This window comes from Strigops habroptila, chromosome 10 (genome assembly GCF_004027225.2).
Source record: "Strigops habroptila isolate Jane chromosome 10, bStrHab1.2.pri, whole genome shotgun sequence".
In the NCBI taxonomy this organism is placed as follows: Eukaryota; Metazoa; Chordata; class Aves; order Psittaciformes; family Psittacidae; genus Strigops; species Strigops habroptila.
In genome coordinates this window covers 5,060,811-5,170,680 of record NC_046359.1, presented here as the reverse complement: position 1 = coordinate 5,170,680, position 109,870 = coordinate 5,060,811, and the positions used below count along the sequence as shown (strand labels likewise).

The 109,870-nt window shown below is 42.7% G+C and overlaps 1 protein-coding gene across 1 annotated transcript; it reads left to right on the top strand.

Moving 5' to 3' along the window:
- The first annotated feature begins 29,226 nt into the window (after nucleotides 1-29,226).
- On the top strand, nucleotides 29,227-84,318 carry PPP1R14C (protein phosphatase 1 regulatory inhibitor subunit 14C). The gene is made up of 4 exons (XM_030499719.1): nucleotides 29,227-29,868; nucleotides 71,231-71,314; nucleotides 72,655-72,687; nucleotides 83,004-84,318. The coding sequence occupies exons 1-4, from the start codon at nucleotides 29,596-29,598 to the stop codon at nucleotides 83,076-83,078; spliced, it is 465 nt and encodes a 154-aa protein (XP_030355579.1). The 5' UTR covers nucleotides 29,227-29,595; the 3' UTR covers nucleotides 83,079-84,318.
- Nucleotides 84,319-109,870: the final 25,552 nt, after the last annotated feature.

Sequence of the window (109,870 nt, the reverse complement as noted above, 5' to 3'; positions counted from 1 at the left end):
AGTGAACTCCTTGAACTGGAGCATGAGTCAGGGAGGGTTAACAGTGAGTAAGGCAGGTGAAGGCTAACCCATTACTTGTAAATGAGCAGGCACCTGGCAAGAAGCCTGTAACCTGTAGAAGAAAGCTTCAAGTAGAACTCGATGGCCGAAAGGTGGGTTGTAAAGCAGAGACACCGCTCGTGCTGAGGCAGGGAGCTGTGGCACAGCTGTGAAATAGCCTCCCTGGGCAATGTAGCTCAGGGGCAGCTGTAGCTGGGACTGTGGGGGTAGATGAGGACGGTCCCTCAGGTGCAGCTCTGAGAGGCAGAGCTGTGACTACTTCTTCTGAGCCCAGGAAATGGGGATTTTTCTGATTCAGAGAGTCTGAGGGTGACAAGGGAGGTAGTCAGAAGCAAGCTGGAAACCCAGGGAGGGAAAGGCGGGGAATTCTTATTACTGGAGCTGCAGGCAGGCGTGACGCAGCGCACCTCCTCACTGCAGCACCCACCTCTCCGACAGCAGGGCTGCGTAGCTGTGCATTAAGGGAGCAATATATTGTGTCTCGGAGAGGCGTCTGCTTTAGTGCCGCTAGTGATGGAGTGTGGTCCACAGTGAGCAAGTAAAAGCAAGCTTCGTCAGGGAGCGCTGAGAGAAGTGCAACAGAAGACCATCAACATGTGTGGATGAGAGAAAGGTCTCTGAGAGCAGCTATTTGATGTAAAAAAGCTGGTGCCAGTGCCCTGGGGCACCACCAGCCCTGACTGGCATCCTGGGGCTCCCTCACAGCTCAGCACCCCTCGTCGGCCCCTGAGGCCATCAGCCCCTGCCCCAGCGATGCTGCAGCAGGACCGGTCTCCAGCTCCCCACAGCCCTGCCATGGGCCTCACTAAGCCGGACCCACCAGCAGGCCCACATCTAGGGCTGGCCTTGGCCTGTCCCCAGGGACGTGCCCGAAGCTGGGGCTGCCCCAGTGTTCCTGGCTCCTGGCTGGGGGATGGATGGGATCTGGCTGCCAGGCCCTGTGCTGATGGACCCCCGTGGGGAGCTCCTGGCCAGGAGTTTGCTGAAGCAGGATCCACCTCTGGTCAAGTGGCTGTCTCAGAACACTCCGGCCAGGTGACCAATTTTGTAGCACTTGGGCACTGTGACCACGGCAATGCTGATTCATTGCCTGTATCACATTTCTCAAGCAGGAAATAGAAGAGGGTTTGTGCTAGGCAAAACCCCCTTGGGTTTATTCCTGCCAGCATTAAAGCGTATGGCTGCACCTGTGGGTTTCATCTCCCTGTTGCCCCTGAGGAGGACCCTTCCCGCTCCCTCCTCCACCACAGCTCATGTCTGGTGGGTGCTGGTGACTCCAGATTGAGAAGTTTGGTAGGTGTCCGTGGGGAGTCATGGGGATGCAAAGGTGCCGTCTCACTCTGCAAGAGCTGCAGAGGTAAGCAGCCATCCCTGATACCCGTATGTTGTGCAGGCAAAGCCACAATGGTTCTCTAGAGCTGTGGGGCTGGGGTAACAGTGGAGGCACAGTGTTCCAGCCTGAGGAGCTCGCTGCAGGACACTGGAGTACAGTTACAGGACTATACTTCAAGAGCTAACAGCTGGCTATCCTCAGCCCAAATATTACAAACCTTTTTGTGGATCAAAAGACAGGTGTTCAGATGTTTAAGTCTTTCATCTAAGGATGAATAAAACCTCTTGAACAAAAATATTTGCAATTATTTCACACTTAAAAGTATTTGTGTCCCTTTGGTTAGCTAGCTAGCTAGCTGTGTAAGGCAGCAGGCAGGGAAGTTTCCTGGGGTAGACTTTTTGTCAAACCTATCTGAGAGAAACACAGTAGGAAGCAATTTCCCACTGCAAAATGGCCCTGAGCACTTTTTTGTCAGTTTTGTCTATTTTTGCTCAGGTATCGCCAGTATTCATCGCTGGCTGAAAGGATTTGAGAAGCAGATTGATGCAGTGGAAATTCAGTGAAGCCAGATGCACATGCCCACAAGAGAGGTGAATGAATCCTGTGTTGCAGGGATAGACAAGGTAAGGATTCACAAAATAGAACCGGGTACTGCTGAGCTATGGGCTTGCTGGTTCTGTCACACTTTCCCTCAGCCTGGAGATGGTCCTACAGTTTGCTCTAGCCTGGACCAACTGCCACTGATGTTTTTGGGAACATGGGGATGGGGGAAACCTTTATGTTAAATTTTGCAGCGGGCATTTGTTCTTGGAAACCTGATTGCATCTTCTCATTAATTTCATTGAATTTGGATGCCACTTAAAAGCTAGGCACTTTTTGTTGAATAACACCCTCACTTCCTGTGGAAGAAAGCAGCATGGATGGTGAGTCTCTCCAGCATGAATTCTGTGAGTTGAGAGAGGAATTTACAGACACATTGGAGAACAACATGCAAATAGGGAGCAAGGCTGTCTTATGATCAGTGCTGCAACCTAAGCATTAGGCAGCCACTTCAGAAAGCTGATCCACAGTGCTGCAGGCAGCACATTTGTGTCTCCTTGAGGAAGACATTTTTATATATCAAGGATTCCTTGGGTGAGGGGGAGAAAATACCTGCGGTCAGAGAACTCTAAGCCGGGGGTCCTCAAAGTTTTGTTAAAGAAGGGTCCTCAATGCCAGAGCATCTGGCAGCTGGACTCAAAAAAGACTGTGTAGCCTTTATGTTCAACAGATGTAACACCGAAAATGGACCTTGGGAGAGTTGGCATGTAAAATCTGCAATGGGTATATAGCCCTAAGGGTTAATAAAGTCTCTTTACTGTCTAATGTTTACATGCTTCAAAATGGCTAACTGTGAGTTTCATCCTAGGTGATGCTAGACCACTGGAAGCAAGCAGTGCTTTTCCAAGTCTTATGTTATCACCACTCTTATGCTTTTGGACAGACCAAAAGCGGAAAGACAAACACAAATTATTTTTTGTAACCAATGTTTCAGGGCTCTGCAAACTGATTCTCAGTGGGTGGAAACAGGTAGCGGTGCAGAAACTGACCTCTTGCTGGTAAACTGAACAAATGTAAATAGAAATGTGGAATAGAAAGCGTTTCTGGCATATGTATACTTGGAACCTGCGATAGTAGAAATGGTGGCACAGCAGAGCAGAGCTGAACTCCATCCCCGCAGGTGTGCTGTCTCTGACAGAAGCTCAGTATCAGCAAATTCATCTGTAGAAAGCAAACAGAATAGCATTCTGTCCCTACTTCAGTTTGTGTGTGGGCTAATAAGACTGAAGGGGAATTATGCGATTCAGGCACAATATGGAGCTGCCTGACAGATTGCAGACAGATGTAAGCTTGCTTTGCCTGTGCTCTGCACTGATGGAAGCTCAGCTAATATATTCTGTTTCTCCGTTAGGCTTATTGCATCAAGCTCAGCATTGTTCTGATAATGCAGTCACGTGGCTTCTGCATCCGAACTGGCTCACTTCCTACCAGCTTGAAGCAAACTTGCATCTGTCTTTGAAATATGATGTAGACATAACCTTGTCAGAGGCCAGCATTTCTTAGCCTGCATAATGTGGAGCTGAGACATGCTCAAAGCAGGAGGGAAAGGATCAGAAGTCGTCTCAAACTCTTTGAAGTAAAAGGGATTTGAAGATACATGGTAGTACACAGGCAACCTGGAAGGGGTTACAGTGAGTGGGAGCAGATGGCAGCTTGACTGACAAGTAGAGATGCTGAGCATCTAAGTGTACTAAACTAACTGGGTCCCTGGAAGCAGAAAATTGAACAGTGTGTATTTCACATAGGCTTGTTACTATGGCTATTCCTTGACTAGCAGATTACACCCGTCTGTGACCATTCTTCTTTATCCCTGTGCTGTGTTCCCTTCTTGTGATACAGAGCAACCAAGCAATCTGATTGCCTCCATGCTGATACAGATGCTTTGTCATAGAAATGGAGATATTGATTGTTCCATAAATTATGGTGATTATAAGTCAGAGCATTGCAGGGACAGTGAGATGGCTAGAGAATGTCAGAAAGAATATACCTACTTACTTCTGAGCAGGAGAAAATCTAATTCTTTTATTTACAGTGTTCATCAATATTCCTATATGCACCCACTGTTAGCTCTTAAGTGCTTTTTGCTTTAAATTTGAAACTGCAAGTAGGAGCTTTTTGGTTTAAACTTTTTTTTTTTTAACTGAAATAGCAAGATTCTAATGTTATTTTTACTCTAAGTTCCCAATTCCACTATAAGCCTGATGTGTTTTATGTTTGGAAGAACTACCCGTACAGCACACTTGCCATAAAGACAAAAATATTGAGCAGATTTTTATTGGGCAGACTCAAATTTCACCTTTTTCCTAAACAGCACACACCATTCCTATAAAATGCAAATGGATTTTTCCACTTTAGTCTTGTCCTAATATGTAAACGTGGATTCTTTCCTGTACAATAGAGCTGCTTTGCTAAGCTTAAGCAGATTTTGTTCAGTGTCAAAATGTGTATATCTGCCAATTCCAGCTAATTCTCCAGAGAAGCAGATGTAATAAGTGCAAACATTTATAATCCTAACAATTGATGGAAATGGAAACAGCCATTCTTGCTACAATAAAAGTGTGTGTGTGTAGAACCTAACCCCCAGTAAAAATATTAAATTGTTTGCTTGAATTTGTATAGTAACAGGTTGACACAATTTTTTGTCAATAATTTTTGGCAATAATTTTTTTTATAATGTATATATAAAGTCGCAAATGTAGTTATTTATGAGGTCTTCTATTTCATCCTGTCCTTAGTTTGCTATTTACTGTTTAAAATTAACACCTTCCATGCCCCATAAAGCTTGTACACAATTGAGCTTTCTCTGAGATCTTCACTTATTGACCAAAATGCCCTGCCCTGGTTTCCACTGTGGCAGGCTTGGCTCTTATGCCTTTTGCTGTTCTGAGATTTCTAGTGTAGAGATGCTGGATGTTTTTACCTCCTGGTGACACTTGTAACCTAATGTGTTGCTTATACTGAAGGACCTTTTCATGAATAAAAGGCTAGTGTAGCAGACTTCTATGAAGTTAGCACAGGAGGTTTGGGACCAAGGAAAGCATTCAGTAGTATAACTCTTGAGTGCTCTGCCAGATTGCTTGTTACATTAAACTTTTTTCTTCTTTCAATTTTTATCAAACTCTTGAAGACAAAGATCTGACTTGAGATAACTCCTCTGAAAACCCAAACGACTGTAACGATTTTGCATGTGATTTATAAATCAAAACCTTGCTTTTCATTCTGTTTTAATTTCCACAAGCCTTTCTTGTGGTGTCTCAAGCATAGTAGTGCGAATTTATGGTTTCAAGACTCCAAAACCACAGCATAATTAGCAGTGTTTGCTAATCAGCTGAACAAGTCACTTGCCACCTGAATACTGGAATGATTGTTTTTCCACTCAAGAGTGAAGGGTTTGTAGTTTTGTTACACAGGATTTTTATCAACCAGTAAGTGGAAAGACAGCCTCGTGTATTGTAGCAAAGCAGACTGCAGTAGCAACATTCTGTGGTATGAAGATATGCTCCCGCTTCTCCCCAGCAAGTTGCCTTTCTGAGTGGCAAGAGATGGATGTTCTAGAGAAACACATTTAAACTGTTAATAACCTTATGTCAAGACCACTGTGAAAGCAGTGGATTTATCCCCTGTTACTTCAGTTAAGTACTCCACTCTCTCCCCAGTGGATACTCCAGTGTTTAACTACCATTAACCATCAGAAAGATTTTCTGAAAGGTCTGCTTAAATCTCTCATGCTGTAGCACAAATCTATTACATTTTTTCCCTGTCTTCAGTCACATAGAGATTAATTCACCGAGGTTATTTTGCAATAATATTGTAAGTATTGAAAGACTTCTCATATCCCCCATTTTCTAGACTAACCAGCCCCATTTTCCTGTTTTTCTCATAACTCCCTCTCTTGCCTTCCCTAGACTTACTCCAGATGATCTCCATCTTTCCTGAAGTATGTGATATGCCCAGCTGTACACAGTACTCCAGCTGAGTGCTTATATACACCACCCCTGTCTCTTTGAGACTGTCTTTATTCCTGAGATATTCATCTCTGAAGCTACATTGGTAAAATACATACCTATATGACATAATATATGATATATAACAAAACATATGCAGAACAGCAAAGTAAGGCATCTTCTTTGTAGGGTTTTTTAGGATTTTTTTTTTTTAAGGGAGTGTAGATATACAACTGGCATCTATTTAAACAAAAATGTCAGTAACTGATGAGATGTATGGGAATGGATGATGTGTATAGAAAAGGTGAAAGGTACAAACTGGCTTTGGCAGAAAGCTGGTACCAAGCAAAACGTGGCAGCATGTGGGAAAAGTTACAATGCTTTTTGTAAGACCCTGGGGCAGGAATAAGGAGGTAGAGTCTGATGTGGAAACAGAAATGAAGCTAATTAAAGGACTTGCAGAATTAATGTGCCTACCTGTTTAGTACTCAGCCCTTTCAAAGCACTTCTGGTGATTACACCCTACAGCATGAAGAATTAAATCCTTCTGTCTTATTCTAAACAAAACTAAAACACATATCAGTGCATCGGCTGTATTTTCAGTTTCTTCAAAGTGGGAATATCTAAGTACTCAGGACCCCAACGTTGGTCATTGGAAAATAGCAGAGCTGAGGTGTAGAGAATAAGGCTTACGTTGCCTTGCAGCGAGTATTTACTCCTTGAGCCGTGTTTTAGAATAAGTGGAGATCCCTATGGGTTCAAATGCTTCCTTGCACTTCATTTGTATGCGTGCTAGGAGGTCCTAACTCAAGCTTTTCTTAGTCAAAGTCAGGAGGTCAGATCCCTGCCTGTATCACTGAACACTTGATATGAACCAGTAAATCTCAAGTACTTCTCCTTTTCTTAGCCAAGGGGGTGAAATTTGAGCAATTAAACAAGTGACCAGAGAGAGAGAAAGTGATAATGGTGTTCAGAAATGGGAAAACAGTGGTAAAAGCAAGAGGTAGGAATTTAACTTTTCCTGACTTCTTTAATGCAAAGCTATTTGTGGAACAGGGAAACATAGTCTAGAGGGACAGACTCTGACGCAGCAATAGCTGCTTGCTTTCCCCAGTTCCCTTCTCTCATGCTTTCCTGACAGCTCGCAGATTAGTTCATTGCCATAAGAAATGGGTCATCTCAGCAGCACTGTAGCAAATGCAGCAGGGCAGGGTGAGGGCTTGGGTTTCTGAGTCTTCCCAGCTTGTTCTGGGCACCAACAGGCAGCCACTTTTCTCCTGGCACAGCTCGGTACCCATAGCTTTGGGGGCAGCAGCGGTTAGGGTAGCTATTGCTAAGGAGATTAATCCCTCCCTGTGTTTAAATGTCTCACAGATCAGGAACCCTTTCTGATTTTACCCCAGCTGCCTGTATTCCCCTTTGATTCACATTGGAGTTTGACTTTTTTACCTCCTTAAAATGGAAGCTTTAATTGTCCTTGTGTTACATCTCATTGTGGTTACAACACATGTAATTAGATGACCTCAGGCAAAAACTGAGTCTTACAATAAATTGGCATTGTTATTGGCCACTGGTCTACTGACCCACTGCCTCTCATCTCTTGCATTTACTCCAAAAGCTGAGCAGCAATCTAGATGGTTTTGTATTTCAAGGGCATGCCAAAGAAGTTTATGTAGACTTCTACCTACTGACCTATAATATTAGTCTTTATTGCACATATCCAGTAGGCATATAATAGAGCAGCCATTAAATGCAATGTTCAATACATATGGCCAAAGGAAGTGTGTTTAGAAAGCATGGCTAATAGTGTAGAGACAAATTCCATTTTGTTTCCCGGAGATACTAAGGCTGACAGACTGTTAGTTGCATGATCATTAGCTAAAGTGAGCTCCACAGCAATGCTTGAGGCAAAATAATAATAATATGATGGCAGATGCAGCAGGAACAGCACAAGTCAGCAGCACCAGTTAGCAGTTCTTTTGCTTATTAGCAGAACATTCAGATTCCAGCCAGAATTGTTAGGTTGGGTATTTTTCTTATTTTTTCTTTCTGAATCCTTCCTATCTTCAGGTCTTTCTTCTTTATTGGCATTAGTTTTTCAAAGCAGTACCTAGAGACCTTAAATTTCATTTTCTTTGAACAAGCATATGGGTAAGGGAAGTTTTTTATGCCTGGGAGAGGCTGTTTGTTTTATAACAGCATGCGGTGTTCAGGTTCCTAATTACTGTTGCATTTTAAACGTAATTTATGCATGTTTATTATTAGTACTCCAAAATGGTGATGTATAAACCTGTGTCCTGATGCCTATCGCGAGGATTGGAACAGAAAATGACACAAAAAATCTGCCCTTAAATGTAAAATTACCCTGTTCTTTTATCATCTTCCTCCTTGATAGCTGGGAAAAAAAAGAGAAGCATAATAATCATAGAATCATAGAATAGTTAGGGTTGGAAAGGACCTTAAGATCACCTAGTTCCAACCCCCCTGCCATGGGCAGGGACACCTCACACTAAACCATGTGGCCCAAGGCTCTGTCCAACCTGGCCTTGAACACCACCAGGGATGGAGCATTCACAACTTCCTTGGGTAACCTGTTCCAGTGCCTCACCACCCTCACTGTAAAGAACTTCTTCCTTATATCCAATCTAAACTTCCCCTGTTTAAGTTTGAAGCCATCACCCCTTGTCCTATCGCTACAGTCCCTAAGGAAGAGTCCCTCCCCAGCATCCTTGTAGGCCCCCTTCAGACACTGGAAGGCTGCTATGAGGTCTCCACGCAGCCTTCTCTTCTCCAGGCTGAACAGCCCCAACTCTCTCAGCCTGTCTTCATACGGGAGGTGCTCCAGCCCCCTGATCATCCTCATGGCCCTCCTCTGGACTCTCTCCAACAGCTCCGTGTCCTACTTATGTTGAGGACACCAGAACTACACACAGTACTCCAAGTGTGGTCTCACGAGAGCAGAGTAGAGGGGCAGGATCACCTCCTTCGACCTGCTGCTCACGCTTCTTTTGATGCAGCCCAGGATACGGTTGGCTTTCTGGGCTGCGAGCGCACACTGAAGCCGGCTCATGTTCAGTTTCTCATCAACCAACACCCCCAAGTCCTTCTCCGCAGGGCTGCGCTGAATCTCTTCTCCACCCAACCTGTAGCTGTGAAAATAAGGATTTAAATACATTCTTCATGATCGGTACTTCTTACACTGACTGTGGCAACAGTAATAGATTTTATAGGTTTGCTCAAAATCAACCAAATGTGAAACAATCTATGCAGAGCTGTGTTTTGTCCCTGAGGGACACATCAATGAAAAACCATGAAGTCATATTTCATACTGACATATCTGCAATGCATAGTTCAGCCTTCAAATTTCACAGGTGCAACAAGTTATTAGACTTTAATTGTATTTTTTGCTTCAGCTCCCAACTGAAACCAGCCACTTCTCCACATTATTTAAGATTCCTTCAGATACTGGCTTGCTTCCCACGGCCCTCTCCAGAGTGAGTCAGTCCAGCAGCACTGCTGTGACCATCTCAGTGTTGAGCTACACTGGGACAGACTTTAAGACACCTTTCCGAATGTGGTTGAAATAGGTCTACAGAGCCCAGAAAACTATTCCAGGAGGTGGGCATGTGTATCTAAATCAGACTTTCCCTTCAACACAACTAGATGAGGCATTTGGAGTTACCTAATTTTTTACTACTACATGGAGATCGTAGATGTAGAGGTATTTTCTCCACATTTCTCTTTCAGGAATGAGTCAGAACTCCTTTTAGCAATGAGTCAGAACCCCTTTGTTTTCTGCTATTAACCAGGGTGCTTGCAGTCTGGTCTATAATGGCTTGATACACAAAAAAAACCCCTCCCAAGTGCTAGACTGGTCTGATTTTAAAGTGATGTTTGACAAAAGTGACTGAATAATGGATGCTCCTTAATTATAGGACATGTACAAGCACTTGTGATTTCTCTCAAGATGTATTATTAGAGATTTTTCAACCACTCGTTTATGTTTTGCTACAGTTTCTGGGCAATAGCAAGGTGTCAGCTATTGAAGCTTACTAGTCAGTAAGTCATATGGCCCCCTGTCTCCACCTCCCCCAGTCTCCTTACAGCTTCAGTTCTGGGGTCCCACATGCCAACAGATGAATTTAGAACTATTCCTAGAGGAAGTCTTTGGGATGTAAGCACACTCTTCGATACTGCCCGCAATAGGGACAGATCTAGGCAGATACCTGCCTGCTCTCCTAAACTCAGAAAAGAGTGAGCATTTGTAGCAAGAGTAATTGCTAATGCTAATGCAAAGCTCATTAACCATGAATACTTGCATATGCAGCTTCATAAGAAATGAAGTGTAAACACTGCTGCCAATCAACATTTGAATCACCCAAATGTTTGTGGAAAGCTAATTCAAGAGGATACGAACATGTTAAAAGCGAAATCACCCTGAAATTTTGGCACTTTGTTGTGAAAGCATTTGCAGTGCTGACCCATCTCCACCTGGATTCTTTTAAAATGCTCTAGAGCTTTATTACTCCTATGATTTTCTAAAATTGGTCTTGTAATAATAGAAACATGAAATTTGCTGACAGATTTCCCAGTGAGCTAGGGTGGGCTGAAGCTGCTATTTTAAGCACCCTCGTGAGAAAAGTGATTGGTAGTATATGCGCTGAGCCCTGAATCAGCAAGAATGGGTGCAGGATCCCTGCTTCATGTTCTACTACAAGAAACATTGAAGAGGAACTCAAGTGAATGTATAGAAACATTGTGAGAAAACTGTTTGGAAAAGCAAATTACTAATTTTGTTAGTAATAGAGAGCTGAAGATTACTCAGAAGCGTCCAGCTCTAGTCAGAGATTCAGCTGATGAAAGTGGGCAGAAATTCAATGAATTTAACAGTGTTATAATGATTTTACGCTTCCTCAGGATTTGATCTCACATCTGAATGTGAATTTATTTTAATGACAATGTAATCACAACTGCTGTCACGCGAGTACCCTTATATCTTGTTGTTCTGCAACAAAGACAAAACTGTCTTCCACCTCCGTGTGATCGGCTTGAACAAACTGGGAAAGCAGTGGAGTAAGCAGTTGAACAGTCTAAACGTGGCGGGATAGACATGTTTAGACAATTGAAACCTATGGTAGATGAGAGACCTCTGAAAAAGGTATTTTTTGACTTCAGTAATTCAGCTGCCTCTGCAAGTTGAAATCAGTTTTGGGGGTGATCATCCAGATTAGCTTCCTAAAATGGCCTGGGAAATTATAAGGTCTTAAAAGAATGGTAGTAGTTGTAGTTACTGTGCCGTTGAGATCTGCAGTACACTGAGCTGAATTAGGTCCGTATTTCTTTTCAGTTGAGGCTGTATTTAGCTGGAGATTATCTCTTGGCATGGCATGAAGCTAAATATGATTCAGAAAGATATTATCTATAATAACTTCAGTGGTTTTTGCGCTTACTTAATTTTATTTTGTCAAGATCAAATTAAGCCAATTCTAGTCCATTAGGGAGGTGTGTGCATGATGAGCCTGGGGATGTGGAAGGGGGAACCAGCCTTTGGACTGCATGGATGCCAGCCCTGACAGCTTTCATACTCTCTCCCCGGGGGGCATGGAAAGAATGATGTAGCACAGCAGATTTTATCTGCATGTGATACTTACTATTATTGTAAGGGAATTTCAGGGTGTGGAGTTAACCCTCAAAAGTCCGTGTAACTATCTGCATATGCAATGTAAAATATATTCACCATTCCCTGGTGAGTCTTTCTCTTTTTCTCTCCTACAATTGCCTTGATCCAGCCATTCTCTCCAGCTACGGCTAATGGAGAAGTTTGGCCCTCTCCACACTCTCAAGCTTTTCTCTGGCCCTTGAGAAGCATCTCCTTCAGCATCTTCCTGCTGCTCTTGCCCTGCGGTGTTTCTGGCTAACTGCAAGTTCTTCCCAAATCCTGACTTACACAGAAGCTGTTTACCACTTACTCCTTGGTGTTTCATGATCTAAAGGAGGGAAGGAATGCTTTTCAGCATGCAGCCTTCATAGAAAACAAGAGTAATCTGGATGCAGTGTTTGGACAGTGTTTTGGTTTTAAGACTTTTTTTTTTTCCCTTAGAAGTAAGTGGTGTATTATACACCTTGAGGTACCTCATATGAATGAAGTTTCCTGTGGTTAAAAACCCCACAAAAGCAGTCTGTGGATAATACCCAGCAGCTTTAGTACAGAATAAATTAGTTTAGCCAGAAAGGGCGTTTGGGGAGTAGAGGATGTTTAGTGCTTTACCTCACTGAGCTTTTCTTGCAGTAAAACTGCCATGCCCAGTCTCTCCTGCAAATTTGTCACATGCCCATTATTTGATCCAAAGTAAAGAAAGCATCTCTTTTTGGAGGAAAGTGTTAAAGACAAAGGCCTAGTCTCCCTTTCCAAGCCCGCCTGCCTTTCTGGGCAGCCTGCCTGCAGTTCAGCATCCCTGTTTATGCCATGGAGGGCAAAGAAGAGCAAAAGGCCCTTCTTAAATCCACAGCTCTCCACGTGTCAGAGGCCAGACCGCGCCTGAGCCAAGAGGGATGGTGGGAGCTGCAGTGTGGGGCTGCTGCCAAGCTCCCCTCCCACAGCTGACAGAGGGGTACCCAGGGCAGCTGCAGGCAGAGGAAGTCACACCAGGCATGTAGAAAGCGAGGAGCAGAGTGCACTCCTGTCCACCCATGTAAAACGGCCATGGTGGGGAAACAATATGTTGTGTCCTGCCTTTAACAGTGCAGCGGAGCCCGGGGTTTCCTTGCAGTCATGTTGGGAAGCATCCCTCCCTGGGGTTTTGCTGGGCAGCACAAGTCCATGCACCCTCTTCTTGAAGGCTGTGGCTTACCATCTTGGCTAGATCCTAACTATATGTTTGACTCCGTGTTGCCTTGCCTGCCAGAAAGTAAAAATCAAACTCCCATTTCTTTGTGGGTTATTCTTTTTTTTTCTTTGATCTCTGGAAACTGTAGCCCTGCACTGTGTTTTCAGTAACTGAAAGATTTATTTTTGTGTTGCTGTACGTTAATCGCATTGGAATGGGAGAAAAGCAAAAATAGAGAGGGAAGTGCATAATTATTGAACAGGAAGAATAAAATCAAAACATTTCTATCTAATTTTCTAAGACCCTTGAAAACAACGGTGTGGTTTCGGGCAAAAAAAAGTAGAAAGAGCAAGCTGCTGGAAAAGTACATAAAAGCAAGTCAGAACTGCACAAAAGGCATGATGTTCCTTTAAAAAGCTACGTGTAATCAGCAGGGTACCTGACTAACTGGTACATAACGTGTTTGTCGAAGCATAGTAACTCTCCCACTGAGAGAAACACTGTGAGCCGAACAAGAATATACATGCTTTGGAAATACTTTTCCAGAATCATGATGCTTGTTCCATTAGTCAATTTGGTGCGCTTTCAATGGGTAGAAGGCTGTTGAGCCTTAAGTGAAACAGTCACACAGCAAGTACAGAGAGAAACAGGGGAGCTTAGTTTTAGAAAATTAAACTTCTGCATAGAAGAAAACATGAGGATGAGATATGATCCTCTTGGGGTCTGCCTTAAAGGGCCTCAAAATGCCACTGTAGTCAAAGCCACAGAAATGCCCACCATTTACTAAGCAAAGATAAAGCTGCAATGATCTTGCAAAGAAAAGAACAAAACAGAAGGAACTGAAAGCTGCAGCACTATTACAAAGAAATAAGTTTTCATGTCTTTCTAAATGTCTTTGAGTCTGTTATGCCTGACTTACTGCTGCTTTTGTTGTTTCTGAAAATTAAGTCCATTTTTCTGGATAATGTTTTGTTGTCTTTGAGGTGAAAAATAAACCAGCAACATAAAAGCCAGCCCTGAGGAAAGCAGGGATTCCCAGTAAAGACTCTGGATTTTTGCTCCCCTGATGGTCACTGCCATCTGTAAGCAGGGAGAGGGCAGAAGGGCAAGAGCTTTGGTCCAAAGTCTCTGAGAGAGGCTGAAATCCCTCTGTCCTGCCACAGTGGCAGGGCCCTTTGCCACATTAAGTGTTGGAGAAGCAAAGAAATCACACAAAACCCCTGTTGCTCTATAGCCCTCTGTGGCTGCAGGGCTGGTGCTGTACACGGGGCTGCTGGGTCGGGTGGGAGCGCGGGGCAGTGGGAGCATCTGCCCCATCCCCTACTTGAGGCTTGGGTTTTGCTGAATGGCACTGGCTCTGCTCCAAAGCTGCCAACTGAGCAAAACTTCCAACCCCTTTCTGAATAAAATTGAATGCGTTGTTGATGGGGCCTGAAATATTGATGAATCATTGAGATTTTTTTGTTTCCCGCACTCTGATTGATTTCTGGTGCCCCGTAAATGTAAGAAAAGCCCTACACATGTGAAATGGTTCCCAACTACATAAATGGGAAAAAAATCTCAAAAGGACAATCAATAAAGGCCTGATACTTCTTCAACCTAGCTCGCTATAAAGGCTAAATTTGCTGCAAATCAAACCTGGTCCATTATTAGTAAGAGCAAATGAAGTGGACATGAGAAGTGAACAAGTGTTACGGAAATCCAAACATTTCTTTCTAGTGGTTGTCAGAGGTTGTGGTGCACAGGGGAAGACAAAAGGGACTATACTGCCACAAATAGGGTAGCTGTGATGAACTTACCCTGAAGTAAGTTCAGGGGTCTCAGTCATAGATTTCAGTAAATGTTTAGTGTTCAGGAGAGAAAGAACAATGATTTCAAGGATTTTGCTGGTGCTTGGACCAGGTACCTGCTTTGACTGTACTTGGTGCTCACTGCTGGCCAGGCCTTGAACACGTGAGATGTCCCCAGGTGAAGCATGGGGGCAAAGCTGTAGCTATTGAAGAACATATGGATGGCTTTGATGCTTTCTTCAGCTGGGACACATGCTGATATATCTGAACGCATTTGCATTTTGAAATTGTTTCAGAATACCTTGGCAATGTTTGGTTTTTTGTGGAATCACGGAAAAGGGGGTCTGGGAAGCAGGGAGGCATCTTGTCCATGATCGTGCTGTTCTTACATAGCCACAAATGGAGATGCTCTACTTCCTTGGGGCAATCAATTTGAGTGCTTCATTACCCTTATGAATTTCATAGTGAATCTTGTATATGTACTGGAATTGATATTGTGCTGAGTAATGATATATTAGAGTAGGATCTATAACCTCATTTGGTGAGGTCCAGCATTATGCCCTGAAAACACAAGGGGTACACAGACTTGGCTACCCGAGTACATGACTTAACCATCTTTTTACGTTGACTTAAGCACAAGCTACTTCTAGAATAGGCTATCTCACCTTCTCCTGCTCCCTGCCCAAATATCTCTACTTGCTGCCTCCTGGGTATTCATACAGCCAGGTCAGCTGTATGTGAACTGAGTCCTTCCCATTCCATCCCTCACCCAAGGAAGGGATGTTTTCTGGTGGATCAGGTCCCTGGTTTGGATGACTGTAAAGCTGCAGGAGTGCTCACATTGGCACCAGCAGCAGTGGTGAAGCTGAGGGCCTGGAGGCATGGACTTAGATTAGTGCCTGCCCATTGTGAAAGTGGTCCTTAGGGACTGCTAGGTATTCATATATTGCAAGCCAGCTTCCCCTCTCCCTAAGATGCATCACATCAAAAAGAAAAGTGGTTTTCTTCTGTTTCTAAGCCTTCACACTGCTCAAAAGTTGGATGTTTGGTCAGTCTTTTTTCCACAGATGCTAAGGCTGGGACATTGCTTTAGGAACAAGGAGACCCACTGTGAGGCTCCAGGCACTGGCTGAACTGGGGGTGGCCCTCATCCTGGCCCTTTAGGCCAGGCACAGAAAGGGGAGTGGGGTTAGCATGGACATCTGGTGAACACACAGCAGGAAGACTTCTGCCAGCCATGCCATGGCCTGCCTGCATCCCTGCAGCCCCCAGGCTTGCCCACATGCAGTGGGCATGGGTGTAGCATTGCGGAGAAATAGCTGTGCTTTGCACATCTGAAGCTGCCATGTGGCTCTGCAGAGAGCACCAACATAAAATCATAGAATCATAGAATCATGGAATCATAGTATAGTTTGGGTTGGAAAGGACCTTCAAAGGTCATGTAGTCCAACTCCCCTGCAATGAGCAGGACATCTTCAACTAGATCAGGTTGCCCAGAATCACATCCAGCCTGGCCTTGAATGTCTCCAGGGATGGGGCATCCACCACCTCTCTGGGCAACCTGTGCCAGTGTCTTTTACCACCCTCATAGTAAAAAATTTCTTCCTCACATCCAGCCTGAATCTCCCCATTTTTAGTTTAAAACCATTACCCGTCATCCTAAACAGTGTCCCAGCATGGCTCTGCTGTCAGACTTCCCGTACCTGTGCTGGGAGAACAGGACCTTTTGGACATCTGCAGAAGCAAGTCAGGAATGAGTTAAGAACAGAGCTGCCCTGGGATTATTTCCCAAATTTCAGGGTCTATTTCTAGCTTTGGGTTGTTGGTTTGGTTGGGGTTTTTTTTCCCCTTTCATCTATGTTTAGCCCAGGCCCAGCTAGGGGCAATTTCCAGGTCAAGCAGGTGATAATACAGCCTTTCCCTGCTGTGCAGTAAGGTCTTCTCCTTTCCAGGCCGTAGAATTGTACTGTTAGACGCAAAGGCAGGTGACAAGCACAGACATGGATGAACTGCAGAACTTCAGCCACAAAATCAACATGAAGGCTGCCAAACAAAAAAAAAATAGCAAGAGAAAATGGCCAGTCTGCAAGGCAAACCACAGCAACCCAGTCTAATTGCCTAATTCAAAGTCCCCAGCTAAATAAAGATAGCTCTGTAGTTGCCTGAAGCAGCTCGTCACTACAAAAGGCTCAGAAACACACAAACAAAACTCTGTGTGGGGAAAGGAGTGTGGGAGGAAGAAGTCCTAGGAATAATCACAGAAATGATGAAATCAGTGTTTTTCCCACTCAGGAGGTAAAATTAGAAAATAATAACAACAATAATAGTGATAATGGTAATAATGCTTCCCTGTATTTACTGAAATAACACCAACCTGGACCAGAGATGCATCTCCATAGATGTTGTGCTGAGAGGTGAAATGGCCCATGCCCTGTATGCAGCATGGGTTGTGGAGTGGCTTCAGGGAGTCCCCTGACACCAGGCAGATTCCTCTTGGTGCATCGGAGCCATACATCTGCTTTTTCCCTCCTCCCTGCTATGATGGCCTCTGGGAAGCAAAATACAGTGTATGGTCCCACACTATGAAGTGTATTAATGAAAACTGTGCTTTTACAGTGATCCTCGGGACTTCTCTGGCATTTTTCTAAACTGGATAGTTACATTATCTCGGTATGGCAATTAATGACAGTTAAATATAAGTTGAGAATTAGCGTCTGCCAACTTGATATGATGTAGCCCTAGCAGGATTTTTAAGCCGTTTCCTATGGAAATCATTATTCTTCAATTACACTCTTTCAGCTTTGTCAGCTAGTGTATAACCTGTGTATGGCGTTTTTCAAACTAAAGGAAAGCTTGGCATTGTAACAGTGAAGAAGCACGGCGCCTGCAATAGAAATGCCAAAATCCTGGAAGCTGCTCCACAGGCAGATGGTAGGAATCTAAGCAAAGCAAATGCAAGAGGTGTGTTTTGTGTAACTGCATTGCTACATTTTATTCTAGGTATTTTTTTTTAATGTATGCAATATACTGGAATACACGTTAAAGCCCTGGCAATGCTCTGTAGAACAGGTGCCATTCTTAGCATTTGAGCAATAATACAGAGCTTCAAAAGAGAAAGAAGATCGTTGTGAATCATAAGGATGATCTGGAAAGAACATGAAAAGCGCTGCCTCTTCAGCAATCAAGCAGCGCTCCAACCACTTCACAGGATGCAGTTTCCAACCTTCATCCTGCGTAATGAAGTGAGCCAGGTTACACATGTGAACGAACACTTATTTAATAATGTTACCATAGATTTTCCAAGTGCATTAGTAATCCAATAAAATAATTCCCATGCTTCAATTAGATACGTGTGTATTTCCCCCCCCACCTAATCAGGACGAGCTGAATTACATCAGATGGGGCCATCATGCCTCCTTAGGCACAGACTGGCAGTTGTAAGATAGCAGAGCACTGCTTTGCTCTGCAGGCAGCAGACATTCCTGTTGCAGGCAGAAGATTATAACCTGTCAAGTCAAAGTCTTAATCTCTTCTCAGTCATGAGTCAGGGATGAAATGGCAGTCAGAGCATGCACAGGCAGCAGGAGAAAGGTTTATTGTGGCTAATGAGAACACTAAAGGAGAAAAAACTTCAACTGACTTTACTGAGAATATAGAGGACTACAGTCTAATGGAACAAACTTTAATGACAGTGCATATAAGAAAATTAGAAATAAACAATCTAGCCATGCAATCAGGAGAGTGGCTTATTTAAAACCTTCTATTAATTTTGATGAATATGCTGTAAATGTTTTGACAGAAAAAGGAACATGTGTCATGTTAATCTATGAACCTAGGGGATTCACAAATCCTGCAGCTAATATAAGAAAGATGGAGATCAGCTGGGTAAAAACACTGTTAAGCAAACAGCTGATCATTACTGAAGTACTTACTGGTAGAATCATTGCTACCATTAATATCATATCTCTTATAATAATAATATTGTACAGTCTAATATATTCATCCAGGCGTGGTGCAAACTCAGAATTAATTTCTCTCCCTCCCTTCAGCCAAAACAGAACATCTGTTTCTTCTTTTTATCTTTTTCTCTTTTTTTTTTTAAGAGATTCCTAAAAATGTAACTCAGGCAAGCACTGTGCTGCCTTCTTTTTCACAAAGCAGGGATATGCTTCTGCTAGCATGTACGTCAGACTAGAGATGAAGTCAGGCATGTGTCTTTTCATGGAAGAGTCTTTTTTTTTCACTAACAGACCATAGCCCAAAACTCCTGCAGCCAAATCCTATGGCCCAAAATACTAGGGAGGAGAACAGAGAAAGCCTGGCAGGAGACGCTGGCTCCAGCCACAAGAGACTGCAATACTTCTATTCACTTAAAAACCTGTGAAAGGCTGTTTAACAATATTTTTCAAGATAATTGCTGGCAGAAGTGTTTCAAGGTGTGATGGGGTGTACCAACTGCTAAGGGTATGTAGTTAGTGAATGTTTGTTTTCCACTGTCTAAATAGCAACTTCATAGTTAGAGGACTCAAGTAGGAAGCTGGAGACGTTGGTTCTAGGAATGCTTTAGAGTCTCCTTAAAAGAATGCCTCCTCTAAGGAGGCTGCTGTAGCCACCCCAGTGCCCCAGCCTCTGCTGAAGTCACGCTGTGAGAAGCAGGGTATATAAACCCAAATAAAGTGCTGCAATGATGCTGCTACACTGCTTCTAGCTCTTGTTCAGAGTCAGCCAAGACAGTTCTGGATGAGGCTCACCACTTTGGATTCAATTTGGGCATCTTCTGCAAAAGCGGGAGGGGTTTTGGATTGCTTTTCTGAGGTTCCTCCGGTAGCACTGTGTAGAAAATGTAGTTGCCTAACCGCGAGCTTGGGATTCAGCTCTGAAAAGAGAGGGCAGTCAAAGTGGATTTATTAACTCTACCTATAATTGCCTCATTTCCTACTGCTACAGAGCTGTACTATGTATCATTCCAGGAATAATTTAGATGGATGAATATAAATGCACTGTTGCTACAAAAAATATGAGTGTGAAGTGCACTTATATATCAAAAAATATCCACAGATAGATAATTCAACAACAGCATACCTCAGCTGAAGGGCCATTTCACATAGCACCAAACATCGGTCTAATCTTTTTCATCTGCTCTGCCTCTCTGAATTTTTTCAGTCACCTTGTGTTTTCTTGAACAGCTGCTTTAGATCCAGCCTTATTGTCAGGAAGCACGTAATTTAGCAGGTGTATCTTATGAAACTCAATTTCTGCCTGGTTTTTCTTGGATTCATTAAGCTCCTTCTTCTATTCTCAGGATGATCCATGGCAGATTGCAATCTTGTCCCATTTACAACATACCAGGGGCTTTTTATTGTCTGTTCTTTAAAGATGAATTACTAATGTGCTAACCCACAGAAGATAGCATATAGCTACACATAATTTCTTCAAATGCCAAAGGTTCTTTCTGAGGTCAATCTGGTGAGTTTTTGAGAATCAATACAGAGGGGCTTAGGAATAAGAATCATTAGAAATGTCCTAAATGTTTAATGATTAATTTAACGTTAGCTAGGATGCCATATTTAAAAAATAGTAGCATACTTCCACTTTTTAAATGCAAAATATTACTGCTATTGCAAACATTCCTCAATACCATACCTTGCACATTGCATAGAGCCAAAATAGAGAATATAATAGAATTAATAACTTTTAATTAATATGAAATTAATTATTAATTAATAACTCACATTTACATAGTAATGTGTGATGGAGGGGCATTTGCAGGCTGTGGGACAGATGAAGATTGAGCTATGTAATAAAATTCATGCATAAATTACTAATGGTACCCTATCTAAGGCTGACATATTGACTAACCCTCCCATGAACATCAAACAGGTCAGTGCACTAAGAGGTTACTAACTAGCTGATGCCTGTGGTGTTTTTCTTACGGTGGTTTGAAAAGAAAAGAAAATAACCCAGATGTGGATGGTATTTTCACTACTGCAAGAAATGTATTTTTGCAACATTTCTCCGAATTTCACTTTAGGAAACAGTTTTATGAAGTGCTGATACCCAAACTCTCAGTGCTGCTGAGAAACAGGCAAAGCCAGAATGACAGAATAGCTTTAAAGTTGACTGCAGTTAAAGAGTAACTTGTGTTTATTGAACCTGACAGTGCTTCGCTCTCCTCTCATTACAATTAGAAAGTTAAATATAGGACAATACCTGTAGATAAAAGCTCCTAAACCATCTGTGAACTATCCATTTCTTTGAAGCTTGTTAAATGGAGGCAATCTAGCCAGGCATTCAACAGATTAACCAATATGCATATTTGTCCAAGCAAATTAAATTTTGCAGCAGTCTTATCACTGTATAAACCTTACTGAGCTGAACCTCCTGGAAGATGACTTAAGCCTCAGCGGGGAGGAGACGCGAAATTGTGTTTTATACTGAAAATTACTACAGACAATCTCATTTTTACACTTTAAAAAATGTCATTTTTGTAAACACATGATGATGTTTTTAACCTCAGCTCTGTTGTGTCAAACCATACTGCACAAAGTTTGGGATGGGGAGTGTCTCCTACTACAGATTTGTAAAAGTACGTAAGATAATGGGACTTTCATCTTAGTAATATTGCAATGAATTATTATAAATATTTTGTATTTATGAATATCTTATATTTGCATGTAGAATATTTCTTTTCATATGTTATTTAGACAAAGCTGCTAAGTGCAGCAAAATTGCATGAATGCCCCAGAGCTGGATGGCTGTTCTACGCATAAAAGCTTGTTCATTTAAATTGCACATGTTTAGAGAGCGCTTTTGGATTCTCCCTGTTAAAGAAACAGCACAGTACAGAAATACCCACAGAAATTAGGACTGGAGAGCACTTCTGGAGTATGTCTTTTCAAGAAACAGGGCCATGACCTCTTCCTTCGTCCTGAGTGCAAATACCGTGTTGTAGTTGAATACTTTCCCTCCTGAACAGCCAGAGTGGCTGCTGGGGACAGTCTTTGGAGATTAGGTCCCCAGGACAGTGACGAGTGCAGGGCTGAGCTCCACTGGGAACGTTACTGGTAGCTTAGCTAGTAGTTAGGTACCAGTGCTTGAGCCTGCTCCCAGCGCTGGAGAGCATAAGGGGATAGGTGTAGCCTGGGAGGCTTCTGGATCATCTCCTTGCCTTCAGGCTGGATACACTCTCCCTGTAGAGAAATAAATAAACATCTCCAGAGGATTCCACAGCCTCCCTAACCAGTGTATTTTGCTTTTTCTCTATCGCTATGGTTGGAAATGTTTTCATCATCTGGAATCAAAATCTCCTTTGATTCAGTTTAAGCTCATTATTCCCAGTGCACACCACATGAGATGAAGAGCACATTATTTCTCTCAGCTTTATTGACACTTTTGCATTTTATAAATGAAATATTTCTGGTTCCTTTAGTCTCTTCCTGTAGGTTATTACAGAAAGGGCATGTCCTTTAGACCTCCAATCATTCCAGTTGCTTCTTTTCAATTTCTGCCAAGTTGGTCCAGTCTCTTCTGGAGTTTCCCACTCTTAACAGGGGCCTTACCCACAGAATGTTGCACAGTAAAAAGACTTCATGTCTCATATGCATGACATTCTTCTTTATACATTCCGCTGCGATGCAGGTTTTTTTCGCCACAGCATGCTTCTGACTTATGTTCAGTCTGTGATTCAGATCCCCTTGGTCCTTGTTGGTAGAACTGCTGTCAAATTCACGTTTTCCAATAATGTATTTACGCAGCTGACTACTCCAGAAGAATATGGAGCGTTCGCATTTCTTTTATTGAATTGCATCCTGTGATATACATATGAAACTGATGAAACATTTTTGCTGCTGCTCTACGTTTTGCTGATCTTTCTTCAGTGCCTGCATCTTCCAATCTTCCATGTTTTTCATTTACTAGATTTTGAGTGGCAACTTGGCATATTCTTAAGGTTTGAAAAGTGCGTTCAGCAGTCTTGTAAAGATCTTCCAGAAAAGCACCTGAGCAATAGAGCTTGTTCTACTTTTGCTCCTCATTTTTTCAGCTGTTCAAACCATAGCTGATAGCTTTCACCAGCTAGCCCTCTTGATTGTTTATGCTTCCTCCATCAAAACAGCTTTTAGCTTGGAAGAACATGCACTGAGATGGCATCAATTACTTAATGCTTTTAACAATTCTGTGCTCTTGACATCTCTTCTTATAACCAGAGAGACCGCGGGCTCTTTCCACGCTAAACAGCTCAGTATTGCTCCTGCTTTCTCAAAGAAGATAACTAAGGACTTTGGAAGTTTAGCATATCTTTCTTGTACAACAACCAAGAACAGCACCAGGTTTTAGCTGCACATCCATGCCATCTTTTAAACAGTCTTGAGCTCACTCTGCATACATCTTTCTGCAGAATGCTTTGAGGTGCAGGGCTGAAGGGACGTGATGCAAAGCAGGACTATTGGCACCCAAATTGCCAAGTGATTGTTTTCTGTCTAGCTTTCTTTTTTTTCATTTTTTTCCCCAGATGCAAGCAGCTGAGTGCCATCACTCACCACTAATTGCCAAGCAAAATGGGTAACACACATTCTGTCCCTCCCATACAGGCTAGCCAAGCTATGCAGAATAACTTATTATCATTCCTCATTATTTCTTGAGTGCAAGTGAAATGGAGTGTGTAGGAGAGGTGACCAGTCTGGGAGACAACTGATACAGAATATTATTAATCTAGATATTATGAGTGTCTCACTCTCTAACCAATGCTTTCTTTTACTATTTGTGTTTGTGTCTTTTTATGGACTAATAAAAATACTTTATCTGTGTCACTCATTTTCTCCCTTTGTATTAAACCAAGGGATTAATACTTCTGTGTAAGCAGAGTGGGATTCAAGGGCAAAACAACAATCAATATTACTAGAGGCTGTGGGATGTTAATTGTTCAGCCCTGCTTCATGCTTTGTTTTGCTGTTGGTTTGTTGTTTGGTTTGGGGTTTTTTTTCAGATCTTTTCCTATATTGATTCCCTACCTCCCTACTAATCCCTTCCAGAAAAAAGGGAAGGCTGTCCACATCTTTCTAAATAAAAGTGACAGCTTGGGTGGTAGAGTTCAGATGAGCAATCATAGGTTATTTGTACCAGGAATTGCTGATGTTATTGAGGGCAAGTGCAAGTAAACAGAGGTTACCTACTTCTTCTTTAGTTGCTACCTATCCTCAACACAAAGTACTATGACAGCACAGCCTGTGTATCCCAACATGACAGAACAGCATGCACAAGAGATGCTCAGGGACGTCGTACTTGATACTTGGGAGTGCTCTGAATTTCTGACTGCTTTCTGAGACCCAGTAGTGGGCACCCAGACTGCTACTTTTGCAAACTGGAGCCCTTCCATGCAGAATAAAGGGCCTGGCATCCTTTCACGCCACTGCTGCTGCAAGAGCCAGAAACGAATGGTACCTGGGTCCCATGCAGGCTGCCAAAATGTGCACTCAGGAGGAGCCCAAAGGGCAGGTTTATCCCTGAGGATACCAGGTGGACAGCCATCGGCAGGACTGAGGGAAGGAGAGGAAGTTCCTATGGGCAGCTAATATATAGGGGTCCTAATTAGCCTTCTTGTCTGGGAGCAGGTTCATAAATGGTACCATCATGTACATGGTATCATGTGGTCCTACTCTATGTGTGTAAGGTGAGAGTTTGGAGAAATTCCACCACACAGGAATGTGGCCACTGCTGGCAGACTTCAATGCATTGCAGTCTCCAGCCACTACTGGTGAAATGTGGCTAAAGTCACAACCCATGCTTGGATCTCTGCTCTGAGACAGGAAGAAGTTGCCACTGTGCATGCTTACTTTGTAGGAAATCACGGATGTATGCATGCAAATTTATTTTTCCTTCTATTTTTTCTTCCTCTCATGAAGCATTTACCTTGTTCCTGAATGTAGTTTGGCCTGTGTAACTCATGAGTACCCAACGCTCTCCTCTTGAAATGCAAGTCTTCCAAAATTTCCTTATCAGTGAGTCTCAAGCTATAAACAGATTACATCATAAGCAAGAGGGACCAAAGCAAACACTCCAATGCAACGAATATTTGCTTTGTATCATCATTTTATACAACTAGTATTAGAATTACTGCTTTGACCACAGGTATTAGAGTGGGGGGAGGGGGGGTGAGCAGTGAGCCTGTAGTTTCTCCTTTACAAGAAAGGACAAATAGGAAGAAGCAGCCCTAGGTAACAAAAATTTGTAAGAGGCATACTCTGAGGAGCTTTTTAGTAAAGGCAAAACAAACTGAAAAAGTAGGGTTTGGAACATCAAAAGGATGGCTGCAAGAACAGAAAGTCAGCAGTGCTGAGAATGATGGATCGACACAGACACAGTGTCTTTGGAGTATGGAACATCAATATCACAAACAGATGAAAAGCGATTGAAAATGAAAACAAAATTGTAATACGTCTGGGGAGACAAGGAAGTTACCAGCCAGAGGGAGGGGCGTTAATTAGGACATGCAAAGTAGAAAATCACTTAGAGACACAGAACCCATTAACAGCTCATCGCCCCAAGCTAAATTTAAATAGGAGACACAAAAATGGCACTTCTACACTGTCTGACACACACCCGCTACCGCTGTGATGAAAGCAGAGCTTAGTTCTGCGGTGGTTTATGAGCTATGGCAGTATCCCCCTGAACTGCTTTTGCTTATTGGTGGGGAGGATGGCCACACTGACCCAGGCAAGGCAATGCACAAGGGTGACCCCAGTACCCACACCACAGGGGTGAAACCTTCTCCGAGTGGGCTGTCAAGGCTCCTCATTGATGATACACCCTTGTCCTGCAAAAGTAATATTAAATAACTCAGCACAGTGTCCTCCGACTCCTTGGATGCAGTCACCAGGCACATGGCACACGATCTGGTTGATGGAAGTTTCCAATAATCGTGCAAAAGAGAAGCCCTGTGACAGTGAATTTCGCTGGTGTGCCTGGGGCTAAGTCTGGCGACTCACCAAGATGCCGTGCAGGGCTCTTAAATGGTGGGGCAGACAGTAGACAAAGACTGTCTAGAACTGCAAAAATAATGGAGTCTATCATTACACACACCAGAGATTCCCTGGCAACTCCTAACTCAGGTATTTTGTTAGCAAGCCAAGGAATACAAGCATGAAACGACTCCCGTGATTCTGAGAGCATGTAAAGTCTAATGTGCATTTCAATAAGGAAATAAAATCACCAACTGATGTGTACTTTGCAGTTTTAAACAATTCTGTGTTGCTGAAAATATCCATCTATGAGTCTTCCACTCAACTAATTTCTTCCTGAACACATCATGTGAAGCAGAAACCACCTAAACTACATACACGTGAATCCCTTAAAGAACAAATGTCTTGGGTAAATAACAGATACGAAACTGAATGAAATTTCGTGACACATACTGGTTTATTTCAGAGACCTGTAACTTCTTATTTCCAAAGTTGTTCGGAAGAGAACATGCGCATATCTAAAAGAAGCTGCTGTGAAGCAGTGGAAAGCCATGGAGAAGAGGCAAGCTGCAGGGGTCCTTCCTTCGAGCAGCCTCCTGGGAATGAAAACTTGTGGAGAGCAGCATAAAAGGGGTCTTGGTTTTGGCCACTTTAGTATTTGACAGCATAGGAAAATGGGGATTTAGACTATTGCTGACAATAACAAGCCTGAACTTCGTTTCCTAAATAGCAAGCTTGCCTAGAGAAGAACCTTTAGCCACAGAAATGAGTCCATGCTGGCATTTGTGGCCAGCAGTTAGGGAAGTGTAAATTATTTAGGAAGAGAATATACCTGCTGTCAAATGGGATAAATGAAGGTGAATGGACAATTAATGCTCAGGGCCTTGAACCCGCTAGGGTCACTGCATAAGCCCACTGAAAAATTAGTCCGGCTGCTCTACAGTATTTTCTTTGACTAGAAAACAGGTTAGGACCATGCAATACGTGCATGGGAAGTGGATACAGCCTCATGTTGTTACATTCACAAGAGATTGCCACATCCACTTTTTGGGAAAGAAACATAGGAAAGTGCAGGTGATGCAAGTGTTCTCTGCCTTTGGCGTTTCATAATTTCCTTATCCTGTCACCTGATACAATGTTCTTGTTAGAAAGACCACGCTGAGAGAGCACAATATTTCAGTGTTGTTGTATTTTATCTCCCCTTTGGTTTTATTGATCAGCCATTAGCTTTAGATGAAGTGCAGTGCTGTGATTTTGATTTAGCTGCTGGAAGACCCCTCGCCTATGAAGCCTGATCTCTTACGGCCTGAATTAATTTCTCACGGTAGGTCTGAAACTGGGGCTGAAGGGTCGGGAAGGATTGTTCCTCCCTCTGCCGTGTTAACTCTTGTCATTGTTATGGGTGTAACCATTAATGGTTCCCTCGTGGCATGGAAAAGTATTTGCGAGGAAACTTCTTGCTCCAGGAAATGCTCTCATACGCCCCCAGCCACTCAGGAGCAAAGTAGAGATTGTGCCCACACAGGGCTGCATTGCTCATTCCCAGGATATTAGCAGATCTAAACATTTTTGCTCAACTTTGACTTTTAAACAATTAGATCTTTCTTCCAGATGAAGAAAAATCATTGCAGGAAAGATTCTTGGCAGCACTTTTTACCCTGGCTTCCTGAGGAATGCACTTGCTTTAAAAACTGAATGAAAAACCAATGGCACATAAAACTGCCTTATGACAGTGCTGGCAGTTCTACCAGTTTCTCATCCACCCATGATTACCAACCACTATGCATTATGTTAGAATTGTAACTTTGAAATGATAACCTCTGAGGACATGCTTTTTAATCACCAGTACCTCATTTTCTACTTTAAGACTATTGCGGAAGTGCTATTTGAATAGCGGGTGCCAGCTTTTAAATGCCTGCAGTGATTATAATACCCTATTAATAATATTACTGGAAAAGTTCTTCAGCTGAGACTGTCTGCATTCTCACACTCAGGGTCAATGAGAATATTTTAGCCATCTGTACACCTGATATTTGCTACAGCAGAGAACAAAACTCTGTTTTCCAGCCAGCTTAGGTCCAGTGTGGAACCCCTCAGGGTTCTTTTGGCTCCAGAAAATATCCTATTATGGTGACAGTTTGGGTATTCCTTCTTTATATCCCATGAAGCAGCAAGTGTGATGCTTAGTATGGCTTTAAAAAGATTCTCGTGCAATATTTACCTTCTTTTGCATTAATCCATTTTTTTTCTCAGCAACCAAAACCAGTGTATAAAGATGAAAATGTTCCTGATCTAAACAGGAAAGTTTCAAGTTTTGTGGTTGAGAACGTCAGCACCAGGCTTCCAGCATGACACACAGAGCTGAAGACCCAAATTATAGGCCACTTCAAACTCAAACGTTTAAAAGAGCCGCTCCCCTCTTTCAAAAGCTCCTCTGCATCTTTTTGGTTTCCCTAAGAACAAGTTGTTGATGATGGTATTTTCCTACTGTACTTACACCAGCCCGGATTTATAAAAGCCAGGCAGGCAGCACTACCCAGCTGCAGCTGGAAGCGAGATTTGCTTGGGTGCTGGTGGAGAAGGCTGCCCAGTGGGTAGGAAAGGCTCCTTGTGGAAACTCAGACTTGTGCCCTGTGATATTCTCTCAAGCTCTGCCTGCAGCCCAAGCTTCCAGTGTGACCTACATTGGTGCCTAGTTGCAGTTAGTCAGGATCTATGAAAATCATGTGGTCCCTACACACAGATAAGGAGCTTAACCTTGTATGCTTTGCTTTGAAGAACTGGTGTTTTTTTAGATGAAAATCTAAAAGCTATCATAGCATTTAAGACCAATAATCAGATTTGATTTCTTGATCATATTAGATGATGATCTCTTTAGTGGCACAAGCTGAGCTTTACCTGAACAGCTTGATGAGGCTCCAGCGCCTCATGCTAGCCTCTTGTTCAGCCGTGTGTCAAACACAGAGAGCTGAGTCTGAACTGCCACCACGGCCACACTGGCATGCCAAACAGCAGCACGGATTCGACCAAAACAGGCATGCCCAGGTAATTATGGCTGGTGATCCATGCCCCCTTCCCCTTCTCTGACGTTTGCTGTCTTCAGACATCCTCGCCCAGGTCAGTGTGTGCAGGTGACGGTCTCCACAGCTGTACCCAAGCTTTGGGACACCAGGCACTTCCATTTGAGATACCAGGCACTTCCAGTTGTGGGTCTGCATGTGCAAGAGGTTGGTTGGCTTCTGCCGCTTGTCACAGGCAAACTATTTACTAACAGGGGCGGTTCCAGGCCCCAAACCAGCATCTGTGTGATGTCGGCTGGTTATTTGCAGTCATAGGCATGTTTTGGTGAGTGTGGTGGACTGTTGGTGATGTCAGTCAGTGCCTCCTAAGGGACACAAGGCTGCTGAAAACACTAATGCTAACCGGTGCCTTTTAGAAGCACAGCCATCTCCAAATGGCTAATTGTTGCACTAACTGCTGACAGTTCGAAATATTTGCTTTCTATTTGGGTTCACCTCCCTGAAATCATTCACCCCCCTCCTCCTCAGAGGAAAAACCGATCGCATTCTGCTCTTTAATGCTGCAGATATACAATATTTATAATCGCCGTGTGCATGACGGGGCAATACCGCCTTTCCTTAACGAGAAAAAACCCATAAACCACCCAGAACGCGGCGTCCCTGGGGAGCCCCCGGGGACCGCCCTGCCGCGGGCACATGCCGCTCCGACAGCAGCGGAGCAGCCGCACCGGGGTGCCCAGAGGCTCCGCCGCTGGCACCGCAGCTCCCCCGGCGCACCCCACGCTCCCCACCGCGCTGCCGGTGCGGAGGGGCGGGCCGGGGAGGCAGCGGGCGGGCCGTGCCGAACCGAGCCGAGCCGTGCCGCCCCTCGGCTGTCCCCGCCCCGCGCCGGTCTGAGCCCAGCCCTCCCGGCGGCGGGGCCGGCTGCGCCGCTGTGCCATGCGAGGCTTTAAACGGCAGGTGCGGGGGAGCGAGGCAGACGCGCAACCGGAGGCTGCGGCGGCCCGGCGGTAGCGGCGGCGGGCGGGCGCCTTTCGGCTCGGCGGGAGCCGCGGCGGAGCGGAGCATGTCGGTGGCGACCGGGGGCAGCGAGGCGGCGGCAGCGGGCGGCGGCGGCGGGAACCGCGTTTTCTTCCAGAGCCCCCGCGGCGGCGGCGGGAGCGGCGGCTCCTCCGGCGGCTCCTCCCGGGAGGACTCGGTGTCGGCGGTGGTGCAGGTCCAGCAGCGGCGCCACCAGCAGGGGAAAGTCACGGTGAAATACGATCGGAAGGAGCTGCGGAAGCGGCTGGTGCTGGAGGAGTGGATCGTGGAGCAGCTGGGGCAGCTCTACGGCTGCGAGGTGCGGGGCAGGGACAGGGTAGCGGCTGCTCGGCGCGGCTGCCGCCACCATAGCCAGCTGTGCCCGCCGCTGCACCCCTCGTCCGCGGCATCCTCCTGCCGCCCCGAGCCGCGCTCCGGCCGCGGGCAGAGGAGGGCTGCCGCTGCCACCTCCAGATGACATTCCCGAGCCGCCGCCCCGCGCCTCCGCCGTGCCCCGCCGGCGGAACGGGGGAACGTGTCCCTTGTCCGGCAGAAAGGGTGACCCCCGTCCCCCCCCGACGTGAACGGGAGGGGAGGGCCCTTGGCGACCGGCGGCGGCTGCCACACGGCGGGTCCCAGCGGCTGCGGCAGGGCCGGGGGTGCGGGCGGCGCCGGGGCGGTGTTTGGGCGGGAGCCGCGGGCCACGGGCAGGGCGGGCCGGGGCGCGGCGGCGCCTTCCCCGGGATGGGGGCGGTCGGTCCCCCGATAGCAGCGAGCTGGCCCTGCGCCGGGCCGGAGGGGAGAGCGGGCTGCGGGGAACAAGGGGGAAGGAGGAGGAGGGAGCTGCGCGGCGGCAGCGGCTGCTCCGGGGGAAGGACCCCGGTGCGGGTACGGTCGCCGCTAGACCGTGGTTCGGTGTTACCCCGGCCCCAGGAGCGGGGTAGATAGTAGCCAGGAAATTACAGTTTGAGGATCATGAGGATGAAAATCGAAAACACTGGGGGTACGTGTGTCTAATTTGTAGGTATCAAGCCTGTTTTTCTGTTACTCTGGGCAGAAAGTGTTTCCAGGTGAACAGGAGGATTTTTCAAGATTATTCGAAGAAATAGTAACTGTTATCTTCTATATAGAAATGACAGTGTTGTAAGTAAAAGGAGTACCAGTACTTTGTCAAAGCTTCATTAGAAATGCAGATCTTCTAGTTCTCAGGGGATCCTGCTTTGAGTATTTACAGTTGTAAAGGATCAAACCATCTAAACTGAGGTTCACAGGTATTTTTCCAATCAGTAGTCTAATTTGCTTTTATTAGTGACTTTTGAAGTGAGTTTTGTTAAAGCCAAATGTGCATTTTGCAGTGAGCATCTCTGGAGCCAACATCTCACCCCAGGGTGCCCAGCTGCTCTGGAGCTGGGAAGGTGAGAGCTTGACAGTCCCGGAGGTGTGGATGTTTTGAGTGGATGTGAGGGCCTGAATAATCGGGCCTGAATATCTTACATATACATAATACAAGTGTTTAAGGAAACTTCCTTTTATCTCAAAGGCAGTTCATCAGAAATTTGTCAGAGGGCCTCATAAAAAATGTGCATGTGACAAGTTAAACCTCCTTAACTATTCACATCCATACTCCAAAGGAAGGAAAGATACAAACAGAAACTCTCGTTAAAAATAAACAGTTGTTACTCTTGGTGTGATTTGCCTCCCCAGCCTCATGAATACTTAGGCCACGTAGCCTGTAGGCTGCAGGGATTTCTCTGAGGTCAGAAGTACTTGTGACTGTTTGCATGAACTGATGGTTTTGTGTCTGTAAGAGCTGATAATGTGGTTACTAGCGGGCCTACTGGATCTGTTGCCTCTTGCTTGACTCCCGTTGTTCAAAACCAGCAGGCCTTTTTGGGCTGTGCGCTGGGTGCTCTTGGCATACAGAAGAATGTAATACAGGGACCAGGCTGAGGTTCAGAGGAACTATTGCTGCTCTTCACGGTATTCAAATAACTGGCTTGTTGGAGGAAAAAATCTTTTCATTTCTTGCCTTATTGTGGTTGCTACCTCCAACTGAAATAGAAGGTCTGCTTTAGAAGGAGGCCACCCTATTACGATGAGGACCTTATATGGCTGCATAAAAAGACAGTTTGGTTTCCGAGGCGACTTTTAGGAGGGAAAATGGTTTGACACATCAGATTAAAATGTTTCTAGCTTTGAAGGTTGAGGGCAAAATGTTTAAGTCTTCATTGCTGTTATGCATGAACTCTATCCAGTGTCAGCATGGATGACAGTAGTGAAAAGGTCAAGCAATTAATATGCTATCAGAATAAAGTTGAAGATGCATGATGAGTGTAGTGATTAAAGACAATAGCAATTTAATGCAAGATACTTTGCTTCAATCTGCTTGAATTACATTTAGGTTTACAGATGTAGCTCTCAGCCTGAAACTTAATCACCTATGCAGACAGTTAATAACCCTGTCTGAAGGCAGGTTAGGGGGGGTTTGGGAATTGCTTGCTTTGACTTCCATGGGAGATCTACCATCGCTTCCTGATGCGATGCCACTTAAGTTCTGAAACTGAAATCTTCCAGAATGTCAGAAATGGCCATCGAATTGCTAATCCTGGAAGAGCTAACTAGTGTTAGTGTTTCATTGCTGTTCTCCTTTGGAGCTCTGTTTCTAAGGAGCAACGTGCTTCATTCCTAGGAAGAGCAGAAATAAGTAGAGGGCATTTGCAGTGTGGTGCATTGAAAGTCTGCAAGAAGACCTGTGTGTTTCCTTGTGGGACTGCATAAAGGTAGTGCTTGCTCACTGTTTTCCATTTAAATAATGTTTTCTATTAAATTATGCTAAGATTCATTAGTAAGTGGATACTTGCAGAAAGATGCCCTTTATTCACATCTAAACGTGTATTCGTAGTCTGTTAAGTGCTTGCAAGTTAAGTCAGCTATAAGCCTGTTTTGGCTTGATGACAAGTTTTGGGAGACAAGGTTGGGACATACAGAGACAGGTTGGTTTGTGTTCATTTTCTAGTGGATCTTGTCTTTAGGAGTACACTTTTAATTTTAATAATTGGATGCCAAGCAGGATAGTGGTGTTGGGGTGGTGTTGGGGAAGTGGTTTGAGCTCTTTGAGACTATTTTTAATGCTGACCACAGATCTGCGCTACAAAGATCAGCTTTAGAAAGGTTACTTTCACATGATACAGATTTCAGAGATTAAAACTGGCTTGAGTGGTAAAGGGTTTCCAAGATAAAAAACTTTAGTAGGACCAGAGAGACTCATGTAGAATTTGTTTGGCACCGGAACCAGTCAGGCTGATGTACTCAGGTCAAGTGCTTCAGGTGAGTGTCAGTCTGGCTCTTTATTCCTGGAGCTGCTTTATTTAATAAAGTTTTATAACCTCTTTTTCTTTTTTCTCGTTTCTGTGAATGCTGGAACTGAGATTGTGGTCACCGATTGGTACATTAAAAATGCAGAGCCTTAATTGCAGGACTTGAACTGACTTCAGTGTTGACCTTTACTAGGTATCCTGTTTCTAAAACACAGTTTTTCCACAGATGCTTCATGTTTTGGTCGAAGTCCATTATTGGTTAAGAATTGCTAAATAATGCTGCACAGAACAGCCTACATCACCACTATTAATTCCCTAATGGTTTGCAACTTGTAGTTCAGCATGAAAGTGATGACAGTCTAGTTTTCCAGATGTATGATCTGTGTTGTGTGCACCTGCCAAAATTGAACAACTTTATATGAGAGAAAAAAAGGCCACTGCAGTTGTCCCCAGAAACCATTCAACCTTGGAGGTGAATTACTGTGCTCAGGGGTCCTGTCTGCTTGCAATTACAGCATTTGCTATAAATGGCAGAATGCTGATGGAATGAGTGCTTTGAGAGCAGACAGATTTTGCACAGCATTAGTAAACAAGGAAGAAAGATATTGCTTCTGCTATGGGTTTGATGATGAATATTTTTTAACATAGAGACTTGCACGTACAAATCAAATGAGCCCTTAGGCTTTGCACTCCAAAAGTTGAATATAAGACTTACCTTTAATGTGAGATACTGCTGAGCTTAGTTTGGTCATCAACTATTAGAGTGTGTCTACTCAGGTGTGGAAATCTGTGCTTGGCAAAGGATACGATGTTGGTCTGGAAGTAACAGGGAATTATGTTCAGGCTTACCTCTCTTCCATTCCAGTGCAAAATGCCCTGGAGTTCTGTTCAAAAGTTCAGCATAGAAGAAAATATAGCTAGAAGAGCTGCCCATAAAAGCCCCTCAAGCATTTCCTTTAAGAGTAGAAAGCCATGTCAGACTGAGAGCTGTCTTATGTAAGATTTTCTTCCACCTCCTGATGGCATGAAGGTCTGAAATGGATAAAGGATTTCATGGTGGCAGGGGCAGTCTTTGTCCATTAGCTTAAAAAAGAAAAAAGGTATTGGTGGGGTATGGAAGGGAGAGGAGCAATTTGACTTGATCCTGCATGGATTGAGCTCCCGTTCCCTGGGTGCTCTGTGACCGCAGCACTGGAGAACCCTCTCTTTGGCTGTCTTCCTGAAGCTGCTGGGATATGCTAGCAGTGACAGCTTGTCCCTAATATAGCATCAGAGAGTCTGTTGGTCTATATGCACTTCAGTTTGAACTGGCTGGTGCTAGGCAGGAGAAGGCAAAAGGAAGGCTCTTAATCTAGGCTAGAGGAAGAGATCACAAAAGTAAAACTTCCTAGCTTTCCCCTTCCCCTCCTGCTGCACAGATGTTTTGGCTGCGGTGGTAAAGCTAGTGGGAAGGTGTAAAAGGTGGACTGAGGGTTGTGGGGAAGGTGAGCGGTCTGTCTTGTCAGGCTTTTTGAAAAGGATGGGGTTTTACTAGAGGAGTTCTAGTCACTTAATTTGTGCAGAGCCCAGGGGTAGCTGCCTTGACTGTATTTTCAAAGCATTTTTCCAATACTGAATCTAGCTGCAGAATGATGGGTATTGATGGTCTACCAAGAGCAGTGCTGCACATGCTGAATAATGGCTGTACAGCACCTCGGTTCCTCTGTGCATTTGCACCCAAATAGGTATGTCTTGTGACTTGGTGGACTGTTGCAGCTGTTTCTCTCCCTGCTGTTTGGGACTGTATTTATATGGGGCACTGACCTTCTGCGCTGTATGGGCCACCTTCTGCAGCCCACCAGCGCAGGGTCAGTGGTTCTGCATGCCCCACAGAGCCTATCTGTCTGAGGCGGTTGCCATGGTTACCAGTGATCTGGTTTGCTCTGGGTATTGGAATAATGCTGAATAAAATGGTGCAAGGACTTCAGGGCCAAATGCCTTCCTCTCCACACCCCACACATCCCGGCCTTTCCAAAACAGCCTGGTCAGCATGCTGCAAAGGCTGCCATGAAGTGATGTGGACCTGATGCTATGATCAGGTACTGCTTATTCCTCAGGCGAAGGTGAGGTAATGCTTGAAATTCATTATTCATTTCTGAGAAAGGCCTTTGGTAAGGAAATCCACTGAGCAAAACACTACTGAAACAAACTTTTGCCGACTGTCTGACTCTTTGAATAGACTTCCTCTAACTTGGACGAAGATCTCACAATGGCAATTGCACATGGGCTCCTTTCTAAATGGATTAAAAGTGGAAGGAGACTGAGAGGGGTCTGAGAATTAGAAAGTGACACTCCTTAAAAGGGTGCAAGTCAGTAGGAAGTGTAATAAGGGATTTCCTTCTTCAGGAAATTGTGTGTTACATTCTAGATGCGTTCTTTACTAAAGTACTTGGAGGTCCATCAAATGGATTAGAAATGTATTTGGATTATTTCTTTTGGACAGCTATTACAGATGTCAGATCTCCGTGTTGCATAGCATGAACTTTGGAGCACTTGCTTGAGGGCAGGGATGCTGCTCAGTATACCCATATCAGTTGAAGGGTTGCTCTGATTGGAGACCTACAAAGGCCATGGGCAACACCGGTGTAGCAAAGGCTTTTATATCATGTAGCAATCACAGTAAAGCATTTGAATCCCAAAAGTAGAAAATAGGAAGCCCAAAATGATGTCTAAAATGCATGCTGCTGCTTTCACAGAACAAGTGGGTTTAAGTACGTGTGGGGGTGCCAAGCACCCAGCAGTGGTGAGGCCAGAGCCTTTTGTCTCTAAGTGTGCTACTTAAACTCTGATCTTTGGTTCTAAAGACCCTAATCTAGTAGGAAATGTTCTGCTGTTCAGCTATTTTCCTCCTTTTTAAATGCAAAATTTGCACTACGTCTGAAAAGAATTCAAGAGAGAAGTTCAGCAAAGCCAAGTGCAAGATCCTGCACACGGATCAGAGCAGTCCCAAGCGAATACAGACTGGGCAGACAATGCCTTGGTAGCAGCCCTGAGGAGAAGGGTTTGGGGATTGATGAGAAGCTCAACATGAGCCAGCAGTGTGTGCTTGCAGCCTAGAAATCCAGCCGTATCCTGGGCTGCATCAAAAGGAGCGTGACCAGCAGGTCGAGGGAAGTGATTCTTCCCCTTTACTCCCCTCTCATGAGACTCCACCTGCAGTACTGCCTTCAGCTCTAGGACCCACAACGTAAGAGGCACCTGGACCTGTTGGAGTCAGTCCAAAGATGGCCCACAAGGATGATCAGAGGGCTGGAGCACCTTTCCTGTGAAGACAGGCTGGGAGAGTTGGGCCTGTTCAGCCTGGAGACGAGAAGGCTCTGGGGACACCTTAGAGCAGCCTTCCCGTGCCTGAAAGGGGCTTGCAAGAAATCTGGAGAGGGAATTTTTACAAGGGCATGTAGTGATAGGACAAGAGGGAATGGCTTCAAGCTGGAAAAGGGTAGATTTATATTAGATTTTAGGAAATAATTGTTCACTATGAGGGTTGTGGGGCACCGGAACAGGTTGTGGCTGCCCGATCCCTGGAAATGTTCAAGGCCAGGTTGGATGGGGCTTTAAACCCCAACCTGCTCTAGTGAAAGGTATCCCTGCCCATGGCTGGGGGTTTGGAACTGGATGGTCTTTAAAGTCCCTTCCAACCCAAACCATTCTAAGAAAATTATTTTTCCACTGCTTGAGCTTTGTATAGTTCTGGACATAATCTCTGTACTGGTCATGGTTTCATATTAAGTAGCAGCAATATTCTTGACTGATAATTTAGAAGCTTTGCAGCATAAATCTTCATTTTCCATCAGCTATTCCATAGCAAATCTTTTGTTCTTTCCCTCTCTGTTCAAGATTCAACTGGTCTCTGCTGAAGTGGTAGGTGTGGTTGTTTTATAACAAGGCAAAGAAATAATTGATTGCTTACATCACTTGGATCTTTATAATTGTACTTGTTATAAACAGTAGCTTCCAACCGTTGTGGCTACAAAAGCTCTTCTGCCTTTAGGCAAATTGCTTTACTTGGAGTCAGTGCTTGATTATCCAGGGTAACAAGGGTAGGGAGGGGGTAAAAGAGAGAACATGGGCACAATGGAAGAAAACATGGAATAAAAAAAAATCAATTGTAAACTATGCTGCCAAATCATGCAGTGAACACACAGCTGAAGGAGGAAGTGGGGGAATTGGTTATTGATCTACCCCTTTTTCCCACTCAAGTTCATCACAAACTCATCTACATTGCTTTTGGACTTGAGTCTAGCTTGGATGTGTCTGTACTTGTAGTACAATTAAACTACAACATGGATGATCTATCCACAGATGACTGGGAGCTGGTTGTATTGCTCTTTGTTGAAGATGTTGGGCTGATGTGCACTGCTGGTCCCTTGTCCCCTGTGTTCTGACAGAGTGGGATCTCGCCTGTTATCTTCATAGTTTTTCATTAGCTGATCTAAACTGTGCTATGGAAGCAAAAGCCTGTAACAAAAATAACCCTGTTTAAATGAGGAAAATATGTATTTCATGGCACATCTGCCTGTTCTTAAAAGGCATAGGGGATGTTTCTAAATAGGTATTGTATCTAAATAAAAGTATGTTCTACATGAAGTAAGACTTTATTTCACAAGTAGTGAGATAGTTTAGGGTTGTCGTGATACTAAACTGATTTTCTACGGATTCATGCCTTGCAAAGGCTTTCGGAACTCCTGATTGCATTCTTGTAGTTCTCCCTCTAGATTAGCTTATGCCCAGCCACTTAAAAGGTACTTTACTTGGCCCCAGATCCAACAGAAGAAAACCCTGAACAAAGCCCTGAGCAACTTTGTAGAGCATATTCATGTACAGGATGTGTGTAAGGCAGTTCTCTGAGAGTACAGGAGACGCTGATGAAAAAATAAGCTATCCCACCTCTAACTTGATTCAGCCTGAATTATGGTCACCTTGTCTCTTGTCACCACAGGTGATAAAGCAGCAGCAGCAATATCAATCCATTCTTCCAGCAGCCTTATGTCTTGCCTGCAGTATAAGAAAGCTAAGTTCTCATTTTTCCCTTCCCTTTTTATTTCCCTTCCCTACATCTAACTCCAGAAACTTCTATTCGACAGCAGAAATTGAGTAGGTTAGACATAGCCATCCATCTGTGTCACTGCAATTTTTGGCTGCCTGTCGTAAAACATTGGCAGCTCCTTTTGCTGTCCCCTCATGTGACACTTGGAGTTATGGAAGTCAAGATTTCTAGAAGTTACTGATGTTGGGGAAGAGGGGATAAAATCTTAATTGTATGCAGTCCATGCAGCAGCAATATGACTATTTCAAAGGTAAAATAAATTTAGTCTGTTAAAGATCTTTTTCTTGGTACAAGGAATCGTTTAGGCAGAGGTACACACTGAAACAAATCAAATCTTCTTTGAAGTGATAAGTATTTAATTTTGAGGATCACATTTGAGTAGCAGAACTGTTACCTTTTTATTTTTTTCCCCTTAGGGAGCATGATATCTATTCTAGGAACCAGTTCAACATGGTATCTTAAACTGTTTTCATGGAACACACAGATCACAGCCCCAGAAGGCATCTTGTATCTTTTCAATCCATGTGATGTTTATCAGTAGCACAAATCCAGTGGATCTAAACCAAGAGAAAAATCATAACATGTACTATAGGTCTTTAATTATTAGAATGCTGGTAGCTTAATTAATTCAATACTATTCAGCATGTGGAGCAAAGCTGGTACAAAAGATAGCATTAACTTAGTGGCCTAATGGGAAGTAATAAGTAAGTAAATGGCTAGCTTGTGCAGGGGTGCTAGTCTACAGGTCACACTTCCAGTGGTGACTGAGAAGAGCTCACCATTCTGAGTGTGCTGCCAACAAAGGGATCGCACACTTCAGTCCTCTGTGTTGGACTTCATAAATGCAAATGATGGCACAGTCAATACCTAATGAAGATCCTCTTACCACACTGTCTTAATAGGATTACTTCCCAGAATACAGATTTGGGAAGAATCTCCTAGGTCATAGGGTCTGCTTTCTCATTTGCAGATAAGCTCTTTGCATTTGATATAATTTTTTTTTTTAATGGAGTAACTCAGTTATATGATGTTTCTTTCCACATTATTTTATAGATTTAAATATACCTTTTAAATCTTTTAGACACTAGGCTCTTTTCCACCCCCTTCATAAAATATATGAAGACATAGACAAAAGTCCAGGGCTTGCTTGGGATGGGCTTGTCTGGACTTTCACCATGGGATGGAGAGTAAATAGTTTGTAAATGTACTTTACTGCCTGTCTTTACTCTGGACGTTATTGGGCTCAAGTGATGACCATAGTAGAGAGGCAGAAGTATCAAGACAGTGATTCTGCTGCAGGTCACTTATTACCTTATAATAGAATCTGTCTTTTGAGTAGATGTCTGCAGACTCTAGGAGAAATATGCTCACTAATATTTCATGGAATTAATTTATAGGTACTTGGAAAATATATGATGTTAGCTGCTGTTAGATGTCTGATCCTAACTTATTTTAGCACTCAAATGATAACTTCTTTGAGGTATGTATCTAAATTAACTCTAGTGTGGTACAAATTATCTGTTCTACTTTAGGTGACTGATCTGTAACACTGACACATTTACTTTAAACACAAAGAATGCTTTACATTTTAAAAGATAATGTATGAAATGCATACTGCATTTTTTGTCAGAAAAGAAATCCAGATGTTCTGGAATAAATTCTTGGGTCTCTCTGTTTTTGTTACACTGGTAGTAATCATGTCATTTTGGGCTTACTGTCAAACTTTGTATTCTCGTTTCAGGTGCACTGAGGTAAAACTGGTTAGTCTTCTTTCTAAGAAAGTTAATGAAACTCCCTAAATTTGGATTATGGTTGAAATTTTCCTCTTAATATTGAAAACTGAATCCTCTCTGAGTGGAGAAACAAGTGTGGGGAGGAGGGCTTGTGGGAACTAGCTCACTGGCAGTCAGAAACATCTCAGCTACACCTGTCACTGTTTACTAGTTTACTAGTCTGCTTAGCTAAATCTTTAATTGACTTGCTTATAGGTATTCAGCTGCTATTTGTTTATCAAGACCAAACTCTTAGAAGATTTGCTTTAGTGTCTTGAATTAATTTTGGTAACCAAAGAATGCACTTATACAAGGAAGCAAGATACCAGTCCTTCACTTCATAATCTGGAGGCTGTCTTGTCTCACGTTGCTTGCAACAGAGTCTTCAGGGACTACTTCTGTAAAAGTAAACACCTGAACAACCTCTCCCTTTTGTCTTCTCTTTCAGTAGGTCTCTGAACAGTCTTTTCCTGGTCACTTTTTTTTTTAAAGCTTATATGAAACTTCACCTTAAAATAAGTAATGACTACATTTGATATTACAATTGTTAGGTCTTACTCTTGATTAGTAGTTTGCAGTGCACTGAATGTAGTGAGTGGAAGGAGGCAAAATACCAAAATACATTTTTGGAAATTTGACAGAAGCAGCACTGGAATCAAACAGGGGTCCCATACAGTCTTTAGCTCCCTTCTTCCACGGTTTGTCATCCTTGGTGGGATAGTCACAGCAGATTACCCCACTTCCTAGATCTGGAGCTGTTTGTTGAATTCATTTTAAAGATCCCTCAGGCACTCTTCTATCTTTTCACAGTCCAGGGACTTGCCTGGGGAGTGAAGTTGCGTCTCTGGCCCCTGGGGAAGAGGAGTGTCTGCTTTAAAGCGTGTTAGAACTCCTGCTGATGTTTCTTGACACCAGTGGAACAGAGCCAGAACGCATTGACTGCCAGTCTCTGGCCTGCCTGCTGCTCAAAATTAGTGTTTTGGGGAGGGAAAGGTCTAGCAGTCAACACTGTAGATAGAGCACAGTGCTTATGTCCAGGCACCACTTGAAGAAATGACTTACTACAAACCATGAGAAGCTCTCCAGATCTCTTGAAGACTAAGTTTCTTCAACACGATTATTACATTGCTCCTAGATTCTGCAGAATGCAAGAGTACTTGTTTTGGTACTACTGAATAAAACATTCCCCACCACCCCCAGAAGGCAGACTTCTTGTCTCCCATGTCAAATCTGACAGGAGCTAATACTTCTGACTAAAGAAATATTGACATTTGAAAACTGTCTCATATTCCAACCAATAACCCACTAATTGGCTGGTAAGGCAAAAATGCGGTGAGAAGACCATGAGTGTGTCAGATGCTTGATGTACCCATACTGTAGGACTTTTATGGCAGAAGTCAATTTACACACAGCTTCTCAGCATAGAAAAATCAATACTGGAGAGTAACTGATTATTTTTCAGGGCTGCTGAAGCTGAGAGCCATTTAGAGGCTTCGCTATTGCACGTGCTCTTTCCTTGTGTTCTTTCAAGTGATCTGATAGAGTAATTAATCCTCGAAGTGCCCCAAGAGGCAAACCTACTTAATTGCGCTGCTGTTTAGCCTAAATTCCCAGAGTGCGGAGGGCCTGGTGTTGATCCTGTTTGGTCAAAATGTTTTCTTAAAGCGTGTTCCTTGAGTCTTTTTCACCTCCACTATTAAAAGAAAGCAATCAATCTGTCAAATTTGACCTAGCATGGAGTGGCCTTGGTGATTGGGGTCATGCTAGGAGAGTGTGGCACCACCATGGTGTGAGTGAAGGAGAAAACTGCTGATGAATCTCAGGGCTCCTCTGAGGTGCTAGGTCAGCACTTAAGAATCTTAAGCTAGTTCTGTATAAGTTTCCATTTCCCTTTCAGAAAGGAATAATCTTTCCAGAGGCCAGAAAGTCAGTTCCAAGCATGGTATGTGCTTTCCAAGTAAAGCTGAATTAGCGTGGAAATGCAAGGATCAGATGTGGTAATCTATAACTGTAGAAAATGCCCTGTTAGTTCCTCCCATGTTGTCTAACTGCGGAGTTCAGAGCACAGTCAAACTTTGCTTCCATGCAGCTCAGCTTGCGCTAGGGGTGTCCTGTGACTGCTGTGTGGAAAGTCGTTCCACTGATGTAATCCTCAAACTACCTGATGGCTTAACTTCTGTGCCTCTCAAGGATGACTGTGTAACAGTGATTTAGCGTACAACATGTATTTGCTAATACCGAGCTATTTCTGCCCTGTGTGAAAGCGGGTGATGAAAAAAACCATGATGTGTCCTTCCTATCTGCTTTGGAGTGTTTTGTTTAACAGAAGTGACAACTAAGCATAGACTTAGCATGTCCTATTTTTATGTTGGGAACACAAGGCATTTGCTTCGGAGATAGCACTTGGTTTTTAACAACTGTCTTGCTGAGGTTGGATTCATGTCATGGGTATGATTAGGAAGTGCTGAATGCTTCTCTCTTACTCTGCTCGGTGTAGCTTGTGATCAATGCCTCTTTTTCACTTAGCAATTTCACACTCTAGTGATTCCTTTAGACTTCTGTAGAGATGCACAAATTAGACAACAATTCCTTAACCAGCACATTATGGATATTTTTGGATGAGCTGAGGTTGTTTTGACAGTTCAGTTATGAAAACAGTAAAATCCCAGTGTTAGTCCTAAAGAAGGCTAAATGAAGTCTAAACCTTAGTGTGGCTGAACTCTATGCTTACTAATGACCCTGCAGTTGCAGAGTGCAAGATTCTTTCCTTTCTCTGCGTAATAAGCAGAGGTGTTTATTTTTTTAATGAACATTATGGCTGAATGGAGCGCCTGATGTGCTGTATTATTGGCAGTTCTTTTTGGGGAAATGGGTGTTTTGATGTCCTAAAATCTTTTAATCGCATCTTCTCACCAATTGATTTTATTCCATGTTGTGATAAAGACAATAGAAAGCTGCAGCCATCGTTACAGGAGATTGACTTTTATTATCAATGTTAAGGGCACCATGAAGTGTAGAGTTCTCAAAATTCAGAATCTCGTGGCATATAGTCTTGTATTTCTTGTGGTGTTTGTTTTGCATAATTTAGTAGCAGTGGCATGAACCCCAGAAACTTGCTGCCCCACCTTGTGTCTTGCCCACACCTCCACCTGCTGGCTGCATCCCTGCTTTTACTGCCTGTGGCTCTGTGATAATTTACTCTCTTAGGATGCATACCACAAGGCACATCTCCTGCCTTGAGAACTGCTCTGAAATTTAAGTGCTTGAGAGGATGGAGTGGTTGGGAACTTTTGGAAACCCTTGACCTAGAAAATGCAAAAGCTGCAGTTGTTAACAGGGCTCTGAGGAGATGGGGATTTTCCCGCCCTTCTTCCGCTTACTTCTCCACTGCTAGCAAGTGGAGATCAAGTTCTGTGCTTTCCTAAACACTGTGTCTTTAGCTAGTGGAGAGCAAATACTCCTCTCTCCTCTAGAGCTTGCTTCTGTGCACCTCTATAATAGGCGGTAGAAGGATATCCACTACCTCTGAACCAATGGGAAGTGTTGGGTTAACCAGGGCCAGGTGGGAAAGAGAAAATGGAAAGTTGGGTGGACCTGGAGAGGCGGAAGTAAGGTAGAGATGGTAGAGTGCGTCTAGAAGGCATATGGTAGGTTGCCTGCTTTGTCTCAGTTTTTCTGTGTTATTTCATTAGTGTGTGATTTTTATCTAGGTATGTGGGTATATGTCTCCTTGCCTAAACTCTGCTGGCTTGCTTCTAGCAGCAGGAATATGGGCAGTAGAAGATGCCAATTTGATAAATATAAGTAATTATTCAATAATCTGCTTTCTTCCTGTGCCTGCAAGTCCCTGGTCCAGCTTGTCCCTTTCTGTCCCCAATGTTTCAAAAGTTTCTAAGAACTTGTCCAGTGTTTGTTGTAACTTGTGCATCGGATCTGGGCAAGTGTCTTCAGGTGCACTTGTGTAGTTGCCACCTCACTCCAAGCCTATTGCCAGTGGATGAAATGGTCTTTGTAAATGGCTTTTCCTCAGACTTCCCTGGGCTGACAGGTGTTTAGTAAGACAAATTGTTTACAGCTACAAAGAGTTTCTCATGCAACAGAAACCACCAGGTCCAAATGTCCAAATATAGGTACAGGCTATAGCAAAAATGAAATAATAGACAGTTTTGAGCTGATGTTCTGCACTTTGTGCCTCATAGAGGCATGTTATAAGGCAAATTTTTAATAGAAGCATTTTTCTACTTGCTGAGCCTGGTTTAACACTCAGCTAATTTTAGTAGTCCAGCTATGGTGCAAACAGTGTTTGAGACTAATGTTGAAAGACCCTTATTTTTTGTGACCTGTTCACCCTGTCAATGGCATTTGCTGTTATTCCAGACTACCTCTATTTTCTCATCCTTCTGACTAAAAAAGAAGGAAAATCTTTACAAAAAGGCAAAACTTGGACTATACACGCAATTATTTTCACAGTGCTGAACAGGAGCACTAGGGCTGTGCTTCCGAAACATTGCAGGAGACTGGCTGGCAGTGCCTTGAAAAAGCAGGTTTCTTCCCTTCTCATTTTCACAGCTGCAGTGTTAAACATAAAAGCAGTGAAGGTAGAGTGTGTCTGACTCTCTCCTCCCACGCTAGCTTGTTTTTCATGTTGACTGCATCCTGTGTGATTGTTTGTTTCAGCAGTAATCCAGGTTTCTGATTTTTTTTTTTTTTTTTTTCCTTTTTTCAAGTGGTCGGTTGACAAATCAATGTGAATAAAGTCGTATTAAAACTTAGCCTGGGAATTTCTTGCCCCAAAAGACAAAATACACAGATAAGGCAAAAAGAAGAGAAGCCATCTGTGAGCTAGCAAAGGCTGGCTCACAGAGGAGCTGTACGCAAGGTAGTTAGCTTTCAGATCTGCTGCTGTAGGTGAAGAGTCTTTGCTTGCTGCAGGGTAAGGAGAAGGGGAAGAACAATAGCAAGCAAAGGATGTGTGTTATAGGAAGGGAATTAACATATGCAAAGACATGTCTATTTGGTATTACTCTGTCTTAGTCTTTGAGATGCTGCAGGTAATAAGGTATGGAGTGGAAGCTGGGGGAAAAGGGATCATGATCTCTTCTCTCTTCTTCTAATTTATGAACCCTCCCCTCTTAAATCTTGTAATGCTCGGTGTGGAGCAGCAGTGATGCTGAAGCCGACTTCTGGTCAAAATACGGCTGCAGAGGCAATGGTACTGCTGATGAGGCTGGCTGGCAGCAAAGGAAGGAAAACCTGAGCACCCTTCAGAAATGAGGAAGGTCGCAGAATCATAGAATTGTTTAGGTTGGAAAAGACTTTTAAGATCAGAGTCCAACCATTAACCTAGCACTGCCAAGTCCACCACTAAACCATGTCCCTAAGCACCACATCTTCATGTCTTTTTTTAAATACCTCTAGGGAGGGGCCCAGAACTGAACACAGTATTTGAGGTGCGGCCTCATGAGTGCTGAGTATGGGGGGGGGGACAATGAGTTGTGGCCCAAATGCAGGACCTGGCACTTTGCCTTGTTGAACCTCATACCATTGGCCACAGCCCATTGATCCAGCCTGTCCAGATCCTTCTGCAGAGCCTTCCTATCCTTCAGCAGATCAACACTCCCACCCAACTTGGTGTCATCTGCAAACATACTGAGGGTGCACCCTGGCCTTTCATCCAGGTTGTTGATAACCAGACATTAAATAGAACTGGCCCCAGTACTGAGCCCTGGGGAACACCACTGGTGACCAGCTGTGGTCAGCAGCCCTGCAGCTGGCTCCCCAGTGCAGGGCAGGATGTGTTTCTTATTTGAGGTCAGCTGGGGATGCCTCTGCTGCTGGCTGCAAAAATGGTATTTGCTGAGAGATCTTGCTTTTCACTGTCTGTGTTACGCAGTGTCTCTCAGTGCTGTGCAGGGCTCAGGCGCAGTGTGCTCATGTTGTGCCTGTATCATGCGAGTTGCCTGGGCAGGGCCTGGCAGCCACGTTCCGTCCCACCGTGGGATGCTGGGAGCAGTCCCAGGAGCACGGGGGCAACCTCAGCCCTGGGAATATTCCTGGGGACTGGCCAAGGCCAGGCCAAGATGTGGGCTCAGCACAGCAGGGCCATGGCCAGGCAGGGCTGTGGGGAGCTGGAGACTGGCCCTGCTGTAGCATTGTTGGGTCAGGGGTGATGGCCCCAGGGGACTTACATGGGGCCTTGCCCTGGCACTTGAGTGATTTTTGGCTTTGGGACTGGCTCACCTGTGAGCAAAGCTCACTTTAGGCTACATTCTTCTAAAAGCCTGTAGTCCTGGGTATTTCTTAAAGCTGTCAAGGGCAAATGTGGGAATTTTTGCCTTGTGGGGAGACCTACAGGTCCGGAAAACAGGTGGTAATGTAGGGGTGTGAGTTGTGCTAATGTGCGTGCCAGAGACTGAGTGCAGATGTGGCTGCAGATCCAGCTGTGTTGTCATAACCAGAGTGGCCGCATGGAGCATGATGAGAAGGTGTGTGTCACACCATTAATTTAGTTTCTATGTAAAGGCTCATTTTTGAAGCACCTTTGTTCAGCCATGAAAACCATTTAAATGTCAATTTCTGGAGCGACATTTCTTATCTTAATTTTCTTATATCACAACAGTTTGATATGCTGGAAGATTCTGCTTGCCACAGACTCTAGGTGCTGAGGATGAAATAGCAGTACAAGGGAGAGGAGGGGCAGGTTAAGCCCAGAGCCATGAATGCTGTGTGTAGGGACTGCCGTCCTGCTGGAAACTGGGGGCTGGCTGGAAGCGTTAGAAGGAGGAAGGATGGTGAGAACCTGAGTACCGTTTCTGATCCATTATTGCTACGTAAGTCGGCCATTCAACCCGCGCTCCTGTCACTTTTTCATGGAAGTGCACTGTCAGATAACACACGATAAAAGGAAGTACAGGAACTGATGACTTTTCCAATTGTATCTTCATAATGTTCAGAGTACTGCTTGACCTGCAAAGGTTTCTGCAAAAATTCATGTAGCTAAGGGAAAAACGAGTAAACTCATTGGGTAATAGTTTCTTTGCAGCAATGTAAACCAGTCTTGGCTGCTGTTGTGTTAATAGTTGCCTTAAAGAAAACTATCAGCAGGCTAATGGCAGCCGTGAAAAGAGAAACTTCCATTGCTCCATCCTATTCATCTCCAAAGGGATGAACATTTCCAATCCTAATGATCCATTTAACTGCTAGTATTAAGCATACCTCAAGAAAAGTTATATGCAGTTAAAAAGGGAGAAGCCTGTTAATGTAATATTGAGGCTGTGTGATTCAAGACAGTAAAACAACTGGAAGATAGATTTTTTAAAACTGAGGTTAGTTTTAATTTGACTCTCACAGGATTTTATTCTTCCCATTTCCCAGATATTTACATTGCTTTAATTCTGAAGCACAGTCAGCCTCAAGTGCTCAAAGGTTAATGAGCAAAGCTTCAGAACTAAGGGCTAGCTAAGTATTTCCTCCACGTCAGAAATGGAAACAATCACTTTATGAGTTCCCAACGTCACACACATACGTCATGGCAAGATCCTACTACAAGACTGTTGGACTCATTCATCTAGTTTAACTGCAGGATTATCTTCATTTACTCTCTGTAATTCCTGTTTCCTAAATATAGATCTCTTCACTCTTTCAAAGAACAGACTTCCTTGTGAATTGTAAACTTCCGCAAGCCCTGGGTAGCAGTCTTGTAGTGTACGAATGAGTTTGGTGTTCAGTTGTCATGTTTCTTCTGTGTGCAAGGTAGCCTGTCATGTAAAACACAGTCCACCTGCTCTACGTCTGGCTAACCTGGGCTCCCAGACCTGCGCTCTAAGCAGCATACATCACTGTGTACCTAGGCACTTTGGTTCCATATGTCCGTTGCTAGGACTGCTGGTGTCTTACTCCTGTAGTTTTTTTGCCGCAGTAGACTGAGCTGCTCTTGATTTCCCAATGAATTGTGGGGCCTTGTCTGTCCTTGGGGCATTTTTTGAAGGGGAAGGGAAGAAGATATTATGGGAAAGCATCAAATGACTGAAATTGCTTTAGGGCTGTAATCAAAGGGCTATAATCATCAAAAGGTGGAAGAGTACCAGCCCACGAATAAGCAGTGGTGGGGTTTTTGCATGTAGCTCCAAATAGACCAGGGTGGCTGGGGGTGGAGCGCTGAGTGCATGGTGGACTACTTGTGTGGGTAGAAGCTCATTAGGAGCAATGCATGAGTAAAGGCCAAAGCTGACTTGCTATTAAACAAAGTGCTAAAAGAAGGCCAGAGTACCTTCTTATGAATAATAATAAAAGAAAAAAAAAAAATCAAACAAGACAGATACCATTGCCTTGGCTGCTAGAGCAATGTGGAGATGCTTTGGTGTAAAACTTTGGCCCAGTGTTCAAAACAACTCTTATCACCTGAGCCAGATTGCCAGGTCGAACATGTATACAACATAAGCCACCAAGCTCTGTTTACCAAGGGATGAGTAATTTACCCTCTTGGCTTGTTCCTCTGAATCATCTTTGTAGATTGGAAGCTCAACCAGCTGTTATTTCTCCTGTGGAACTATCTGAAATATTTCAGGATTTCATGTGAATGTTCCCTATTTGAGTGCATACATTATGGATTCTCATGAATTATAAAAAGTAGTTCATTTTTTCTCTGTACTTTTTGCTTATTTGTTAAGAGCAACAACATGTAGGGACCTAAAACTTAACCTGCTTTCCTTACTGTCTTTGTGTAAGTAGGTGATCCAGAGCTACATCTGAAACCACAGCAGGAAATGAGTTCTGGTCTGTGTAGAAACTAGGTGAAATTTATGTCCTAATTTTTCTAATTAAGTACAGAATTGTTTAATTCCTTTGGATTGCAAAATGGTTTTGCAAGTTCGTGTATTCTGGTTTTGAATATTTTTGTGTTACAAAGTGTCTTACGACTTGGCTTGTCTTTGTTCAATGGTAGATGCCAAAGGCATTATATGAAGGATCTCCAGCATTTTAAAGTGGAATACACTTAAGAGTACTCTTGGCACAGCTCATTTCCAGCTTACAGCTGTAGGTAATGGGGATTTTAAAGGAATATTGGATATGTCAAATTTTAGTGAGTGACAGTGGATTCTGCCACCTTCTTTTAAGTCTCTTTCCCACAGACCAGTTAAAAAGCTTGGGTTAGACTCTTTCCTGGTCATAAAATACTCTCTGGATTCCTGTACTCTGCTGTGCTGAAATGACCAGACGATGGCTGCTGTGCCTGTTCCATATTCAGTAGACTTTATCTTGTGAACTTGTTAGGAAGGTAGCACTGCTTATTATGAATGCTGGATCTGGTAGGGTCCTGACTCCTGTGTTTGGCACCATGTGTGCAGAACTGGACCCTTAGTGGTTTATCTAAGCTGCCTGTGGGAGGAATATGGGTGCAGTGTCCTTCACACATACCTTCTACAAGCTGTGAACATGAGTTTGAGGGGATTACTCCATTTTCTTTTCCAAACCATCTGGGCTTGAAAGTATTTGAGGAAGATTAAAAGTAGCTATTTGGTAGCTTTGGGCAATAATGAGAAAGTGGGATCCTTTAACAGTGTCCGGATGTAGTTACTTTAGCAACAGCTCAATGTTCTTCTCTATTTTCAGAAAATATTTCTTTCTCCCCCAATCCTTTAGGTTGTCTTCGAGCCAGCAGATAGAGACCTCTTAAATGGCCCAAGCTGTCCAAGTCCTCTGTCACAGGAGGGAGTCAGATGTTTCTTAAACTGTTACTCTGACAGTGAAGTTCAGTAAAGAGCATCATGCAGGGGCGGAATGTGCGGTTGCTGCTGTTCCTGGTGGAATTTGTAATGTCTAACCATGTGCTCATTCTAGAGATGTCCTGAAAGTGGTGTGAGGTGAATCTCAAACTCTGCTTTCACTGGCCATTTGAATGATTAAGAAGGCTAGCACCAAGTGAAGGCCAGCGGGAAGGAGCAGATGGTACCACCTTGAGCTGACTGGTATGACCACGTGCTAGCCACTGCCTCTTCTGAGCTAGGTTGAGAATGCTTTGGTTTGGTTTGCTTGGAGCAAAGCTTGACTTTGGAGGTTGCATATGCGTGCAGCCCAGCTCCTCTTAGCTGGAAGAAAAAGTCTATTCGGGAGGTTGGATTCAGGCCAATTACTCCATGAGAAAGTTCTCATACAGCTCCTGTATTTTGGCATGCTCACTCTCCCTGACCAGCTCTTGGGAAAACGCTAGTATTTCTTTAGCATTTGAGGGTGTCAGACTACTCATCTAAACTTTACATTTGAAACTGGGTATTCTATTATTAGCTGTAGCCTGAAGTGATTTTCAGAATCCACCCGTCACTTTGATTATGCTGACTCTTTTCTTGTTTTGCTTCCTTGTTTATTGATAAGAGAAAATAATAAATAAAGGTGCATTCCGTGCAGCTTGTGGCTAATGTGGTATGCTAATGTGTTTTTAGAATGCCAAAAACAGCGTTTTAAAGAAACCTGGTAGCATAGATTGGACAAAGAGCGAATGCGTGCAATTGTGATGCTGCATGGGGACTCTTCTAAAGCTCTGACCTTTAATTTGGGGGAAAAAGAGGTTTGGGGGCTACCTGAGCACCGATTTACCACTACCAGTTTTAAAGAAGGTCCTTTTCCAATGCAGAAAGTCTTCTGAGCTGGTCCTACAAGGTGCTTAAAAACTGAGCAGGAGCAGGTTATTTTTATGGGCATAAACATCTTTTCCAAGCTCAGAACAGCTTGCAGAACCCATCCGACTACAAATCCTGAAAGCTGTTTCTCTGCACAGTACTAGGTTGGACTGCTACTAGAACAGGGTTGGTTGTATTTTAAAGGCACTGAGTGTATTTGTTTCTATTATTAAGCTAAAATGGAAAGCTAAAAGTGTTCTGCAGAAAATTCATGTGTGTGTCTTCTGCCATGCTAACTTGTATAACACTAGCTTGAAATTGGCCAGAGGGATGATATTGTGGCATGATGATAACTGTGTAGAATTTAGCTGCCTATTTTCACAAAACTTAGAGACCCCATGAATATCTTCATCGAAGGAAAGACCTTCATCCTTTATTAGATGGTAGTGAATCTACACAGGTAAGCTGTTACAGCATCCTGTATATTCTTAGTAAGGTAAGAGCTTTATCCAGGCACCTGAGAATCAAGACGTGAATTACAGGAAACCCGTGCTTCCTTAGCTCTAGTGCTCTCTAACTCGTGTCATTGTTCCTGCTCTGTGTAAGAACATACATGAGGAATGAACCACAAATGTGATAGATAGCCCTCTTTTGAGTGGCTCCTATGTTGATCTCCGACAGACAAGACGTAAATCTGCTACTCATAGCAGATCATAGTGCCATCTTTTTTTTCCCTTTAATTTTTGTTTTTATTTTATGGGAGACAGTGTTCACTTTAAAGTAGATGTTGTCTTAAAGAAAATTACCTGTTAGTAACAAGTCAGATTCGATGCGAAACTTATTTTCAAGCTACTAGACATCCCCTGAATCTACTCTGTTGGTGTGCTGTTTCGTTGGCAAAGGAAGTCATTGACACTTTGTGTGCCACTGTGTAAAATAACAAACTAAAGAACAAAACAGTCCACCTCAAAACACACCCCCAGACCACAGTGGCCTGTATGTTATCCTGAGAGCTAGGTGAACACTTGTTTCTAACTACAAGAACTCTTATGGAAGTCAGCTGTTTTGGGATGCATTGGATATGGTTTGTATTGAAAACTATTTTGATGACTGAAATCTTTTAAAGTGGGGAAACAACAGAGATATGGGACAGGAGCAGCGTGGAGCTTCGTCTCTTATCTTTTTTTCCCAGGGAGGGAAAGGGAGTGCCTGACTTTGATCTTATTCCCTTCCTTCCACCTGCTTCTGCATGCATGTTCATGCAGTTTCATGTCTGACAACTTGATTATAGTCTCTGGTGTTCCTGGAATATCTCCCATTTGAGAAAATCTGTAGGTGGAAATAGAAACAGGCCTGTGAGAATATGGAAGAGTAGAGATTGTAAGATTTTTCCTCATGAACATTTTTTGTGTGCAGGCTGATCTCTGCAAGGGGCTCAAGTCTTAGACTTTGGATGTTTGTAGGTAGTCAGTTAAAAATAACTTGACTGTTTAACACAATATTATACTTTGAATTCAGAGTTCCTTTGAACTGGCTGTTCTGTGTTTATAGACAGACTAAAGATGCGCAGGAGTGCTGCTGGATAAATTTTGATGGCATCAGTGCTATACTGTGACTGTGAGGTCAGACTTTCTGTTTGCAGAAACTATGTGACTACTTGTGGCTATCATTTTGTCCCTAGAATGGAAGTAGGCTGCTGAAGAGATTTGGTTTATATGTAGGTGTTTTGTGTGCCTGGGTCATCTGAGGAGCAGCTCCACTGAAGGACTTTATTTTGGATTCCTCGGAGTTAGTTCCTTATCTATGCTTATGGGATAATGATGTTATGTTTCTTACACATTCTTCACTGCCACCCAGAGACTCTGGATTTGAATGTATATGCCAAGTACAGTGTGTCAATGAGAACACTGCTGTCCTTTACATATTACCACTTAAGTTGTAATGTTTAACTGCTTGGAATTTTCTTCTCCTGCATTTCCAATCCTTTCTTTGATTTCAAAGGTAATGTGAGAAGAATTGCAAAATAGTCAGCTCTTTGACTAAGGTGTGCTAATGAGAAAAAGCTAAATTATGCTCAGATTGTATTACTTCCTTTTCTTGGCATCTGGAAGTAGAAAATAATTTCTACAAAAAAAGACTCAGCTATATTGAGTAAATAGATTAAAATCTGTCCAAGTTAAATGTTTAACTTGAGGCAGGCTAGGGTTTGGGTTTGTTTTTTTTTTCCTGTAAATTACATTTATTGGGTGGTCAAAGTGGCTGGTTGATAGTGCCCGTCTTTAGAACTTTTGATGTGTTTCATTTGGTCTGGTATAACAAGTTTAGTCTTAAAATACAGTGTAACAGATGGAAAAATGAAATGACATTAATTGTGATTTGTATCATGTCTCTTTTGGCAGAGCAGTGTGAGTAACACAGTCAGCCAGGCTTTAAGACAGTCTGTCCTTAGTCTCATGTCCTGACTCAACCTCTACTAAGGTATACTGGTTAACTTTATCTAGATCTCAAGAAGGCACTGGCTCCAGCTCTCCTGGACCAGGATAATGCTCTATGTTGCCTTCAGGATCAAAAATAGCAGCAGTGAACTTCAGCTATAACAGGAGGGTACAGGTCTTCCATGCAGATGAGAGATACCATTAGTAAGATTGAGAGAGACTTCTGTGCTGTAATTGCTTGATGCTTCCTTTAGTGTCCTGTTGTTTACTGTAGATGGATAATAGACATAGAAAGTCAGGTGAGCAAAATCCCAACTTGTGAGTCTTGGGCCTTGGTAAGTAAGAAAGGTCACTTTTATATCTTTGCTTTAAAGTGTTGCCAAACACAAACAATTCCCATCAGATGAAGGTTTCATTCTGGAAGATGGCAGGTCTTGAGTTAGAAAGTTGAGCTGTATGACCTTCCATGCTAAGCAACTTAATGTGCATGTGGTCAGTGTGTTTGTTTGAGAGCAGGGAAGAAGAGGAAAGGAAAAGACTAGCTTACAAGTACTACTAAGATGCAAGACAGTGGAAGGAAAGTGAAACTCACAGGAATGAGTAGCTAAACTGTGAAACCAGATAAATTCTTTGAACGGTTCCTTCAAAGTCTGCTAAAAGCTAGAAGCTAGCCAGTGTTGTCCAGAAGGAGGCAACCCAGGCTGTTACAGCCTCACCTGATGCTTGCTCAAGCTGGTCTGGCTCCTTGCTGTAAATATATTATTAGCTGTGCTCAAGATAGTGAAATTCTGAGTCCATATTACACAAATCTTGAGGTAATTTAGACAAACAAAGTTGATCTCTCTCAGCTCCTTAACTTCTTTTGCCAGCAACTTCTGAATGATGCCAGTGAACTTATGATCAAAGTAACTTTGGCTGTTGCAAGAGCTTTTGCAAGACCAAGCAGCTTAAAATTAGAGCCCTACTGTGGTAGGCACTTACTTACAAACACAAATGAGAGAGAGTACTGCTTGGAAAATGTGGTGCTGAGGTGTCTAGTGATGGTGACTGTAATGCACCCAAGTGAGCTGGCGTAGGATCCATCCATGCTAAAGATGACGGCCATTTTGGACCCCGAAAAGGTTCTGGCAGAAGTTTTGATTGGTAGTATTTCGCTTGTGAACACAAAGGTGGCTTTCTAAGAGGACACTTTAAGACCTTGCCTTTCATGAGCTTGCAGAGGCACGAGCATCAGCTCGCTGCATGCCCTCTCAAGACTCTCTAGTAAAGCTTTGCAGTTTGTCTGTTAAGGGAGACTTTCAATTATGGTAAATGTGAATGTTAAAATGAGGTAAGGAATGGCATCATCAAAACAACTTCTACAGTATTTTTGTGATGCTATTCCATGTTTTCTGGGGCCCGAAAAACATGTTTAAGCTTCTAGCCCTCTCCTCATGGGGTTCACAGAGAACTGGGCTCAAAACTTGAATCCTAAGCAAACTTTAGCTGCTTTAGCTAGATACAGTGCTAAAGAAGAAGGCATGTCTTGTGCTTAGTCATTATACGGTCAGGGAGCAGTTAACATAGTCATTACCTGGGTTTCTTATGGCCCTGGGAGGTAAATATGCTGGCATTGTGATAGTCAATATGATACCCTATGTAGGTGAGATTGAAGCCTATTGATGTAGATGCGTGAGCCTCTGAGTGGTCAAAGTTTGCCTTAAAATATGATAAAACTTCACTTTTACTTTGTGCTAAGCAAACATTCTTTATTTTGTTGGCTCTGTTTAAGATGCTGGCCTGTAACAAATGAAAGTCAGTCTCCTGGTGTAGAGTTTAAGCTGCTTTTATTTAGGAAAGCAGTCTCCTCATTTGATGCTTCATTTCAGAAGAACTCTGTGGAGCCCCAGGGCTGCATGTATGTCATGTTTTGCTGGCCAAATTTGCTGCAGGTGGGATGAAGGCTGTCAAAACACTGCTCTGCTCTAAAACCACATGGCGTGCTTTTCCTCGGGTGAAACACAGAAGTTAAACTGTACCACCTGAAGGCCTTGAAGGAAAGCCTGCTGTCATGGGAGGTGGTAGGGGAGGCAGAGACATGTTTTCGTCAAAATGTGAACACTTGTCTCTGGAGGCACCTCAGAACAAGACCTCTACATTAATGTTTCTTGGTGAGTAGGCAGAGGGGCTAGTGTAGTGGGAAGAGGTGGATTTTAGCAGAGCAAAACAAGTTGTAGCTGTGTGCCCTGCCAGAAACCTTCTCCTCTAACATGGCAAATCTTGTGCTCTTCACTGAACCAGACTTCAGCTCTGCTTGGTTGTTCATTCAGAGCGTCTGTCTTTGTTGCGAGGATCAAAGAACTATCTGGAGGTAGATGCGAGGTAGAGTATCTGAGATTGTTTCGGAGTTTAAGTGTGACAACAACTTTTTTTATTGAAGAGCATAAAGTATTTTGAAATTTGACTTGTTAACCAATTCATCCTTTTAAGTAAGACTTATGCTGTGCTGGTTTCTCGGGTTGGAATTCAGAAGTTGAGGAGTTAATGTCTGACTTCAGTCCTACCCCTGCTGACTCAAGTTCTACACTTATTTATTATTTTTTTTTTTGAAGATGCAAACCAGCTGATTTCATGAGTCAGTGGTTTTTTAGTGTAGTGCAGATGATATTCTCACATTTTTGCTCCTTCTAATGAACTTGAGCATCTTTTAGCATGGGGCCTGGTATGCTCTTAAACCTCAGGATTGGAGCCTTGGGAAAGTAATTAGTTTAACCTTGATTCTTTTGATGCCAGCTTTTCTAGGAGGAACTGAATGGAAGTAGCTGAGACTTAGCTTAAAAATATTGGAACTAGCGGAGAGCTGTTTTGTGTGTCTTCATAATAGCTGGCCCTGACAGTTTAACAGAGCTTATTGACCATCTGCTTTGTCTAGTTTGCCACATGGCAGAGTAACAACTAAGCCAAAATACTGGCTGCACAGTGTATTAATTAAACGACTTGCTTGTGAACACTATGAAGGTACGAAATTGATTGATGTTGTACATTTAACTTGAAGAGTTTTGTCCTTTCCTCTGCTGCAGTTCTTTGGCTCTGCCAAATATTGGGCTGGATATAGAGCCAAAGAACATAAGAAAGGTGGTGAGAAGGGAGCTGTTCAACTGTACATTAGAGTCCCTATTCGTCTCCTTGCCCTCTGTCTTCTGTTACCCATTCTCAACAGATGGGACCCGGAGTATATTACAGTTTTGTTCCCCTGCTGCTACTTCTGACTGCTGCTCCCTGCCTCTCACAAAGCTGGCAAAAGCAACAGCTGTTTCATAATTTCTCTGTTTGAAGGGAGGGAGAAACATAGCAAAGGGAGGGGCAAGAGACTGAAAGCCTAGGCATCTTGCTTGCAAAGGACTAGAGAGAGAGATGTTGTTCATGTCTCTTTTTTTCAAGAGCCAGTTTCTCTTCTGAGAGCAGCTTTCACATTATTCGGTGTTCGTGTTCCTGGAAATACAATGCATCTTTCTCTGAGGTGAGAGCAGAAGTTGAGAGCTTTAAGCAAATAGGTTATGTCTGCATATCTTTAGGTGGAGAAACCTGACTGTGAGCTGCTGCTTAGTGTGACTAATTCTGCTCAAAGGCACAGCCCCCTGGGAAAGCAGTTTTAAATCCAGACTGTGCTGGTGGCAGAGACATAGAGCATGTTCTCTGAAAGGGATGTGGCAAGACTTTGGCAATATCCAACAACTGACTGCTTGATCAAGGGACATGCTGTAGGTAGCATCTCTGCAGCTAGAAGCTGAATCCTGTTGAGCTTGTTATAATGAACAGATGGCTTGTTAATATGCTCTGCTGTGCTACAGCAAGCTGTGCTTCTTCACGGCCTTGCTACCTACACTTTCATTGCAGAAATCTGCGTACGGATTCTTTTTCTTCTGGTAACTTTCTGTAACAACAGGTAACTGTTCATACATATGTGTATGTAGCTGCATATTTGTGGTCTGTTAACATGCTTCTGAAGGGTTAGTGTATATATATGTATACACTGTATATAGTATACTGTTGGATGGTGTAACATGACATAGCATTGCAACTCACTATAACACAAATTTGAATGAAGCTACTATTTGGCTGTATTTTAAATATACCTATGGTGCTGGAAATGCTTTGCCTAGTAGGTAAATAACTTCAGGAGAAAACTGAAAGACTGCTGTACTCATTTGGGTTCTCTCTGAAAAGCTGTCTAGTCTGCTGCAGACAAAGCCCGAACTAACACCTCCTTGTTTTGGCCTCTGGAAACTCAGTGCTAACTAGAAACATTGCTCTGGTTGTGTTCTGGACTTCCAGGAGTTGCAGAGGATCTCTGATTTACATCGAAGTGCTTTGGATCCCAAGTAGTCCTGGGGTGTGCTGTCCTACAGAACCAGGAAACTATTTAAGAAGTGACATCTTGATTATGCGTGCAAGTTCTTTACTTTCTGGGAAGCTTTGGTATTCCTGAAGGTGGCTCCTTCTGGCATTTGAGGGATACTTGAGAAAATTACACTTTTCTTAAAATCTTCTCCTTCTCACTTCCCCCCCCCCCCCTTTCTTTTTCTCCTACTGTGTTAATTAACATATATAAGAGTAGTCTATCACTCTTTTGTTAACTTGAAAAGGTGAGGATTATAGCCCGTCTGCTGGGGCTCCAACTCAGTAATGAACGGTTAGGCTTGATACTGCTTTTAAAAAATAGTCCTTTCCTGGAGCTGTGTTTCACTCATAGGAAACAGTTTAAGCAGCTGTTCTCTTTAGCATGTAGATGGGAATTGTGCTGCTGAGAAGGGGGGGAGTGTGGAAATAGTGTTCATCCTTCAGCAGCCAGTTGGGGTTATTTCGCTTTAGTTCAGACCAACTGCAGTTTCTGTCTTGGCTTACAGAGTCACTTACTTGCCAGTCTGTAAGTTCGTATCATTCAGAGGCCCTCATCAGTCCATGCTCTGTTTGCCTGCATCATCTTTCAGCTACAGTGATTTGTGAGAGCTTGCAGCTGTTGCATGAGCATCTGGAACTTTCACAGTTGTGCCGGAAAATATTGCCTGTTTGTTTATGCAGGGAGCATAAGGACACCTGAGTGCTCTGGCCCCATTTTGTTTTGGACTTGCTAACACTCTCATGATCATGTAGCCCATCACAAATTTTCGTTATCCAATGTGAAAATGTCCGCCACATGCTTTCTGCCAGCAAGATAGTATATCCTGGAAGATATTGGGCTCTTTGGCATTTAAAAAGTAAAGCTGTGAGTAAATTAGATGCTTCAGAATGACTTCATTTTGTTATTTTTTATTTTTTTCCACTTTTATACCAAGCCAAAACAACAAGTATTTTGTCTTATGTTCTATTTTTCTCCTTCAGTACGTCTTAAATGACTCTTGAGGCTGTGGTTATGGAACCAGAGAGCTTTTATTCCTTAAAAACCCCCCTGAAAAATGTATCCATATAATCCATAACTCTTAATTCTTCTGGAATGCCACTGGCAAGAGAAACACACATTTAATTTCTGCGCGTGACCATTTAAACAATGTAGATGATTAGAAATTGCTGACAAGTGCTGACTTTGCAAGTTTGTGTGTGAAAATGGAGGAAAGTATTTTGGCATATTTTGACATTTGCTTAAGAAAGATAAATCTTGAAGTTGAAGCAGAAGAAGGAGAACAAGTTTTAGACTGACCACACAAAGTGAGAGTTCAGATGAAAAAGTGCCTTGTTTAGGGATCTTGGGAGCTGAAAGGAGAGGTCCCAATGCTGCAGGCTGCCTCAGAAGACAGTTAGGCTGGTATCTGTCCTTAAAACAGTTGTTGCAGATCATCTGCAGGCTCCGTCAAATGATACTTTCGCTCAGTTTGTTTTTTCAAGAAGGCAACACCATTTATAAGGGTGGCTGCAGTTTAGAGTGCAATTCTTTGGCAGTGGGCAAAGGTTTGCTTCTCTTTGGATAGGTAAATGGGCGCATAGGGACACAGGGGGCTTTGTAGTGGAATGGGTGGAAGAGTGAAAGAGGAGCTGGGACTCAGTAGGGTTTGACTGAAGCTTTTCTTTTAGTGGTGGTTTGGACTTCTTTGCAATGAACCTTTCTCTTGCATTCAATGCTCTGGTTGCAAGGATGTGCTCTTAATTTGGAAATACAGTGCCTCTTTAGAATCTGTTTTTCAGAGACTCTCAGGGAAGAGTGAGTGTGTGTGCTTGAAACTGAATGAATGGGAAGACATTTTTGCCAGACTTAGAGCTTTTAAATGGAGGTATCCTTAAGTGAAAGCTAAAGCCTAAATTCCTTTCAAATGTGCTACATTTGGATATAATAAAAGGATTTTGGAAAAGAGTTGATAGAACTGGCAATTAGATGTTAACTAAAATGGGATGAGATGACATACAGAACATATGAGCACCTGTGTCCGGTAGTCAAATGGTGCTTTTGCAAGTGTGAAGGAGGGGTGATGCTGCAAGACAGAAATCCTAGTTAACACACCTGCTGGGATAAGAAGACAATGCTTCAGTGCAAGAAAGAACTGAATGCTTCCATTGAAAATCCCCATTTTGAAAAGAATAAATATGCCCATAGCAATGGCAGAGAAGATAGTCTGAACTTCCTTCTAGCACTTACTCGTTTGCTCTATCTTGCATTGATACAAACTTTTCACACATTTATTAAATCGTCAAGTGGTTGAGAAAATGGAGCTTTCTTTGTGTATTTCTTACTGGGTTGTGCTATTTTGTCTGTAGAGAAGTGTTGGGGAAAGATGCTTTTTTTTCTAACTTAGCAGCTGCATCTGCATTGGCATCATGATTACTTTTCTTTGTAGACTAGGCAAGGATTTCCTAGCCAGGAGAGGAAAGCACAAAGAGGTATTCTGCCTATTCAAGAGAAGTGGCCACGTTTCTGTTGTACTGGGCAGCTGCATAATGTCATAGTTAAAACCACCTGATTTTTGAGAGCTGTCACATTTTTTCTGAAGTTATCAAATACTCGTATGGTAAAATAAGAGTAAATAACAAATTTTAACTGATGCTCAACTTCCATTTCCCAAATGAACCAAGGGAAATATTTAAATGAATGATGGGGCCGCAAACCAAGCAAGGCATGCCAAACTGTGGTTTTTGGCCAGCGTGGTATTCCTAGAAGCTGTTCTCTTCCAAGTCAGAGCCTATTTTGGTTTCTCACTGTTGGACGCTTTATGGCAGGAGATCTGAGCAAGTGCTTCCTAAACAGCTGCTTATACAAGAACTACTGTGTATGGACAGAACGGAGTCAGCACTGCAAGTGTGTGACCCCTGGCTAGTGTTTCAGTCACCCATTCAAGCAACATATAAATACCAAACTAAAAATAGCAAGTTCAGGGCCCAGGATATGTATTTCCAGTCATCTACATAATAAGCTCTTTTGAAAACTTGTTAAAACACAGGATACCAAGAAATTAATTTGCTAACCTTCCGCCACCCCCCAACCCCTGAATAGTGTGTGTATGCATTTCTTTTACTCTTAGAAAAGCCCATTTAGCAGCTAATTAGAGGAAAACTGTTGATTCTTCGGGAATTACTTCCTTAGCTCTCAGTTTATTGGCCAAGGCGCCTGCACAAGCCTCCATTGCTGTTTATGGAGTCGCAGGCTGCATTCATACATACGGAGTTACCTCCCTACTGCTCATGGGAGAATGCAGCCAGTGAAATGTGGCAGCCAGCCCATGCTGGCTCTAAGGGTGTCTAAGTAAAAAGGCATGGCCATCTGAAAGAACACAGAAAGTCTTCCTTCCAGCCAAGAAAACTTGAGGGGTGTGTTGGTGACCAACAGTAGGCAGTGTGTCTGCTAGGCAAGCCCAGCCTCAATTGAGTTGGCAGAGTTTGAAGTGCAATAAAACTCTAGTTTAGCTCTCCTAACACATCATTCTTTCAATAGCAGCTTTGTGGCCCTGCTAGCAAGTGGAACAGAGAACTGTGAAAAGATAGGATCAAGGTGATTTCTTCTGCAGAGACATTTTTAGAGTATTTGGCTGAGGTCATCATCACATTCTTCTATGGTGTGTATAAACATAGAGGAATCTGACAGTAGTGGTCGCATTGATGCAGAAATATACAATGAATTTTAATGGCTGGTCAGCCATTACTGATTAGAGAGCCCCCGACATCCATTTGAAACTCCTGATACCATCACTCTTGGGTGTAGGTAGGCCAGAATCTACATAGAAACAGCTTGTGGGAAATTTTGATGCTTTGTTTATTACAAGCTACTAACATTATAAATTGCTAGTTTCAAGTAAATATATCAATGTTTTTTCAGCTACTTGCTTTTTTTGTTGTATGATTTATTTGAAGTCTTGTGTTGGCATAACTCTGTGGCACTAAGGCAGTTTAGATGTGATGTGAAGCATCCATCTGCAGTGCAGCAGAACACAGTAGCAGGAGACTGGTCTGGATTTTCTACTGCTCCAACTCTGCAAACGTTTAGTTGCATAGCCATTATATATAGAGTTGTCCTCTGAAATTGGCCCTGCCTCCCTTTCCCTGAGTAACTTCACTTTGGCAAATGGTTTGGCAGTACTTGAACCCTGTGCTTTAACTTAACCTTCCCTTTCCCCTCTTCCAGCTGACTTTTGACACAGTTGGCTGTTTTACTTTTCCCCCACCCCTTAAACGAGGTAAAATACCATACATGCTAACCATGTTCTGATGTAGGACCTAAGCAGCCGACTTAAATTTAGCGTTTGGGCAGACTGTAGCTGTAAGGAGTTTGTCCAGAGGAAATCATGGTGTGCTGCTATTGTCTTTCTGCCCTCTAGTCTTCTAATTGAAGGAAAGGCAAAACTGCAGTGGCATCTGCAAAGACAGCAGCTGCCTCTGTGTTGAGTGTCAATGCAGACAGGCTTGTGTTCTGGGGAAGGGTGAAGATATTTAGGGGAGCTGGGTCGGGACCCCTTCTCTAGATGTCAGGTCCTCTTGCTGTCCTCTTTCCTTTTTGCCCATAAAGGGAGCTTTCACCGGAATTGCATTGAGGGATGATGTTCTTACCTCTGCTGGTAACCCCGATCACTCCATGCTGACAGAAGCATCCCAGCTGAAGTAAGGGCACAACAGAATTGCTTCTTTTTGCATCAATTGTGTTGTTGCTGTTTTGGCATACTTGTGGCTATTTTTTAATGAAAATTTGGGTTGTGTTGACTGCTTTAGAGGAGCTGACTCTTTGAATGGAACTTGTAATTGGGCTCGCATCTGTCCACTTCATCTGCTCCACAGTTGCTTGAGAGCCGAGAGGCTGATCTGTGACTGTGCCAGCTTGAAACAAACAACAATGGTCTACAGTGACGGAGGGAAGAGAAAGAGACAGCTTGGATAATGAGCTGGAAGAACTTGGCTTGAGTGGGTGCTCCTCCCCTGCTCATTGAAAATATCAGTTGTTGTTAATGGCTTTAATGAGGTTCATAACTAGAATTTTAAGTGTTTGTGTGTGCTGTTTAGTCATTGCCCTGTTAGTGTATTTTTCATTTCCATTTGAATTCTGAAGCTACAGCTGTACCTAACTCCTGGCACGTGCATAGACATTAAGATACCCTTATACTTAAGTGACTCCTAGAAGTTGTTTTAGATTTGGTTTGAACCGTGGTTTTTGGTTTTTTAATAATAACTTCCAAGTAAGGAAGTTGGATCTATTCTTGGCTATTGATGAGTAACACTAATGTTACGGGATTAGTATCGCAGTTTGTCTAGGGTGATATCCTTATACAGGGATTGTCCTGCTTGTCATCGTTTTGTCCTGAATTCATTCCTCCCTCCCATCACCCAAAACCAAACCTTCAAACATGTAACCCTCATGATTTATGCTTTCCAGGTGGCTAACTTTACCCCCTTTCATAGTCTTCTGAAAGGAATAAATGATCCTGAATATTCAAAACTCATAGGAGTCCCAGCCATTAAGGAGACATTCTCACAGGATCCCTCTCCTCTGCCTGTTTTTTTGCATTTTGATCAAGGAAAGAATAATTTGCTTCAGATGTGCTAGTGTGTTTTGGGTTCTTTTTAACTAGCATTAATTTTAGGACATCTTACCAAGTGTATAAAAAGGAACTGTATTTTTCACATTAACACTTGCAAATGGCTTATATGAAATGTTAGTAAAAGCCTATCTCATCCTTAGTCTCATTTTCCCTTTGACTCCTTTACTGCTGTCTGTTGGAGAGCATACTCTGGTTTGTTCATCTAGATGAGTGTGTTAGACCAACGGGTTACTGTCACCTTGTGACAGTTCAGTTACAGCCCTATGTGCTTCTTTCAGATACTTACAGTTGACAATACTGTGAAAGCTATGTAGTTCTTCACCAGGAATAATGAATGAGTTGTTGATCTAAAGCTAGAGAAGTTCTGTCTTCTCTTTCTTCCTTGCTCATTGTTGGTCAGAAGTGAGCTCCCTGCTTTTTGAAGTTTCAGCTCATAGGACTTATTTTCTGTGAGTCACTTGTTGGTCAGCTGCTTAAAGCGATGTGTATGGGCATTCCCATATATTATTGGATATATGCCTTATACAGTAAGTACTAGCCTGGAAAATGCAGAGGAATCTAGTCACTGTCATATCCTTCACTCGATTAGTGTGGTGCTTCCAGACTTTACTGACTTAATTTAAATTAAGGTTATTTCTGCAAATCAGCCTCTGTATTTTGAAGTGGATGTGTTAGAGGGGTGTGTTTGCTCATGCTGGGATAAGGGGAGAAAGGAGAAGGAAGAATTACTAACCACACTCTTTCAGTGAAGGCTGGCTAGGTGACAGGATGGGCATGCTCTTCCGATTGTTCAAGGAGCATGGTGGTATCCTTCTTATCATGTAATCCTGTGCTTTTTCTCATAGCGTGACTCTTGCTGGGGGCAACACACACCTAATGTGTGTACTGATATGGATCTTGAGAGTGGGATCTTTAGACCTAAGAGCTTGAGAGTGCTCCCTGTTCCCTGGGTTCAAACATGCATCTTCAACAGGTCTCCTCTTTGGGGGTTCCCTGGCGTAAGATGTGCTCTTCCTAATACAAGCGTCAGGCTACTTGTCCACTTATTTACAAATCAACATAGGGTGAATTGGCAGATGCAGACAGGCTTTAGCTAGCTCGCTCTTCTCTGAGCCAGGAGAATGTGGATAAGCTTTGGTCTGGAAATGTGATGGCTGTGTTAATAAACTATGGCACCTGAATGTAAATGCTTTGCCAACAGGGTTTATTCCCTTGGTCTGAAAGCTGCAGTAATGCAGCTATACTTTCTGGACCACACAGTTTGTGCACACTGGCTGAGGTCCAGCTGTGCTTGCCTGTGTAGACGCTATCGTTGTGTGTCTGTCCATCTTTCTCATCTAGCTTAATAACCTTTTCCCACAATTCTCTTAATTGCCAGGCACTGATGGTTCCTAAGTAAGCTCCCCCTCTGCTTCACAGCAAGGTGTATACTCCTACATGCAGAGCCCCATAAGCGTTATTCTTGGCATTACCCTTGATTTAAGAAGTGGAAAATGCACTTTTAAAATGTTGTATTTGTCCAAGTTGAAATAATCTGAGTTGAGAAGGTTTGCAGTAGATGCCTGTCTGAACTAGAATACCTTGGGAAGACTTTTAGGTAAGAATTCAGTTATTTCTGATATTGAGACTAAAATCAGGAGGGGGAAAAAAGTTTTTCCACATTGCATGAGGACTTTTAAAAGCTTAGCTTAAACTGTAGTATGTCTGATCTTGGAAATTTAGGAGTGAGAAGACTTGCTTTTTGTTGGAGATGCTTGTTGCCATTTGATGAACATGTTCTCAGTTTTATCAAGCATCTCCCCTCTTCTTTCACGTGTGCTTGTCATGTGTCCAAACTTGTTAAATATTGGCAATAAGCTCTAAGATTCTTAGGTGAATATGTTACCCTTATAGAGAACTAGGAGGGGCTGGACTCTTGCAGTTCATGTTGGTAGAGACCCCTGATCATAGTGCCTGGGAGCTGAGAGTTGCCTCTTTCTCTGCTTGCAGTGGTCCTTCCTCTGGTCCTTGGATGAGGAGAAAGGGTACATAAGAAGGAGGTAGAAGCAATACCCCCAAAAGGTGGAGCAGAGGTGGTAGGATTTTGCAGGAACCAAGCCATGAGAGTAAAAGCTGAGGACTAAATTTTTAAGAACAGGAGCAGAAGGAAGTGTGTACTTGAGGGCAAAAGTTAAACTGCCATTCTCCAGACCTGAGAACTGAATTTAGAGAAGGCTCTTCCATTCTCTACCAGTAACTTCAGGGGCCCTTACTGTGTTTGTAAAGTGTTACCTCCCTCTAGCGGTGTGTGTGCAAGGCTATGGGCACAGTCCCCTGCTAGCTCCAGTGGTGAGGGCAGATCAGATTAAACACAGCATCCTTGACTTTTATCCAACTATTCATACCATGCTGTGTAGATAGAGACGTACTTGGTGTTCCTGTGAGATACTGGGTACCTTGCTTAAGCCATTTTGCTGACAGGTGGACACTTAGTGTCCTTTCCTTTCAGGGTATTTAACCGAATCCATGTGAGGTCAGGCTTGAAGACAGGCTCAGCACAGGAGAAGATTTCTGTTAAATAGCCACAATGCTGCAGATAAATTATGATTATTCATGAACTGTGGGAACACCAACTCAAAATGAGTGGACAAATCTGTTAACTTTGCCTTTCATGTCTCTGTACATTTACTTAATAGACAAGAGTGATGAAGAAAGTTAGACCTGGTCTTGGTGGAAGAGGCTGCTGTTCTGGTTAGAACAGCCTCGGTTCTAACACAGGCTTTTCTAACTCTTAGTTGGAACCAAGACTGGATGGCATGCACTCAGGGATGTGGGGCATTGCACTCTGAGTTGCCTTTGAGATTGCACATTGAACTGACTGGTTGCTAATGAGGTGAGTGTCTGGTGGGAGAGAAATTAATATGTAACTGCATGGTAAGGATCGTACCATAGCGTGAGCAGCATCCTAAATATATTAACTGGTTATCAGTGTGCAAACTGTTGCATGTCTTGCTTGAACCACTTCACCTGGACCTACAGAAATGAGAGAACTGTTTTTTCATGTTTAACCTCATGAAGTTCAACCAAGCCAAGTGCAAGGTCCTACACCTGGGTCAGGGCAATCCCAGGCACAGCTACATGTTGGGCTGAGAAGAGATTCAGCGCAGCCCTGTGGAGAAGGACTTGGGGGTGTTGGTTGATGAGAAACTGAACATGAGCCGGCTTCAGTGTGCACTTGCAGCCCAGAAAGTCAACCGTATCCTGGGCTGCATCAAAAGAAGCGTGACCAGCAGGTCGAAGGAGGTGATCCTGCCCCTCTACTCTGCTCTCATGAGACCCCACTTGGAGTATTGTGTGCAGTTTTGGTGTCCTCAACATAAAAAGGACATGGAGCTGTTGGAGCAAGTCCAGAGGAGGGCCACGAGGATGATCAGGGGCTGGAGCACCTCCCGTATGAAGACAGGTTGAGAGAGTTGGGGCTGTTCAGCCTGGAGAAGAGAAGGCTGCGTGGAGACCTCATAGCAGCCTTCCAATAATTGAAGGAGGCCTACAAGGATGCTGGGGAGGGACTCTTCCTTAGGGACTGTAGCGATAGGACAAGGGGTAATGGCTTCAAACTTAAACAGGGGAAGTTTAGATTGGATATAAGGAAGAAGTTCTTTACAGTGAGGGTGGTGAGGCACTGGAATGGGTTGCCCAAGGAAGTTGTGGATGCTCCATCCCTGGTGGTGTTCAAGGCCAGGTTGGACAGAGCCTTGGGCCACATGGTTTAGTGCGAGGTGTCCGTGCCCATGGCAGGGGGGTTGAAACTGTATGATCTTAAAGTCCTTTCCAGTCCTAACTATTCTATGATTGTGTTTAACATTGGATCGTCATGACTGCTATGGCATTACTGCTGTTAATATTTGAGAATTGGAGAAAACATACTGTCATTTAGTAATTGGGTTGTACCACTGAGGATTCTTATTCCTACTATAAGTGTCCCCAACCCTGGCGCTTCTGAGTCTCTTCTTGCTCTCTTCAACATATTTCCTAATCTGTTGCTCCTCATACCAATCAATAGACACTAGCAGCTTTTTTGTGTTACCAGCAGCTTTATTTTAACTGTTGTATTTTGACTCTCCACTTAATTAGGCTTAGCTTTATGTCAGAAAGAGCTTTCTTTGATTCTGAATTCATAAGTTTTGATCACTTAAACTGTTCTTTTTTTCTTATTTTTGTCTACTTTTACCCTGACTCATAAGTCCCCCAAATCAACAGAATATTTTGAAATGAGGGACACATGGGTCTTTCCTTCGTGTTCATACAAATGACTACTTGGTAGTATTCTTTTACCTGTACTAAGTGCAATCCATTCATAATCCCACCAGGTTACATATGCAACCAAACGACTTCTAGTCCTGGTAATTTATGGCACTTTTCTATATCATCTTGAGACTTAAACCATTATCTTGCATTGGGGCAGTGCCAGCCGTATCTGCAGATGAACTTGTTTGGAGCTGACTGTATTAGATGTCCAGCAGGTGTCTCTTATTTTTAAAAAGAAATCTTTTTATATGTTGATACTTCCAGAAGAACTGGTCCTATTTTCTAGTTTGTTTTGGCCATCTTCCAGGACTTTGACAGAAATCCCCAATTCATATGGTCTTAAACTTTCATACCTCTGAAATGTATGGTCCTTTCTTTCCTTTTTCTTCATCTTTCTCTTTCTGTCCTTTCAGGTTGTTTCTAAACTCACTATACAAATGATGGCTTTAACTTCTTTCTCTCCCAGACTTTAAAGTAAACCCCAACCAAACCTATTTCATTATTTCTCAGCGCCGTAAGATGATGCACAGTGAATGGGCAGTAAGGATGAGGGGTAGCAGGCTAATTTGAAAGTTGGGTTTATAGTGGCAAGCTATCCATAGCTCAACTATCACCCTTTAAATTTTAAAGCCTCAGATAAATGTTTAATTGGTAAATACTTGTAACAATGTCAGATCTGCTCTTGCTATGCTGGAGGTGCTATCCTCAGGGTCAACAGACTAGGGTGTGCAAGTGTTCTTCAGCTGCCCCTGCAAAATCCAGCCCTTTGGCTTAAGCTGCTGTGGAAGGTGGCTTCAGAGGCTTGTCCCTGGTTTCATTAAGGGATGCTCACCTGTTACTGTTCCATTTGCTGCTGAGGCTGTGATCACCTGTGCCAAAGGCTAAGTAGAAAACAGTTGGAGAGGTTGTAGTGTCTTAAACTTGCTACAGCTATTTATTACTTAATGCATGTCTGTGCCCCAAGGCCTTTTGCCAGTAGCCTGCAAAGAATTCATGCAACTTCAATAACCACAGGGCTGTCTTCCAATGCAAGATTGAGTTTAAGTTGCATTAAATAGCACGGAAGCTAACGTTGATGGTATTCTTGGACTTCTGAATACTCAAGCGGAAAACAGCTCATGTCTTGCCTATATTGTTAATGCAAAGTGGAGAGGGTGCTTAGAAAGAGAGTGTCCATCCTCTCTTCCCCTTTTTCAATTGATGGGTGTTTGCACTCGCAACCTCTAGACCTCTTCTGTTTTAGCTTTTTTGGGGACTGCTGCCTGTCAGCATGCTTCCCCCTCACCGTCTGCTATTTGCAACACCTTGTCTTTCTCTCACTGGATCAGAACATGGCAGTGCTTTGGTTTCCCTGCACAGCCTAATGGCGTTAACACCCTTAAAATATGACCTTTCTGCTATGCACAGCCCCTTTCAGGCTTGCTCCAGCCTAATGTGGATCTAGCTGCTCAATTGTAGTAGGATCAGCCACACTTACCTTGCCAATAAAATGAGACAAACAGAAGACATGACTCTTTTCTTCCTTCCCTCTCTCATTACAGCTGTTGTGGAGTGGTCAGGCTCCTGACCTAAGCACATGTTTTTCATGCCTAACATAAAACTCTTGAGATCATGCAGGCATAATAGTTCAGATGGGGAAAAATGCTTTGATTATGTTTGCTCATTCAGCCAAAAATAAGAGCAAGTGTTACCTTTCTGGGCTTCCACCCCTACATTTGTGTTGTGTATCAGAGTTCAAATCTGCTGTGAAGTGGTGAAGATACACATGATCTTTTGCAGAAAATGTAACTGAATTAAAGGCCAGTATGTCAGACACAGCAAGCTCCCTTGTTTCTGAAGTATTCCTAACTTATTGTTTGTTGTGGCTTTCCTTGAAGTAGAGGAGGTATGTTACCTCTTATACCAAAGCTTCAATGAATTACTGCCATAGTTGCCCTCTGGACTAATGACAGTGTGAACCTTGGAGGTGTAAGAGAAAGTTGACATGAAGGAAGTAAGAATGAGGAGGGATAGAAGCAAGAATTTTTCCCACATGACTCGTACCAATCAGAGTAAAACTAACCTTTCAGGAGCGCTCAGCTTCAATGAAGCGTGATCACGAAAAAGCATTATATACCTTCTAGGGAATTCCCCCCCACTGTTGCCTTTCAACATCATTTCAGTTTGCCAGAATGCCGTTCTGACAGGCAAGAATTCAAGACGTGTATCTTGACAAAATATTCAATGTGCAGAACAGCACTTCCAAGCACCTGGATGCAGGTCCGTGGATGTGTATTTTCATACATTTCCAGTATTAATGGTGGTAACTCCAGGCACCCTATCTCAACAGTATTTATAATGAGCTGCTTAGATAAAATGTTCAGGAGGTTTACGGTCTTATTTGAGGAATTTCTGGTTCTTAGTGTGATACGCTAATTAGTAGCGTTGGGGTAGTAAGCTAAGTGTACCACTGCTAGGGATTAATCTTTATCCTTTCCAATCTGATGGCTTTTACTGGATATCTTTACATTCTGTGGAAGACTTCTCTACTCTTCCCTCGTGCTTAAATTGCTGATGAGCCTATAGCATTAGGTTAGAAACTCCCTTATTGCCAGATTGTGTTACAGTAGCTAGTATTTTTATGATTCATCTCAGCAAATGCCCACATTTCCTTTCTGCCTAAAATGCACACTGAAAAAGAGTGAACCTGCTAATTGGGCGAGGGATGTGCTTTGTGTACTTCTATTCATTAGCCTGCATAGCTGCGCTATCATGTTCCTCTACACTTCCCTTCAGAGGTGGGGAATGGGGAACTTAATCATCCAACTTCTGTCCTTTCTCCTCATACCCAAATAAATGCTGAACAGTTGGAATTTTAGCTGGAGTTTCTGATATAGGTATTTGTTTGGCACTTCATTACTTTTGTTAGATTAACTCGAGCTAATTGGTTACCTTCATTGCTGATGTTTGAACTCTTCTTTTATCCATTAGAAAAGTAGTTTTGGTGTTACCTGTGGCAGTTGCTATTGGAGATGTTAAATTACTTCACAATTGCTGAAACTTTTGCAGATCGCTGGGCCCATCGCATTTTTGACCAAATGCTTCTTTAAAGGATCTTGAAAAATGTTGTTGGGGTACAATTAGACAGCTGCTGCTGGGGATAATGGTCTTGTTGCCTCATCCTGACTCTCAAATCCAGCCTCCCCTTTTCAGGTCCCTGTTTTCATTCAGGAGGTGCTAAGGTGATGCAGTGCCAGTGAGCTGATCGATGGCAGTGTGCTTGTGAGAGAGGACAGACTCACAGTGCCCATGCATTGGCTTGGGTGGAGCAGGAGAAGCAGAGGAGCCGTGTGTCTGTGGCACTGAGGCCACTGTGAGGGTGGGACTCTGTGTGGGTAGGGGAGAGGCTAGTGGGAGACCAGAGTGTTTTGTATGCATAGTGAGGTGCTGCCTTTACCATTTTGAAGTGCATTTTATGTTGTAAAAATGCAAAAAAATGGCAAGCAGGCTGTAAGTGCAATAGACAGTGATATCTGTGGATGATGAGTTCTTACTGGGATTCCAGACCTCAGGGATCCTTCAAAATATGCGGACTGCTGCTCTAACTCAGCGAACAACATGTCTGATGTGGCGGTGACACAGAGGCAGAAATATATGGGTAGTGGAGATTAAAAAAACCCCAACTATCTGAAATACTCTACGCCTTAGATTTTGTGCTTCACTGAAAGTCTGAGCGCTTCTAGGGGATGTATGTGGTTTACAAAGATGTATGTCATCTTTGTAAGCCAACTTTAAGCAAGGGAGATCTTCCATAGTGTAACAAAATAAGCAGTCCAATCAAGAATGATTTCAAAGCAAGTTTGTGGGTTGCTGCAGCTTTTATCTCCTCCTTCTTCGCTTACCTCTTCTTCATCCTCTTGCCCAGTAATGTGAGAATAGCATGACTTGTGCTGCTGGGCATGGATTAGTAACAGAACTCCTGGCTGTGAGGGAAGGGTTGCTTAAGAGCCGTCACCTCCTGTGTGGCCAGGGCTTGGTCTTCTGCTGGCACTGGAGCAAGGAATCAAGCCACCATCCCTTACTGATTTACTTCTTGCCTGGCTGCAGGCAGATGGGCTTATATGTGCTATCACTAGGCTGCTTTTGAAGTTAGTTAAAGGATATATCTCTGTGGACTAAGTGGGAATCTTTGCTTTTCAGGAAGAAGAGATGCCAGATGTAGAAATTGACATTGATGACCTTCTTGATGCAGCCAATGAAGAGGAGAGAGCTCTCAAATTACAGGTAATATTATTTTCTAATTTTAAATCGGAATGTTGCTGAATTAAGGCATCTGGGTCCATATCTTGTGTTTGATTGAATCCACTGTAAGCATAGAATTAGAACTGAGAGATTCCTAGGTCTGAGTTTAGCATAATCTACTGGACTGTACAACGATAATCAAAATCCTTCAGGATAAAAATGTTCTGGAAGGTAGGTGTTAACAGGAGTAAATAAGAGTTCAAAGAATCCAGTAATATAGGGAGATATGCTGAGACAGATTAGACTCATTCAACTTTTTAGAAGTGTATAAAATAAAGAACAGTCACATAGAAAAACTATGTGGCTGAGTGCCACTTATGATGACCACATAGTTTCTGTGATTCACTGGAGCAGCAGAAATATACATGCATGCATATACAGACCAGAAACCCTTGTCCTTAGGATAGTGGAAATTGTTTCTCTATCTATACCAGCTAGGATTTGGAGCCCATTGAGTTATTTTGGGGTAACTTGCCTAAAAGCTTGAGGAATGGATAAGGTGGTCAGACACAGGGTAGAGAAATTCAGTAGCTGTCCGCTGAAATTAAACCATTCAAACCAACTCTCTAATTCTCTGAATACTGCTTGAAGTAAAAGTTTATGAATGGAAGAATGAGGGAGGAAACATCATTGTCTTAGTAGAGATACATATATCTAATTCAAGATAGAAAACAAATATGAGGGTCTCTGTTTATAATCTTTTCAGATGCACTGAAGGAAGGAAACCTGTCAGTGGCTTGCCCTCAGCTCACTTCTGGGAGCTTAGATGCACCACGTCTGATTTGCAGTGCCTATTGGCACCCTTTTCTCAGTGCCCGTTGCCCAGCCACAGAGACATGGGGCATAGCCCTACTCTGTTTACTTGGCATTCATAAATAACTTTGCTTCTTCTGCCTAAACTAGCTGCTGCAGCTGGGCTGCTAGAAATGCCTGACCTAGCTAACAACCTAGCAAAGGTCTGTAGGTCAGTATTTCTGCATTACAAAGACTGTGGTGCCCTCACAGAAAGCTACCTTTTACATGTGTATTGCTGGCAAAAGTGTTCTTGGATTCTTGTCTGGTTTTCTTTGAGAGAGGAATCTTACAACTTCCAACCTGGAGGAAGAAGCCATCATTTCTCTCATGTTGCAAATTATTCTGATCCACCTAGGGAACAAAGGTGACTTGCTATAATGCTAGGTTTTCAGTAGTGTCATAATCCAGTGATTCCTGGTTCCTGCTGCTTTTATGTTCCCACTCCCTGGCCAGGTTTCATACTGTAGAGTTGTTTATGTTCACTGTTATTCTGTATTGGAACTAACACTTTCATGTTTTGCTTCTAGGAAACTCTTGTAGATTGCTACAAACCAACAGAGGTAAAAGACTTTTCTTAAATACTACTTATGTTTGGGAAGTGTAGCTATGTTCAAGCTGAAGTAACTTTTTTATTACACTGATGATAAAGTAAATATGGGAATATTAATGGAGAACTGGTGGGCTTGGGGTTTTATATCCTGGGAATGTTTATTCTTGTCACTTTACTACAGTAGGAATAGGATTGGGCCCTGTGGAGGAACTGCTGATCATTCCAGCTGAAGTATCTGTTGTCTTCTGTAATGTCCTTGATTTGAATTTAACCATGCTGAAAGTTGTCATGTTACAAGAGTACTAAATACAATTCTCATTGGATGGTTAAAATGCTACTATATTTGCATGAAACCGCAACTTGAAAGATGGACTGTGTGCTCTTCAATGTGAAGCCATTTAATTTTATCTCTGAAGGTAAAATTGTTTGTTCTGGGAACTGTTATGTAGTAATACAGCTCAGCTAATTGTTTTTGTGATTGCACTTGAATACAGTTGTGGGATAATGTGAACTAACAGGATTTGAGCGCTCCATTTTCAACTTGAATATTCATTAATGTGTCCAGTGCCACTATAGCTTACTTCTCATATACTAATGTGTGTTTACTAGGAGGAGTAAATCATAGAATTATAGAATGGTTTGGGTTGGAAATATTGTAAGAAAAGCTTGGACTCATTTGAAAAAACAAACAAACAAAATGCCAAAACCAACCCCTAGGTTGTGTGATGTTTTCTTGGTTTAATTTATAGAGTCATTGCTGTTCCACCAGTGGCTTTTGTGTAGTATTTAGGGTGGTTGGCTTACAGGATTTTCCTAGTCAAGGACCTTTCAGCTCTGCATGACTAGAAGCTAGGCATTTATTTTTTGAAGCAAGGCTGGACATAGCTTGCTTCCTCTGTAACATCTACAGCTGTAGCTACTTAAGCTACTGGGGCTTAGGGTAGTCAGGCTGTCGGGAAGAACCACTGGTATGGTTAAATAGACACTCTCTGTTTATCAGAGACTTTCTCCAGGGCTTTTCCTTTTTTATTGTTTTTTGTGGTAGACTGGGAAAATTCTCCAGAATTGCTATTACAGCTGCTGGTACTAACTTTTTGACAGCGGGAATTGACCCAGAAAGACTAGCATGGTAACACTTGTGTATCTTGGTCTATGTTGTACCTTGGCTTCTTTATAGCTGATAACACACATCTCTCATTGTGGAGATGAAAAGCCAAAAAATCAAATCTTCAGATGTCTCACTGTAGTAATGTGACACTACACATGACCCCTTTCAGCTTCTTCCAGCCATCTCTCAGAAAGTGCCATTAGTTCTTCTTACGAAGAACTTAGTTGTTCTTCGTAAGATAGGTGTGAAGACTGATACTGCATGTGGAGCCTGGCGACATTCTTGTCAGGCCATTGAGAGGAAAGTGGATGTCATGAATGGGTGGGAGGAACGGGTTGCCAAAAATTTAGCAGTCACTCGTATGCTGGCCTCTTATCTCTGTGTTCATCTGAAGGCAGATGAGGAAAGCAGAGAATCAAATAATTACCCTTCTTCCTTCAATGATGTTAGTGAGTGTTCTGTTGGTCCTAGAACTGGTTCCTTCGTCATAGAACTGAAGAAAATACTGTCCTGTGCTGATAACTAAGTTGACATGGCAGTTCACAGGAAACAACATCCTGGACATGTGTACTTCACTGCCCCTGAGGCACTTGGATCAAGGTGACATTTTAATACTGAACTTGTGACTTGTCTCTTCAGTCCTCTGCTGATGGGATGGAGGCAACTCCTTTCCCTGGGAGAATATCCATCTTGTTGACAATCTTTTGAGATAGCCAAGTTGAATAGAATATTTAATCCACGCTTCTATGAGGATAGTTGCCAAAAGGGGAATAATTTCCCAGAATTGTTTTCACAACAGCAGCTTTTCTTCTTCGTCTGTATCATGATAAGCCCAGTAACACTGCATGGTTCCTAACTTAGGCCACTTAAGAATAGTGATTTTTAACCTGCCCTGTGTGGGCTAAGAAGAGCCTTGAAGTTAGCTTAAGCTTGCTATATGAGGATCTGCACCTTGTCTGGAAAATCTGAAATCCTTTCATATTTTCAGACCATTCAAAACTATTGAGGTAATTGGTTTGTGAAGGGCTTTGTGGAAGATTTGTGGAGGATGAATGCGAGCTGATGGAATTTCTCCTGACCGATCAAATACAATCAGTCAAGTGCACTGGGGATTTTAGCATTGAGAGTTACACAGTTTGCAAAAGGCAGTAATCCCTAACTGGGGAAAAATGTAATATGTCATCTCCACTCTTCGCAACATAAGGAAAAATAGTACAGCAGGTAGAAAGCTTAATAACTTGAAGCTCTGGCCTTATCTGTTTAAAAGCAAACAAACAAACAAAAACACAAAACAGAGCAAAACAAAACCAAACAAACCCAAAACCCAACAAAAACCCAAACCAACCCCCAAACAAACCCCTACAAACCCTAATGTATATTGTAAATAAGTTTTGCTTACTGTCTTCCACTTAGACTAAAAGTTAAGGAAGGACTGAGGGATTTTTGCATGTATTCTGGATTGACTTTTCATCAGACGAAGCAGAGTTATCCAGGTCACATGAAAGGTAGAAGGAATTCTCATCCTCTGATAAACTGGCCAAAGATGATAGCTGACAGTAATGTATGAGGAAGTGCTACGAAGTCTTTCTTCTAAGGGAAGATAGGCTGTTAAATGTGCTCTAAAATGTTAACAGCATTTTTCTTTTAAGGTAGCAGTTATGGCTGTTGTTTCAATTTGTATGGAAATATGCTTAATGTGGGAATCTTAAGGTAAAGGGTCATGTAGTTTACCCAAACAAGGCAACTAAAGGTTAATCAGGCAAGCACACACAGTCAGTATGTTTTTTGGGTGCTGTTTGAGTTTACATTAATGATTCTTAAATTAAAACGTTGATTTGCTAATCAAGATTTATATGCAATGCAACTGATGCATCGTTCAGTCATTAACAGTCAGTTTTGTAAAGTGTTCCAGAAACTAAAAATAATTTCTGGGCACAGTTGCCAACTTGGCTGTTTCTACAAACATAGTAATTGAAAAAAACTCACCAAACTATCCCCAAAACAACCACCCCCAAAAAAATTCCAAACCCCAAACAAAAGCCATGCAAACCCAGTGTTTTTATTGGTGTTAATCACTGCAATATGTGACTTGTATTTATATCTGACATCCTTTTACTGCAGCCACAATCTCCTTGCTCTGTGTGGTTAAGTTGTTGAAGAGAAGTTGAGTAGGTGCCTGACTCGAGGCATAGGCTTTGGGATCTCAAACATGGACAGTGATTTGGCATATGATGATGGTCTTCCTACCATGCAAAATTAAGCAGCGCTAGAAGTATTCTTCAGACAGTTTTCACTTTCTATGCTTCCCCTTCTCTCTTCTGTAACTGTCATACCTAGTTCAAAAGTGGTACATGTCATGTAGTCTTGACATAAGGTAAGGCTTGATGTGAGACAAGTTCATTTTAGGAGTGCACAAACTTAAAGGGTATTTTGTCTGCAGAATTAGTGCCATAACAAAATCCTGGATCTGAACTTTTGTGGTCGAAAAGGAGCAGGGAGCAGCAGCATCCTTCTGCATCACCCATATGCCAGAGCTGCCATTGATACACTCAGTGCCATGCTTTGCCTGTGGAAAATCCCACTCAGGTCTTTGTCAAGTTTCTGCCTTGGTTCTAAGTGATGGAGAATCTTAATGTAGGTCATAGGGAATTTTAAGTCTCATGTTAGCAGTGAATGTAACAAAGAAATTTAAATATAATCTGTACTCTTGATGATAGGGTATTGATACTTGACAGTAGACTCTTTATTTAGAATAAGGCGGTTGTTGTGGCCATGAAATCAACGAGGTTTTGTCAAGACACATACTTTGAAGAAAGCTGGCTAAATCTGTGTTATTGTATCTCTGCCATTGGTAACAGCAAGACCACCCATACGGACTGGGCTTTGGAGAAAATCTGAAATATTAGTGTCTGATGTGAATTAAAACTTCTGCTAGTGGGCCTGCCAAAGTTACCACAGGAGAAATGAATAATAGCCTATTAAACTACTATGGGAGAGAAATCCAAAGAGTGAGCAATTTTTGTGTTTACTGACTCTAAAAGATGCAGCTGAGCTACACAGTGTCTGCACATAACTAATATTTGATGAGAAGGAGATAAATTAGATTTGGAGTTCCTTTGTGTCTTTCTTTCCTCATAAAAGTACACAAAGCTTCAAGCAAATAGGCTGGAGATCTCTCCCACTCAGGCAGGATTAAATCTATCCAGACCATCTTGTTAGTATAATTCTTTACTTAGTGCAAAATGGGAGAAAAAGTAGACGAAATTGCATCCTTGAAGAAAGTTGTTTGCTGGTAACTCGTAATTAATAACATTATTTTTTTTTCAATACGATTTCCAAACAAACAATCTTAAATTGTTGTGCATATTCTCTGGAGAACTTGAGCAGAGATTTATGTCACTGACTACTCAGTTACTTCAGTGGCTGGACTATTTCAGCAGCTTGTAACACTTAATTTTGAGAAAGGTAGAGAGCATTTAACTATATGCTTTCCCAAGTTTAACTCCTAGTTGGAACAAATAACAGGCTTGTGACTATTTTGGTTATGCCTTTAGATAATATGTGTATTTAATATATAGACATGAATAACAGGCTCAACCCTTCTGAAATGGAACCTCTAAAATTTTGACGGATCATATATTTTTTTGGCCCTACTATGTTATGAATTATTTCAAGTTAATGTTACTATTTGGTTTTGGTTGGTTTTTTGTTGTTGTTGTGTTTTGGTTTTTTTAATATAAACATAAGGCAGCAACACACTGCCTTATGATTAGATTAAAAAGTACATATTTGAAGCAATAGTAACTAACGATGTGTCCAAAAGCCTCAGTGCAGAGTACTTAGATTTCTGTGAGCCTAAGAGCTCATAGACATTTATTGCAGCTTAGCTGATGTGTGGAAAATTATTAAGCCACAGTAACTGTATTAAATGTCCATATTACTTGAAATCAAATAGGACAATTTGTAGAGAAAAAGTTAAGAAACATACATATTTTTAGAAAAACATGATTTCTTGATCATCCATTTGACCACTCTGAATTCACTGAACTAAAACTGTTAATATGCCTGCTGAGATCTGCCCTACATTGTACTACAGTGTTGGAGGCAATTAAGCTTGCATGTTTTCATTTCTGCAAGTACTCATGAATATAACTTAAAATACCTGTAGCAATATTATAGCAAAAAATACCTGAAAGAGGATAGATTTAGATTAGATATTAGGAAAAAATTCTTCACTGTGAGGGTGGTGAGACACTGGAACAGGTTGCCAAGACAAGCTGTGGCTGCTCCCTCCCTGGCAGTGTTCAAGACCGGGCTGGACAGGGCTTTGAGCAACCTGGTCTAGTGGAAGGTGTCCCTGCCCATGGCAGCGGGTTGGAACTAGATGAGCTGTACTGTCCCTTCCAACCCAAACCTTTCTATGATTCTATGAATATTATAAGTACAGAGAAGCAAATGGTGATTTGACAAGAGTAAGGTGGGCTTGTTTACGTGCTGCCAAATTGGAGAATAGCTGAACTCCAGCCTTGACCATAGCTAAGCTTTGTAGCATGTAATCAGTGCCTTTTACTGTTTTAGCTCACTAAGAAGCTTAATTGATGCATATTGTCCTCATCTGGGCACTGGTGGTGCCGAGGCCTCACTGGAGAGGCCGTGCTGATAGGGTTGTTCAGTGAGGCTACAGAGATGCTGGTGCACCAGTTCTTGCTAATAGAAGGCAGCTTCTGGCCTCATTCTCCCAAATGTGTGCCTTGTTAGTTCCCTTATTTCTATTTGATCAGCTTCAGGTTTGTGCCTGTGTGGAAGTGAAAGTGTTTGGCAATAGGGTTCCCTTTTCCCTTTCTCCTCTTCCTTTCCCCCCCCCCCCCCCCCAATTCCCATTCAGATGGCATTTTTGAGCTCTTGTTCAGTTTGTTGCCCAAGTAGCTATGGAGATTGCTCTCCTGGCTGACTTTACTTTTTACATCCGACTAATCAGGCTCTCTCCAGGAAACAGCCTTGGGCAAACAGTCAAGGAAATAATGATTTTCTTTACTTTGCTGCAGGGAAATAAAGCTGTGGAGGAAAGCGGGTTTAGGATTCACTTTATGCTCCAGTGAAGCAGGAGGACTAGAAACCCTAAATTTTGGTTTAAGAACTAGTCCTAGAACATGTGTATTCTTTGTGGAAGAGAAATCTGGAGAGGCAAAGTCTAATTATTGTCCAGAATTAATTGGAAGACTTTGAATAGGAAGCCTGGAATTCATTGTCTACCAAATGACCTCATTAAAGCAATGAATCACACCTCCAAAGCAGAGAGGTGAAGTGATTTCCTCCCCTTTCCTGAATTATCATTTCACGTTCTTTTGTTGTCTTTACTTTTTTTTTTTTTTATTCTGCATTAGATTAATGGTTTTGCTGAACCAAATGTCTTTAATTCAAGGGAAAGCATTGGAGAAGACAAGTGCCTACAGCCAATTATAGATGAGTTCAGATGAACTATAGATTTAGTCTCTGCCTCATTTAAATTTGCCCTTACAATTAGAAAGATGTCTTCTAGAAACAATGATTTTGTGTCATAAATTAATAGGATTCTCAGTACTTTCAACAAAACTGTATGTAAAGCTGGTCTCACAGAAAATCTGTAAAAAATTTAAACTGAGTTTGTGGATATTTTTGTGGTTATTTTTTTTGGTGGTGTGATTTTTGTTGTTCTGGGTTTTTTTGTTTTTTCCCTCCTCCTCATTTTCCAAGCCCCAGAGTGCTGATACAAGATTTTTCTTCTATTAAAAGTAGATGTGGCCTGTGTATTTCTGGCTGTAGCCCTCAAGGAATAATTCATACGTTCTTGAATCTTTAGCTGAATTACTGTTAAGGTTTTCCAACTCTGTGAATAACAAAGTATTATATAAATATATATAAGTAGATAATCCAACCTGTGTTACAGAACTATTTTTGTCATAGATTGGTACATAGATTGGTACATGACCAGCGTTCAAATGCATGATGCTAAGCTTCAGCATATCTCCTAGAGTGGATTTCAATGAAATGCTGTGTAAAATGATTTTTGTGTATGAGGTTGAGATAGATGTGGATATTAGGCCTTCTATTAAGCCGTGACTCAAATGTCCACGAGGAATAAAACCCCAGTTTTTGAGTGATGTTTAAAGAAAATGAATGTGTATTACTGTCATAAAGATGAGTTGGTTAGTTATAAAGGGAAGGCTTATTGAAATACTGTGAAGTCTCCTTTCCTGCCTCCAAGAAGGAAAATATGCATCTCTTCTAGAATGCTGCCTTTTCTTGATGGGGAGATTCAAAACAAGAAAGGCACAAGCACTGGAGCACAACTGTGTTGATGACAGCCAGCTCCATACAAGTGTCAGATGCAAAATGATACCTAAACCAGGAATGTACTGAACGAATGCTGTGGTTTGCACACCTGTGGGATGTGCACAACAGCCCTATTGGGTTATGTAAAATGTCTGCCATATAAAAAATGCTCTTGTTGGGTTTTATCGCAGACCCTTATTTCAAGAAAAATAGTTCCTGAGGGGTAAAGCATTTTCAATTATTATATGTTCTTCAAGTGAATGCAGCTCCCTTCCCCTTCATTAAGAATAGCCTCAATTACCTCAGAGCTGCTTAGGGGATTGCCCTACAGTTTAGTTTATTTTGGCAGCACTAAGAAGTTTCTGGGTGATCTGAAACTTGCTTGAAAAATTCAATCAAATACCTTCTTTTGCAAAAGAAGGTGCTTGTGGTACCACTTCAGAGTATTAGGGGAACTCCCCTCCCTTCTTGTAATGTCATATTGAAAAGCAACTGACCCTGGCTGTGTTTCCTATCCAAGGGAAACTTGCTCCAAACTCAGAAGAGTTGTGCGGTAAAATTGACAGAGAAGTGGCAGAGGTGCCTCTCAAACAGGGGTATCCCAAATGGATACAGTCAGAATACAATGGATTTCCCTGCCCACTCTGCACATGTCCCTTCCTGTAGGGCTCTTACTTTCGACTTCTGTGAAGCAGTTGGATAGTTCCCAGTTGTAGTGTCTTGTAGCCGCCTTGGTGGTGAATGAAGGTGGTGGAGATTATTTATGGCTTTAACAGATGACTAATAAAGTCTTCCAAAGGGGAGAACTGAACTTCAGCCTGCTTCTTCCCAAAGGTGTCTCTTAATCTGATGTTTCACAAGGGAACATAGCATTTTATGGAAAGAGCTGTTGAAGGCAATACTAATTGCGTTAATCCCAAATAAAAATCTTTTAAGATAACTTTAGAGAATTTATTTCTATAATGGTTTTACTGCAGGGCTTCATTTAAGTTTGACAGTAAAAAACCCTAAAGTGTGTTTATATGTTTCAAACAACACCATGCAACATTAGTTTTGCATTATCTAGCAGGTCTTTACAATGAGGAAAGGATAACACAGAACCAATGCATAGTGCATTGAAAGCTGTGAAGTTTTAAAGTAAACCTGTCTCCTTCCTTTTTTTTGACCTCTGGATAGAGGAATACTGTACTCTGACAACTTTAGAGTGGATATTGTTGCAGTGGCTTGTGGCTATGTGGAAAAAGACAGATTTTGGAAGATGGAGGGAGAGAATTTGGGGTCTTAACAAATCTGCTTCTCTGATCATCTCTTTAGGCTGTCTATGCAGGTGGCAAGTGCAGTGTTGGTAAGGATTAGATATATTGCGTACTGGCCTTGATCTAGTTAGTTCAGGAGTGGAGGCCAGAATATGAAAGGTTCTCAGTGAGCATTTCTAGTTCACACTGATGTGTATGCTGCTCTGCCTTTGCTGCTGTTAGTTGAAGCCACAGCTAGTGTTGGTGCAACAATAACCATGATGCAACAGTACATGCAGTACAGTATAGATGTACATAAACTGTCAGGAAATGAAATTGCTCTGTTGGGGTGATACCTGACAAGATTTTGCTATCACCAGAAAAATCTGACCTCTTTTTCAAGTTAAAATACACATTTACAGAGGATTTTCTTATGCACAGTGTAGCACTTGGATAATATATGATTCAATATATTGTGACTTCTGAAAGGTACTCTGTTGCCATTTAGGTGGTGACCTTGTTCACTGGAGTTTTTAGCCTCAAGCGTTCAGCTAGGAGGTCACCCTTTTTGTCCTTTCACAAGATCATAGAATGGTTTAAGTTTGAAAGGACCTTAAAGATTATCTAGCTCCAACCCTGCTTCCATGGGCAGGGACACCTTCCACTAGATCAGGTTGCTCAAAGTCCCATCCGGCCTGGCCTTTCACATCAACCTGGCTGACTAAATCCGTAATTACATTCCATGTTTATAGCTAAATGGTTTCATGATCAGAACCTTTTTGTAGGTGTATACGTAGTATTGTAAGATAAACCTTATTCTCCCAATGTGACAGTAAGGGGGTGATTTAGCTTTTAATGCATCAGTAGTTACGAGAAATCATATACCAAAAGGATTTCAGATAATGGTGCAACTTCATAAGCTTTTATTCTCCCACTATTTAAAAAGAGAAAACCTCCTGAAACTGGAGAAAATACCACTGTGAATAAAGACCTGGCCCATGAATACTTTTTTTTCTGAATAGTGTCATTTACTGAACTCCACAACCAGTTTCACTCAGCATAAGCCAGTGGTGCTGCCTCTGTCTCCTTGTTCCTGCCTTGCCACAGCCTGGCGTGAGTATTGGTGTGGGGCTGAGTGGTGAGCCTGGCTGGGGAGCTGAGCCAGCTTGGAAGGTAACAGGGCAGGAGGAAAAACAGCTGGGATTTTAGCCAGATAAGCTTTGTGTTCCAGCTGAGTATGCAGCCAAACAAAATGCTAGTGCTAGAGAGTGATGAGAGAAACACCTCTTTTGGCAGGAGCACAGATTTCTGTGCAGGCTTAAACTGTGAAAGTCGTCTTTGATTATTTGCATTGTATCCAGCCATAGATTTTGCTTGATTCAACAGTTGGTAGAAGGGCCTGTGTAGTAAAAGCCTGAAAGATGGCTAGCAACTGAGCCTGAACACTCACTCATTGAGAGGAAAAGCTGGTTGTTCACACCTCCACTGTGTGATGAGAGTATGCATATAAGATTCCTGGAGATCAGGCCAGAGAAATTCCAGCTTAGCGGTAAAAGCTTAAATAAAAATGTATCACTTCCTTTGATTTTTTTTTTTCTTTTTTTAAACCTCAAAACCATGGCATTATGGGATCATAAAAATTACTCACGTTTTCTAATCTTTTTTCCCTAGGAATTTATCAAAGAGCTGCTATCTCGGATAAGAGGAATGAGGAAACTCAGTCCCCCTCAAAAGAAGAGTATATAAATAACTCAAAGTAGTAGCACTCTGTAAAAGACATGGCAAGGGAAATGGGACTTTGAATACAAGACCTCTATTAAAATAATTGTCTGTCTTCACAACTTTTTTGATTTCATTCAGTTTTGACTCAAGGAATTTATTTTGTGTGTTTTAAGGGTTCTTTTTTAAGTGTCAATTTTTTTTAAATCAAGAATATCAACAATTTGGATGCTGCTCAACTTTCACTTGAGGATTACTGAAGCAAGTGAAGAATCCAAGAGTTAGTGATGATGGGCAGCAAGCCTGCTTGGTGAACCAGAAGATCTTGTAAATTTACAGAGCTAGGAGACTTCTCCTTGCAACAAGTTGGATAACATTGAAGTTGGTTGTACATTTAACTCATGGATGTCAAGTTTCTTGTGCTTGTCTGTACATAAATTATAAAGTGGGTTGTGAATACTGTTTCACATGGATGGAAGGAAGTTTGTTACAGTAAATTATTTAAATGGTGGTTATTGCGAATTTGCTACCAGAAGGTACCAATTAAGATTACTAAAATGAGTGCTGCCATTTTTCTAAATACCCTTAAAGCAGCCCAGTGAAGAATTTCATTATATCTTCTTATTTAGACTGCAGCATATGAGAATTGGGAAATTTAAGGGCTTAATTTGTAGACTTAAAAGTTATTTGATTGATGCTTTGCCAGATCATTTCTTCTCCACCTCATGGTGTCTTGGAACTGTGCTAACCTATACTGAATAAGGGCCTGCAGTGATATCTAGAGAAATGTCTATCACCATTTAAAAGCTGCTTCACATTGGAGGAAAGGCAGTGCTACCAAAATTAATTACAAGCACTGTTTGTATTTAGTGATGTGGTCTTAATTGAATGCAGATTCCTTTCCTGTTAAAGTGGGCAAAGAATATTACAGTCTTTGTTTATGGCTTTGCCCTGAGAAGTGGGGAGACTTCTTAACTTGGGCTCTGTTACTTGTAAAAGCAGAACAGAAGAGATCCCTGCTCCCTCCTGGAAAATGCCCATGAAAATGTTCAATAAGCTACCATTTACTGGTAGGTGACACTAGTCAGGCATTTTATATCAAGGGTGCTCTGAACACATTTTATTTTTCAAAAGAAGTACATGTTTGTGAATTTTATGTATACTGGCAAGCTTTTTTAATGTATTTAATTTTGTAATGTTTACTGATGATTTTATTTACCAAATATTTACTCAAATAAATGGAACAACTTGTGACTTGTTACATGTACACTTTACAAGACTACTGTTGCTGAGTAGATTGATAAATGGATTTGCTCTTCAAAAAGAGAAGGCTGTGAGGTGGTAAGTACATGGGAACCCAGCTGTATAGACCTTAATTGGCTTCTAATGTGCACTGGATCACTCACTCAAACTCCTGTAACCTGGTGCACATCTTCACTTTTTAAAGCCTCCTGCAGATGAGGCCTTCCTTCCCTGTGCCCTGGGGGGGGTTAAAAAATTTAAAAAAAAAGAAAAAGAAGGCTTAGAAATTATTTCAGATAAATGCTGCTACTTCCTTTTTTTCCTTCCACAAGAGGTGAGTGTAGGGGAGGGCTTACACTGGGTGACTCAGTTCTCTACTGAAGGTGTGGCAGAAGGGGGCCTTTCAGCAGGAGGCACTCTACCTTTCTCCCCTCCTGTACCTCTCTGAATTCTCAAAACATTCCAGCAGCCCTGAGAAGAGGCTTGGTCAGTTTGCCTGCAGCATCTTAAATTTAAAGCTTGTACCTTGCTGAAGTTGTAATTCAGCTCTGGTTTCCTGAGGAGTCTTCCAGCAAACTGTTTTAAAATTGTGAAGTGAAATCTGTGCTCCAGGGAAATTGGGGGGGGATGTGTGTGTGATTTCATCTATATTTGTTGGGATTGCCCACTGTTGTTGTCAGTGTTATCAGAGGGATGTCTTTGGTTCTCAAAGGTCTGCGTGAATGACCTGTCTTGCCACAAAGAGATTGTTGCGCCTTGCAGAGGATCTGATGTAGCTAGATCTAAAAAGTTTGTATCAACCCTGTGAAGGCGAGAGAGTTACAGGAAAAGCTTCCTTAATTCCTGAGGTAAGGAACCTTCTGTTAGATTTTTCACTTAACTCTGGAGGCAGAAATAAGTGGTGTTAGAAAACAAGTCTTAGTAACTAGCAAAATTCTGGTGTTTAATTGGGCAGGTATTTTCATAGGCCTTTTTCCAGAAAGCCTGTTGGTTTGTAAACTACTGAGAACTTTTTGTGAACACCAAGTTTATGATGTCTAAAATGAAAAAAAGCCTCCAACCCTTTTGATTTGAGACTTGTTAGCAATGTTTAATTTTGAGTTACTGTTCCCTGACTCATAAATTTATTTAACACATGGGCTGAAACAACTGAGAGCATGCAATACTCTGAGGTGATATTTAGAAGCAACCCCAAGCCTGAACATTAAAGGTTCTAGTAACTTCCGCATCCACAGATGCATTTTGCGACTTCACTTATGATGTCGAAAATGATTTTTTTTCTTCCTTTATAATTATAATTATTTGTCCCATTTGTCTTGCACTGAAATAGCTGTGGAAAGTAACATTCTATGCCTTCTATAACCAACTGGGACAGTCATTACTATTTTCTTGTCTTGTGTGGATGGGATAGTCACTTCCATGAACGGTTTCCTCTCTTCCAGCTCTACATGTTCTGCTGTCTTACCAGTGTCAGTGAGCAAAACCAAACTCTAAATAGCTTTTGTCTGTAGCTGGCCTGATTTTACTGGAGACTTACAGGGTCTCAGTCTTGCTACTTTTTACTTAATGGAGATACTCTTGGCCTTGGTGTATGTGAGGGGAGAATCGACCCGTTCACTTGAGATTTCATTGTGCTTTATGTCTTTATACTGCGTGGGTGTTCTTGGCTCTGGCCAATATTCAAGGGGCATATCAATAGCACAGTGTTGCTGAAACAACTTGAAATTAAATCTTACATCCCAGGCTCTTCACTGCCTTGGCTGGACAGCTTTCCTGAGAAAGACCAAGTCTGGCAGCAATGAGAGCATCCTCTGAGCTTTTTAGGCGGATAATGAAAGGAACTGAATTTCCTTCTTATAAATATGTAGTGAAGCTGAGGTTTTTGTTTTGGTATTGAAGTGCCTCTCCAGTGTACAAAGATTGCTTGCAAGAGTGTATGTTTCTGGGGTCTGCTTCATGGCATAATTAACCTTTGCATGTTTTACAGCAGGAGCTAACAGTGTGATGTCTCCCATGGTTGCTCTTCCAGTTGGCTTAGAAAGAGGAGGGAAGTGCTTGTAATCATATTTAGTGAGCCTCATGAGGGTGCAGTAGACAGAATAGATAATTTCTGTGGCACAGGGGAAAGATGAGCCTCTCTTCTGCCAGCCTGGTTTTAGCCCCTTCCCCCTGTTATTCCCAATAATGAGTTTTACTCCTAAAGTTGCCATTCATGCAGGAAACATCTGGAGAAAATGTGGGAGGAAAACATTCTAAGAGAACATGACCAAGAAAAGCAGGAGAGCAAAATATCTGCTCCTTCAGTGCACTTCAGACTTGTTTGACAACGAGTCTTGGTCAGAGTCTTTGGCACTTTATACTGGTTGATATACTAGTGTATATTAAACTGGAATTACTCAGCAATCTATTTCTGTGATGGTTTTGATGGTTTAAGACAGCCTTAATGTTAAACATGCACCTCCAGGGTAAAAAAAATCATGCGGGCCACATCAACTGAGAGCCTGTTGCTTGGAAACTAGAAGACACAGGTTTCATTCTAAACAAACAGTTGAACTTAAACCTCTTGGTGAAGTGCTGTAACAAAAGGATTAATTGCTTCTTGGCTACATAGGGTTTGTCATTGCCAGCATCATGAACAGACATTAAGCAGGGATTGAATAACTGCATGCAATATTTTCTAAAAGATGTTGAGAGAGTCAGAAGTGCTGGGAGTTGTAGGAAAAAAATCACTAAGAAAATTGCCTGTTTTGTGTTGGCTATTAAGAAAACTTCTGAGAAGAGTTTTGCTCTGCAGCATGTATATCTGTATGGGAAGAAAAGGAGAGATCACAGAATGGTTTGGGTTGGAAGGGACCTTAAAGAGGTAAGTTTTTTCATGTGTTGGAGAAAAGCACAGGGAGAAGGAATGCCTGAATGATAAAGGAAGGAAACCTGAAGTACAGAAGAAGATAGAGCACCTCAATGCTGAAGGCGAGGAGCCCTTTGAGCTCGCTAGAGGGAATAGGTGAGATCTATTAGTTATCCCCAAATTGAAATGGCATGCTTTTTTCTAGGTAAGTTCCCATTAGATGAGTTAGTTCAGTCAAGATAACAAAAGGCCTTAAAAATCTAGATATCTGCTTCAATTTATCTATATATATGTATGCTGATTTGTATATTTATGTATTGCAGCCATGTCAGTACATGCTTGTGTAGTAGTCAAATCAGATTACCAGTACCAGTTACATGTATACAACTGTATTACTATCTACTTGAATGCTGCTACTACTACTTTTTTTTTCCCAGCAGTAAGCAAATAGTAAGTATGTATGTAATTAAAATTGTTATTAAAAGCTAGAGAGAAATTGAAGTGGAGAAATATGCCTAGAAAGTACCTAGTACTGCAAAGATTTATTCTTTCAACTATAGGGTTCTGCCATCCGTGTAAATACAGAGTGCTTCTGAAGTGTTGAACTTGCTACTTATAATAATCTTATCTGGTGCTGATGGGGTTTTATTTGCCCCTTTTTTTTTTTTTTTTGGGTAGAACTAGTGACCAAATTCTCTGAGCTATTAGTTTGCACTACTTACAGACTTTTGTGGTTTCCAACAAAAATTGGTATAAGCTATTTAAAATTAAAGAAACTTGGTCAATTTGAAGACTTTTAAAAATATAGCTAAGCCTGAAACTTCTTCTGGAGGTGCAGTTAACATGTTCTGTTTGGTCATAAACTCAAATGTCTTAAGTTAAAAATAAAAAATATCCTGGGATATTTTGGTCTGACTAACTGTATAATACTGGGTTGGACTTTGATAACTAACTATTGGAGAAAAAAAAAGTAGGAGCTGATCCACTTCAAGGACAAAGACTTGTCTGACTGCCCCTTCTAGGGGGCAGAGTGGGACAAGAGCACAAGAAGCTTTCCTGCCTCCTAAAGGAGGATCCTACATCAGCGTCAGGAAGACCTTAACTCTTGCCCGGGCTTTGTGGATGGGTCTCTGTCCTCTTATGTAGCCCATAGTCATATTGGGGCTTGTGGGAATTGGAGTGGTGAGTAGTGTCAGATATATGAAGAACTGGAGCATGCAGGTCTAGGACAGGGTTGTGCTTGTTCAGGATTGGTGTTTCCCGTTGTGTTGCTTGTCCTGAGACAAAATCAGGAATAGCCTTTGTCTAATACACTGATCTACAGCAAAGAGGGAATCCCAATAGTGATAATACGTTGAAAATCCCTGTCTTCTAGCAAAAGAAGCCAATTTGTGACAGTGGTGGCTGTGCAGACCCTATGCAGGAATGTAAAGGCTATTGGATCGTGTTTGACTACTGTACCATACTTGATCTCTGCCTGTTCGTGGGGCCTCAGGCAGTTTCGTACCTAGTTCTTGCAGCTAATAATCCTCAATGAACTGCATGTTTTCTGTTGTGTGTCTCCAGTCTTAATTTCAAGCCTACCAAAGCAGTAGTTATTAAATTGTTTTTAGCATCCATTGCCTCCAGTACTGTCATGCTGCATTTGTTCACAGTCTGCATTAATTTTCCCCATTCCTTCAAGTTTAACAGCTTGATTATTTCTCTTAAGGACCTTTTGCTACTCAGTGGAAATGTGAATGTGTCATCTGGTGCTATTTCTGCCACAGAGGCTCGGCTGCCAATAACAAATCAATTCAAAGAGTAGAGAAGATCTGTGATTTTTAGTGTCTTCTGAATTATGGCCTCATATGGCTGGAGCTTACTCACTTTTTGTCTTATTTCTTCGCTTTCCCAAGTCTTCATCAGTGTGTGAATGCAGCTCAACCATATAATCTAAGGGGAGAACAAAGCTTCTAGACCCAATGAAACAATTTCTCTTAAATTTGGGGGGGAGTGGGGAGAAATGTGGCCTTCAGGTTTTTCCCCAAATATCTGGAGGACACTCCAGCAGCATTTGCAGGGCTGCAGAAATGTTCTTGCTGAGAAACCTGAGGGTTTAACACAAGCAACAAAACAAGGAATAACTGGTGGCAGACATACAAACTTGCCAAATGGAGCCCTTCTTTGTGTCCTTTGGAAAAAAAATCCCATCCATGTCTCCTGAGTTCAGTGCTTGTCAGAGATTAACTTCACTGGGCTTTGTGCTGGGTCCAGGCAAGTGGCCCTGCAAAGAGGTGAGTACTGGTTCTTCAGGAGTAATGCAGATACAAGATTGTTTGTGTAATCACGTACCAGCTAACTTGCTCAATCCCAAATCCAAGGTTTGGGCTGCTAATAAGCCAGTGTGTCAAGCAGAGCATTGGTAGGACGTGTCATCACCCTTTTCCATTTTGCAGTGGTTGTGATGTGTGTAGTCTCTGCTGCTAGTGCTAGTAAAGGAATACTGCAGCTTTTCAGTCTTGAGAAAAGCATGTTTTTTGTTTGGGAGGGACAGGAGTTTGTTGCCAACCCAAACAAAAATAATTCTGCTATATGTACCTGAAAAGTAAATCTTTCAAATTGCTATAGGTGTATATATGCTGTTACCAACTGACAATGTCTGGTTTTGTGAGAAAATGAAGCTGTTTAATGTTCTTTTATCTGGACCCATGCCTCCTAAACTCCAGCTGTTCTTTTAATAGATCCTTCATGGTCATCAGAAATGCTTTAATGTATTTCTTTGGGGAATTTTTCCGGTGCTGTTTTAGACTTAAACCAAGCACAAAATGATTCCATATTGGGAAAAGGCTATGTAAACTATAACTTGTTTGCAAGATTCCCCTCTTTATAGTTATCTCAGAGGTATTTCTGTTTCCATATCAACAATGCACCGCAGTAGTGCATGTTTTATAATGGTAAATCCTTGGAATTTCAATAGTCTACCTCAAGTGCCTGCTCCTTCTTTTGTCCTCTGATGTGCCTTGGTCAAGAGCTGCCACTTAACGAACTGTATTGATTATTTCTTCATCTATGAAGCTGTACGTTCAGCTCAGCACTTAATCACTCTGAGGCTGGATTTTCTGTCCTTGGCACAAGGACAATGTGTTTAAAAAATGTCAACTCTTCAAAAATTAGAAGTTTTGATATCAGGTTGAGTGAAGCGATAATTGTTTAACTTTCCCCCTTCTGGTTACCTTTCAATTCTGAAAATCTGAGTGCTTCCTGAATTTAGTATGACTTTTTCAGTTCTGATCTCATTAGCTGCTTCTTAATTCATTTAGTACTTGTATTTCTTACAGTTTTTATTTATGGCTGCAGTTGGCATCTGCTCTAACAACTGTTTCCCCTCCCTCAGAATTCCTCTCTAGTGCTCTCATCCCTTTTGCAACAGAAATTCAAGTATGTCAAAATTGTGCCACCTCTGCACCACCAGGAAAGATAACCAGGCAGGGATTCAAGAGACAGCAAATAAATCAGATTAACCCACATATTGCTGTGTTTTCTTTGCTGAAGAAAGTTAGGCTACCATGGCCAGCCCCAGTCCTGAGTTTCACGTGTTCAGATTCTTTCCTAGCAGGGGGGGATTATTTTTTTAGGCATGGAGCACCTGAAAGACTTCTGACTCTTGTTAACTAGAAATATGCATCAGGTCAAACAGCAGGTATGGTACAGGTGTATGCTGACCTTCCACTTTCAAAGTTTCCTCCCTGTCTGAACTTTGCTGGTCTCAAATGCTCAAAAATCATAAGGTAAGTAGTGTAGGCACTCCGAGGCTATGGAGTCCTGAATCTTTTATAATGCGTATTGGATTGTTTAATGGTTTCTTGAGATGCTTTCTCAGGGGTCACTTGTAAGTTATTCATTCTGTCGATGGAGGACTGAAACTTCCTGTCTTGCCTCCAGCAATTTCAGGAACAGAAAGCCTAGGAAGCTTGCTGGGCTTGTGATAAAAAACATGAAGGTCAGGGACAATCAGGAGGATAACATTTGTAGGTGCTGGAGCTGACCATGCTCCTGTTCTGCTACACTGACCTTGGTGTGTCCTTTGTAGCCTGTGTAGCTCCCCTGGTGCTTGTAGCAACGCAGGTCTGCTTGTGCACGGAAATCCACGAGGAAGACAAGCTAGATAAAATATGCTGGCTCCTGTTGGGTTTAGAGCTGATGTAGTTTACCTTCTATCCATTTAAATACAGGCTACTCATTTCCTTAACTGGAAATCAACCTTCCTTTAAATTGAGTTAGTTGACGGGGCTTTCATGTATAGTGTCTGTGCTTTGCTACAGTACAGAGGGATCTTGGTGGAAGAAACAGTTCTTGGTGGGTGCTAGAAACAAATTTTGTATGAATAGTTGAGGACAGAGAGAAGCAAGATGGCTTTTGAAATGTATTTGGATTGAAAGTGCGTTGCAGTGGAGCCTAACTAACACTCCAAGCAATTATACTTCCAAATTTTGCCCTCTGGGGACAGGAAAAGGCTGTCAAATGCTGGGTTGTCTTGAAAACATGGAAGCCTTTGAGTTCTTCCCATTGTTAAAAGGGTCACTTACTGAGGGCAAACAACTCTAATAAATGAATGGTTGTTGATGCTCAAGATTTGGCAGAAGTTTTTGGAGCTGTGTAATGGCATTTGGGGGACGAATCCACAGTTTTCTATGCCACGTGTTTTTAGGTTAGGGGGAGCAAACTAAAATGACAACATTTTCATGATATCCTTTTTCTGTAAATGACAGATTAGGTGTGTGGCTCAGCTACCCACGCATCTTTCCCACACAATCTGGTACTGTTATACTGCTGATGGGAAAGATGGATAACCAGTGGTTGCTTTCTCTGCAGAGCTTTGGACATGTCTTATTTCATAGGTGTGTGTGAGTGCTGCTGGGAGTTATTCAGAGTGAACAATATCTTATTCTCCAGTCCATGGGACCACCCTCTTCCCCCACGGTAGCACAGGGTATCAGAAGGGTTTCCAGAGAAGGAACAGGGCTGTGTTGGAAGGGCAGGTGATCCCAACCTGTTCATCACATGTCAGGCAACTGGAAGCTGAACCAGATGTAAGTGCTTGAAACTAATTTCCATGAGAGCACAAAGAAGACTTGAAGTTATTTTCTTAAGGATGTCAAATGAGCGAACCTTTATATTCGAAGTAAATACTACAGAATATTTTCCCTCTATTTGTTGACATTAATTAAACAGAATTGAGTTCTCTACTTCATCTGTTGTTCTGGCACCCATTCAGCTTGTCACAGCGTGAGGTTTCTGTCCCATCCATCCTGTTCTGACCTAAATATCTCTTATTGTCTGTGGTTTCGTTGTCTGACTGTCTTCTGCTTTGCAGATCTTGGAGGAATGCTTTTCACAAGAAGGTATAAACCAGCACTTTGCATTAACCCACTGCCATGATGGGAACTGGCTGTTAATTCCTACTTCTTGCACTACCCCTACTTGGATCATGGCAGTGTACTATCCATCCCTGCTTAGGCAAAGAGAAGGGCTCCAGTGAGTGTAACCTGCCTTCTTGTTCCTGTTGGGCCTCACATAAAACAGACAGATCCTCATACGCTCATGCAGTGGCTGCCTGAAGTGGCGTCAGCAAGTCCATGGCCGAAAGCCCAGACATCAGTTGTGCTCCCTCCTTGTAAACATCTTAGGTGGGCATGTCACCCGTCAACAGCAGTGTCAAAAAATAAGGAGCAGCACCTCTTCACAGAGCTCTTAAAAGTCAATGTATCAAAAGCTCTGTCTACTAGACAGTTGCCTGTAGCAAAACAAACATGCGAACTCTCCTGCATCTAATATTAGGTCACTTTGTCAAAACAGGTTCTGGTGATTGTGGTGATAGCAGCAAGTCTTCACCTCAGGTCCTGGTACCCCTCATAGCTTTGGCAGCAGAGCTTCTCAGGACAGCAGTTTCCTTATTCCCTGATACCTAGTTTGCTAAAGAAGCACAGTTGGTCCTTTTAGGAGCTGACATGTCAAAAGCATCCAGGAGGAGACTACAGGAAGCTGGCAGTGACTTGGAAAAATGAAGCAAATCTGCAGGGAGTCTCTTGGCTGATTCAGTGGCTTTCTAACATTTTCCTCTCCCAGCTGGACCTGCTACCTGGCAGCAAAGGCCCTGTCTAGGCTGAACACATCAGTGGCAGAAGCACCACAATGACCTCTTGAATTTCTGAGGATTAATGCATTTTACTGTTTAAGGCAAACACCTAGGTGAATGCTGAGGAGCCTTGCTCATGTTTCTCTGTCTCTTTCTCTCCTCCATCACTTCTCAGTTGCTCACTAGCAGAATTAATAAATAACATAGTGTTTTTAAAATACCTTTTTTAAAAATTAAAATAGCTGATGTGAACTGTGTAGCATAAGATAGCTTGCAAGGGCGAGCTACGGCAGATGTAACAAGTAGGAATCCTACAGAGGGACTGTTGTTTTTTGGATATAGTTCGAAAGTTCAAATAGGAATAAGGTATTTATTATTATTAATAGGAAAATAACCTTTATCCCTCCAGAACATTAGACACACACCATTTCTTATGCCACAGAGGAATACTCTATTGGCAAGTATAAAGTTCTTGTAGTCTAAATAGCCTAGGTTGAAGCTTGCCCAGCCTAACTGAAGATTTTCTCTTAATAGCAACACATGTTCCTTATTCTGCTGGAAGTTTGTTGAGGTCAATGGCCAAGATATTTATAATTAACTGCTGATTTGAAGGGTCTTGATTTATTGGTGTTCTGGCATGGGGCACTTTGAAAAGACCTTTATAAAAAAATAATTACTCTTTACAACATTTTTCACCCGGAGCACTATGAATTTGAGGCTCCCAGCTCACTGGCCATTCTTAAAAATCTTCTGGGTATTGACAGGATGAATGAATAGTGTGCACCTATTTAGGCAGTGCTTGAGACTGCTTGGTGCTATAGCAATAAATAAAAAATATAAAATAAATATAAAATATAAAATATATATATAAAAATATAAATATATATAAAAATATAAATATAAAATATAAAATAAATAAAAAATAATAAAAAGCCAGGCTATATAGTTACATAAAGTGCCTTTTTCTCACACGATGATGTTAATATCTGATTTGTATAGTAGGCAGTAGGATTTTTTTGTCCTATAAAAATAATGGGCTAAATTAAAACCAAACAAACAAAAAACCAAAACAAACCTCCCAAACAGTCTCCTGTTACTCGAACAATTCTTTCTAAAATGGAGCAGGTAACATTATGTAAAATATATGTTTAACATTAACCACTGCTTCCTCCTTTGTCTGTAATATGTATGCAGCCCTGCCTGCGATTTGAAGCGGGGAGAGGCATTTTGGTGTATTTGTGTGCCTCAGTTCAGGGCATATGAGATTCTTTGCTGCAGAGCGTGGCCTTCCCTGCGTGTGGAGCGGAGCAAGGTCATCCGCAGCAGCCTAAGGAAGGGAATAAATCAACGAACCAAGCAAAGGCAGTCACTGGTAACTAGCTAAGAATAAAGAATAAAGGGCTCAGGTATGCAATGTTCACTGTCAGCAAACAGAGCTTGAAATCCTCAAGACAAATGGTGCATTTCTGAGCTCGGGCTGAGGCTTGGAGGAAGCCTGAGTTGTTATCGGATCTCAGGATGCTGTGGCCTGAGTGAAGGTCAGCTTCAACCAATGTTTGCTGACAAGTGCAATAGAGGAGTTGCTGTGCGAGCTGGCTTTAATGGACTTAAATGAAACAAGAAACGTTGGTCCTGAGTGTTGTTGAAGGGCTTCATGTATGAAGCCATTAACTCTTGGTTTTGCCTGGCTGGGAGATGGCAGAAAACCTTGCGGGGCTCTTTCTGACCCAGCTGGTAGGCAAGAAGCAGCCTGAGTGCCTGACTGCAAGGTTTCCAGCCCAATGGGCAGCCTGAAAAGAGCTGGATGATTCAAATGCACTATTAAGACACTACAGCTGCTTTGGGGAGGAAGTGACACATATGGGGTTTCTTGGGTGCTTAATCCATTTTTAGTTTCATGGATGTTTTTAAGCTGGCTGCTCTGGCCATGTAATGCTGCCTTGGCATGCCTGCTTACAGATGTTGCCAGCCTATGCTGGAACAGAGCTTGATCCAGCTCAGTAGAAAGGCCAAATAAAATATTCTTAACCTGTATAGAGCAAGCTTCACACTGTGTCTGCTTTGCTTGCTTCCTTGGGGTGCTCCACTGTGCCTGTCCCCATGGGCCCCAGGCTCTGGCCAGTCTGACCTTGTGTGCCCTTGCCAACACACCAACCCCTCCTGCTTTGGCAGCACTTTGCTCTGCAGGGGAGGGCAGCTTGAACTGCCTCCAAACCTCCTCCTTCCCCGCCCCAGGGCTCCATTCAGCTGCAGCATCTTAGTGCTGTTCAACAGTGTGAGGAAGATGTGCGGGTCTCTGGTTGAGCTGAAGGCTGATGCTCACAGCCAAGAAGCTGAGAAATTACAGGGATTTCCCAAGCTATTACTTCTGTGAGGTACCAGGATGATGTTGTGTGGATTTCACCTGTTTGGAAGGGAGGCAGTTGCAATACAAATGAGCTTGGCTGCAATGAAGGAAAAAGCAGTTGATAAGGGATCTTTTCAGCTCTGCAAACTGGGATTTAAGCTTGCTGTTTTGCCAGCAGCCTCCTGTGTGGCCTTAAGGAAGTTGCTTCTGTGCACCAGCCCTCCTTGCAGTAATGGTCCAGAGCTGGTTTTGTCATGGGTGTATTGTCAGGATAAACGCAGCTGAAGCAGGAAAGCATCATGGTGACACGAGCCACTGTCTTGGATTGAACGCAATAAACAGGGTGCATGACACCTACGTAGCTTCACCGTGGTGAAGCAGATTTTCTTAGCTTGCCATGAAACTGTATTGATATTTTACAGACAAAAACAAAACCAACCTCAAAGTCCAGTGTATAGAGACAAGAAAGGTTATTTTTAACAGTGTGGGAAGTGCTGTACTTACAAGGCTAATGCTACCCACAGTATGTGCCTTGCATTTTGCTCAGCAGAAGCAGAGCCCTCTTAAGTTACAGAGCTGAAGGGAATAGCAAGCAGGTGTGCTAATAATTCCCATGTTACTATTTTTAAAGTTCTGCCTGTGTTTGTAGCGTTGTTACCCAGCAGTGCCTCCCAATGCCACGTTACTTGAGGTGAAGTTGGTGTTTCCATTTAAGCGTGTGTTAATTTTCTGCTTTCTCTCCCCCCCTCCATTATAGTCTTATGCTCTTGTACATTAAAAGAAATAAAATCTGGTAGTCAGAGCTTTTGTTGTGTGGTTCAAATATTTAGAGCTGTATTTGCAGAATCCAGCACCCTCCTCCTGCCTTTGTGACATTAGTTGTGGGTGCACAAAGTGACTTCTTATTTGCTTGGTGGCTCAGTGCTTTCCTAGTCAGTCTGTATGTGCAAATACCACGGAACATGTACAGGCAAGCTGACAGGTAAAATAGTTATAGGCACAAAGCTCCTTTTCGCATGCCTGTCTGGGAAACCTGGCTCCCTTGGAAGGGCTCTGGCAATACGTACTGATAACTGTGAGGGTGTCTGCAGAAGGAGAGCTGCTGAACGAGCAAACAAGGCAGTTATTAGCAATAGCATACATTCATGAGAATTGCCCTGAAAGAAAGGGAATTTTCTACAGGAGTGGGGAAGGTCAATGCACAGCTTGCCCTCTGCAGTGACTCTGTCCCTTATCCCTTCAATGTGCAGGGAGATGTCCACACGTCCATGCCTGTCAGCCTGTGGCACCGTGATAAAGCATCACTTACCTGGTGGTGGCACGACTGCCTGACTGCTGCTGTGTTCCTGGAGTGACAAGCAGCCTTCCCAGGTGCGTGAAGCAAATTGTGAAGGGGGAGAGCTGGAAGAGGGAAAGGGAGCAGCTGATTTTCAGAGTCACGGGGACAGAAGGTGTGAGAGGGAGAGGAGGGAGGTGTGAACGGGGAGGTCCTTATGCATTGAGCCATCTCGCCGCAGTCTCAGAAGCCCCTTGCTGTAGCCTCCTGTGTGCCTGCACCCAGAGGTGTAATAAAAAGGTTATACCAATATGCTATTCCAGGCTTCATCTTTATTCCAGGGTATGTTTGTTAAATTATTAACGTGCAGCACAGCAACAACTGAATATGTTGTTAGACGGCGCCTCATAAGACCTTTTGAAATATTCATTACTTACTAACAGAATGAAGCAAACAAAGAAGAGTAGCTAAAGGGTTGAGGATGCGCTTAATTTTTAAACAGTTAAAAACAAATTAGGCAACACTTCAGAAGACAGGCTCACAAAGGCCGTTCGCTTTGTACCGAGCAGCCTGCGTGGCGATAGGAGACCATCTGGATGTCTGCGTGGGGCTCACTGATCAGTTCAGTGAATGGTGCTGTTAGAACGGTGATCCTGTAACCTCAGCTGCCTGGCTGCTCCTGGATGTGTCTTTTTTGGCCAGCCACCATGGGAGCCATGCACCTTCCGTTCTCAAGATGCATATGCTGTGGGCAAATCTCACTGTGGTATGTCCTTGTAGACCTGAGCTGGAGCTCTCGCTCTGCCAGCTTCCCTCTATTTTCCCTTCTGTGTGGGTGGATGTTGCCAAAGCGGATGGATAGCGATCACGCTTCCCCCAGGCAAAGAAAATAGAAAACATTCCCCGGCAGCTTTCTTGGTTCTTCATTCCGAAGTCCTGTTTATCTTATCAATATTCATGATGCTCTACGTATTTTCAGGGTATCTCATGGGCCGGTGGGAGTCTAAGTATGTTCAGGAAAGAGCTGTTTTTGTTAGGGGTTGCGAAGCAACTTGCCCGGATCATGCAGAAATATGGGGTGGGGTGGCTTTTTCTCCAAGTTTGCTGGATTTATTGTTCCTCCCGGTTGCTGCTGCAGGAGCTCGGCATGGTGTTCCTCCCACTATTGCTGTTGGCATCTCGAAACAGCAAGGGGCAGATGTCTGCACTGCTTTACAGCAGCTGGGTGGGAGGAGTGGGTATGACAATCCTACAGGAAAGACTGATGACTTCTATAGCAGGTAAAACCGTAATCTTGGGTATCTGCTGAGAAGAAAGAAACAAACCTAACAGTCCAACACCCAGCTCAGATGAGGAGCAGATCTGCTTAGAGCATGTCCCACCTGTCCGTCAAAGCCAAGGGGCAGGAATAGCTCTCCCAGAGTCCTGAAAGGCTGGTGACTCTGGGGGTGGACTGAGGACATGTTTACATATGGAGCTGGGCTGCCAAATTTGTCTTGGTAAAGGCAACTCCCGGCAATGAGGATGGGAAGTGAGGTTAGTGCAGAGGGCAAGGGGGTGAATGTGCCTGAGGGAAATGCTACACTTGAGCCTGGTCCCTCCCTCGCAGCACTGGGTTGTGCTGGAATAAAATGGTTATAGATGAGAGCTTGTGTCAAGCCAGAAGAGCTGTATCTGAGAAGAAAGATGAAGATAGGAACTGACTGTGTGTGAGAGAGATGCAGGGGAGCAGCACGTGTGTGAGGTAGAGGAGGGGAAGTAAAGGGAGAAGGAGCTTGAGAGGCAGAGAACAGCTTGAGGTCAAATGAGAAGTGGAGCAGGGCACTGGCAAGTGATATTAGATATAATAAAAATCCAAATAGAAAACTCAGCAAGGGCTAGGGAGCATAAAATGAGGTATGGTGGGGGGAAAAGAAGATTAAAACAATGGAAATAAAGTAAAAATGGCTAGGGCTGCAGAAATATTGGAAGATAATACAATAACATAAACAGAGCAAGCACTAGCACTCATTTACTAAAATAGATTGATGCTATATTATTTGGGTAACACAAATACACTTCAGGGTTGCATAAAAGGATTATATGGCTCTGGCCAGGACTGGCTGTAGTAGGTGATGGTAAATAATTGTTGGTGGGAAAGCTAGAGTTACTAATTATTAAGATTTCCTGACCCTGTTCATTATAAGATCCTTGTTTCAGTTACTTGTAACTCTAAGAAGCTATGACTGGGCTGTAATTTTCCATACCAGCTGTCTGCCTCAGGCTGAATGTCTTTGAAAAACAGCATTTCAAGACAACTGGGACAGACTGGGAGCATGCAGGAGATGGAAGTGGGGACAGATAATAGAAGACGAGTATAAAAGCGTCGTTTGTGCCTGAGGACAAAATCAAGTAGATAAAAGCCCAGCTGGAGCAAAGACTTGAGACGGACTTTAAGGGTAACAAGGAAGAATCCTGCAGGTATGCTAGCTGCTAAAAGAAATTCAGGGTAAATACTGATCTGCTAGGGCAGTCAGCCTAGCAATGGTTGGTTGAGGTGCTCAAGTACTTGAAAAATAGCTGCGAAGATGAAGGACCCAAATCCCTCCCAGTAATGCCAGGCAGTATATCAAGAGGCAATGCCCGCAGACTGCACCATGGAGTGCTGGGCCTGAGGAAAAAGGAGAGTGGTGCTGTGTAGGAAAAGGTACCCAGAGGGGATCTGGAGGTTTTTGGGACAGAGCTAGACAAAGCTGCAGCTGACCTGATGTGGCTTTTCTGCCAGCCCTGCTGTGAGCGGGGGCTGGACTGCCTCCCAGCCAGCATCTCCTTGATGCTGTGATGCTGCAGTGGAAAATGTTGCTGTGACTGTGCTGTTATATGTCGCATGACTTTTTATTTGAGAAGCTTTGGTGTCTCTGTATTTTAGCTTTGAGAGGCAAAAAAGGTCGAATTGTAGGTCATAGATAGAGGACCCAAAGCACTGTCCACCAGAGCAGCCTTTACTTCTAAGCCCATAATGACAACCCAAGTTTTTGTCTTTCACTCTTCCTCTGCTGTCAGGAGGCACGTGGGAAAGCCTGGAGCAAAACGTCCCATCTTCCGTGGTGCTGCAGGTGATAAAAGAAGCAAACCAGGTTTGGCTTTCAGTTGTGCTGCTCTTTTGGGTGGCAGCAGTCAGCTGCATGTCTAAGCTCTGGCAAGGTTTGCACATATTTCTCCCCATTTGACATCTGAATGTTTCTGACATGCACAGAGATCTGATAGGAATGGCAGCCTTGAAAAACACTGGAGGAAGAGACTAATTCTTTCTCCAGAGCTGGGATTAGATAGTGCCTCATGCAGAAAAAACAAAGGGGAAAACAGAATACTGAATAACTGTGAATAATCCAGTTATTCTGTGCAGTAGATAAGGAAGGATTCCTGTGAGGAAAAAAGATGTGGGCACATCATAAAGACTGTATAGTAAGTGAAAATAACTGCCAGAAGTGATGTCTTTTTTTTTCAGGTTTTGGTCACGCATGAAGTGCTTGGTGTCAGGCAGTCGGGTTTAAGCAGGAAAGATCTCTGTAGCAGTCTTTCACACAAGGCTCTAGTTTGCCCTGAAACCAGGAGACCAGCATCTTGCTAAAACTGCACTGGTGTATTTGTAGACCCCTATCTAATTTAGCAGGCATGAAGTGCATGAGGAATGGGTGTAGGCAAACAGGCAAAGTGTATCATCTCCTGTCTGTGGGGCAGAAACATTACTGATGTGGTTACAGGGATTCAGTGGTTTTAAATGTAATGAGTGAGAGACACAGAGCCCAGCTGAACAAGCTGGGGACCTGAACCTTAGCACAGAGTAGGGGATGTTCACTTGCTGTGTGCCGGAATATCACTCTTGGCCATCACACAGGAGGGAAAATCCTTATGTGGGTTTAAAGTCAGAAACTAGGGCAGGAGAAAATGCGTGGTTCTTGCAGCAGAGAACAATCACCAGAGGAGCTCTTGGCGGGCTGGTGCAGTTCAGCAGGTTTCTACATGACCTGAAAAAGGGGGTCAGCTGTGAGCTGCCAAAACTTGCTGATGGCATTAAATTGTTCAGATTAGTAAGGAGCAGGACCAGCTGTGAGGATGTGTAAAAAGAACCTCATAAGTCTGGGTGACAGAGCAAAAAATTACATGTTGAATTCAATACAGATGAATGTTAAGGGATGTATATAAGAACAAACCAGTTGTAATGCCACTCATAAAATAATAGCCCAGGTAGACCTGGAAAACCTTTAAAAAAGAGCAACAGGGGTGATCCAACGTGTGGCAAGCCTTTGCTGCTGGAAGGAAGATGCTAGACCAGAGAAGAGGTGTGTAATGGTGGGTAGGCTAGAAGCTTTCAAAATCATGGGGAGAGTAGATAAGGACAGAACTGAGAGGCATCAAATGAAGGTGGTAAACCCAGATTCAGAAGAAAATCATGTGATTCTCTAAGCAAGTGTCTAACCTGAAGAGCCAAGTTTTTACCACAGCGTGTTGTGGGTGCCAAAAGTTCAAGGGAAACTGAATGAGTAGTAGGGAGAGGGTCACTGGTTTTGGTTACTGCAAAAAGATAATCCCTCAATTCTCATACATGTCTGATTCAGGTTAAGCCTGAGTTGGAACTAGGGAAAAGGTAGGACAATCTTAGGGAGAGGAATCATACAAGTTTGTCTTGTTCCTATTTTTCCCTAGGCATTTGCTTATGGTGACTGCTTGGAGTGGGGTTCCTGGGCCAGATGGCTGTTGGTCTGATGCAGTTGGTCTGATCTTGTCTTCTGGAGAGAGCGGTTCAAGGGACAGACCTTGGTGAGCCTGTGTGCCAAGGTCATGGCTGTGGATGACCTGTGGCAGGATGGTGTCCCGGGAAGGTGGGCATGGGGGGCAGCCCACGGGCTGCTGCTCCCCAGCTTTGCTCTCTGCTGTGGCTCAAACAAGAGCTCGTGGGCTGCAGTTAATTTTTGCAAGCTTTCTGGCACCTGCTTGCAGAATGAAAAATTAATATGCTTATGCACTGACTAAACTATGCTGTACTCTAATTCCTGAGGAAAATGTTGATAAGAATGTTTTTGAGAAAGGCTTTTTAATATCCTTTCCAAGTGACTGAAGGAATTCCAATTAGACCTGTCATTTTCATTTCCCTTGTCGTTGCTGTCTAATTCTGAAAAATGCTTCCATCTCTACTGCTTTCATGTATCATCTGCTCTTCTTATTTGTCCACCCGGCCATAATCCTGGTGGGTGACATGACAGCTATTTCCATGGCAAGAGCATTACAAATTCTAATAATATCTTCCACTAAAGTATCACATTTATCCTGGTGTGGCTGTGCAAAATGGAGTTTTATATACATACTTTCACCACTTCATATGGTTTTCTAATCTCACATTGTGCAGCTCCTGGTTACCACATTTCATGTAACTTGGAGAAAATAGCCCACAACCCTCTTTTTTCCTTTGTGCTTTTGATTAAAAAAAAAAAAAAATCTTTGGCTTGGAATTATGATTTATTTAGCTTTTGGATTGGAAACAAGGCTATTCACCATTTAAAAATAGTAAGAAAGTGTCCGTATGAGCTAAAATAGGTTTATTTTGGTTTGTGTAGCAAGACATAAAACCCAATCCAAAGCCCCTGACTTTTAGCTGGTCAGCTTTGCATTCACTTACTGCTATCCCATGCATCTTCACTCTGAAAAGGTTTAAATAATATTTTTGTGCTGAAGATTTTATATTAAATAACTGTTTCATCTGCACTGATTATAACTATTTTTTCAAAGGGGTGTGGCCAGTGCTTAACACTGTGCTGCAACATTGCTCAGTAGTTTATGGGATACGGTGAAGGGAGGACAATGCCCAAGCGTAACGACAGTGAGGATTTGTGTGGTCTGAATGTTAATGACTCAAATTGCAGTTTTCCCAAGGCACGAGGGTTAACTTCTTCCAGCATGGAGAACAATGAACAAGAGATCTTCCTGGCCAAGTGTCATGGCTTTAGTTCAGCACAGATGCAGAGGGAAGGTTACTGCCGAACCATTAGCACTAGGGAGATTTTTTTTTTGCAGTACCTGAGGTCAATTTGTCCTTGCTAATGAAAATGCGAAATGAAGGACTGATGAAAAAATATCCAATGACTTCTTTGGATGTTGGTTTAGGGCAAAAATGATATTTCCTGGATATCTGTAATAGGTCGGTGCCTAAATATGTGTTGTTTAAATTGGGTAACTACGGCTGCAGCCTCTTATTGAGGCTAGAGTTCATTTGTTGAAACTATTCTTTGTTACATTTGTTCTTGTATAATATGAGGCCTACCCTTGGCTGGATTCTTATTTAATTTATGTTGATCAGGAATAATTTCACAGAAGACAAAAGACTGACACTGGGAAATAACGCAAAAGTGACTACAAACCCCATGGCAAAGACTTTATGGCTAATAACAAAATGTGTAGCATATGACATCCTTAATCTCGACATCTGGAAAGGGATCATCAAAACTCTGATGTCAAACCTTAGAGCATTCTAGGATTCACCTAGAGTTTGGGGATTTTTCCCCACTCTCTTCTGCCTTACCTAGAAAAGCTGATTCCTGTGAGGAGGGGATAGCCCAAAAGAAAGCATCAAGACAAGAACCTTTGGCTGCTTTTTCACTGCTACTTTCCTTTTCACTACTATTGTAGTCTTTTGGTTTTTTTTGTCTTAGCAGCCATGTCTTGAATCAAATTGATCAAGTTGTGTATCTCTGCTCTGACACAAAGCATCTTTAATTCTTTCTCATTCTTCCCCACTTTCCACAGAGGAAGTACCATCTACTGTATACTATAACTGTGCCAAAGCATTTCTGTGTTTTCAGTTTGGGATCCTTTCTCTGTTGTTCTAGGGCAAATCTCACATTCCTAAGCAGCTCACTTCAGTTGCCTAAACAACAACCATCTAGTGTTGTTTGAGTGCCTTGGGGTTTCTGACAAGTCTTGCAGCATCAGCAGATGGGACGTGGAGCCAGGAGTGGCCCGTAACCTATAAAGGGGCAGGTGGAGCAGGCAGAGGTACACTTGGGTATCCCAGAGGGCCTGAGGCTCCTATGTTTAGACAGGAGAACTGGACCCTATCCTGGTGTATCCAACTGAAAAAGGGGGGCAGCACCTGGGCCCAGAGAAAGTAAACACAGTAGCCAAGCAGCTGAGGGGCACAGCGAGTAAGGCAGCTGATGCTGGTGAAGACACATGAAGGGCCATGTGGTTAGCATGGCCCCTCATAGTCAGTTGGATCTATTTTGCCTTTTGCTACCTATCTTACTCTGGACATGGTAAGGTATAGGGAGAGTGCATTAATCAAAGGAGAAAAACTATATTCCTATGAGCATTCAAAACCAAACAGACCTTCCTACTCAAGGTGAAGGAAGAAGGCCAGAAAGAGAATGGTAGCTTTCTATGAGATTGTACAGGTTCCACTATGGTGACCACCTCCTGGGGCAACTTTTGTTAGTGGGGAGGCCATGCCCTAGGGCTTCCGCTTCCTTCCCCTAAGTCTGGGCTGGAGCAGCTGGGAGCAATGAGGACCTTCCCAGCTGATGTCTAACCCTGTAGAGGAGACCAGCCCCCTGGCTGGAATTGCAGCATGCTCCCGTACCAAGTGTGCTCCTGCAACTCAAGAGGCCTTCAAGGCTAGGAAGATGCAGGGGGTAGAAAGCGAGACTCTAATGTTAGGCAAAATATCAACTGGATCCGTGATGTCTGACTGAACTGTGTTGTAACCTGCCTGCAGTGCACAAAGGTAAGGGACCTCATGAGAGGCTTGAATTGTTCACTTGAGGGTGCTGGCAGAAGGTAGTGGTTGTCATCCCTATTGGTACCTGTAAAGGGATGCTCTAGGGGCTGTCTTCAGGTTGGGAGGTAGGAGACTGGTATCCTAGACTCCTGTAGTAATGCTGTATGAAGTACTGCTGGGGCCATAAATAGGGCTTAGGAGGCAGACAAAAAGCCTGCACAGAGGAGGTGATGGGGCAGAAAGGTAGGATTAAAGCATTTTGGGAAATGAGGAAGCTTCTGGGACAACAGGGCCCTGTGCAGGCTGTAAGGCTGTGCCATGCTTAAAATGAGGCCATGCTCTGCACCTTTGAAAAGGTTGGGAGGGAAATACACAGCCCAAATGTAATGAACAAGGAAAATGAGACTGCCTGCAATGCTCAGCAACAGAGCTAGGGCAAAATACACCCATGCTTTTACAGCAACACTTGGTGTTTAAAAAGTAGGATGGGAGAATGAGAATTCCTGGGCTCAAATGGCAACCCTGATGGAGCAGTCATCCCAAGGATGTGGTGGGAGGAGTATAAGCAATGGGATACGGTGTTGCCAGGCTACCAACCTTGCAGGAAGAGAAAGCAGTACATATTGGCGGGGGAGTGACACTATATTTGAAGGATAATATGAACTATAATGGCATAAAAATGTTCCAAGGAAAAGTGGTGTGCAATGGAACCCCTAGTAACAAGGTGTCCTGGTAGGATGACATGTCAGTATGGCAGTCTCCTGCTTGGGATGGGGACTGATCATTGCAACATGACCAGGAAATGTTACATGAGATGAGAAGCTGCAGTTGTAAAACAGGCAGTAAAGAGGGTAGGGGTAATGTCCCTCTATAGAATTAATGCCTTGTCAGGGTGAGGTGTAGAGGTAAAAAATTTTGGCATGCTGTGTGACTGCTTCTTAGAACAACCTGTAGGAGAAGACGCTGATCTGTGTTTGGTCCCAAGTGGTGCATGAGACCTACTTCAAGAGGTAGCTGTCTCAACATGATCAGATTTCAGCAAGAGCAAGCCAAATAAATTCAGAACATGAATATTCAATTTCAAGAAGGAAGCTGTGAAAATGAGGAAATTTGTCAAAAAATAAAATAAAACAACCTTGAAAACAGTAGCTTAGGAAGTGAGAAAAAATGAAGCTTCTCAAAATTACTGTATTAGAAGTTTAGGTAAGTTTTGCATTGCAATTAAAAAGAAAACATAAATCCAGTAAAATCCCTTCAAGGCTTAATAGAGAAGTCGAGGCTATCACAAGGAAAGGATTAATATTAAAAAAACAGGAAAATTGCCCAAGTGAAGTGAATTGATAGGCAAATAGGCAATTTGGAGGACTGAACCCCGCCCCCTAAAACTTAGAGAGCCTTACAAAGGATGCTTGAGCTGCTAGTGTATGAGTTCTTCAAATGCATCAGAACTAGGAATCCAGACATGGACTTGGTGGGACCACTTTCTGGCCAAAGGTGAAAGATGCTCCTTGTGCAACTGTGCACTCAGTGCACGATACCAGAGAAGCCCACCAGATGTAATTTGCTTGCTGCTAATGATTGGCAGAGATGTCTCAGCAAAAATGAACTCACAGGATCCTTCAGAGCAGGATGTGTTGCTAATGAGCGTTTAATTACCCAGACATTTATTGAAAACAAAGGATGACAGGACACAGATGGTTCTTCCAGTTTTTAGTGTGCTGGTGGGAAGTTTTGGTCGTGAAAGCAACCAGGAGGGAAAGTACCTAAAGATTTATTTCTTACTAGTAGGAAGAGTTCAGAACTTTGTGTTGAAGAACAGTTTATGTGATGGTGATCATGAAATGACACAGTATGGTCCTCTTGAAGAGAATAAAAGGTGACAGGACAGTCGGGGTCCTGGACAACTGGAAAATGACAAGTGTGATACTGATAATTAAAAAAAAAGGGAAGCAGGTGAATTATTTTTAACCAATCACTTCAGTTCTCTGAAAAATATTGAAACACAGTTATGCAGTATTTTGTAGGCAGCCGTGAGATAACAAACTAAGTAGTATCCCTTATGAATCTGTTGAGAACAAAGTGTGTTTAACCAGTCTAAATTACTTTTACAAAATGGTAACACGTCTTACAGGTAGGAAAGAATTGGCAGGGGCTGGCATTTGATGTTATTTCACATGTTCTTATAGGTCAAAATGAAATGTTTGTAGTGCAGGATTAAAACTTACTGAGTACCCATTCTCTCAGGTGGTGTCAAAGGTTTGTAGTCAAAGTGGAAGGACAGATCAAGTGGGGATTTGGGTAGTTTATATTGGGTTTTCTTCCTTTTAGGACCCAAAAGCATTTTGGTAAGTTGAAGAAAATGCTGGGAAATAAAAGGAGACAGTTCAATAGGAACAAGTGCAAGGTACTACCCAGAGGTAGTTAACAGGTGAAAGCAGTCAATATTTGCCCTGAGGCAGTCAGTCAACACGTGCAGTAGTCGATGCAGGCATGAAAAGGGAAGAGAGTGCCAAGGTAGCAGCCTGCCAAAAGAGGGTCTGGGGCTCACAGAGGAGCACAGGATGAACAGGATCAGCAGCTCCATGTGAAGAAGGGCAGCCTTGCAGCTGGTGGCGGGAGGAAGGTGAAACACCAGGAATCAAACAGATACTTGCTGCTTTTTTTGAATAGGCCAGGCCAATGATAAAGATTTGCACCTCATTTTGTGCAGTAGGGTTAAACAAAAACTAGGACTGCCTGGGAAGATGCATGAGAAGAAACTGAGAGAATGATTAGAGGGCTAGAAAACACCACCTACTGGGATGAAAGAATGAGATCAGTTAATGTGAAGCAGGAGGATAGAGGGGAACAAGGGAGCAGTCTTTGAATGCATGAAAGGTTTTTGCAGGGAGAAGGAGAATACAGTATTTTCACAGTTATGGTAGCTAGGGCAAGAAGTAGTGGGTTTGGCTTTACTGGAAGTGCAGAGAGATGATTCAAATTAGACATTAGGAAAATATTTCTAAATCAAGTATAGCAAAGGATTATAAATATAAGGATTATAAGTATAGCAATGGATTCCAGAATGGCACAATCGGTGATGCTTCACTGGAAATGTTTAGGACAGGTTATCCAAATCTGTCCTGGAAAAAGATAGAGGTACAAGGTGATCCAGCTGTGGGAGAAAATGATTCTGAGAGTCCATGTTCTTACTATCCTATGTTGTTCTGATTTAGTATTTTTAAAACCATAACCTTTTCTGAACCGCTTTCCCTTCTGTGCTCTATTTTGTTCTCTTTGATGTGATGCTTTCTTTGTATAGTGCTGCTGATACTTTTCTGCTAATCTGTTTTACCCAATTCAGAATCTTAGAAATTGTTTGCATGACACTTTTATTCCTAGTCTGCAAAAACAATCTGATATTAACGCAATAATCACTGAGAAGTACAATTGCTTCGATGAAGAGCAGGTATTAGGAATACTTTTTGGTGTTTGTTTTTTGAGTACCCCTTGGCTTTATTGAGATTCTACACTTCATATATTTTATTCTACATCTCTTCTACCTACTCCTGTTAAATTCTATTCTCCAAAGCCAGTAAGTTTATTAGCAAGGTATTTCTTGTTTCTTGTACTTGCACAGTCCTGTTATCTCTCTGTAAGCATACTGCTTCCCTCAGTGTTACCCTGGCTGGGTAATGGAGAAACCCCATCTAATTACTTTGAGAAGTTGAAGAGGTCTTTATATCATTGATAACTGGGATTTATTTAGGTGTTTGCCATATTTGTGCCTGAGCAGGACAGTTAGGTTGGTAAAAGGCTGCTGTCTGGCCTCCTGTGTGCATTGCTTTACTCTCAAGGTAATATTTTTCCTTTGTTAACCACCCACTCTTCCTGCCCCTCTTATTAGAGACAAATGGAGCAACGAGTCAACATGTTTGTCTTCTGTGGCTAAGTGTTGGGCTTTCCCAAAGGTCTCCTGTCATGAGATAGTGTGGTGGAGCATCTGTAGGTCTTTCCGTCACCATAACCTAGAAATTTTGCCTGGAAAAATTATATCCGAATCTGTCCAGCCATTTGGTTCTGCTTATGGAAAAAGTTTTCAGCTGTAAGACACAGGGGAGCCTGTGTTAGAGCCGTCTGTTTAAAGTAGACCATCAAAAAACCATACGAGCGTGTCTCACCACTTGGATGGGATGTTTCAACTAAAGGATGAAACATCGGTTCTGCCTGTGAGCAGAAAGCACAGGCAGTCAGTACCCTGCAAGAGGCAGCAAAACCACACCTGCACCTCAACCACCACAGCTACACGCCCGGATGGCTTCTGCAGGTGTTGCAGAGTGCGGGTGAGAAGATCTGAGATGCCAGCATCTCCAGTCACTTCGGTAGCCCTGGGGATGGCCGACTGCAGCTACACCTCTGCTGATGAAGACTAGAGAAGACAAAATAAATTTCCTGAAGGGCAGATGAAGTGGTAATAGTCCTAAAATGTTTGCTTTGCCCTTCTGTTGGGGTTTTTCACCTGTGGAAGCAAGCAGGATATCTCTATGAGATTTGCCATAGCTTCTTTGCAAGAGCGAATGAGGTTTAAGTCATCTCATGCCCTCTGCAGTCCCCAGCACAGGGGTGGCAGCTCCAGGGGAGCACAAGCAGACAGCTGGGTGTAATATAGCCAGAAGCAATTTCTGATCTGCTGAAGGCCATGAAAAATCTTGCCTCTGTCCTGAATGTTGAATTCACCAGAAAGTAGCCTGACCACTGGTAAATCCCACTGGGGCTATTGCAGCCAGCCTTCACCCTTGGGTTTGGAGTGGCTGGTCAGATTTGTCATTGCTGTCCTGGTAAGGCAGCTTTTTATAAAGGTGCTTGTGGGCTGGAAAGGGGTTTTATTCTGTGCTTGGTCTGTTTGTTGCACAGCTACGCAGAAGGCAGGCCAACAAAAGGTTCAGCAAAGTGGCTTTGAATGGAGAAAGGGCTCTGATGTAGATGTATGGTTGCATCTGTTTAGTCTTCACTCTGCAGTGGTAATGTTCATCAGGGAGTATGAACCAGCTCAGCAGATGCTGTTGTCTTGGAGAGAGTATTAACACTGATTCGTTCCTTATTGCTAGTTTTGATCAATGATTTCAGTAATAAAGGAGAAATCAGTGCTTACCTATTCAGATTCTGCTGTAGAGCAAAGTATGATGAATAATAGACTTTGATGGGTAGTGACCTTTATTTTCCTTAATAAATGCAAATCAATTGTTTTCCTTATCCAAA

Bases quoted from the DNA above. Each gene is read 5' to 3' on its own strand.
- PPP1R14C (XM_030499719.1), top strand. From the start codon at position 29,596: ATGTCGGTGGCGACCGGGGGCAGCGAGGCGGCGGCAGCGGGCGGCGGC. The intron at 71,315-72,654 runs GTAATATTATTT...TTTTGCTTCTAG, and splicing joins AGAGAGCTCTCAAATTACAG to GAAACTCTTGTAGATTGCTA. The intron at 72,688-83,003 runs GTAAAAGACTTT...TTTTTTCCCTAG, and splicing joins ATTGCTACAAACCAACAGAG to GAATTTATCAAAGAGCTGCT.